Source organism: Acinonyx jubatus, chromosome B2 (genome assembly GCF_027475565.1).
Source record: "Acinonyx jubatus isolate Ajub_Pintada_27869175 chromosome B2, VMU_Ajub_asm_v1.0, whole genome shotgun sequence".
Lineage (NCBI taxonomy): Eukaryota > Metazoa > Chordata > Mammalia > Carnivora > Felidae > Acinonyx > Acinonyx jubatus.
Genome location: NC_069385.1, coordinates 89,549,512 through 89,693,690, shown reverse-complemented (window position 1 = coordinate 89,693,690; position 144,179 = coordinate 89,549,512).

The window sequence follows — 144,179 nt, the reverse complement described above, 5'->3', positions numbered from 1 at the left end:
CAACATGTATTTTTCTGTAAAAACATATTTCTGTGTTATGAATTTTCCTTATGCAATTAGTAAAGGAGGAATGTGTGGTAGTTGCTTTGATTCATAAACCACTATTTCCAAAAAACTAATACTTGGGGCCACCAAGAAACAATAGTCGAAAGACAAGAACACTAGAATAACTGAAATAGAAAACAGGAATATTCATCTCAGTTTCTTCCCTTTGGGAAGTTAGACTTTACTTAAGCTCTGGCTTTGATTGGTTTTTCTTCAATTTTCCCATATATTTCTTGAAATGTTTCATATCACTTTAAAATATTTTACAAAATATGATACTAGTTTTATAAGAATTACCAATGTTTCAATTTGAGCTCTTGTTAAAAAGTTACTTAGATGTTAAGTGGTCTTCTCAGGTACTCTTTCCTCAAGCGTTGGTATAGCAGAAGGGTTACAGGATCCCTAAGAACCATGTAGTGGGAGACTGTGGAAATGACCATGCCTTTTGGAATCTTACAGGAAAATCTGATAGTCAATGGGAAAGGTTATAATCGCTCCACGACAACAAATATATTGTCAAAATATTTAAAACTATTAATGTCAATTAAAAGTGTACAAGGAAGTGAAAAAACAGTAAAACTGATCTTTACATATGCAATATAATTGATAAAGATGAGGTGAATGCCATTGCATACTCATTCACTGAGAATTGAAGTGTTATATTTCTATATAAAAAAGAAAAGAATAGTTTGAACAGTGCTTGACTTCTTGTAATATAATTTATATGAAGCAAGCATGATTTCTATTGTTTGGAAAATTGTCATACTCTTTCACGTTTGGATTAATTTCCAACATTTTATGTTTTGAGCTTTCAATATAAAATAACTCTGAATGTTCTTTTTTTTTAAAACATTTTTTTTTACTTTTATTTGTTTTTGAGACAGAGAGAGACAGAGCATGAACGGGGGAGGGGCAGAGAGAGAAGGAGACACAGAATCGGAAGCAGACTCCAGGCTCCGAGCCATCAGCCCAGAGCCCGACGTGGGGCTCGAACTCACGGACCGTGAGATCGTGACCTGAGCTGAAGTCGGACGCTCAACTGACTGAGCCACCCAGGCGCCCCTCTGAATGTTGTTTTAATGTGTCATTTTTGCTGGCATTTTCCTCCTTATCATCAGAACCACTTTCTTCATTTACATTGGTTAAGTTTACCTTCATTAATTCTTCCAGTATATCTAGAGTCCATTCAAATGGAGACAATGTCAGTATTTCCATCATTGGCACTTTCTCCTGTAACTTCATTTATGTTTGGTATAAATTTCCCTTCCAGTGTTATTGCTTTTTTTTTTAAATCTACTTTTTGGACAATTCCATATTTCAATTACCTATTTTTGTAAAACATCATACGAGTTTGTCAAGGGGAGACAAAAAGGCAACACATTACAAGCTTTGCTGCCTGTTTGTAAAATGCTCAGGGCCTATCACTGACACATTTGGAAAGGAGTGAGTGATTAGTCATTGATCATGAAATGCATTTTATTTACATAGTGATTAGTGGACTGCAGCAGCCAAGTTTGTACTTCATGCAATTCCTCACAGTTAATATACTGTGATTACTAAAATTTGAACTGAGTTGTTGGGGGACTGGTGTTATTTAACTAAACCATGGTAACTGAAATCCCCACATATTCGAACTATGCAAAATGAGTTCTATCCGTGTGTGTCACAGCAGGATACTTGTATCACCTGCATAATATTTTAATTCTCTTACTTCTACTTGATCAAAATATCCTTTAAGAAGAAATAGACTGAATTGGAAGGCAAATGTATTGACAGACCAGCTGTTGGAAACCTTTGTGTGAAATGCTAAGAATCTAGAAAAAAGATCAAGCAACATTCTGGTGTAGGGGTTGGTTGGTATAATTTTTGCATTTCTGACATCATTCTTCTATTTTGAAGCAGTTATTGGAAACTCTATTTGAGAAAATAACAAAAATTATTGAATGACACATATTTAATTATTTCATATCTTTCTACCTATTACACAATTAATTACATATAATATCTTCTGGAGTATATGATATGACTAATTCTGTGGCTATATTAACTGTATTACATAATTAATTTACTATTCGCCAGTTTTGTCTCTATAGAGAATGTAGCTTATAATACCAAATAAGTAATAACATCAACAGCAGAAAAATAATTAAATAATAAATGATTAAATAATAAATAACTAAAAATACAGATGTTTACCTCAACCTTTATGAGTATTTTATATACATTAAGTCATTACTCTTTACCAAAACTCTAGAAGATTAATATAATAATAGCCATAGCTGACAGATGAAGAATCCTAGAGAGAGAGGATAACTAACTTGCCTAAAGTAACACACAAGAAGTGGCAGAGTCAAGATCTGAACCTACGATATCTGGTTTCAAAGTCCGGCTCTTAAACTTATGTCCATAAATGTAATATAAATCTGCACCTGTCTTCCACTGCTGGCATTTAATCCAGCTACATCTGTGGCCAGCTCTAAGTATACAGAGCTCTGTGGGGCCACAAGCTGAGTATGGCATGTTTAATGCTGAACAAAGGACTGAGTTACTGCTGAGCAAAATAATAAACAGCACAAATTAACTAATATTACTTGGAGAAAAGTGAAAATCAATAAAGTAAAAATGGACCAGTGATTTTGTGGGTCACCGTTTGATGGAATTGCCTTCCTTTCCTTTTTTTATTTATTTTATTGGTTCTCAATCAGGATTAAAGTGCTTTGGGCATTTCAGGAACGATAGTAGATTTAGAACTGTTTTCATTTTGCATCTAGCAGTTGACCTTTAAAGCTTGTTTCCTCTTGGAGTTTTTGTTTTCCTACCCAATTAGGGTTGCCAGATTTAGCCAAAATCAACCAAAAAAGGAAAAATAGTAAGCTCAATTAAATTTTCATTTCAGATAAACAATAAATACATATACATAGTCAAAGAGTGGTTAATAAGCATTAAATAATTAACGTTAAAGCAGTAAGTTCCCTCATACAGTCATGATGACCATCAGTAAACACCATATAATAATTGCCATCATTATGTTTTAAAAGAGCTTGATATAAACACCTTTTTTTCTCCTTCACATTCATTCATGGAACAGAAAAAAAATATCTTAATGTTTGCCTGAAAAAGTGTAGTATTAGGTTTTTCTGACACTTAGAAAATATAACTGCACAATTAGTGAAGAAATCTATACCAGCGAAAGATATACTAATTGTCAAATTACTGTAAATTGTAGTATGCTTGGTAAAGGAAGATTTTCTGACCGTGAAACACATTTTTTGCCATTAAAATGATTTCTGACTTCTACCCTGTTATTATAAATTCATGAACATTACTTCTTCTGCCAGACATCCACAGGGTGGCAAATGAAAATCCCACAGAAAGCAATCTTTAAATTAAGACCCTGTCACTAAGTTCCAAGTTTCATCTAAAGGCCTGGAAATTTCTTTTCTTTCTTTTTTTAAAATGCTTATTGATTTTTGAGAGAGAGAGAGATTGAGAGAGAGGACCCAAAGTGGGCTCTGCACTGACAGCAGAGAGCCAAACGTGGAGCTCGAACTCAGAAACCATGAGATCATGACCTGAGCCGAAATCAGACCCTTAACCAACTGAGCCACCTAGGCACCCTTGGGCTTTTCTTTTTAAACTGTGATAAAGAAAATTACAAATCTTTTAAAACATTAGAATTGGTTAAAAACTATCAATGAGAGAGAAAACAGCTAAATTTATTATGTGATGTTTAATTACAATTACCATATTTTTATTAATTCCATCAACAACCATCTGTTGAGACATCCCCGGTTGAAGTTATGCAACTTTGACAATAAATTGTTTTTACTTTTCTCTCAATTTTTTTCTAATTACTACATGACCAAAGGAAGTCTTTTCTTTTTTTAAAAAGTTCACATTCAGCACCTTTCACCAAAATTACCTGCAAAGTTTAGAACTAAACCAACCTTCCACATCAGCTTATTTGGGATATGCTAAACTGTTTCCAATGTAGTAAACCCAGAGAGTTAACTTTTAGATATTTCTACAGTTTTGTTACCATATTTATCAGTATAACCTGCTCAGATTTTGATTAATAGTGAATAAATGCAGATAAGAATGGTACAAGTTGACCACGTCTAGTTCTTAGAAATAAAATTTATAAAATACACCCATGCAGAAACATGCATTATCATCTATGGTATCTAGAACAGAAAAAATGACTAAAGAATATCTATGTTTTAAGAACATAAAACAAAAGAGATAGATCTGGAATACTATGGATAAGTATATAAAATACATTCCCTTCAAAAGACAGTAGATGAGGGGCACCTGGGTGGCTCAGTCGGTTAGGCGTCCGACTTGGGCTCAGGTCATGATCTCGCGGTCCGTGAGTTTGAGCCCCACGTTGGGCTCTGTGCTGACTGCTCAGAGCCTGGAGCCTGTTTCAGATTCTGTGTCTCCCTCTCTCTCTAACCCTCCCCCATTCATGCTCTGTCTCTCTCTGTCTCAAAAATAAATAAGTGTTAAAAAAATTAAAAAAAAAGACAGTAGATGAAAAGATATCTGAATTTTTATTTCTTAATATTATGTGCAATTTCATTTACTCTCAAATTATTACTAATCACTTTTGAAGAAAGGAAAAAAGAAAATTGTTTTCTGACCGCATGATGAGATGGCAGAACCACAAGGTGGAAACAACAGGGGTCATTGAGTCATAGCATGAAAGACAAGCACCTGTGAAGACTTATCTAATTCTCATCTGACAAAAATAAAACTGTGTTCAAAGTCACTAAGGTTTAAGGGTTTCTCAATTCCTCCAGTACAGCTTATTATTTTAACTACTAGGGTCACTTTTCTTTTTCTACAAAATTAGGTATATTTCAAAAGTGGTAGAAAGAAAATATAACTAAGCACATTTATTTTTAATTCCTCCCTCCAATCATTTTTACTATTGTGGCCATACATTTTACTTTTACATGTTATAAGCCAAAGCTAATTATCATTAAGAGTGGATAAACACAAGAATATAATGTCTATTTTTTTCATTTCCAGACCTTTCCATTACAGCATAGATTCAGATTTTTGTCCGGTATCAGAGTCCTTTTCTGAAAAAAGTCTATTTAAAAGTGCTTGTGGTATATGAATTCTGGCTATGAATTCTCTCAGATTTTTATTATCTGAAGAATTTTTTTGGCCTTCATTTTAAAAATATGTTTTTGCTGATTATATAATTCTAGGTTGACAATTTTTCCTTCCTTTTGGTACATTAAAGATGCCATGTCATTATCTTAAGGTTTGTGCAGGTTTTTTTGGTGTATTTACTTATTTTTGAGAGAGAGAGAGAGAGGGAGAGAGAGAGAGAGAGAGAGAAAGAGGATGAACATGGGAGAGGGGCAGAGAGAGAGGAGAAAGAGATAATCCCAAGCAGGATCCATACTGTCAGCATAGAGCCCAATTTGGGCAAGGCTCCAACTCACGGAACTGTAAGATCATGACCTGAGCCAAAATCAAAAATCAGATGTTTAACCTATTAAGAAACCCAGGCACCCCAAGGCTTGTAATGTTTCTGACAAGAAGTCTGCTATAATTCTTATCCTTATTCTTGTGTATGTAAAATGACTTTTTCTCTTTAACTTTCTCTTGCCTATAAAGTTGTTTCTCTTTATCTGTTTTCAGAAGTTTGACTGTAATTTCTATTTATAGTTTTGGAGGGAGAGGAGTATTCATCTTGCTTGTATTATTCTCAGCTTCTTGAATCTATGCTTTGATGTCTTTTATTATTTATTCATTCATTCATTCATTCATTCATTCATTTGCAAAATCTCACCTTTTTCGTTCCAATATTATTTCTGCTCTTTTTGGTCTCTTTTCTCTTTCTTGGACCCCAATGATACAAATTTCAGAGTGTATGAAAATTTCCTATAATTATGGATGCTCTGGTCTGTTTTTGCCATGGTGGTATGTATTGCTTGTTTTTTTTTTTTGTCACTTTTTTTTTCTCTGCATGTTTCATTTTTCATCAATTTTTACTGACCTATCTCTAAGCCTCCAATTCTTTCCTCATCTCTGTTCAGTCTACTGGTGAATACACTGAAGGGATTTTTCATTACTTACATTGCATTTTTTTTTTATTTCAGAATTTTTATTTAGCTCTTTCTTATATATTCTTTTTGTCTAATGAAACCCCCCCAACTGTTCATCCATGTTGTTTATCTTTTCCATTACAATTTTAAGCATATATTCATAGTTATTTTAAATTTCCTGTATGATAGTTCAAAAATTTGTATAATCTGCATCTGGTTAAGTGTACTCCTCAGGTATTCTTGCTTTTTGTGTTTTTGTTTGCTTCTTTGTTGCTCAATTAAAGTCAACATTGTAGGAGGAATAGAAGACAGAGAAATTAGGAGTATTTACTTCTGGAAATAAATAAGCTTCTTTTGTCACTTAGCACTGTGTTAATCTACTAAGTAGTTGAGCTGTGTTTATCTTGCTTATATTTTTACCTTCAAGGCATCACAGTTTTCCATGTTTGAATAGTGGGACACTATTGTCTTGTATTAAGATAGTATTCGAGATGTTAAATAATGTGATTTAGTCTTTGTACCTCATCCTTAGATTTCAGTCATTCCTGTTTGCCTGCATCATGGAAGGAGTATTTCTCCACAATATTCTTTCTCCACCAGGGTAGACTCTTATTGCTTCTAGGCCTGTGGTGGGAGTAGTGAATTGTTCTCTTGTCTTCAACTAGTACCTGGTGAGGCTTTTCCTGACCGCCTTATTTAAAACCTCATCCCTCTTGTAATTTAATCTCTTCCTATGACTTTGTAAGCTTAATTTTTCTCCCTTGTATTTATCACCATGGGATGTAATATAGAGTTTGTTATTTTGCTTTTTCTTTCTTCCACACATTTTTCTCTCTGTTGTTGTTGTCGTTGCCAGATCTCTGAGGCCTAAAATGGTACTTGGCACATATTCAGTATTTTGAAGCCCTTATTGAATGAATTAATGAAATCTGGAGTCATTTGAAAATACTATGGGTTTCTTTCTATAAAGACCTGAACACTTTCATTCACAATAATAGCAGTGTAAAATAATATAGACAATTAAAATTTAGCTTTTATATTTTTTCCCTAATTGTTAAGGAGTCTCTGATGTTCTCTGAGTACTTTGTGCTTACTCTAATAGGAGAAAGCCTAGTAATGGTGGTTTAACTTGCAAATAGCCACAATAAAATGTAATCATCTTAATAGCTAGCAAAAGGATTTCTCAGGAAGAATTATATATCATGAAACAACATCTTGAAAAGTAGTTGTGTCAAAAGGTATAATTTCCTACCTTCTCCTTTCTTTTCAGGATGTGTTATTATAATGTGCCAAAGCTACAGAAGAATATCGGAGGCATTTGGGTAACAATTGTGGTAGGGAGAAGAGAAAAGAAGCAAACAAAAAGTGGAAGTTAAGATGCATCAAATGTGATCAATTATCAGAGTCCTCAAACTCTCTCAGCACATGGTGACAAATTCATATATGTGGTGGTAGAGATGTGAGGGGTTTTGGTGAATCAAGTCATGAATCACGTGCAAGATGGGGAAGAACTGATATGTAAAGGATACAGGGATAACCATTGAGAATCACTAGACTAGGGTAATGAAAAGCTTAGAAATTATAAGACCTCTAAAAAATTAGCAAACATCTTTGAAGGATGTCAAAATTCTAGAAACCCTCGATTGTGGTTTTACATCCAGTTTCACTAAGATGTCAGGTAATGAGGAACACCTCAAATGACTTGTGGCTTAAACTCATGCAGGATATAAAGGCCAAAGAATCTGAGAAGGTACAAATAAATCTCATAAGAGGCTCAGCAGCAATTCTAGAAAAAAGAATATAGAGTTGCAGAAGGCAGCCTAAACTTCCATAGTTTAACACTGGTGTTAAACATAAATCCCTGAGATGTACCTCCTGATTCCCTAATACAGTATGTCTGAAGTGGAGTCTAGACATTTAGTTTTGCAGCTGTTGTTGAAAAAAAAAAAAACATTATATAAGCTATGCCATAGAAATTAGCCCTGACATTTTATGGAGTGAAGTGGTGTGATGATTAATTTGTTTTAGAAAAAAAGAAAAAAATTAAGGGATGCATGTGTGGCTCAGTCGGTTGAGTCCAAATTCGGCTCAGGTCATGATCTCACAATTCATGAGTTCAAGCCCAGCATTGGGCTCTGTGCTGACAGCTTGAAACCTGGAGCCTGCTTTGGATTCTGTCTCTGTCTCTCTCCCTGTCTCTGTCTCTGTCTCCCTCTCCCTGTCTCTCTCTCTCTCTCTCTCTCTCTGTCTCTCTGCTCCTCCCCCGCTCATGTTCTCTGTCTCTCTCTCAAAAATAAATGAACATTAAAATTATTTTTAATTAAGTGATTATCAGTCTACCATTTTGAATTTCCTTCTCAAGTTATGATGGTTTGGGTGATGATGATCCTCTGACAGATTGCCCTCAACTAAAATCAAGTCAATTCTGTAAGTGCTCTGAAAGTGAAAAACTGATATGGATTCATGTCTCTTAGTGAAACTCATGCTGGGGCAATTCATATTGAAAATGTGCATTTCATGTTCCTATTTAGCTTTCAAAATTAAGGTTCATCTACCATAAATATGAATCAGACATCACCTGAAGATAGAGCAGAAATTATTCTTGAATAGATGTTTTTTTTTTTCTCTATTTGTATTATGTTGCACATACATATATAGCTTCATAATCAGGGACTCATTCCTTTTATAATATTTTGTACTGAATTTATAGGTATAATTTCTCACTACTATGGGTTTTAGAAGAGCATTAGCTTCTTGCAGGCTGCTATTCAGTAATATCAGGGAGCCAAATCATTCTCAGTTAAATCTCCAGTAGAGGTAATCCTCCCTCATTTATCTAACTAGTAAATTGAAAAGAAAAAAATCCTATAACCTAACAGCATGAAGATTAGGTATAATGAAAATTTGCCAGACATTCGTATAAAATGACAAACGTTGGTTTTCTCAGATGCTTGGTTCCCATTAACTTTAATATAAATTACTCAAGACAAATGGCAACATTTGGCATGTTTATCACTACAAATCGAGGAGTTTGGTGTGTCCTTACTCTGAAATACTTCATATACTTCAGGTAGGACAAAAAGTGGTCTGTTTGCTCAATAAATTTTCCATTTCTAAAATCTAAAAGTCACTTTTCTTTTTACTCTTTGACTCTGCCATTTATTTATGAAACATTCAATTCTCAAGTCTGAGTTTTGGGAGTTAAAATCTTATCATTTCATGCCCAGTGTTTAATTTTCATGTAGCAAAAAGAGTAAACAAACTTAAAAATAAGTTAATAAAAATTAAGCCCAATCATTCTGTCATTTAAAATCTATTAATATTGCCATGTATACTACAACAATTACACTTTCGTATGTTGCAACGTATTCTTATGTTCATGTATCAATTATGAGAACATGTAATTAGAAATAACATGTATTTTAGTTGACATAATTTGAAACAAGACCTAATATTTATAATTAAGATTTGGATAGGTAGTATCTTTAAGTAAACTTCTTAAATTATTTATTAAATTATAATAGATGGTTTTGTAATTTAAATACAAAATTGTATAAAGTCTTGTTTAAACACTGATATAAAAATGATAATTTTTTTTTTATGTACTGACATCTGGACAATTCCACTTAATAATTTGTGTAAAACTTTTAAGCAATTTTTAATGATCACAGAATCCTATGGAATATATTATGTGTTTATATATTCCTCAAGTACATAATGGAGTATGAGGATATGTAAACAACCAAGTGGATGCAGTTCTTACATTGAGAACAATCACTGTTCATTAGTAAACTTAGTAGTGCTTCAAAACATTCTTTAGGCTGGACTTTTCTGGAATATCTGGTTGTATATTCTTCTCTGAATATTGTTTGTATGCCATTATGCCCATTGTACCCCCAAATAGTCTATGGTGGAATGATCATGCTTCTTGGTTCAGATTGTTATACTACTTGGGGTGCCTGGGTGGCTCAGTTGGTTAAACATTCTGACTTTGGCTTAGGTCATGATCTCACTGTTCATGAGTTCAAGCCCTGCATCACACTCTGAGCTGACAGCGCAGAGCCTGCTTGGGAATCTTTCTCTTTCCCTCTCTCTCTCTCTGCTCCTCTCCTGTACTTTCTCTCTCTCTCATAAATAAACTTAAAAAAATTAGATTGTTATACTACTCAGAGGAACCTTGATTTCCTAATACATATTTCTTAATGTATTTATTTTACTTCAGAGATTTCACCCTTTACTTCTAAAGCTCTTGATGTCCATTTTCCTAGAAATTTCTGGACAGATCTGAATACTTAGTCAACTGCCAAAAAAAATCCTTCTATAGAAACTTTCCTCACAAATGGATTTTTTAGTGGTTGTATGGTAAGTGTGAAAAGAGTGAAAAGAGGTATATATCCTTTGGGAACTAAGAATATGTAGTTGTGATGCTCAATGAAAAAGTGTCTTCAGCATCATTAGTTATTAATGGTATCATTTTCTCAAATTATCAAAAACATGAAATGGATTGAGGAGCTTGAGGCATTTTAGTTTAAGTCTCCCAAGACCATGTGTATTTGGACTACATGCAGTCACGTTAACTATTCACGTTACCACACTGACACTCATGAAAAATGGCTGATAACTAGAAGCCATGATGACTCACTATATCCTGTGCCATATCTTCAGAATTTATTTTATAGATCCTAAAGCGTGAAAAACAAGAAATCTTGAGCTTAGTCAACTATGGGTATGGCAAAAGAGCAAATTTAAGCTTTCTGTTTAAGTGAGCAGTGTTAAAGTTAAACAAAAAACTTATACTTTAGAGGCTACAGAAATTCCAGTTGAGGAGAGCCAATTTTATAGTAGAGATTTAGAATTAAGAAAGTTTGAAAGAGGGAATAAAAATGAAAAAAAAGTCAAAATGTATATTTTAGATTACAACACCCTTCTGACATAATGCTAGCAGCATGCTGCAGTGTCAAAAATGTCAACAGGACAAGTACGGTGTTAACCCCTTTAGGAAAAAATGCCATTTCTTCCTATTTTGTACCAATACATCTCTGATTATATAATAGAATCCAGTGGGAAAATAAGATATTCCTTATAGCTAAATTTTCTGAAAGACTCCATTTTTTAAAGGAAAGGATTAAAAAGCCACACTGAGTAAAAAGTATGTTGCAGACAGCATCAGCCTTTAAAAATGGCAGCTTCTATAAGAAACTGCAGTTTGAAAGACAGAGCTGGTCACATATCACACATTTACCTGCTACTTACTCCTACATGTGAAGTACATAACCCTATTAGCAGCAGTGCCAACAGATCCTCAAACATAAAGGACCCTCATAGCCGTTGTGAGAACAATCAGACAGCGTGGTCCTTTTTCATGTTGGAAACCAGCATATTTCAGCTCTGCCATATTTGTAGGGGTTTTGGCATCTGTTCAGAATCTTTTTAAATGTGCAGAGAGTACTCTTCATTTCTTCTTCCATTACAGTTCTCCCATCAAACAAGCCTACATCGCTGAAGCCCAAAGGAATCTGAACCCTTACATGAAGATTAACGTGTGCTCATCCAAAAAGTAGAACTCCATGGCAGGCTTTGAACTAGTCACCCAGGAGTTATTACATGCTGACACTGGTGCCCTGGAGGCACACGCTCAGGTGGAAATGCAGCTGGCATCTGATTGTTTCACAAGTGACACTGAACTCTGATTTGAATGAGGCAGAGGTTGTGTATAAACCTGCTCTAAGAATGTCAGACTTGCAGTCATGAACTCTCGGCAATGACCCTCAGCAAAACAATGAGTTTGACTTTTTGCTCCCTCAGCAGTGCTTTGCTAGCATGCATTGTATTCCTGCAGAAGATCATCCAAATGCTGGTAGAAATGATGGACTCACTAGGAACCCACAACCCCCACGTCCATTTAACGGGTATTGCAGAACCATTTTACAGTGTGTTCCCACAAACAAAAGCCCTCCAACTGGTAAGGATGTATTCCAGGACAGAGAGCTCAGAAGGGTGGGAGACATGACACCATTAAAGTATACTGAAAACATTTTTTTTTGTAGTCTACAAGGTTGTCAGATAAAAGACTTTGAGTTAAAGCGCTGTTACGGCAGAGCTTGAGAACAGTATTAGCTGAGAGAGCTGTTTCGATGCTGTGATCTGCAATAGTATAGTCGAGTTCAATCTGTGCAGAAGAAATGGGCTCTCTGCAGGGTAAGCCAGCTACAAGCTGGGCTGGGTTCTAGCAGAGGCAACAGGCTTGGCTGAAGCATGAGCTTAATGTACAAAGTGTGTGTGCTGATCAGAGTTGGAACTGTTTAGCCAGCTCATTTCTCAGCAGAGTAATACAATCTTGGAAGAAGCATCACTTCAATTTGGAATGGAACTGAAGGGATTCATGTTTTCTGTGCTATCACACTGGTGATGCCCAGTCTCTCTCTTCTTTATTCCTCAATCCTGCTTCTTATGGTCTTCATGGGGAATGAGTGAAACTTAACAGGAACAATTCCACATGTGATTTATTATCATTATGGATTTTTTTAGCCCTTGTGATATGGTTAATTTTATTCTAGAGGCCTGTTAATAATAAAAGAATAAATGAATGAATGAGTGAATGAATGAAACTTTCCCAAACACTCTGATGTTGCTGTTCACCTATCCTAAATCTCAGAGTGACCTGAATGAAAGATAAGAGATATGGAGCCTCCCAGAGCAACTAATGTTGTTCCCCAAAGGGCATCTGGAGAAGGATGGTCTCATGTAACAAGCGCTACATCAATAAGCTCTAACTCCTATTTACAATTCTTATTGTCCCATTTTATACACCCCATTATTGGTTGTGTCCTTAAACTAGATAAAGTTGAAGCTAGTTTTTTTTCCCTTGTGCTCTTGCAAGAACACTTCATATACACCTTTCTACTTCATTAACCTGAATGTGCTATAACTGTGTATCTTTACTCTTTTTCTCACCAGGATGAAGGCATTCAGAGGACAGATATTATTTATCTTTGTATTCCTACAACAAACATTTTGCCTGTGACATAGAAGATACCCAATAAATGATGGTTGAATGAAAGCTGAAACACAAATCTAATATGCTCAAATGGATGTTATTTAGTTTGCCTGTCTGGAACTGCGAATTTCAAAGTATTTTTTTTAATTTTTTGCTCTTTGACAAGAGGAGCAATGGGCAGCATTAATTAATTAATCAGTATAGATTTATTACTGTGCATAGTCTACAGAGAGTTGTAACAGGCTGAGCCCCAGGTGCGGGGCAATGACTTGGCAGAATCCCTCCTGCTCCTATGTTAGTCCATCATCCTTCTTATCCAAAAAGGGAGGCTAATAAATTATAACAGCAGTGACAGCTACTTCTGCTCACTGTTTACCATGTCATAAGTTGTTACATCACAGGCACATTAAAAAAGAACTCCATAGTTTTCAAATCTTATAAAATATGAATCAACACACACTGTCTTTTCTTTAATGTATTATTTTCTACAAGCAGAATAGTTTTACTGTGAAAAAGAATGCAATTTGAATGACTCCAAGACAAAATCTAGATCAAAATAGGTCCCTCACTGACCCTGTCTAAAACTGCTATTTCAATATTCAATTTGAATTAGGGAAATGAAGTTTAAGTGTAACTGATATAGGACAGAGCTAATCATCTGAGACATTATCAGTTCCTAGTACCTTAGCTTGAGTTAGTAACAGAGATATGTGGGGTTGAAGGTAATGTTACAGATGATCAAACTTCAGTATGGAGAAGTTGAGTCTTTTTTTTTCCCAATTATAAAATACTGAGAGAGAGATAAGACTAGAACCTGGATATACTGGTACCTAATGCAAAATTTTCACTAATCCAATCTAAGTCCAGAGTAGGGTAAGAAAATTTGCATGGGATGTATAATAGGAATGTTCTGGTTTTTCCTTCTGGGTGGGTTACTTACTACCTCTATGATGTGAAATATCTGAGGGATGGTTTTCTCATCTATACCAAAAAGATATAATTGACTTCAAAATGTTTACAATTATCGAGATTATTTATATGAAGGTTGTTTGTAAATGGGAAAGCACTACAAAATATATAGTGTATTATCACTTCCAAAGCAAGAGTAGATGAAATCCAATTGTTCCCTTCTCCAGTGAATGCTCTCAATGTTGTCTCACTTTACCCATATAGCATTACATTTATTTATTTTATAAATTTCTTCAATAAGCATGAATCCTTCTGATTTGGTAAAGTTATTCAATATTATTGAACTCCATATCTTCTTTTTTGTAAAAATTTAATCATATTTTCTATGTCTTGGGTTTTTGTAAAACCTAAATTATACATGTTCAAAAAAGAAAACACAGCATGGTGCCCAGTATATAGTAAGAGCCAAAATGTTCTTCCTCTTCCTCTTGTCTTCTTTTTAAAGTTGCATTTATGGTGGTTGAGTTTGGGTAGTGTTGAATAGTCTCAGGTTCTTTCTGCCTTCCCAGAATGGTTCTGTATATTTGAGAGCAGGGAACATTTTTCCCGTTTCGTAAGTACTTATTGTCTAGGTTGAAAACCCATACTTAGCAAATAGAAATCAATCAGAAGTGACTTAAGCAGTAAATAAATTTCAGTAGGATCTGTTACTCTGGAAAGAGTACAGTCAAGGTACCATCTGAATTCTCCAGACGATAAAAGATGGGCATCAAGTTGAAGGAGATTAAAAAAAAAAATAGACTGCGGAACTGCTGAAGATAAATCTCAGACCTCATCTAATTTACAATTCGTCCTAGAAGATATTCCTACTGGATGCCCACAGGAATGTAAAACACAGACTTTTATGAATTAGGTAAGTTGCACTAATTCTTGAAAGTAATAATACATCAGAAAGCATCAGTGACTTTACAAAACTTAAGTTTGTTTCTTTCTTATATGTAGTCGAGTTTTAATATTCTTGCCTCAGCAGCTTTGCACAAAATTGTGACTCAGAGACCTGGGTCCTTGCCATTGTGTGACACTGCTTTCTGACAGAAGATTTCACAACCAATAGAAGATCACATGGCAGTTTTTAATTTCAGGCTTGGGCGTGCTGGATATTATGTGGACATCGCTGTTCACATGACCCACCCAAAGCAAGGAAGCTAGGAAATGACTTCCTGTGAGTCCACGAGAAGGATGAAACTGTGCAGGGAATATATACATTGTGTCTCCTAGAAACTACCCTTCCAGTAACCAAAGATTCTTTCATGGTAAATAAGCAGCCCCACCTGATTGCAAAAGTTTTGAAAAATGTGATTGTCCAAAGTAGCCAAGAAGAAAGAGAAACTATTTAGTGAACACATAGTGTTGCACGAGACCTAGAAGTAGAGATGGGAAGGACTTCCCTTTCTGGGAAAATTGCTGCTTATCAAAAGAATACGAGAAAAAAGGATAAGAAAATACACTTCTGCCAGCTATTGAGAAGGCATAGCATTAAGAAGGACAACCAGCAGTGTCTGATAATAAAAGGCAATGCTAAATTATTTGGTGTTCCTGAACAACTATTGTTTCATTCCTGCTTCATTTGATACATAACATGTTATTTTCTTGGAATATCCTTCCCTACTTGGCTGATAGGTAAATTCCTAATCATTTTTCAAAATCTAGTTTAGCCATCAGACCTCTATTAAGACCTACTAAAATTCTTTCTTCCCAAAATTCACAGAACACTAACAACATTACAGCCACCCCAGTTCATACTGCATTTTATTTCTGTATTTGGTTACCTGTTTCTTGTTATAAGCTCTGAGAAAACAAACTGCATAAAGATTTCTTTCTTTTTTAAACCCTCACAACTAGCACAGGGCCTGGAATATAACAGATGCACAATAAATATCTATTTCTGTTTTGAATTTTTAGTTTAGTTGTCCGATCATTGACCAACTTTCCTTATCAATCCACTGCTTCACACAAATTAAAAGAAAAAAAATTATCAGAGGCACCTGGGTGGCTCAGATGGTTGAGCATCTATCTGACTTTGACTCAGGTCATGATTTCACAGTTCATGAGTTCGAGGCCAATGTGGGGCTGTCAGCACAGAGCCTGCTTCTGATCCTCTGTCCCCCGCTTTCTCTGCACCCACCCCCACTCACACTCCATCTTAAAAGTAAACATTAAAACAAGAAAGTTTAAAAGAACATTTTATCAAATGATTAATAATGTCTTTTCTAGGAAAAAAATCTTTGCCATAAGAATTAAGATGACTAGACTATATGTGCCTCTTTTTTTTTAGGCTAAGAAAAAAAAAGAGAATATTGTAGGAGGAAATAAATGGTTGGAAGATTAGGACATAACTGAGCAAGGTGAAGTTGGAACATACAATTTTCAGTTGAACTGTACATTTAGCTACCACATCCACAAAAGCTGAAAGGACTAAAAAATTCCTTGAGACACATTCCATAAGCCTACTTAGTGTGCTATATTATAATTTGAGACAAGTACCTCTTTTTATCTATGATTTTGAACTTCCTATCCTCAGATCATTTGTTGGTTAGAGAAATTTTTATCTTAAAGTATTTTCATAACAACTAAAAGTCCCAACATATTCAAATTATGTTTGTAACTTCCTAAGAAATGATAGCCCACTGGAAAACAGAAGATTTAGAAATATATAATATATAATATATAACATATAATATATTATATACATATACATAATATATATTATATATAACATATATAACATATATATAATATATAATTCCTAATTTTCCACAGCTTGATACTGTGCAGGTTGTGAAAAATTGGTATTTTTAAGTAATTATGCTTACTGGGTCTGCTTTAGTTGAAAACATGGCTAGTTTATTTTCTTAGAGAAATATTATTCTTTGCATTATTGCTGGACTAAAGTGTCACCTACACTGTGCAAATTAATTCTGAATACTAATTAAGGTATTTTTGTATGTTTTGAGGATAAAGAACAAGGATTTCAAGTCTTTTTTGTTGGATATAAAACTATAAAAAGTAATAAGCAGTAACAATTAAGGTAAAGCTTGCTACTGATAATATAGTTTCTTTCCCTGCTTCCCAAAAGCCAACTACAAAACATCGAAGTCATTTCCTATTGCTTTGTCTTCCTTCAGATTATTACATTGGATCCACAGAGTCCCCCAAACACAAGATTGTTGGCATTGGTTCCTGAATCAAATTCCACTGAGAAGGAAAGATACCAAACAAGAACATTAAACTAAGAACATGATATTTTGATCTGATCATTTTGAGAATGCTGGCTATTTAACAGAATATGTTTGCCAGTGATTCTCATTTTGTGATATTAAATATAAACTATTACATTTTAGTTTTTTTATGGCAAATAAGTAATCTCAACACATATCCCAGATCCTCATCCATTCTTGAACTTCACTAAAACCTTAAATTTTATTTCAGCACCCCTTGTATTCTCCCCAGCTTTATCATTCACTGAAATCAGTTTCCTATTTAACATCATTCTGGAACAAAGAACCCATTTCCTCAGGAATGATTTCTGGCTCTCTTACTCTTCCTAAGTCAGTTATTCTTAACTTACATCTTGCCTTCCAGGTCCAATGGTTTCTATTGTGTAGGCTGTTTGCCTGAATATTAGTCTGTTCTTGAAGTTGAGTCCCATGATAGTGTTCATAGTCTTCAATCACAAACCTTCCAAATAATGATTTAAGAGTCTTTATGACTTTTTAAACCTTCCAAAAGATTTATAATTCTTAGGCTCTTCTACCTACTAAAAAATGTAATAACTGTCACTTTATTCATGTTGATTATTTCTTAGAATAAAATCATAGAAATTAACTGTACAGTCAAGTAGACATAATTTTAGGATTACTCATGTATTTTGGACATGAGTAATTCATGAGTAACTCATGAGTAACATGAGTTGCCATACAGAAAGGTTATATTTACCTGTTCATCTATATTTTCTTCCCACTTTTCTTTTTATGAGTTTGCCATTTAAACACATCTCTACTATATTGTATATTATTTTTCTAATAGCTGATGCAACTATATTAGTAAAACAAAATTATTTTAGGAAAAAAATCATTACTTTATGTGACACATATGGACAAGAGCTTTAATTTACAAGAAAGTTCTAACAATTATACATTTGAATGTGCTTAGTAATATTTCAAAATATATAAAGCAGAATTTACTGGACTACAAGAATATTAACAATTTACCACGATTTTAGGGATTTTATTTTATTATCAGAATCCCTATTCAATGTAATATTTAATATATCAAAATAACATATGTAATATTTATACCAGTTATGAAGCTTAAATATAATATAAATTCATCAATAGAATAATTTATTTGTTTCAGAAGTATAATATGATCAATAGCCTATATCTTTTCACAAAGTTATCCCACCCATTAATCCCCCAAACTCAATATTATTTACATTATTGATTACATTCAATCAGCAACTGTTATTTTCAGTCATATATTTAGCTAATATGTTTGGTTTAGTGCCCATATAAACAAGCACTTAATCAGTTTGCTTTCATATTCTAATGAATGAAATATACTTTTATCTGAATACCAATGGGGGTACTTCAACAGCTCTGCTATTACACACAATCTTTTCAAACAAGATATATTTATTTATTTATTTATTTATTTATTTTTATTTTTTAAATATAATTTATTGCAAGTTAGCTAACATACAGTATATACAATGTGCTCTTGACTTCCAAAGTCAAGAATCCCATGATTCATTGCTTATACATAACACCCAGTGATCATTCCAACATGTGCCCTCCTCAATTCCCATCACCTATTTCCCCCTCTCCCCCACCCCTGACATTAACCCTCAGTTGGCTCTCTGTATTTAAGTCTCTTATGGTTTGCCTCCCTCTTGGTTTGATACTATTTTTTCCCCTTCCTTCCCTCCATGGTCTTCTGTTAAGTTTCTGAAATTCCACATATGAGTGAAAACATATGATATCTGTTTTCTCTGAATGACTTATTTAACTTAGCATAATACCCTCCAGTTCCATCCACATTGCTGCAAATGGCAGGATTTCATGCTTTCTCATTGCCAAGTAGTATTCCATTGTATAAATAAACCACATTTTCTTCATCCATTCATCAGTTGATGGACATTTAGGCTCTTTCCACAATTTGGCTATTGTTGAAAGTGCTGCTATCAACATGGGGCACATGTGCCCCTATGAATCATCACTCCTGTATCCTTTGGGTAAATTCCTAGTAGTGCAATTGCTGGGTCATAGGATAATTCCATTTTTAATTTTTTGAGGAATCTCCACACTGTTTTCCAGAGCGGCTTCTCTGTTTGCATTCCCACCAACAGTGCAAGAGAGTTCCTGTTTCTCCACCTCCTCGCCAACTTCTGTTATTTCCTGAATTGTTAATTTTAGCCACTCTTACCAGTGTGAGGTGCTATCAGTGTGCTTTTGATTTGTATTTCCTTGATGATGAGTGATATTGAGCATCTTTTCATGTGTCTGTTGGCCATCTGGATGTCTTCTTTGGAAAGTGTCTATTAATTTCTTCTGCTCATTTCTTCACTAGATTATTTGTTTTTTGGTGTTGAGTTTGATAAGTTCCTTATAGATTTTAGATACTAACCCTTTATCTGATATGTCATTTGCAAATATCTTCTCCCATTCTGTCAGTTGACTTTTAGTTTTTTTGTTTGTTTGTTTCCTTTGCAGTACAGAAGCTTTTTATCTTGATGAGGTCCCAATAGTTAATTTTTGCTTTTAATTTCCCTTGCTTTCGGAGACATGTCAAGTAAGAAGCTGCTGTGGCCAAGGTCAAACAAGTTGTTTGTTTCCTGTTTTATCCTCTAGGGTTTTGATGGTTTCCTGTCTCACATTTAGGTCCTCCATCCATTTTGAGTTTATTTTTGTGTATGGTGTAAGAAAGTGGTCTAATTTCATTCTTCTGCATGTTGCTATCCAGTGCTTCCAGCACCATTTGCTAAAGAGACTGTCTTTTTCCATTGGATACTCTTTTCTGCTTTGTTGGCCATATATTTGTGGGTCCAATTCCGGGTTCTCTATTCTAGTCCATTGGTCTATGTGTCTGCTTTTGTGCCAATACCATACTGTCTTCATGATTACAGCTTTGCAGTAGAGGCTAAAGTCTGGGATTGTGATGCCTTTTGCTTTGGTTTTCTTTCTCATCATTACTTTGGCTTTTGGGGTCTTTTGTGACTGTATACAAATTTTAGGATTGTTTGTTCTAGCTCTGAGAAGAATGCCGGTGCAATTTTAATTGGGTTTGCATTGATTGTATAGATTGCTTTGGGTAGTATTGACATTTTACCAAAATTTGTTCTTCTAATCCACGAGCATGGAATGTTTTTCTATTTCTTTGTGCCTTCTTCAATTTCTTTCATAAGTTTTCTATAGTTTTCAACATATAGATCTTTTACCTCTTTGGTTAGGTTTATTCCTAGGTATTTTATGGTTCTTGGTGCAATTGTAAATGGGATCGATTTTTTGATTTCTCTTTCTGTTGTTTCATTATTGATGTATAGGAATGCAACTGATTTCTACATTTATTTTATATCCTGCCACTTTGCTGAATTCATGTATCAGTTCCAGCAGTTTTTTGGTGGAGTCTTTTGGGTTTTCCATGTAGAGGGTCACGTCATTTGTGAAAAGTGAAAGTTTGACTTCTTCTTTGCCAATTGTGGTGCCTTATATTTCCTTTTGTTCTCTGATTGATGAGGCCAGGATTTCCAACACTACGTTAAACAATAGTGGTGAGAGTGGACATCCCTGTCGTGTTCCTGATCTCAGGGGGAAAGGTCTCAGTTTTTCCCCATTGAAGATGATATTAGCTGTGGGCTTTCCATATATGGCTTTTATGATGTTATGGTATGTTCCTTCTATCCTGACTTTCTTGAGGGTTTTCATTGAGAAAAGATGCTGTATTTTGTCAAGTGCTTTTTCTGCATCTATTGGCAGGATCGTATGGTTCTTATCCTTTCTTGTATTAATGTGAGGTATCAGATTGATTGACTTGCAAATATTTAACCAGCCTGCAACCCAGGTATGAATTCCACTTGATCATGGTAAATAATTCTTTAAATATATTGTTGAATTCAATTTGCTAGTATCTTGTTGAGAATTTTTGCGTCCATGTTCATCAGGGATATTGGTCTGTAATTCTCCTTTTTAGTAGGGTGTCTGTCTGGTTTGGGAATCAAGGTAACGGTGGCTTCATAGAATGAGTCTGGAATCTTCCTTTCTGTTTCTATTTTTGGGAACAGCTTGAGAAGAATAGGTATTAGCTCTGCTTGGTAGAATTTGCCTGGTAGAATTTCCCTGGGAAGCCATCTGGCCCAGGACTCTTATTTGTTGGGAGATTTTTGATAAGTGAATCAATTTCTTTGCTGGTTATGAGTCTGTTTATATTTTCTATTTCTTACCATTTGAGTTTGGTAGTGTGTGGGTGTCTAGGAATTTGTCCATTTCTTCCAGGTTGTCCAGATCGTCGGCATATTTTTTTAAGTTTATTCATTTATCTTCAAAGGAGGGGGGCAGAGAAAGAAGAAGAGAGAATCCCAGACAAGTTCCACAATGGGCATGGAGCCCATCAGTGCGGAGCCTGATACACCAAGGTTCCATCTCACAAATCATGAGATCATGACCTGAGCCAAAATTAAGAGTCAGACGCTTAAAGGACTGCACCACCCAGGTGCTCCCAGGGAATATCTGAAATGTATCGAAATCCATTAGCTACAGTGAGAAAGAGGGCTTGGGAATAACTCAGTCAACAAGATAGGATGTTTGTACACTTTATGGGTGGCATTGCCACTATCACAAGGGATAGAACTCAGTGCAAAGTTATAATAAGCCCCTGATGAAGAATACAAACAAAGGGTAAGCACAATTGAGCAGATTTTAGGCTATCATCCTAGCACAGGAAGCCCTGGACAACAATCAGCCCTTTCTGTACATTTACACATTTTTGGGCTATTGCCAATAGTCTGGTCATCTGGTACAGTATGGCAGCAACAACTTTTTTAAATGTAAATTATAAGAAATTATTGCCTCAAAGACATCCAAATTATTAATTGAGGTCACACATGCATCTACACATATTAAAGCCATAACCTGATATATTTATCAAGGTATTTTATGTGTTCTTTGGAATTTCGGGTACTATTGATAATGACTAAGGGACTCATTTCATTTCTCAAAATACACAAGGCTGGACCCTTGGATAAGGTATTCAATAGAATATTTACCTCCCTTACTGGCTTTAGCCTTCTAGTCTCATAGAGTGCCATAATTACTTGCTTAAACAAGTTTAAATTCAATTAAATAAAATATGGCTCATTTCATTCATTAGCCAAACAACATAGGTAAATTATAAATAGTCCACATACATGTTTGATGTTTGAATGCTGAAAGCTTCAGAGCACCAAATTTTCCTCTTTCCCACATCTGGGTAAGCTGATAAAAAAAAGCCCATATTACCTCTTTTGGTGCTAGTGGGAAGTTAAAAACCACACAAAACCCAGCCAGCCCCACACTGAACCCTCATCCCAGCTCTTCTCCCTAAGTAGAGTAAAACCACAAACTCTCACACTTATCATCCTACTTAATATTGTAGCCTGAACACCTATTCCAACACTCTCAACTCCCCTTTATCTATAAGAGGAGGTAATATTTATCATGCATACTCTTTGTCATTTTTACTGAATTTTAAGTTCCACTGGGCAATGATATTTTGTTCTGATTTTTGTTGTTTACCATGGTTCCCCATGACTAAAACAATGCCTAGAATAGTACTGAGCACAGTAGGTGAAGAGCAAAGGTCTGCTGAATGGACATTAAATGTACCACTCTCATCTTAATTTTGTAATTAAAATCAACTTATTTAAAACTCAAGCCATCAAAGTGGTGGCTGGAAACAAATGTGCATATCTATCCTTGCTCTCATACAGTGGAATCCTAGGCTGGTCACTCTTCTCTACTGACAATTTGTAGGCTAATCGGGCATCTCCTTAATTAGATCCCCTTTCAATATTACTAGCCAAATCCTCCAATATTTTGTCCCAATTATAAAAATTTTCATTTCCTTCATTGTAGTCCCTGATTTTTAACAGGTCATTATATAATTTACATTTCTTTTTTTATATACAATTTTTAAATGTTTATTTATGGGGGGGGTGGGGAGTGGCAAGGAGACAGAAAATCCCAAGCAGGCTTTATGCTGTAAGTGCAGAGCCAAATGGGGAACTCAATCCCACAAGCCATGAGATCATGACGTGTGAGACAAAATCAAGAGCGAGACACTTAACCAACTGAGCCACCAAGGTGCCCCACATATTTCACATTTCTTTGGTAAATTTGATGACACTATTTCTAGAGGGGCTGATATTATGTAGCATTTAAAAGTATTTCTTAAGACAATATTATTCCTTGCTTCTTAAATTATTTTTTTACTGATAAGTCCAAGGCAAAATCATTAAAATTGGACATTCTATACTATATTATGTCAATTCAAAATAAGTTCATTTCTAACCAATTCTACAATATATATTGTTATAAATTTTCTCATAGTCTGAGAAAAATGTTGATCTCATACAAATGGATTCAAATGATTTCGGTGTGATTAAGGATTTGATAAAATCACAAAAGTCAACTGATAAGTAGGTTTCCAGAATGAAGATCAAAACCATGTAGCTGGTCTTTATCTATGGTTTCAAGACTGTGTATTTATTTTACTGAATTTTGAAATGTATTAACTTTTCTTGTTTTGATTCTAGTTTCTGAAGCAGCATTAAAAGTTAAACCTGGGTTCTTGTTTAGAAAACTGTACTGACAAGTCAGCTATATTAACTACAAATGCCAAGTACTTTAACAATAAATACCATTTCATTTATTCTATAATGTCTTCTTTTCTTTTCTAGCATTGATCTTTGAGTTCCAATACTCTATATCCTTTTTTTATTAATAGAACACTCTACTATCTTAAATAAACCAGTGATTTCCAAAGGACCTTTATTCTATACTACAAATCCCTGATGAAATCTTCCTTATTAAAATTGACATTTTTTTCATTCTATATTGTAATGGCATAACGATTATTTTTTTTCTTCTATCTGGAATAAGCCACTGCCACTAAAACTTCACTCCTTATATTCTATATATAAAACAAACACATCAAGTCTAATTTAATAAAGATAATCATGAAACACAGAGTAAAAATAATATATCATGTATTTCTTGCCTAAGTCTTCTGACATCCAGAAATATTTTCTCCCAACCAGAAAAAAAAAGCAGATTGGAAGATCAGATGTGGACAAAGAGTATAGCTATAGGACAATGGTGCCAGAATGTAATAGAACAAGAATCACTTAGGAACTAGATTTATTGTCAGAACCTCTGTGTGTAGGCTCCAGGGTCCAGCTGCATCTGCTTTAACAGGTTCTCCAGGTTAATTGTAATGTGTACATAATTTGGATAACTACCAGTATAGAGAAAGATCTGAGTTAGAAGCATATCTTTTTCACTTCTACCTATGAGATACTATGGTCTGAATGTTTATGAAAGCCCTCCCCACCCCTGCAAATTCATGTTGAAATCCTACCTCCAAGCTGATAGTACTAGGGGGTAGAGCCTTTGGGAGATGCTCATATCATCAAGGCAAAACTCTCATGAAGGGAAATAGTCCCTTATATTAAAAAAAAGGCCTCAGAAGCTCCTTTGTGCTTTCTGACATGGGAGAGCACACTGAGAAGATGGCCGTATATATGAGGACGGGGGCTCTCACTGGATATCAAAACTGCTGTTCCTCTTGATCTTGGACTTATCAGCCTCCAGACTTGTGAGAAATAAGTTTCTGTTGTGTATAAGACAAATAGTCTATTTTTTGTTATAGCCCAAAGATTAGAGACCATTAAGCTTTGAGACTACGGGTTATGTGACCTCTGAAATATAGAATATCCTCATCTGTATAATGAAGCCAGTTATGTCTGTACTGAAGCTAGGTGTAGGTAAATGTGTGTGTGTGCGTGTTCGTGTGTGTGTGTGTGTGTGTGTGTGTGTGTGTGTGTGTGTGTTGTGTGTGTTCATGGGTGTGTTACTATGTGAGAAAGAGGGGGGTTGAGAGAGACAGGGAGAAAGAAAGTTGGGGGGGGAAAGAAAGAGAGAGAAAGAAGGAAGGGAGAGAAGTGAGAGAGGGAAAAAGAGATGGGAGAGAGAGACAGAGGGAGAGAAAAAAATTAATTGTAAAACTTATTTACCACAGTATATATCACATAATAGCTTCTTAACAAACACCAGGTTCACCTGTGCCATTTATTACACATCCTGCTCAATGAAATCTGTTCTCACAATAATTAACGATTTGAAAAAACAAAAACAGCTAATTTGATTAACAATGCTATAAGGAAACTTCCTAAATTATCAGATTCATGCCTTATTCCATGAACTATTCCAGCGGGTACAAAATGAGGACAGCACATCTGAACACAGTAGCATAATCACATTTCTATGTGCAGGAAGTATCACCTTTAAGGCCTGATCAGGGCTCCGTATGTCAGCTCTTCCAGTACTTTAGATGTCTTGCTTAACATTGTCTCAGTCCCCTTCTGATGTCTTGAGCTGGCAATACCAGCAGTGGGGTGGCTTGAGGACCTAATCTGGGCCTGCTTTACCCCTGGGGCCAGTAGTGCCTTCCACAAAATCCACAAAATTCCTTTTCTTGGCCAGGTGGCTAGGACCAGCCTGAATTCCCCCAGGCACTAGTGTTTGTGCCATGTATCAGAGTGAACTTGCCACTAAAGTAACAATAGATTGAATTGACCCTTATTCTGAATCCTATTAAAATTCAAGGGTAGGATGCTTTAACTATGAGCAACGGTTTATATGACATGTTAGTGCTGCTTTTCAAATGTGTTATTATAAATATGGTTCTCTTTTTCCTTTTACCTTTATTGTGTCCTTATTAAATCACATATCGATATGTTGGAGAAAAAGTGAACAGTTTAGTATTGTGTAGCTTTTATTTATTTTTTTAAGTTTTATTTAAATTCCAGTAGTTAACATACAGTGTAATATTAGTTTTGAGTGTAAAATATAATGGTTCATCACTTCCATACAATATCCAGCACTCATCACAGGTGCACGCCTAAATCCCCTTCATCTATCTAACCCAGCTCCCATCTACCTCCCCTCTGGTAATAATCAGTTCTCTATAGTGAAGAGTCTGTTACATGGTTTGCTTCTCTCTCTTTTTTTGTCCCTTTGCTTATTTGTTTTGTTTCTCAAATTCCACATATGAGTGAAATTGTATGGTATTTGTCTTTCTCTGACTTACTTCGATTAGCATAATATTCTCTAGCTCCATTCATGTTATTGTGCATGCAAAGCCACCCATCATCTTACCACCCACCACTTATCATTAGCCTCTACTCCACCTACATTATGTTGTTTATAACTGGAGCTTCACATATAAATAAATACAAATATACATATATATATTTACATATATATATGACAAAAATGAAATAAAAGACATATGGTTTTGAAATTTAAGTTAATAATTTTTAAACAACTTGCCATATTGATAAATGGAAACATATATTTTATTTGCATAATTTGTTTTATTCTGTTTCAGAATTTATTTAGTTACTACCCCAGTGGGTATTTTCATTACTTCCAAAGTAACATGTTGATAGACAATAAGGTACATTTGCATTTGATTTTCGTTCATTTTGGCAATGATAATAGTGCTATGAGTCAGAAAACACACAGTCATATATTTGCTGATGGAAGTGTAAATTGGCACGAATATTTTGAATGACAATTTATAAATATGTATCAAAGCCTTGAAAAATAAACCGCCTACCTTGAACTCAGCAATTGTTTTTCAACAAACTGATTCTGTAGGAAAGGAGTGTAAGAGTGAAGGGCATATAAAAAATATATTTCAGACAATTATTTATATCATTAAACTATAAGTTAGAGTAAATTTCATTATGCTTAAAAGCATACATAATAAAAATAAATTTTCTAAATGAATACTTAATATTTTCTTCCCATACTTCAGATAGTTTACATAGCAATACTTTGGTGGTTCTTTTTTAATATATATTTATTTAATTAGTGTTTACTTTTATGCAAGCAGAAAGAAAATACTGAGGAAGAAAACATATATGACCAAATATATTGTATATCTCAAAGTAAAATAAAAAACATTAAAATATTATGAATTTTTGTAATAGTGCTCAATTGTTTTTTTTTTTTTTTTTTGGAACATGAAGCCAACTTTCAAGCCCATGTATAAAAATCGAATAGGGCAAATTACTATATTCTTTATTCTAACTTAGAAAAACTATATCTAAAATGGCAAAAAAATAAAAATAGCATTTGCATACATTTAACTTATAATATACAAAAACATTCCCTATAGCAAATGTCTACCTAAACTGTATCCATAATATCTAAAATATCCCAAGAAACTATTTAACATTTCATTGCTAGAATGTGACTCATTTGTTAATATCAGGAAATTTCTACCAAATTTTAAAATATTTATCCATTAGCGTTATTAATTAGACTGATAGTTAAAAAAATCATGGAATAGTAATTCATCCAACTTATGAAAATTTAAATGAGATTTTGAGAATTTTGCAAAACTAGCCTATTTATTTTTTTTAACATGGGCTGAGTAAAGGTGCTTATGAAATGGTGTGTGTAGGGGCGCCTGGGTGGCTCAGCCGGTTGAGCGTCCGACTTCGGCTCAGGTCACGATCTTGCGGTCCGTGGGTTCGTGCCCCGCGTCAGGCTCTGGGCTGATGGCCCAGAGCCTGGAGCCTGCTTCCGATTCTGTGTCTCCCTCTCTCTCTGCCCCTCCCCCGTTCATGCTCTGTCTCTCTCTGTCTCAAAAATAAAAAATTAAAAAAAAATGTTTAAAAAAAAAAAAGAAATGGTGTGTGTGTGTGTGTACGTGTGTGTGTGTATAAAAACTAAGTGAGTATTAACAATAAGTATTAATTGGTTTAGATGATATAAATTTAATATCAATATGGTATTCCTAATTCAATTTTATAGTTACTAATGTGGTTTACAATATAATCATAAAGGAACATATACACAGGTGATTAAGCATAATTCCTGAAAACAATCTAGAAAATGATTTGCTATTACCAAACTTTAAAATGATTTAAAGAAATGGGATTTTCATGATGTGTTCTCTTTGACATCCTGTTACTTAGCCTTATAGGAATTCCTGCCCATCACTCAGCACACCCTTGGTCAGCATAGCTCCAGTTACCATGTCAAAGTGTTTTGTTTTGTTTTGTTTTGTTTTTTTACTGATTCAGGAATTTAAAATTTCAACCATAGAATTTTAGAACATAGAAATTATCTAATCCGAACATCAAATGTAATAAGCTAGATGAGAAATCCAAAACAAGAAAGAAAATAAGAGTTATTAAAAAGAGCAATATGCAGGTCAAACAAATGTTAATATCTCTAGTATAGATAATGTAGAACTTACTAATGAAAACAGATACAAAAATAAATATTAAAAAATATGCAAGCCATGAAAAAGAAAATGTGGGTCTAATTAACATATAAAAAGGTGTTCAGTTTTGGTAGTTTTCAGATTAACTATAAGCTAAAGCAAAAATGACAGGTTAGCTTTCATCCCCTGATCAGTAAATATTTAAGCACCTTCCAAACTATACAAAAATGCAGGAAAATAAAAACTCTCACATAATATTAGTGGAAACGTCAAATGCTGCACACAACTTCTTTGAAAGCAATCTGGCATTCTTTTGTAATAAAAATAAAAATTACTTTTAAAAATGCTTCATTGGTTATTCAATTCATATCTTCATATAAAAGCACAATTATAAAATAATAAATGCACAAGATATTCATTCTTGCATTTATATTGAGGCAAAAACAGAAGCAATGTAAATGTTCAGGAATAGCGAAATAATTTTGGCATATGCTATGTGATATTTTGCAGATATGAAAAATGTTGAGTTTAATATATACCTATTGAGTTGAACAGTTGTCTAGGATACATTTTTAGGAAAGGAAAGCAAAATAGAGAATAAACACTGTTTGATCCCACTTTTTAAAGAAAGAAACAAACATTAAAAAGAACTATAAATGATTTTATGTTTATGAATGTTAGCATGGAGAATGATGAAGGTGAATGTATATGGATGAGAAGAAAAATCACATTTTCTTTTTTTAAAAAAATGTATAGGAGAAAATATTTCAAAGAGCAATGTTTCAAGAGAGTACATATTCTACTTTAGTTATGACATGATTATGACTTAGGTCAAATTACTTTACATTCTTTTGCTATGAAACTCCTGGAAAGTCTAGCCTAGGCAATTAGCCAGGGCATAGCCGGACACCCCCAAAGTAACAGATTGCCAACAATGAAGAGGGAGACGAAAAGTACACAAGTAATATTGCATAGTAATTACCACATGGAGACTGGAGGAATAACACTGGACTTTAAATAATCAGATAAGGCTCTGACCATGAAAGATAACAGTGTGTGACCAGCAGGACTAGAAAAAAAATCTGCCCACTATGACAGGCACTTATAAGAAACCAAGCTTTAGTGGGTATTTACACCACTGTCCAGTCCAAATGAAGGTCTGATATTAGAATTTGTATGGCACATATTAATATAAAATCTCCATGCCAGGGAATTAATGCCAAAAGAGATTCCCTGGTGATATCTCTTATCAACTCAGCTAAAGTAAATGTAAATTTGAATTTTCATGTTGAAAGATGAAGATTCCATTCTTCCTGCTCTTGTTACAATAATAGAAGAAATTTTTTTATGAAAAACTGGGAGATTTTTCAGAATTATTTGGGGGATGAATGAATTCTTGTTTGAGTAGTAAGAAATATAAAACTAAGATAAAAGAAGATGATTAAGGGGTGGAAAGCTAGTTCTCATTTTCATTCTATTTCCATCCAGGAAATGGGAAAATTAACACAAGGGATTCAAGAAGAACACTTTCAAAGGAGAAGCTAAAATAGATGATTTTAAAGAAGTTTATTCATATTTAAAATGTAAACTGATCTATTTAAGGTATTCATGAAAAATTTTGATTAAAAACTACAATTAAGCACATTGGAGCAAAAATAATTTCTTTTAAATGTGAAAATAGTACTAAGATTAAAAATATATCAAACTAGAACTTTTTCACTTTACTCAAATTTCCTGCAAAATCCCTACCCTTTTATTCTCAGCACTTGATGCTTCTGTGATTTAATAGGAAAGCAGAGAATGTTAGGCATACATTCTCTCAATATCGTCTCCATCTACTTCCTACTCTATTTCCTTATCTCTGGCTCAGAGAAAAAGTTATACTTTCTCTTGAAAAAGACTAATCACATGCATAATTGGCGATTTACTCTCAATATGTCTTCACGAATCATTTCATTACATTTGTGCCCCCCAACCTTTAGCAACATGCATAATTCCAAACTAGCTCTCAGAAGTGGCTATTGAACAGAGCTTATTTGGTTCTCAGAAACAGACAGTTATACCAGTGAAGATAAAGGCAGATTTGAAGGAAGAGTTTGAAAATTGAAAAGGATAAATCAGTAAAATATTAGCTGGGGGAAAAAGAAGATTAAAAGAATTCTCTCTCAGGGGCGTCTGGGTGGCTCCATGGGCTAAGCGTTGGACTTCAGCTCAGGTCATGATCTTGCAGTTTGCAAGTTCGAGCCCCAAGTTGGGCTCTGTGCTGACAGCTCAGAGCCTGGAGCCTGCTTCCGATTCTGTGTCTCCCCATCTCTCGGCCCCTTCCCTGCTCATGCTCTGTCTCTCTGTCTCTCAATAATAAATTTAAAAAAAATGTTAAAAAAATTTAAAAGAAAGAATTTTCTCCCAAAAACTGGTAAGTTTTAGTAGGATAGAGGCATTTAAAACATCTTGAAGAGCTCAGTCAGTCAGTTAAGCTTATGACTCTTGGTTTCAGCTCAAGTCATGATCTCAAGGTTTTTGGGATCGAGCCCCAGGACAGTTTCTGCGCTGACAGTACAGAGCCTACTTGGGATTCTCTATCTCCTCTCTCTCTGCCCCTCCCCTGATTGCACAAGCATGCTCTCTCTCTCTCTCTCTCTCTCTCTCTCTCTCTCAAAATCAATAAACTTTTTAAAAAAATTGTGAAGTTGCATGAAATAAAATCGTGTCAAATGGAATAGATGGCACAAAATGCAATTCTCTCATCCCACCATGGGACAGCTTCATGTACTATAGTGCATATTAATAGAAGAGAACAAATCAGAGGTAAAACAATAACCAATACATTTGTAGAACATTTATATACAATGTCTAAGGAAAAAAATTTGGGTTGCATGATGAAAGCTAATAGTTGTCAACATACGGCAAATTTTTCTGATTTAAAATTGTGTCCAAAGTGCATCTATATTGCAGATAGATGATCACATCATAGGGACCTCATACATTCCCATCATTGGCCTTCTTTGTCAGTTTATAAATATACCCTTCGATTTGTGCACATGAGCCGTGGGCCTCATCAAAGGTAATAAACCTTCACTCTTAGTCCTCCTCATCAGCCAGGATTTGGAAAGATGAGTGGGTAGAGTGGTTCCTGCGACAAATGTGGCACACACAGAAATATGGCACGCAGGCTTCGTTGTCAAGATGACTGAGGTGCAATGCCTGAGTCCTCCCTTCCTCTGAAATGTTTCTCTACAGTATCATTTATTTTCCCAGGTGTGTAAAGCGTTTTTTGTTATTAAGGATAATTTATTTTTTGAAGACTAGTGATACCGCAGTTCCTAATCCACCAAATACCATTATTAATAAGAAAATAATAGTGATGAGAGGTATCATCATGGATTGCTTTAGTGATGTTTTGTAAGCTTTGGTGATAATGATTGCCCTACCATTGAAAATGATTGCCTTAATATTGATCTTTTTTAGGTTTTAAGACAAAAGAATAAAGCATTTATAATTTTTTTGAATTATTTTACTGCCAGTTATGTGACTAAGACAATTCCCAAAATAGCTGTTTTATTAATTTTTTTAATGTTAATTTACTTTTGAGAGGGGACGGGGACACAAATGGAAGAGAAGTTGGAGAGAGAGGAAGACACAGAATCTGAAGTAGGCTCCAGGCTCTGAGCTGTCATCACAGAGTCCAACGCAAGGCTTGAACTCACAGACTGCAAGATCATGACCAGAGCTAAAGTCGGATGCTTAACTGACTGAACCACACAGGCACCCCTCAAAATAACTGTTTTAAATAAACCTCTGTTATTGCTTACTCTATACATTCAGTGAAACATGTTTTTACTAAATGCAGAAAAATACTTCAGAATACTTTCAAATGTGAAATATTATATCAATTTTGATGAAATAATTCCTTGATCTACCCTATATACTTGTATAAAAATTACATCAAATTTGTTTAACTTCTCTGCTTACATACTATGTAGACGCCTGTAGGGCAAGAGAATCAATGTAAAATAGAGGCTAATATACAATAGAATTGTTTATAATGTAATTAAACATATTCAAATTAATCTTATAATTTTAATACTTTCTTAAATATTGACATTAATATCTTCATGTATCTTTATTTTTTATTTTTTTAGGTTTATTTTATTTAGAGAGAGAGAGAAAAAAAAAACATGAGTGAGGGAGGGGCAGAGAGAGAAAGGGAAAGAGAGAATCCCAAGCAGGATCCTCACCATCTTCATAGAGCTAGATGTGAGGCTCAAACTCACAAACCATGAGATCATGACTTGAGCTGAAATCAAGACACTGACCCATCCAGGTGCCCCTGCATGTATCTTTAAAAAGATACTACTTTATACTCTTCCTACCTATATACCAGTGGTCGTTAGAATACAGTGTTTTTGCTAGCTACGTGATATTTAGCTTAGGTTTAGTATATAATTCCTGCCAATGAAGAATTTATGACTTATCACTGTATTCAAGAAATTTGTATAGTATAAATTCCCCCAATTAAAAAAAACTTTAAAAATATTTTGACAAACCATTAACATTTTCATTAAGTGTTTCTATAATATAAAATGTGTCTTAAATGTTTATTACAAATGTTATGCTGGCAAATCTTTTGTTATGTAAATATCTTATATAATAACCTTTCCAGATTTCTTTTACAATTCTTTGAAGACAGAATTAGACAGCATACATGACTGTGGTTGGAAATGTAAATTGTTCATAAGTAAATTATTTTATTAGAACAGAAGGAAATTTGTCATAGATCCTTTGTGAAACTAAAGCTCTTCTATATAAACAGAAATGTAAATTCTGAAGTGAGGAAACAGTTGGAAGACTATGGATCACAGTGCACAGATTTAATGATACTGATTTGACATCAATTTCTATTTACATGAATGTTTATTTTTTATTTAAATTACACATTTTCAGACTTAATGCCCTTCCCTTGTTTTTCACCACTACATTTTAAAAGTAATAAATTTCCAACACATGTACTGTATCTTTCTCTTGTAAATTCAAAATATCCATGAGCATATGAAAAGCTCTGAGGAATCTTATGGGATGCTTTGTTTAAATAAGAATTCTTCATGATTATTTTCCACATATAAAATGTTCCTCAATTTTTTTGAATATACTCTATTAAAGTACTATTGGAACACTTGGGTGGTTCAGTCCATTAAGCATTTGACTGTGGATTTTGGCTCAGGTCATGATCTTATGGTTTGTGATTTTGAGCCCCAAGCCCCACGTCGGGAATCAGTCCCTGCTTGGGATTCTGCCTCTTCCCTCTTTCTCTGCCCCTCCCCCATGAGCACTGTGTATCTGCCTGTCTCTCTCTCTCTCTCTCTCTCAATAAATAAGTATTTTTTAAAAATATTATAATACTAACAAATAGGTGGTAAACCATTGATGAGGTTGTTTTTGGTGTGTGTGTGTGTAGCAAATTTTAAGAAGACACGACTCAGAATCAGAAAGAAAATGGTTCAAATCCTAGCTCCATCACTGACTGACTAGAGTATATTACTTCAGTATTCAATTTCAACATTCCTAAAATAATGGCAGTAAGTCCTGCCAATAGAAATGTTGAGATGATACAATAAAAATGGGTCTAAGGCCTTTAGGAAAGTATTTTATATTATAGTAAAATTATCCCTAAATTCTGAATGACAAAAATCTCCTGTAAAAATCCTAAAAGCCTAGTATGAAAAGCAAGAATCATGAGAGGCAATCTGGCTTTCAAGAGACTTTAAGGACACTATTATCTATATAATATACATAGTGAAATTGGTGCACTCATTTTGGAATACATACTTGATTCACTCTCTTAGATAGAGTTATGGTAAACCAATGTATAAGGATACATTCATCAAAGGAGCATACAATCTGAAAGAAAATTCGTTGAATTCACTTAATTAATTATAGGCCAGGAACTGTGCTAGGTACTATTTACGTGATTTAAAGTACAATCACTTTAGATTGGGGTAAACTTTTGCAGTCATTTCTAACAATGGAAATTATCTTGTCACTGGCTCCAAATACTTATAACCCACTGAACACAATTACCTCTATAATATACATAATTTAGGTGGATTTCACAAAGATTTGTCTTTTATAGCCTCATTTTTATATTTTCTTAAAATTGCCTTTTGTGGCCAGCAAATTCCATGTATGTATGTGTTTTTTTTTAAGGTGTATAATATGTTCAATCTAGTACTGTTCTGCCATCTTATGTCTATAATACTTTATATATTTTTTTAATGTTTATTTATTTTTGAGACAGAGAGAGACAGAGCATGAATGGGGGAGGGTCAGAGAGAGAGGGAGACAGAATCTGAAGCAGGCTCCAGGCTCTGAGCTGTCAGCACAGAGCCCGACGCGGGGCTCGAACTCACGGACCGCGAGATCATGACCTGAGCCGAAGTCGGAAGCTCAACCGACTGAGCCACCCAGGCGCCCCTATGATACTTTATATTTTTACTTTGACCTATAAAACATTAAGCCATGGGCCCAACTTAATAGAATATCTGATTTCCCTTTTCTAAAATAAGTGAGATATCTCACATAACCTCATTGCCAACATTTTCATTGTCAAAAAGTAAAACAAATGAAGGCTTTCAAAAAAACAAGAAAAGTGAAACACCAATTTGCCTAAAGGAGCTTATGTATTAAAGATGATAGATTACATAGATACAGATATGGATATAGATATAGATAGATGATAAGACATAGATAGATATATAGATAAGATTATATAGATATAATTAGATATAAATATAGATATAGAGAGACAGATATAGACAGGAATGAAGGATGGAGAAAAGGAAGGGAGAGAAGGAGGAAAGGAAGGAAGGAAAAAAGATAATTATTTTTCCTAAACTAGGAAAGAAGATGCATGAAAGACTACTAGGTGATTATTTTAGGATGCACATGATTTATGTAAACTCAAGTTCTACACATACAGTGCAAAGATATTAGGGATAAATTAAAATATGTGTAGTGTGTTTAACCTATGTGTGGTATTATGGGTTATCGGGATCTTTCTATTTTATCTCCACTTACTATTTAAAAAATTCATGTGAGATGTGGAATTCCAAAGGCTTACTATGTTTGATACTCCAACACTTCTAGTCTTACTTGGAATACAAATTATATAATTCTTGACTTTATGGTAACAGAAAAGTGTATCCTCTATCTTTTAAAGAATAATTCCACTCCAATGTTCCCATGTAAAATATACTCGCCTCAGCAAGAGTTTTATATAAAAGTTGCTGCACAGCTGATCACCCATCTCCCTCAGAGTCAATTATTTTTAAATTTTCAATCTGGGCTCAGGCCTAGTCATTGTGCCAAAGGGATTTTCAATAGGGTTTGTAATGACTTGTTACTTGTGCTGAGATTTCTCAGGCAACTTTGATTCTGCTTGATCTATTGTTGCATTTGATTTTATAGATCACTGAGGAATGTACAGCCACTTCTATCACCATGTGTAACTTCTGAATTTTAATATAACTTGCTTTTGCCCAGCAGTTGTGTTGGACATATATACATTAGCAGAGCATTTGTTCCTCTTTGGCCTCCAAATGCCAATCTTCTGTAGCATATACAATGAAAGCTAACTTGTCTAAATAAATATATTTAGGATGAACTGTGCTAGTATTGTTTAGAGGATAGAACTGGTGCTCCTTATCTATAATCCCCTTGCCAGGTGTTGGACTACTGCCTACACTATGCTTGGTTGGTAAATAAATCGTTGTTTTTATACTAAAATCCTAGAAGTTATGTTAGATCACACTTTTATGATGCACCTTAATGCAAAACATCTGTTTCACAATCTACTTTCAATCACAAAGGTATAAAGAATATTGTTAAGTTTCTTTTTCTCTCTGACTCATTAGCTTATTGATGAGCATTGTTATGCACAGCTGTAAAGGAATGCCTTACAGCAAAAAATATAGTTCTTAAGGCAATTGAGGTAATAAAAAGAACTAGCAAACAAGAAGCCTTGGTTTCACAATAGTTCCTATGTAATTCATTTGGTATCTTCTCTCTTGGATCACTATTAAATACCTACAACTTTGGATCAGGTGTCCTTCTTCTCTTCATCTAGTTTTGTGTGTACTCCATGGAGTAACAGAGCCATTCATCATCACTTTTTGCAAGATAATGCCTTTGGTGGTACAGACAAAATTAGGGAGCTCTTAGACAAATATAATGCTCTACATTTTTATACTTTAATCCATCGAATTTTCTACATGGCTGTCTCAGCCTAGAAACTCTGCTTAGGCAATCTAAAGTCAGACTTTAAAGCATGGCTTATGAAGTTCACTATAACCTGGTACCTGCCTACCATTCTAACTTCACTTTCTGCCACTGTTCATTACTCACGGCATGTTCGGACAAAACTATATTGTAGTTCCAAGAAGATAATATGTCATTGCACACCTTCATGCTACTTCTTAGACTTTACCATAACACTTAGGTCAATTTACAAGACTCTCAGATGATTTCTATAGTACCAGCACTTATGGTACTTATGTCTTTGAAATCACCAGCGGATTTATCCATATTTTCTGTGACACTGAGAACTCTTGAAAGCAACGATGTCTTTTTGGTGTCTTTTATTCCAACCCCTGACTTCTAATAGTATTATCAATAAATGATTGTCTTCCTTTTTTTTTTCCAGTTAAAACTTGCACTTGAGATGTCTATCTTTCAATCAAAGTAAATTACAGATAACTTGGCTTCAAATAAATTACATTTAAATATTTTTAAAACTATAAATTTGTGACTACTCACCCATTAATTAATTTTAAATGGCAATTTACGTGTGGATGAATGAAAACAAGACAGGATTTTTTGGACCTTGAACTAATAGAAGTCTATCACATCATTCACCTACAAAGAACCTGAGTCTATTGGAAATTTCAACAGCTCCACTTGAATTTTGCATTTCATTGTCTCTTGCCTTATCATGTACATAGTTTCTGAAATCATTCCCTATTTCCAAAGACATTATTCTTCAGAAGTGGATTATTCTCATAAATAAATATACTCTAGTAATGCACATTTTTAAAAAATTCCCTTAATTCCACATACACTTTCATTTATTGACTCATTTCTTTGCTACACTTTAAGGAAATGACATTTTTTTTCCATTTCCACTAATAGTAACTCATTCAAACTATAAGAATCCTTAAATTAAAAAAAAATGTAAAGCAGATCATGCCATTCTCTTATTTAATACATCCCAAGGGTTTCTATTGCTCTTAGAATAAGACCCAAATTATTTACCCTGAATTCAAGCTGAACAGGATTGTGGCTTCTCTCCTTTCTTTCTGAAGTCCTGTCACTATAACCAAATATGTGTCTTACCTATATTGCTTGTTCCAAGCTAGTGCGCTTACCCCCAGCTCATGTGAGTGCTGACTACTAAAAATTTACAGATCTACCTTTCTCAATGTAATTTCCCCCAGATGACAGAACCCATTTTAGTAGGAGAGTCAGGCCTTCCTGATGGATGGTCCTGCCAATCAGTGACTAAAACTGGGCAATACGGACCAGCCTCATTGCTTTAAGGGTAAATGAAACTATACCACCCAGTTAATACTCTGAGTCTACATCTTTACTAAAAAAATTTTCCCTTCCCCGCTGTATTTTACATTCTCTTTTACAGGTTTTCTCCCCTGTAGAGTACTTCCTCTAAAAACTCATACAAAAACCTGCTTCTGGGAACCTAATCTAAGACACATACCCTCACTATGCTTAATCATCCCTTCCTTCTTCCTACCAACATTTGTACTAGCTGTTCTTTCATTGAGAAATGTTCTTCATTCACCATTCTCCTAAATATCATGATGTTCTATTTAAGTCACAATTTTGGTTGTTACCTTTAATTTTGGAGTATTTTTTTATAAATGTGATTATTTTATTTATTGACAGTTTTCCCTTATGAAACAAAAGCTGCATAACAGTAGGGTTTTTGTCTTCTTTTTCTTGCCAGCTTGCCCACAAAATATACAAGAGTTCCTGATACACAATAACTGTTCAATGAGTACCTGTTGTACTAATGGATGCCTACAAAGCAAAGAAAGTATATTCACAGACTCAATATAGAGTTAGTTGCCCTAAGGTTTAAAATTGTCCTTTCTCATTGGCCTGGGGTTATTACACTTTTATGGTTGTCCTCTAACTCTTTGGTTATTGTTTTCAGACTCATTTAAGTAGCCAAATAAACCTAGGGTCATGAAGAAGAATTTTGTGTACTCATTCCTCAGACTACCCTTGCTATTTTCCTTCACCTACCTTTCTGTCCCTTTTCAGTTTGAAAAGCTTTTGGGAGAGAGATACCATGGACTATACATGATGATGTGATAGGTAAGGCCTATATACTCCTTTTTTCCCCTGAAAACTGTTAAGAGAGATTAACATTCACCAACTCTACATCTTGACAGATGTATCTGTAGATGTATCTACAGTGATACTACTGTTGCATAAAGTATTAGGGTTCTAAGAGAAGCAGAATCAATAGATCTGTCTATCTATCTATATAGAGAAGTATTTACTATAAGGAAATTGATTCATAACATTGTGGAGGCTGAGAATCATCAAGAACTGCAGTTGACAAGTTAGAGGCCAAGAGAGCCAACAGCATAATTCCAGTCTGAAACCAGGAGACTGGACACTTAAGCAAAACCAGCCACTGGGGGCATCTAGGTGGCTCAGTAAGTTAAGCATCTGACTTCAGCTCGATTTCGTGGTTTGTGAGTTCGAGCCCCACGTCAGGCTCTGTGCTGACAGCTCAGAGCCTGGGGCCTACTTCAGATTCTGTGTCTCCCTCTCTCTCTCTCTCTGTTCCCCTGCTCACATTGTCTCTCTTTCAATAATAAATAAACATTAAAAAAAAAAGAAAAACCAGTGATTGGATTTGAATTCAAAGGGAGGAAGAAGCTGTTGTCCTAGCTCAAGTAATCAGGCAGAAGGCATTCCCATACTCATGGGAGAGTCTGCCTTTTTATTCTCTTCAACGTTTCAGCTAATTACATGAAGGCCACCACATTAAGGAGGGCATTGGCTTTACTCAATCTACTGATTCAAATTTTAATCTCATCCAAAAACATCCTAAGAAACACACCCAGAATAATGTTTGACCAAATGTCTGAGCACACTGTGACCCAGTCAAGTTGACACATAAAATTAATCTTGACACACACAAATAAATTTTTGTTCACAAAGGAATTTTTCTCTTTTTGCATTTTTAGAATGGCATTGACTTAAAGTCAGGAGTGGGATTTTTTATACTTACAATGTTAGGAAAATTATATACACAGACACACATACACACTTCACTCACTTATTTACTTATTTACACACACGCATACACACACACACACACACACACATCCTATTTCATATAGCCCAGCTTTATTGGATAGACCAAGAAGAATATCAACAATTTTAGATGTCTAAAAGAAAGCTAAATAACTAAAATTTGACTATAAAGTGCCTCTCTAGTAAACTTAAGTGTATGCAGATTCAAGTGTTATGTTTATGTTATGTTAAATTCCACAAAATTATTATTGAATTTTTATTTATCTATTAGTTATTTCGAAGAGCTCTAAAATGTGAGAACTCTAAAGTGTGCTTTCAGAGATACAAGGCAAATAATTTACATTATATTATAACTTTTATGCACTTAATATAATCTTAACATTGTTTTATTGCTTTCTTTTCCACAGAAAAGGCATTCACACTACACCTTATTTCTTACTGGAAGAAAGATATTTTGATTTCAGTATGATGCTATACATTTTATCAACAAAAACTTCAACATACAAAACATGTTTATGTTCTATGTTCAAACACATTTTCACATGAGGAAGCCACAGAGCTGTTCTGCCCACAGTCTTGAAACCTTATAACATAAAATGCTATTTTTAATGATCTAAAATTAGTGTCTATGAAGCATTTAGGTGAAAACGTAAAGAACAGAATATAGCTATCCCATAAAAGTATACACATACAAAAGTATTTTATCACCTAATAATCATACTACTTTATTTTTCTTTCCTTGATGATCTGGGAAACTGAAGTGACATTCTCTTAAGCAGCTCTAATTTTCTGTCAAAACCATACTTTACATAAGCTAATATACTCTCTTACATTTTCTGTGGAAATATTACCATTTCTACCTAATCATCACTGAAACAATAAATCTTCCAAAGGTACAGAGTTAAGAATAGGATGGAAATAGGCTTGCTGAAATAATGCCACACACCAATATGACAAATTCTACTTTGCATGAAATACAGTAATTTTTTTTCCTCAAAAGCAGACATATTTTAAATTACAACTACCTATATTGATGAATATCTTGTGCAGTTTTGGGTGATTATATCATTTTAATGTTTCATGTATTAATGAATTAATACCAATATATTAAGCGGTATGATTGAGATAATTTGAATCTTAAGTATTACTACTCACAGAGCATTTTCTGGGTAACAGATCATCAGTTTTATCCCAATTGTCTGACAAGTATGAATGATTTCCAGGCCAGAGTGACTAAAATGATTTTAATCCATTTTAAAATTAATGAATTCTATTCTATTATATTGGTGCAAGAGATTTACACTCAGTGCAGACTAATGTAAGATGAAAAGATTTTATTAACATAAGCCAAAGTAGCAGGAAAATCAAAAGAAAGACAAGGTATACAGTTAGAAGACGACACCTCAGGCAGAGTTCAAAGAACTGTAATTACAGAATAGACTGTTTGGAAATAGCTGAAAATACAATCTTAGTTGCCTAGAGAAGCCAGGTGTTGGTGTGCCTTTGTCCCCATATTCACACTGTGCTTTGAGCTGGAGTTACAGTGAACATTTATAAGTCTTGTCTTGCAATAAACCCATGAAGAATATTATTTGGGAAATAAAGGATCTACATTCTATCACGAACTAGCTCTAGGGCTCTGTACTTGTCACATAGCCTCTCTGGGCCACATTAGTTCACATGTTCTTTTATTTTTAAATTGAGTCAAAAGGAATGGCTCACAAATTATTGCTACGGCATGGAGAAGATTCCAATAAATGCTGGCAATAATGCAATACATTCTTAGGACATTTGGGAAATGTTGATTACTTGTAATTTCTTCTTTCAAAAGGGTTCTGTTAGTGCTTATCAATCCTCCAAGTCAGGAAACTTCTTATAATTGCATTTGTGGTGTCAAACATTGAAGCTAAATAAAGCATACATACTTTGAAAAGTAACAGTTTGGTTCTACCAATAGCCAGTATTACAAAACTGACTTAACTTTAAGCCAGCATCATTTTACCATGCAGAAAACTATGCCATAAAGTTCTGCTGTACAGAATGTACAAAATGATTCATCTGTACATTGCAAAATATCTACATTGAATCTAAATACTGTTTTATTTAATCATCTCATGAAAAGGGGAAAAAAAGGTGAAGAGATATCTATTCTAAAGCATTTCACGAGTAATCAATAATACTTTTAATAAAACAAAGAGGGGCGCCTGGGTGGCGCAGTTGGTTAAGCATCCGACTTCAGCCAGGTCACGATTTCGCGGTCCGTGAGTTCGAGCCCCGCATCAGGCTCTGGGCTAATGGCTCGGAGCCTGGAGCCTGTTTCCGATTCTGTGTCTCCCTCTCTCTCTGCCCCTCCCCTGTTCATGCTCTGTCTCTCTCTGTCCCAAAAATAAATAAAAAACGTTGAAAAAAAATTAAAAATAAATAAAACAAAGAAATCCCTTGAACTATCTTAAGAAAAGGGGAACCACAGACACACTGTATAGCAATTTTGCCAAGACACTAAAGACCAAATACTATAACCGAGAACACAGAAGCAAGGAATGGTACAGCTACTTTGGAAGACAGTTTGGTGGTTTCTTACAATGCTAAACATGTGCTTATCAAATAATCTGCAGTAGTCTTCCAAAGAAATTGGAAACTTAAATTAACAGGAAAACCCTGCATACAAATGTTTATAACAGCTTTATTCACAATTGCCAAAACATGGAAGTAACCAAGATGTCCTTTGATAGGGAAAAGGTTAAATAAATTGTGGTATGTCCAGACAATGGGATATTACTCAGCACTGAAGAGAAATGAGCTATCAAGCCAGGAAAAGACATGTAGAAAACTTAGATTTCATTATTGAAGTGAAAGAAGCCAATCTGAAAACTACATACTACATGATTCCAACTATATGACATCCTGGAAAAGATGAAACTATGAAGAGATCAGCAGTTGCCAGGGGTTAGGGAAGAAATGAATAGGCAAAGTAAAGAGCATTTTTAGAACAGTGAAAATGTAGGTTTACTCACTAAACTGATGATGTAGACCTCATAAGGTTAGGCTTCTCTAAGTCTTAAGTACATCTGCAGTTTATTTTGTTTTGAAGTGAACCAAAATTCTTTCTGTTTTTAAAAATGGCTTCAATATCCCAGTAACATTTATTGAGTAATTTTTCCTTCTACTTACGTGTGACCTAGAGTCAAAAGGGGTTTAAAAATTATCTCCAATGATTTGCCAAAGACAATTTTGTTCTGCACCAACATAATTCATTTGTGGATATTTTTATTAATAGTAATCTAGATATATTTGAGCAAAGATCCACACATAAAAACACTGCAATTGTGTATGTTTCTCGTGTGAATCTTCATTTGACCTTCAATTACACCTAATATTCACGGACATTATTTTCTTCCAAATAAGATCAGATTCCTGACTGGTACTCTCTTTCCAGATGGTCTTGTGTTTGGCAGATTTGATGTGCCATGTCACATAAAAAGCTCATGAAACTGAAGTGGCATTGGCCTCATCTAATGCTTTTATTATCAGCATACACACAGCACATGGCACAGAGCCTCTCTGCCAACAAATTAGCACCTAATGTTTCTACCATCCAAGTTCAATTCAACAATTTAACTCTCTAATCCTCCATAAATTATGCTGCCACTTAACTCCATGTCGTTCATTTTAATGTATTTTCCAAAACAACAAAAGCACAAAAACAAACAAAGCAGAAATTTTAAAAAGGCAAACGAAAAAGTTCCATATGACTGATGTACAAATAAGCATCTCTTAAGTAAGTACACATGCAAAGTAAATATCTTAAACAAAAATAAAGTACTTCTTTTAAAAACAACTAATTGGCAAGGATATGTAGAATTTTAAAGGATGTGAAATAGAGCTAACATACTTTGGGTGTTTATTTTAAAAGCTTTCAGGACATTTGTAAGATAGCCACATTTTAGTAACCCATATCTTTTGTGAGATTAAATCTGTCTGCTGGTAATATTCCTGCATGGATAGAATAAAGAGTACTGCAAACTTTGGTGAGGAACAAGCTATCTTTATTAAAGTATTTATCATTTTTACAGCTGGAATTGGTATTAATATTTCAACAAACAATACCAGTAAGCCTTATCTTCTCTTTGTTGACTTTAGTTAAGCACTGTCAGCAGTAGGCTGTTTAGAACAGCTTGGTCTGTTCAAGCAGAATAATTCATCTTAGGTGTTTTTTTTTTAAATAAACTCACTTTTAATATGCAGTAGGAGCATACTAAAGCAGAAACACAAACTCAGTCCGAAGGACATAAATCTTGAGAAATTTGATTGACATTATTCTTTCCAAGCTTTTGAAAGCATTCAAAATTGAGGAAGAAATGTTAAACCTATTGACACATTTCAAACATAAAGCCTGAACTTATAGATTTTCTCTCATACACCACATAGGCTACTGTACATGAAGAGACCAGAATTTATGTTCATATCTTTTTAAATATAATGTAAAAGAAAAGAGATCAATGAAACAGATAAATTCTTTGAAAACAGTAAATACTACAGTATCTTGTAAGAGTTTACCTAAATGTCACTTAAAGCTATGGATAAACCTAGAGATCAGACTCCAGAGTTGAAAAATTAAAATGACTCTGAGATCAAATGAGTTTAAATGGACTATTCTATTTGGATTTGCACATGCTAAGTCTCATTGTAGAGATAGATGAGTCATAATTAAAATGGTTTGCTTTGTCACATGACTGGTTTATGAGTTTAAAAAGATGAATGGATTATCCAGGTCAAAATAATATCAAAGAACCAATGTTTCAATATTAATCAATATCAAATAAAATTACACTCTTAAAATAAAATCACTACGGACAGTGGGGGTGGAAGGGGGAAGACCAGAATATTTTCTGTAATTAAAATATGAAAGTACTAATTATTGCCTGTGTATGTACAACAAAAAATGTTCTTAGATTTCAAAAGACTTCACACTGATATATTCTAATGGAAAGTGAAAAATGTATACATTTGTATGCTGTTAGGATCTACAGCTTTCTGTAATTTTTATAATGTTCTTTATGCTGATTCAGTGACTTGAGAATAATTCTTTAGCAGCATGGACACTAACTAATCCTACAAGGTGTTCAGAAGAACAGCACCCAGAGAGCATCTGTTATATGCATTGGTCCTATTTACTTGTACGACCTTGGCTTAATCACAAGTCCTAAACCACAGAATGGGGGTAAAAGCACGAGGTAGTCTCTCTTGAGTGAATATATGGCTAGGTTGTTTAAGTAACTTTCAGAACTTTAAGTAAGTATCAAAATTTATGATATTCTTACAGAAAAATAATAATAAATATACAACTCTTAAGAGTTGCTAAAAAGTGAATACACCAATGAAAACCACCAAAATTAAGAAATAGCACACTGCCAACATCCCAAATACCCACATCTGCCCCTAACTAATCATCCCTTCTGCCCAAGCATAATCACTATCTTTATTTCTAAAAACATAATGACTTATTTATATACAAGAAAATATGCTGTATGCATTACTTTGTGTCTGGCTCATTATGTTTGTGAAAGTCATTCATTTTTTTTTCCCCATGATCAGTAATTTTACACTTTAATTATTGTAAGGATTCAAATTAATAGGTACATGAATGTTTTTCCAGTGTTTCTAGCTAACGTATTTTCTTTTTTTCTACACTTTTAAATATTCACTTTGCTCTCGTGTTTGCATAGTTTCTGATAAGAAGAACCAATGTAGTTCTAATCTTTATTCCTCTGCGGGTAAAGAATTTTTTCCTTTTCTGTGGCTAATTCAAAATTTTCCCTTTAACCTTGGTATTTGAATATGATATGCTCACATGTGGACTTATGTTTGTTTGTTTGTTTTGTTATTTAACGTGCTTGGTGTTCTTGGAGTTTCCTCTTGGTTGTAGCTACTTCATATATTATTTATGCTCCCTATCTCTTTCTTCTTCTGTTATTTCAATAATGTATATGTTACACCATTTAGTATTCTCCTAAAGTTTTTAGATATTCTCTTTCTTCTTAAACACTTTTTTTCCCCTTTACATTGAAGTTTGTGAAATTTCTATTGATACATTTCAAGCTCACTGGTGCTATTCTTTGTCATGTCCAATCTACTATGAGTCCATCAGGAGTGTTCTTCATTTTGTTTTCTAAGTTTATTTATTTATTTATTTGGGGGGGGGGAGGGAGAGGCAGAGAGTGAGATATTGAGAGGGAGAGAGAGAGAGAGAGAGAGAGAGAGAGAGAGAGAGAGAGAGAATCTTAAGCAGGCTCTGCACTAACAGCACAGAGCCTGATATGAGGCTCTAACTTCCAAACAGTGAGATCATGACTGAGCCAAAATCAAGAGTTCGATGCTTAACCAACTGAGCCACCCAGGTGCCCCAAGGGCATTCTTTATTTCTATTATACTTTTTGATTTATAGATTTTTCTTTTCATTCATTCTTACAACGTCTCTTTACTTGCATTACCCATCTATTACTGCATATTGCCTAATTTTCCCAAGAGAGTCCCTCCCATATTATTCACAGGTTTTGTTTTGTTTTTTGTTTTGTTTTGTTTTAAATCCTGGTCTGATAGTTCCAAAAGCTCTTTCCATACCTGAGTTTGGTTTTGATGGTTGCTTTGTTTCTTCAAGCCGTATTATCACTTCCTTTTTAGCATTCTTTAAGTCTTCTTAAAAGCTGGATGCAATGTACAAGCTAATAGGAATGGAAGTAAATATGTCTTTTGTGTTATTTACGTCAATCCTGCTAAGAATGGGTCTGTGTTTAGTGTTTGCTGGAGCTGCAGGTGTAAAATGCTTCAATTTCCTCTATTTTTTTTTCTTTCCTTCTGTCTGAATTTCTGTAAAAATTCCATCTTAGAGTCTGAGCCTTAAGATTTTCCAGCTAAAATACATTGTTATTTTATTGCTGCCTTGCTGATGCGGCAAATGTGCCATATTCCTGATTTTGTCTCAGTCCTGTATTGGGGCTATGTCTTTCAGCTGTGTTACTCTTCCCCCCCTCCCCCTCTAGGTGAGACAGAAAAGCTACAGGTGTATGGAGCTGGGTTCTCTTTTCTCCTGTAGCTTAAGCATCTGGCAAACTCTCTCCTGCTTAAGAGGCCTTTATACTGGAGAACACTCTGGATATATTTCAAAATAATCATCTATTCCCTCTGCGTGCAAGAAACATGAGGGCTTTTCTGATTGTTCTCAGTGAGAAACCTGTAGGGTTCCTAAAGTCAAAATCCAGAGAAGTGTGAGAGCTCCCGAAGACTGTGACCACCATGAGTTTCATATTCTCACACTAATCTACATTTTACCTTCAGCATTGACTAGTGCTATTTTACACCATTTACACCACCAGTTTATGATTTCAGCAGCTTCGCCTGCAAGTAAGCACATTTCACTGTGATTCTCTACATTCACCTGTCTGTCCAGATTGGGGGGGTGGGGGGGTCAGCTTGCCCTCTAACCTAAATTCTTTGAAAAGTCCTAGTAAAGTTATTGATTTTCAGTTCTTTCAGCTTTTTCTTCACTGTAAGAGCAGAAATAGTAAGTTCCAATCCTTTATGCATCAGAGGCAAAATCAGAAGTCACTAAAATCTCTTTTTTAAATAGGGTTTTCATGCAGCTACTGTGGAAAACAGTATGGAGGTTCTTCAAAGAATTAAAAATAAAACTACCTTGGGGCGCCTGGGTGGCTCAGTCAGTTAAGCGTCCAACTTCAGCTCAGATCATGATCTCGCGGTCCGTGACTTTGAGCCCTGTGTCAGGCTAGTTGCTGACAGCTTGGAACCTGGAGCCTGCTTCAGAATCTGTGCCCCCCCACTCTGCCCCTCCCCTGCTCATGCTCTGTCTCGCTCTGTCTCTCAAAAATAAATAAATGTTAAAAAAATTGTAAATAAAAAAAATAGAACTACCCTATGATCCAGCAATTGCACTACTGGGTATTTTCTAATGTATAATGTAATATTATTACAATATAATATCATGATATAATGTAATATTATTCAGCCATAAAAAAAGAATGCAATCTTGTCATTTGCAACAACACGAATGGATCTAAAGAGTATAATGCTAGGTGAAATAAGTTAGAGAAAGACAAATATCATATGGTTTCATTGATATGTGGAATTTAAGAAACAAAATAAACAAAGGGAAAAGAAGAGACAAACCAAGAACAGACTCTTAACAATAGGGGACAAACAGATGGTTACCAAAGGGGAGGTGGGTGGCAGGATGGGTCAAATAGGTGAAGGGGATTAAGAGTACACTTAACATGATTAGTGCTGAGTAATACACAGAATCGTCAAACCACTATATTGTATACCTGAAACTAATATAACTGTATGTTAGCTATAACAGAATTAAAATTTTTAAAAAAGCTTTTAAAAATAAGTGGTTTTTCATTAAAGTATTGTAAATGTTTCAGAAATATTAAAGAAATAAGTCCTTTGTCAAGTATTTGTTTTTGCAAATACAAGACATCACTGATTTATCAAGTTAAAATTTATTAGAAAGGTTTACTCATCCTGCAGAACACTCACAGCACAAGTTACTCGCAATCCAAGGTATTACTGTATTTTCTTATTCTGTGGCTTTCCTCCTTTTTAAAGGATTCTTTTTTCAGGTCTTTTGAGAGGAGTTTTCAACTTTAATAAAGTTCAGGTTGTCATGTTCTTTCTTTTGTGGTTATTGATTTTGCATTTGATCTAGAAAACCCTTGCCCAAGCCAAATTTTACAAAGATATTTCCTTATGTTTTATTCTAGGAGCTTCATATTTTTAGATTTTACATTTAGGACTATAACCAGTTTCCAGTTATTATCTTTATATAGTTTGGTGTGCCAAGTTTGCTTACTTTTCCAAATGTTCATCTAGTTTTCAGTACCATTTGTTGAAAACACATTCTTTTCCCCTATTGAATTGAATTGGCACACTTCAAATTATCATTTGTTTGGAAAGAAGAAGGTCTATTTCTGGATGCTACTGTGTTCCACTAAAGTATGATTCCAAAACAAAACTATATTTTCTTAATTATTCGTAGTCTGTAGTAACTCAAAATCATATAATTAAAGACCTCCAAGTTTAACCTTTTAAAAATTATTTTGGCTACCCTAGGTATTTTTCATTTCCTTTTTGTTTGTTTTGGTTTTGTCTGTTTTTTTTTTAATTTTATTTAAATCCAAATTAGTTAACATATACTGTAATAATTGTTTCAGAAGTAGAATTTAGTGATTCATCACTTGCATATGACACCCAGTGCTCATCCCAACAAGTGCTCTTCTTAATGCCCATCGCCCATTTAGCCCATCCCCCCACCCAACACCCCTCCAGAAGCCCTCAGTTTGTTCTCTGTATTTAAGAGAGTATCGTTTGCTTCCCTCTCCGTTTTTATCTTTTCTTCCCTCCCCTTGTGTTCATCTGTTGTGTTTCTTAAATTCCACATGTGAATGAAATCATGTGATATTTGTCTTTCTCTGATTGACTTATTTCGCTTAGCATGATACCTTCTAGTTCCATTCACCTTGTTGCAAAAGGCAAGATTTAATTCTCTTTAATCACCAAGTAATATTTCATTGTGTGTGTGTTCATGCGTGCGTGCGTATACACCACATCTTCTTTATCCATTCTTCAGTTGATGGACATTTGGACTCTCTCCATACTTTGACCATTAATGGTAGTACTGCTATAAACATCGGGGTGCATGTGCCCCTTTGAAACAGCATTCCTGAATCCTTTGGATACATACCTAGTAGTGTAATTGCTGGGTTGTAGGGTAGTTCTAGTTTTATTTATTTGAGGAGCCTCCATACTATTCTCCAGGTACTTCATGTTTCTATGTAAATTTTCACATCCAACTGACAATTTCTAAAAAAAACAAAAACAAAAACAAAAAACAAAAAAAGAAAGAAAGAAAGAAAGAAAGGGAAAAGAAAACTCTGGAATTTCATTGAAATTACTTTGAATCTTTATCATGTGAGGAAAATTGACATTTTACTAAGCTTAGTCTTAGTGCAATATATTGTTTTCAGTGCAGAGGTATGGAAACCTTTTGTTCAACTGACCTTAGGTATTATGTGCTTTGTAAGTTATGTTGATATTTTCATTTTATTTTCCAGTGTTTTATTATATTTCAACAACTTCTTTACATACACTGATCTTTTTCCCTGAACATTCGCTGAATTTATGTATTATATAAGATAGTGCTGTTTTACTATTTTCTAAGTAGATAGCTGTTTCATTTGCAAATGGTGATACGTTATTTTTTTCCTAGCATTTGTATTTATAATTTTTATTTTATTTTATTTTATTTTATTTTATTTTATTGCATTTTATGTTTTCAAGGATATCCAGGGATCGTGAACACACATGTATTTTCCTCTAATAATGACAGGAAAGCATTGTGTCTTTCACCATTACGGATGATGTTATCTATAGGTTGTTGTAGAAGACTTCTGACTAAGGAAATTTTCTCCAGTTTTATTCGCCAAGAATTTTTTCTCTTCTTTCTTTTTGTTAAAAATTTTTTGAACCATAAACAGATGTTGAGTTTTGTTAAATACTCTTTCTGCCCCTATTGAGGTTTATAAGTTTCTCAGATATTTTCTGTAAATGTAGCATATAGATTATTTCAATTCTGAAGTAAACTTACACTCACTGTATGAATTCTCATTTGGCTTGAGAATGAATATCCTTTCAATGTACTGTTTAATGTGATTTACTAATTTATTTTGTTAGAAAGTTTTATTTATATATTTTTTTTTTGAAATGCCATTGTCAGATTAATAGGACTAGGGTTATGAAGACAACATCAAACAAAATAAAAAAATAGAACCTGGGGGCGCCTGGGTGGCTCAGTCGGTTAAGCGTCCGACTTCGGCCCGGGTCACGATCTCGGGGTCCGTGAGTTCGAGCCCCGCGTCGGGCTCTGGGCTGATGGCTCAGAGCCTGGAGCCTGCTTCTGATTCCGTCTCCCTCTCTCTCTGCCCCTCCCCCATTCATGCTCTGTCTCTCTCTGTCTCAAAAATAAATAAACGTTAAAACAAAAAATTAAAAAAAAAAATAGAACCTGTGCAGTGTTTTGTTTGTGTTTGTTTCCTTACACATTTGATACTATTTACCAGTAAAAATTTCTGGGCCACGAAGTATTTGCTTACTTGCTGGTTTTGTTTGGAAGACTTGTAATTACAGGTAAATATACTTTAACACTTATAGGTTATAGGCTGTTTATTTCTCAAATAATCTATTTCATCTATGTTTTCTTAGATGTTAGCATAAAGTTATTCATAATGCTCCTTTACTTTCTTTTTAATATGTGGAAAACTATTGGTGATGTCTACTTTTTCCTTCTTGATATGATAATTTGTATTTTCTCCACGTTTTATTTCTTCATTTAATAATCTTGCTAGGAATTTATCAATTTTATTCATCTTTTCAAAGACACAATGTTTTCCTTTGCTTAATCGTTTCCTAATTCATTGATTTTTCTGTATTAATAATTTCCTTCTGTGTATCCATTTTTGATTTAATTTCCTTTCCTCTCTCTAACTTCTCAAATACTGTAAACACTTAACAGTTATGAATTTTCCTCTTGGGACTACGTCAACTGTGTTTTCACAGTTCTGGTATATAATATTTTCACCATTATGTAGTTCAAAATGTTTTCCTTTTTTTAATTAAAAACAATTTTTTCAACATTTATTTATATTTGAGAGACAGAGAAAGACAGAGTTTGAGTAGGGGAGGGACAGAGAAAGAGAGGGAAACACAGAATTCAAAGCTGTCTCCGGCTCTGAGCTGTCAGCACAGAGCTTGATGTGGGGCTCAAAGTCATGAACCATTAAGATCATGACCTCAGCCAAAGTAGAACGCTTAACGAACTGAGCCATCCAGGTGCCCCCAAAATATTTTCTAATGCCCATTGTGAATTTTTTCCTTGACCCATGCATTGTTCAGAAATGTTTTCCATAGTTTCTGAATATTTAAGAGAATATTTTAAAGATAACTTCAAGAGGATTTTTAAAAAAGAATTTAAGAAAGAATTTAAAAAGTCTTCTCTTTTGTAAGAGAACCAAACTCTGTATGGTTTAATAACCTGAATCTAGTGGCATGTTTTATATTCCATCACATATAGTAGTCTATCTTGATGAATTTATAATTGTACATAAAAGTAATGTATGCTCTAAATTTGTTACATGTATTTTTATATAACATCTATAAAGTCAGGATGATTAACATTTTCATACACTTTATTTGATTACTGAATTTTTATCTATTTATTTCCTCAATAACTAAGAGAGAAAATCTTCCAACTACTGTTGTAAATTTGTCCCTTTAGTTCTGAAAATGTGTTTCATATATTTTAAACTCTATTATGTACAAACATCTATGGATTCTTGAGGAATTGACTCCCTTCACTTTGAAATAACCATTTTTAAATTTGGTAATACCACTTCTTTTTATATCAGTTTATCTGACAACATCAACATTTTTTGATAAGTGCTTACATTTTCCCATCATCTTATGTTTATTGTACCTCTCATAAATAGTAGACTGCTGGATCTGTTATGTTTTAACACGTGAGAACTCTTTCCTTTCTAATTGAAATAGGTGACATATTTGTATTTATATAAATATTGATATGTTTGGGTTTCAGCCTATCTTCTCTTTCTCTCTTCCTTTTGCTCCTTTTGTTCTAGGTTTACTTGATTCTTTTCAGTCATCTGTTTGATTAGCTATCACTTCTAAGTGTCTCATCTTACTTCTGGTATTAGATTTCTTCTCTCTCTTTGTATTATGTTTAAGCATTTTCTTTAACATTTATTCTTAACTCATTAGAGATTTTCATACAAATATTCTACCATGTCATGCATAAGATAAGAGCTATAGCAACATAATTTCATGACTTTCATCTTCTTTCCATTTTTAAAATTAAACCTATGTAGTATTTAAACATCCACATAAAATGTAATTGTTTTCTTTTGAGAAATTATATTTCAATAAAATTAGCAAAAATAAAAACTATATAGTCTTATATTTACCACTTATTTGCCATTTACAGTGCTTTCTAATTTTTGTAGATCCAAGTTTCCAATCGACACATTTTCTCTTCAGCATGGAGACTTACTAATTTTTTTCTGTTATCTACATAAAATAATAATAAATTCTGTTATTTACAATTTACCTACTATCTTTATTTAACTTTAGTTTGAAGGATGATTTTGCTGAATATTGAACTCAAATTTGAGCAATTTTTTCTTTCAACATTTTAAATGTGCCATTATTTTTATATGTGTAAACTGACATATGCTACTGTGTTATTTTGTTGGATTTTATTCCTTTTCCCCATGCCCCTGAGAATGTAAGCTCTTCTCTATTTCTGGTGATTAAATTGAGGAAGCAATAATTTAGATGTCAACAACTACTGAGAAATTGTGATAAGTAAACTGAGATAATCTCTGGTCAGTCCAAATACACACCTCCAAAGTTCATGATACTACCAAAGGTATGTGATCTCATAAGTATCTGAGCTTAGAGTGTAGAGGAGCCTTGACTACAGTGTCTCTAGGGATTCGGTGACTTCCACTCATCACAGAAGGTAAAAATGTGCCATTTCTTTCTGCTTTTCACTTATTTCTTCAGTATCCTTTCTTAGTAAACTGTAGGGAGGAGGTATGAAAGAAAATAAAAGAAACCTCACTAAATATGGAGTCAAGAAGCCCTGAGCAGGAGCTCTTGCACACTCTTAGATCCTAAATGGATGAAGCTTACTTTACAAAGCCCAGCAGAGGAAGAAGGATTTCTCCTTGCCTAGCAACAGCCCAGCCAATGAGAAATCATCACCTCCATGAAGTCTGAAACAATCCCTCCCAACTTGCTCTTACTCTCCACAAAGCAAGCCCCTTTCCTCTCTCTGGACTTGCCTGAAGTTTGCCATAAGCTGCTTGTCTCTAAGTGAAATTATCTGCTATCTCTGAATAAGTTCATTTTGCTGATAAAATAGCCGGTGCGCTCGCTCTCTCTCTCTCTCTCTTTTAAGGCCAGCAAAGGAAAGCAAGAAATGTTATTCCAGCAAATGTATTATTGTAGCTTTTGGTTTTTACGGACTTAAATACAACCTTTCATTCCTCAACAGCCCTGATAGCTTACAGTTGACCTTTTTTTAAACCCAGAAAATTATCTGAATTTTGGCTAGTCCTTTGCCTTCCTCTGTCCATATCCAGATCCAACATCTTCATAGAGAAGTTCCACATATTTTAAGAATTATTCAGTCACAAATAAGTTTATGGAGTTTTCTTGTGTTTATCCCATTGGACAGTCCCATAATTATGTATAATTTGAAAATAAAATGATTAAATTTCTGTATTCATTAACTTCTTTCAGGTTTTAAGGGAGAAATACCTCCATGTGATCTGAAAAATGTGAGTATATCATAAAGATGAAGCAATAATAGTTCCAATGGTCTATGAAAAGAAGGAAATCACTGCCACTACTTTAATATTCAGCTTTTCTGAGTTCTTTAATTTTTCCTGTGTCTTGATACTACTAATTCCCTAACAATAGTTTCATTAAAATTTTTTTAATCTTTATTTTGAGAGAGAGACTGAGCATGAGCATGAGCATGAGCATGAGCATGAGCAGGGAAGGAACAGAGAAAGAGGGAGATAGAATCTGAAGCAGGCTCCAGAATGTGAGCTGTCAGCACAGAGCCCATCATGGGGCTCAAACTCATGAACTACGAGTTCATGACCTGAGTTAAAGTCGAATGCTTAACCGACTGAACCACCCAGGTGCCCGAGAGTTTCATTTTTCTTAATCAAAACATTTGAAAACATCATTTATGCTTATTTAATTTACCAAATTCAAAATAAAAATATTTAAGTGATAATAGTCAAAGTCAGCTACCATCTAGTAAATAGTTGTTATTGTCAGCATCTACATCTCTTCTTATTTAAAAGCTATATAGCTTATAATGTACAGTTGAGTTAAACTGAAAGTTCTGAATGAACATATATTACAAGGCTCATTAAAGTACAATGTGGGGCACCAGGGTGGCTCAGTCGGTTGAGTTTCTGACTCCGGCTCAGGTCATGATGTCACGGTCTGTGAGTTCAAGCCCCGCATCGGGCTCTGTGCTGACAGCTCAGAGCCTGGAGCCTGCTTCAGATTCTGTGTCTCCTTCTCTCTCTGACCCTCCCCCATTCATGCTGTCTCTCTCGGTCTCAAAAATAAATAAACATTAAAAAAAAAGTACAACTGAGAGGCTGATTTAGCTGAATAAAATTCTGCCAATTCTCTTATGAAAGAGATGTGGGTGGGGTGAAGATTTTAAGGCAGATTAATTTTAATTTTAATTTTAAGTGGCGTTAACATACATGTTTCCCTTTGCACATATATTAAATCAGAAAAATAAACATATTTGGATAAACAGTCTGCCTGAAGAATGGATGAAAACACATAAATTAAAATGAAAAAAAATCAATGTATAAATCCTTATTTGGAGAATGTAGAAAAATGATAGCAAATATTCTGTATTAAGTACGATGTGTAGACATAATTTTTCCCCATTTAATCTCAAAATAACTTGTAAATATTTTTATTTCATTTATACCAACGTGGAGACTAAGATTCAAAGCGATATAATGAACTACTCTAGTTTTCTTGCCTTGCTACCTGGTTAACAAAAGAGATTGGGACATGAAGATAACGTTTTCAGATTCTTTTAAAATGCTCATGTTTTCTTTCAATACCATCACAGAAATTTTCCTGAAAGTAAGCTATTCAGTAATTTGGAAATTAAATGCTTACCAGAATAATAATTTTCCTTAATGCTACCCATCAATATTCTTTTCTTCAGATTTACCCCTTCCATAAATACTAGTCTCTAAATTGAACTACAAACATGATTCATTTAAAATTTATTTAATATGCAAATTATCAAAGACTTATATTGATTTTTAGGGGCACCTAGGTAGCTCTGTTAAGCGTCCAATTTTGGCTCAGGTCATGATCTCACTGTTTGTAAGTTCGAGCCCAGCATTGGGCTCTGTGCTGACAGCTCAGAGCCTGGAGCCTGCTTCAGATCTGTGTCTCCCTCTCTCTCTACTCTTCCCCTACTCATGCTCTCTCTCTCTCTCTCAAAAATAAACATTTAAAAAAAATTTTAACTATCCATTATACTGAAATTCAATGACATATGCATGTGTTAGATTATAAAATCTTGAACTATAATGCAACTTAAAAATGATACAGTTCAACTCCTTTGTTACACTAATGAAGAAAAAAATAATTTAAAAGTTATTTTAATAAATCAAAAATCTAGTGTGCATATATTACTGTATACACACACCTCCACCACCACCCCAACAAATACATTGTTATTCTAATCTCAAATGACAATGTGATTACCTCCAATATCTCAAGAGAAAATAAAAAATAAAGAACAAAGTTGAACTTATTGTTTAGGGAGAGTCACAATGACCAGATACAGTCTTACAAGTAGAGAAGACTGTTGCTATTACCTGGGGATTTTGAGGAGTGTAAATGGTTTGAGATCATCTGTAAACATGTGGTTGGTTACTTGTATAAGACTGTTGCTGATTGAATAACACTAAGAAGTATGTATACTCGAATGGGTATGTTTCTGATTGGCTGAGGTTTAGAAATAAGGGGCTGTTATTGATTGTTTGGCTTGTAAAGTACTTTTACTGAAACAATTTTTCTTAATTATAGAAATTTAAAGGCAGTCTGATGATACTTGTTACAATAGCTACAAAATAATCCATTTTTTCTTTGAGTGCGAGATTTATCATTTTTATTATTTTATTATTAATTATACAATTTACTCAGTTTTCTGTGGGTTTTTTTCCTCAAAAATTTAAATTATAAGACAGAAATGATAGTAGTCAATTAAGCAAAAGAAAAAAGAAAAGTGAACGCTGAGAAGATAAAGGCTACAAAAGTCTAGAAAATAGTGATAAATTAAGAAGAGGAAGATAAAGAGATAAGAAAAGTAAAATAATTCAAGACTAAAGTAGTAAAAAAGACAATATGAAATGAAGAAGGAAACATATTTCACAACGTTTGTACCTGTTCTCAGGTTCCACATTTCTCTACCCCCTTCCTTTGGATTGGGGTTATCCTGATTCAATGGCTCAGAATTGTTTCCCTACTCTCTATTAGCAGTGTTCCTTCTCACAATAACTGACTTCAGGATGGACTGGAAACAGACAACAAGCACTGCAAGGCTGCCATGGTATATTATCCAATGGTAAAGAAGTCACAGTTCTAGAAATCTACCATATGTAAAATAATGCTGCCTGGATTACTTTCCCATTCCAACACACACAAACGTACATAGACAACCACCTATGTAACCTCAGCTTTCTTAAATTCAACAGCTTAGAATACCCTAAACCTTTTCAGACCAGAGTATATAGTCAGTTGTATGCTCTGTCATGTGCATCACTGCTCATAAGAATGTTCTCTATTGTGTTATGGTAAATCAAAGACACTGGCATCTCAGTCCTCTTCTTTCTTCCTTATATTCCTAGATGTCGCCTTCCCAAATGGAATGAATCAAGGATGTTGTAGACAATGTTGTACTTGAAGGGTCAATACGGACAATGATAATCAAATGGTTATTACAGAGAGATTATCAAAGTTTTAAGTGTAACATTTTTTTTTCCTGATGATAATGGTGATGGTTTAAAAAAGGGAAAATGAGGAGAAATAGGAGATTATAAAATATGTTTAGTGAGTGCTTACTATAGCTTAAACAGGATGCTAATGGCTTTGTATATTCCTTCATTTAATATTTGCATAAGTAAAATACCTATTATTACCTTCAATTTATAATGAAAAGCTAAAAATTAGAGTAATAACACTTAATACTACATGAAATCTGTGATCTAAATCAACTATTACTCATTAATCCAGATACTAAGCTTTCAAATATCTATGTGAATGTGGGAGCTAAGCTATCAGAAGACTACCCCTATAATCTACTTCATTCCATATTTCCACATCTTTGAAGAGATTGATCGAAGCTCCGACTGTGAAGTAATTTGAAAGTTTGTTCAAACAGTGTTTAAGGATGTAGTAAATATGAACCACTGAGCTGAGAGAATATAATTTTATAATAGTAAAATAATCAATGATATTAAACATACTTCAGAAAGACAGCCAAACAAAACTTAGTGACAAAGTACAGGATTTTGTGTTTTTTGTTTTGTTTTGGTTTTGGTTTTTTTGGTTTCTTTTAGTGAAAGACAGTATTTGCAGTGCTTAGGAGCTCAAATGCTGTTTACAATGTTAGGTCTTGGTAGATACCAGATAGGTTTGCTCCCTGTATTAGGGGCAAAATGGTCACAACCAAATCCAAACTCAAATAATATCTGCTTCACAACCTCAGTATAAAAAGACTATCTTTCTGGGTAATAGGAACTGGCATACTATGACATTTTGTGTCGAAGTGAAGTTATATGGAAAACACTGATGGCTTGACCCATCTCTGGGTCAATTACTTTATCCAGGAAGATAAAGTAAATGGATTGGTCTGTCTTGGCCTGTTTATTCACTACTCTGATAAGACACCATGTTTATAAGGACACAATTTCAAGTCTCTCCTTATTCAATTAGAAAAAGTAGTTCTATTAGGACAAGAAGAGAAAAGGACAGCTATGGGATAGACAAAAATCAACAGATATCCATAATGCTAGGTTTGCAAAGTCTGGTTCTCCTTTAGGCTCTACATGAGACAGCCTAGACTTTTGTACTTTAGGACTCATTTTACTTTGAGTTTAGTCCTCTACTCCATTATCTTTTTCCTGTTAGGTGTCTTCTGGCTATGTTCAGGTTGCATAGAGCTAGAAGTTGCAGATGCTATTCACTGCCACAAAAATAGATTTTGGTTTGTGAGTGGTGGCCAGAGGGAGAGGGTGGTGGTGGTAGAATACTTATGAGCTTAACTTACAATCTGTAGGGTGTATTACAATTTACAAAGCAAAACTAGTCAGTAAATCTAGTTGGAAGGTATGTTAAACACATGGATTTCATATTTGTCTGGAAACAAGAGATATCATAGTGACTTATTTTGTTTTTAATTAAAATAAAACTTTTTTTTAAATATAGTTCTTCACTTAGCCACTAAATGCCATGGTATGCCGGTTCTTATTACCTGTTCAAATTTTTCCTCTCCCTTCTTCTATGCAGGATATGTGGAAAGGTCAAAGATACTAGATGATCAGCATTACTCAGGGCCAATTTAATTCCTCTCTCAGTCAAATGAAGTTATAAGGAGATGATATTTAAATCCTATCTTCATTTATAATTCTACCATCTAAAAGGCAAACAGATGTATACTCAGTAAACAACATATTTAGCTACAGCTTTTAAATGTACTATTTGTTAATAATATTTGCATTGGCAAAAAACATGCTTATAAGAATATAAGCATCCTTCTCTCTATTAAAACTCATCTTTTAATGTATATTGGAAATAGAGGAAATAATCTGTTAATGAATCACAGAATGCTAATGTTAAATGATTAAAAAATACTATTTCTCTACTTTTACCAGTCTTCAGGAAAAAATCTCTTATGACTAAATCATTTCAACTTGAAAGCTTTAATCCTATAAGGCAAATATTTTACAATATTTTAAAATCTATTTTTCTTTTCAATGAGCATAACAATCATGTTTAATTTAAACATAAGAAAAATAATATATAGTACATTCTCTTAGGCATACGGATGGTGTTAGCATGCACATTCCATAAAGGAATAGAAGTAGATTTGTTGCTTTGCTGGACTGACCAGATCAAATCACTGTCCACACATCACTTGGCAAATAACAAAGGTTCTCAGGGGAACAACTTGAGTAAACCCCATTGCTGTCTATAACATGTTTTTTTTTTCCCATAGTTCCAGAAGCAAGAAAAGATTGACCTCTTGTTGTTGTCCCAGGCGATAGTTTTAGAAAGAGTTCCATCCAGAGTAGCTCAGGATTTTTCCCAAATGGGGGTTTTAGGACCTGACAGAAAGCTCCAATTAACCTAAGACTCCCAAAGGCTACTAGTTCAAGGAAAACAATTTGTTTCCCAACTAGGGCATAAATTTAGCCCAAGAATAGGACATGATGAGTATCCAAAGGTATTCACCTTCATTCACTATGCTTGTGCTTTCCCTAAGAGATACAGACCAAAGAGGAAATTCACTTGAAAAAGAGATTGAAAAGTAAAGCTCTGCTCTAATAAAAATTCAGAATTTGACAAGAAATCACTTCTAATAATAGGAAAAATATATATTGCCTGCTACAATATTTTTTAAGTTAGATTTTAAACACTGATACAATATGGTATGGCACTGATGATAACTTGAAATTATTTGGATTATCAATAAGTAATTTACACTTTTAGGTAATCACTAGATTTTCTGGAATAATGTCATATGAAAACACTTCAGTAACTTGTTGCATGGAACTATGTCACCAAAGTTCTGTCTTTATTAGAAATATTAAAAAAAATAAATTTCATTATTTAACGTTCATACATATTTTATATAAAGAGTCTAGAACTCTATCTTATAGTAATGATGTAGGTCACTCAGTTATTTTTTTTTTATTTTAACGTTTATTCATTTTTGAGAGAGAGAGAGAGCAAGAGCAGAGAGGGGCAGAGAGAGAAGATGATACAGAATCTGAAGCAGGCTCCAGGCTCCAAACTGTCCGCACAGAGTCCCACATGGGGCTCAAACTCACAAACTGTGAGATCGTGACCTGAGCTGAAGTCAAATGCTTAACCAACTGAGCCACCCAGGCACCCCAGGTCACTCAGTTATTGTCACTTCACCTTACTCTTGACTTTAGCAGATTCCATAGAAGATAACGAAACTTTTTAAAAGGACCACCTTCCACTTTATTCAATTCCAGTTTTAGTCCTTATTATTCTGCCCAAATGTTTTCATTTCTTCTCAATGACTCCAAGTTCAATGGCACTGTCAATCTTCAGTATTCCTATAAAACTCCCAGAACTACTCTGTAATGATCTTAAAGCTTTCAGATAGTTAAAAAGGGGGCCAGAAGTGGACAGTTCCTCTATATAAAGGGTTTGAGACCTTGTTTGGCAGAATCATAATGACTTTAAAATTGAAACAGAATATCTGAGGCTTGGGCTACAATGCTTTGGAATATTTTTAATTTGGGTTAAGTTGCATATCTTATATTACTGGTATATCCTAATGTTTGAAAAATGGATATAAAAGTTATGATGGTATCTATTCAGGGCATCTAGCAATACTCCAAATCTAGAATGGCACAACCAAATCTAACTGAATTCCAGTTATGTTACCAAAGAATGGATGAAGAGATTAGATAATAGATATAGAGAGACAGATATATGATTGATAGATAGATAGATAGATAGATAGAAAATAAAGAAACAGTATTCAACTAAACAAGCTGCTTTATGAACCCAAATTCCAGAACTTCAGTACAGAATTCTACTTGTCTGGTCTACATATATGACATGGCACATGTCTTTAACTAAATTGGGGACAGTCTACTCCCAGAGCTGAACTAATCAAGTATCTGCTATTTTTCCAAAACCCATTGCCAAATCTGAAAGCACACTACTTCAATTATATAAAAAGTCAAGACCACCAGTGCCAGAGGAATGGAGACATAGTGTCAGTGTTCCCTATAATTTTTATAACTAAGCTGACCCTGGCCTATTTTATAAGCTCTTTTTCAATTAGGACACCTTCTCTATGATACCTACAAACCGTCACATTCTAGATAGCCATATTATTTTTTACATCACAAGAAGTCTTAAAAACTTCAATTCTAGAGTTGAGACAACGGTTTAATTATATCAACAAAGGATAAATTGCTTCCCTCTTTCTTTAATGTTTAGGTCATATCTATTCTAATGGTGACTAGTGTGAAGCATCACATCTTCATAGAATGGCTTCCTAAGCAGCAAGAAAAATTATGGATGCAAAAACAAAACAAAACAAAACAAAAATCTCTGATTTTTCTATGCATCTTCTTACTAGGAAGAGAAAAATTCCCCATACCTGCCTTCCCTGGCAGACTTTTCCATTTCATTAGTTGAATCCGGGCCATGTCTATTATAGACTGGTATAAAAGAACAAGATTTCCCTAGTAGGGTTAGAATAATCATGATTCATCTTCTAGGCTGGGCATCTTTATGTCCTATCTCTGCCTCTTAACTCCCAGTCATATATTTGCTAATAGGAGAAAAAAAAAACAAAAATAAAAAACTCAGGTGGGCAGTCCATCAAAGTGCTGTTATGATGTAGCAGGTGGAAAGGGGAAATGGGTAGCTGAAGAATGATGAAGCCTATGGCCTTCTGAATTTTCCAGCCACATAGAAAAGCAAGGGGAGCAGAAAAGTAAATGAATCATTAAACTTCAAAATATGTATATGTAGAAGGAATGGTCCATACAGTTTATTTTTTTTAATTTGATAATGGTTTTATTTGTTCTAAATTCCAATTCATTCTTAGTGCTATACCAGGAATAAAGAAAAAAATATCTTGGAATCCTCTTAGAATTTGACAGATGTCACAATACAAAGGTGCAACAAAAATATATTTTAAAGCACCTGTGCTTCAGTTCATAATGGGATACAGGAAGAAACTATCAAATATAAGACTTTTAAGAAATGAAAACTAGGGGCACCTGGGTGGCTTAGTTGGTTAAGCATCTGACTCTTGATTTCGGCTCAGGTCGTGATCTCACAATTCATGGAATCAAGCCCATGTCACTCTCTGCACTGATGGTGTGGAACCTGCTTGGGATTCTCTCCCTCTCTCTCTGCTCCTCCCCCATTCACTCTTTCTCTCTCAAAGTAAATAAATAAGCTTAAAAAAAAGAAATGAAAACTAGTTTGCCCTTCAAAAGTCTCAATTTTTTTCAGTGCTACAGTATACAAAGATAAATAGATGTGCGGTTATTAATGAACAGCTGCAGTATATATATCCACAAAATTAGGAAATAATTTAGCTTTATTAAATAATTTGTTATTAAAAGAAAAAACTGAACTAGAACAATATTCCATTAAAATGTATGATTTTCCCCAAAATGATGAGTCATATCTATCTCAGCTACAATTATTCTGTAGAATAATAGAGAAAAATATTTGGAAACGGAAATAAGTAAAGCTTATTTACAATAAGTAAAGCATTTACAAAAATGCTCAAGATGCATTTGAATAGAAGATAAACACACACACACACACACACACACACACACACACACACACAGAACACCATCCCGACTTTCCTTTTTCTTGCTCTTTGCCTATCATGAATTCTTTGACATTTTAGATGTCTAGAATGTATATTTTTCTTTATTATAACATTTTATTCTACTTCAGCTAGAATAGATGATGTGCCAGTTCTGAACCGTAAACTCAGGAGAATACACCTGTTTGCTTGGTTCCCAATATTCAGCCACTGAATGTACCAAAGTCAGGGAAGCTGGAGAAATGTCTACTGATGCTGTAGATAAGATTAAAGCACAAGAATGACAAAAAGAATCTATCCCTTACCTGTATGCTCAGTACTGTAGACTGACATCTAATATTATTAAATATACCTATCATTCGGGGAGCAGTTATGTAATTCAAATTTTAAAGAAAATGTAATAATAAAATGGTTGTGGATTAGGCTGTATTTCACTGAATTTTGAAAATGAACCATCAGATTGTAGAAATATGTAAGTCTTAATGGGAGAAGACACCCTTGCAGGTCAGGGAGGGGATTGGTATTTCTGTTAGGTAAATGGCTTTGCCTATATTTCCATTATTTTAGGGCATGAATTGAAATTAGTGTAGAAATCAAACCCCAACCTTTGCTCTCTGTGGATCAAGTATTCAATAGGGCAAGAATTCAAAATTATGAAAAAATCTGCAACATTTCCAGTGATTGCAACCCACTAATCAGCTTTGAGAATAACATGACTATTAAGAAATGAAGGGAAGCTTTTTATCTTGATGAGGTCCCAATAGTTCATTTTTGCTTTTGTTTCCCTTGCTTCCAGAGACGTATTAAGTAAGAAGTTGCTGTGGCCGAGGTCAAAGAGGTTTTTGCCTGCTTTCTCCTCTAGGATTTTGAAGGCTTCCTGTCTTACACTTAGGTCTTTTATCCATTTTGAGTTTATTATTGTGTATGGTGTAAGAAAGTGGGTCAGGCTCATTTTTATATTTGCTGAAGAGACTGTCTTTATTCCATTGAATATCCTTTCCTGCTTTGTCAAATATTAGTTGGTCATACATTTGTGAGTCCATTTCTGGGTTCTCTGTTCTGTTCCATTCATCCATCTGTCTGTTTTTGTGCCAGTACCATACTGTCTTGATGATTACAGCTTTATAATACATCTTGAAGTCCAGGCATGTGATGCCTCCAGCTTCGGTTTTCTTTTTCAAGATTGTTTTGGCTATTCAGGGTCATTTCTGGTTCCGTACAAATTTTAGGATTCTTTGTTCTAGCGCTGTGAAGAATGCTGGTGTTATTTGGATAGGTGTTGCATTGAATATGTAGATTGCTCTGGGTAGTACTGACATGTTAACAATATTTGTTCTTCCAATCCATGAGCATGGGATCTTTCCATTTTTGTGCATGTCTTCTTCAATTTCTTTCATAAGCTTTCTGTAGTTTTCAGTGTATAGATTTTTCACCTCTTTGGTTAGTTTTATTCCTGGTATTTTATGGTTTTTGGTGCAATTGTAAATGGAATTGATTCCTTGATTTCTCTTTCTGTTGCTTCATTATTGGTGTATAGGAATGCAACCGATTTCTGTACATTGAAATTATATCCTATGACTTTGGTGAAATCATGGATCAGTTCTAGCAGTTTTTTGGTGGAATCTTTTGGGTTTTCCCTATAGAGTATGTTGTCTGAGTAGAGTAACAGTTTGACTTCCTCCTTGCCGATTTGGATGCCTTCTATTCCTTTGTGTTGTCTGACTGCTAAGACTTCTAATACTATGTCGAATAACAGTGGCGAGAGTGAACATCGCTGTCACATTCCTGACCTTAGGAGGAAAGCTCTCAGTTTTTCCCAATTGAGATGATATTAGCGTTGGGTCTTTCATATATGTCTTTTACGATCTTGAGGTATAGTCCTTCTATCCCTACTTTCTTGAGGGTTTTTTTAATCAAGAATGGATGCTGTATTTTCTCAAGTGCTTTCTCTGCATCTACTGAGAGGATCATGTGGTTCTTGTCCTTTCTTTTATTGACGTGAGGTATCACATCGATTGTTTTGCAGATACTGAGCCAGCCCTGCATCCCAGGTATAAATCCCACTTGGTCATGGTGAATAATTCTTTTAATGTATTGTTGGATCCAGTTGGCTAGTACTGTGTTGAGAAGTTCTGCATCCATGTTCATCAGGAAAATTGGTCTGTAGTTCTCCTTTTCAGTGGGGTCTTTGTCTGCTTTCGGAATAAAGGTAATGCTGGCTTCACAGAATGAGTTCTATTTTTTGGAACAACTTCAAGAGAATAGGTATTAACTCTTCTTTAAATGTTTGGTAGAAGTCCCCTGGAAAGCCATCTGGCCCTGGATTCTTGTTTTTTGGTAGATTTTTTATTACTAATTCAATTTCTTTACTGGTTATGGGTCTGCAAAGGAAACAATCAGCAAAACTAAAAGGCAACGAATGGAATTGGAGAAGATATTTGCAAATGACATATCAGATAAAGGGTCAGTATACAAAATGTATAAAGAACTTATCAAACTCAACAACCAAAAAACAAATAAGCCAGTGAAGAAATGGGCAAAAGACATGAATAGACACTTCTCCAAAGAAGACATCCAGTTGGTTAACAGACTCATGAAAAAATGCTCAACATCATTCATCATCAGGGAAATACAAATCAAAACCACAATGAGATACCAACTGACACCTGTCAGAATGGCTAAAATTAACAACTCAGGCAACAATAGATGTTGGTGAGGACTCGGAGAAAGAGGATCTCTTTTGCACTCCTGGTGGGAACGCAAACTGGTGCAACCACTATGTAAAACAGTATGCAGGTTCCTAAAAAAATTAAAAATAGAACTACCCTATGACCCAGCAATTGCATTAATAAGTATAGATCAAAGGGATACAAGTGTGCTGCTTTGAAGGGGCACATGCACCCCACTGTTTATAGCAGCGCTATCAACAGTAGCCAAAGAATGGAAAGAGCCCAAATGTCCATTGACATATGAATGGATAAAGAAGATGTGGTATATATATGTATATATACAATGGAGTATTACTCAGCAGTCAAAAAGAATGAAATCTTGCCATTTGCAACAGTGTAGATGCAACTAGAAGGTATTATGCTAAGCAAAATAAGTCAGTCAGAGAAAGATAAATATCATATGATTTCACTCAAATGTGGGATTTAAGATACAAAACGTATGAACACAAGGGATGGGAAGCAAAAATAATATTAAAACAGGGAGGGGACAAAACACAAGAGACTCTTAAATACAAAGAACAAACTGAGGGTTGATGGAGGGGCTGTAGGTGGGAGGATGGGCTAAATGAGTAAGGGGCATTAAGGAGAACACTTGTTGGGATGAGCACTGGGTGTTATACATAGGGGATGAATCACTGGAATCTACTCCTGAAAGCATTATTGCACTATATGCTAACTAACTTGGATGTAAATTAAAAGTAAATTAAGTAATTAATTTATAAAAAATGAAAAGAAAGGATAATCCATATTTTGGAGCAATGACAGATTTCTGTTGGCAGCTTTATTCAGTACACATAGGTATAAGCAAATATCTCTAGTCAGAGATATTTGGGACTACCATTGAGTCTTCAGGAAAACCAAACCAAACCAAACCAAATAATAAAATGGAGTATTTTAAAAAAGCCTCAAAATTCAAGGTGATCTGCGACTAACTTAATTATTAATATAATGCACAAAACTTCAGAGGAAGATACAAAATGAAAAAAAAAACAGTAAAATGTGACTCATAGTCAAATGAAAAATAAGTGAACAAATAAATATCCATAGTTAAACCAGATGTTAGAATTAGTAGGTAGGAATTTAAAAAAAAACTATGGATAATATGTTAAAGACTATAGATTCAGACTGATATGACATAATGGGAGGAGAAATTGAGAAATTTAAGGGAGATTTTAAAGCTACATAAAATAATCTATGCAACATATGAAACAAAAAATATATTAGATGGTATTACTGGCAAATTTTACCTAAAAGAATAAAGGGTTAGTAACATTGAAGACTAGTCCATAAAACCACCTAAAGTGAATCCCGGAGAAAACAGAAGAATGACCTGTGGCACAGCTTCAAGCCATCTATCATGAATTAATTAGAATCTCCAAAAAAAAGAGAATAGGATAGGAAAAATATTTAAAGAAAATTTGTACTAAGATTTTCAAATTTGATCAAAAACAATTTCAGTAACCCCACAAAAATTAAATATAAACATCTCCACATGTAAACACATCCTTGCCAAATTATTGAAAAACAAAGACAACGGGGCGCCTGAGTGGCGCAGTCGGTTAAGCCTCCGACTTCAGCCAGGTCACGATCTCGCGGTCCGTGGGTTCGAGCCCCGCGTCAGCCTGGAGCCTGTTTCCGATTCTGTGTCTCCCTCTCTCTCTGCCCCTCCCCCATTCATGCTCTGTCTCTCTCTGTCCCAAAAATAAATAAAAAACGTTGAAAAAAAATTTTTAATAAAAAAGAAAAACAAAGACAAATTAAAAAAAAAATAAAAGCAAAGGTAAAATTAAGAATGTCATGTGATCTTTCATCAAAAAAAATTGGAATTCAAAAAACAATGACTAACACTGCTAAGGGGTTAAAAGAAAAAAGTCAACCTGTTATTTTATATCTGACAAAAAAATATGTTTCAAGGTGCCTCGGTGGCTCAGTCAGCTGGTTAAGCATCTGATTCTTGATTTTTGGCTCAGGTCATGATCTCACGGATATGTGGAGTTCCAACCCCTTGTCGGGCTCCCTACTGACAGCACAGAGCCTGCTTGGGATTCTTGCCCCCCTCTCTCTCTCTCTCTCTCTCTCTCTCTCTCTCTGCATATCTTGCAGGCACACTCCCTCTCTCTCTCTCTCAAAATAAATAAATAAACTTAAGAATATATGTGTTTCAAAAATGAAAGATAAAGACATTTTAAATAAGTGAAAGCTGAGAGAATTTGGTGCTAGCAGAATCTCAAAGGAAAACTGTTTAAAGAAGTTCAAGCTAAAGGGAAATGTGAAAAGTTGGAATTTCAGATTGATAGGAAGAAAGGAGAACTGGGAATGGTAAATATATGGGTTAATATAAAATATTGCACCTTTTCTTTTCTTAAATCCATTAAATATCAATTGCTGGTTCAAAGCAAAGTAACATATACACATTTACAGTTTATAACATACTTAGAAGCAAAATATATGACAAAAATATCACAACAGATGGGAGATGTAATAATGGAATTATACCACTTAAAAATTTTTATATTATATATAAAATAAAATAATATTAAATAAAAACACTAATAGAACAAATTTATATAGGTAATAATACAATAAAAATCAATAATGTAATATTTTAATATTTATAATTAATTCTAGTGATAAATAATAATTATTACTTGATAACAGGTATTTATAATATACATTAATCCATAACAAGACAGGACATGAGGAAACTTAGAATAACAAACAAAGGTGTCAAGGGGAAAACAAATAGCATATCAACCCTATGTGAAATTAAAATGGATTACATACTTCAATTAAAAGTCAGAGGTCATCAGATGAATACAAAAAAACAAGATCCAATCTGACACATTTTAGAAGAAATATATTATAAATATATATTAAGACAGACAAGTTGAAAGTAAAAATATGATATGCCATGCAAAACCTACACATAAGAAAGCTGAAATAAGCATGTCCATAGCATAGTAGACTTCAAAAAATAAGGTATTAACAGGATAAACAGGATAATTTCTTAATGATGAAAGTATAGATTCGACATGTACTAAATGTGTGTGTGTGTGCACTTCATAACAGTAACTCAAAACACAGGAAGCAAATGGCATGACTAACAGACAAAATAGGCAGATCCACAATCATATTTGGAAACTGTAGCATCCCTCTCTCTGTGATTGAAACACCAGTCAAACATTAGTAAGGCTCTCATATAAATGAACAATGTCAACGAACCTGATCTATTTTTGTTTTGTTTTCTTTTATGGAACACTACAGCCAATAACTACAAAATGCACATTCATTTCAAGGGCACATGAACATTCACCAAGACAGACCATATACTAGGTTATAAATAAGTCTCAATAAATTCTAAAATATTAAAATCACACAAAGCATTTTATCTGACCCCAACAGTAATAAACTGGAAATTGATTTTTAAAATACCTAGGAAATCCCCAAACATTTGAAAATTAAGCAACACTCCTCTAAATAACCCATGAACAAAGAAGAAATATCAAGGGAAATTAGAAAATATTTCAAACTGAATGATAATGAAAACACAGCATATTAAAGTTTGTGGAATACTGCCAAAGTAGTCAGACAGGGAAATTTATGGCTTAAAATGGTTATATTAGAAAAGAAGAAAATTGTAAAATAAATTACTTGGACCTACATCTTAAGAAACCAGCATTACAATAAATTCGGCTGACAGACTCTCTTCTTGACCAAACTTTAGTCAAACTCCTTTAACTTGGGCTTCAGTGTCCATTTTTGTTGGGCCTGCATCACCCAGTTTTAGCAAGATTCTTAGCAAGAGGAAATCACTTCTTTAGCAAGAAGATATAGCAAGAATCAGTAGAAAGAAGAAATAATTTTGGAGAGAATCCTCCACCCTCAAGATCTGATCATCTTAATATCTGACCAAATTCATCTTCCCTCACCATCATCCAGGTGATGTCTGATCACTCTGGCCTGCCTTCAGCAAGAATCTTGCCAAGATGATTTAGACAGAGGCCCCCCTTACCCTTGATGTTACTTCTTAGTTACTGTCTATCTACTGATCCACATCCAACTCTTTAACTATAAAAGTTTTTTTGTCCATGCTGTATTTGGAATTGAGCCCAGTTCATTACTGAGGTCTCTTTTCTTCCATTGTATTAGTTCCTGAACAAAATCAGTTTTTACCATTTTAACTACTGTCCAGCTCTGGTTTTTCTTTAATGCAATCCAAAATAAATAGAAGAAAGATAAGAAAGGAATGATAAAGATAAGAGGAAGTCAGTGCAAAAGGACATGAACAAACAGGAAGAAAAAAATCAATAAAGCCAAGAGTTAAACATTTTTGGTAAAACCTTAGACTAATCAAGAGAAATAGAGGGAGAGTAATGGAAAGGAATATACATACTACTGATATACTAAACGACATGGATGGATCTTAAAAACATTGGGCAAAAGAAACCAAATACAAGAGTTCAGAGAGTATATACGTGTATTTGTATTTGTATTTGTATTCTATTTGTATGAAATTCTAGAACAAGCTAAAACAGTCTATGGTAATAGAACCCAGAATAGAAGTTGCTTGGCAAAGGAGGGGTTTACGTGGATAGGGTATAAAGTAACTTAATGCAATACTAGAAATACATTAGTTTCTGTGTGGGTTTACATAGATGATATTTTCCAAAAACTCATAAAATTGTACCTTTACAATATATTCCTTTATATTATTAAATGATATATGTTAAAAATAAAATAGATGTGACCAGCAAAATCACCGAACTAATTCAGTTCTAGTCAGTTAAGGGTATGGGTTCTAGTCTGCTATCTGTGTCACCAGATATATAAGTGGCACTTGTGTAATTATTCCAAAACCTGGTAAGATTAGGATGTAGACTCCCAGGTGCGCAAAAAATCAGAACAAGTGCTGGTATAGGATAGGATCTCCCCTTCCAGCAAGATCAAAGAAGGTGGTATGTAAGTTTCCGTCTGTATCCTGGCCACTAATGCTGGTAATGACAGGAGTAGCAAGACGGCAATAATTAGGACAGATCAGGTAAATAAAGGGTGTCTGATACTGAGACATAGCAGGGGGTTTTATATTGATAATTGTAGTAATAAAATTAATAGCATCTAAGATTGAAGACACACCTGCAAGGTGTAAGGAAAAGATGGTTAGATCCACACGTGCTTCTGCGTGGGCTAGGCTGCCAGCTAGAGGGGGATATACAGTTCATCCAGTCCCTGAGCTGACTTCCACTATCCATGATGTGAGTAATAGTAGGAAGGATGGGGAAGAAGTCAGAAGCTTCCATTATTTATTTGAGGGAATGCTATGTCTGGTGCTCCAGTTATTAATGGCACCAGTCAGTTTCCAAAATCCCAGTCATGATAGGCATTACTATAAAGAAAATTATCATGAATGCATGGGCTGTAACAATTACATTGTAGATTTGGTCGTCTCCTACTAGGTGCCAGGTTGGCCAACTTCGGCTTGAATCAGGAGAGAAGGCTAAGGGCAGTTCCTACTATGCCAGCTCAAGCACTGAATAAAAGGTAGAGAGTGCCAATTTCTTTGTGGTTAGCAGAAAATAACCAGAAGCTTATGAACATAGGTAAAATGGCCCTTTCTGTGGAACTGAGCATCCCGGAGCTGACTTCTGTAGATCTGTTAGAACCTGCTTGTGAAGGTTTACCCCTGCGATATTGGTAACTGCGCAAACCAAGCCCGAGTTTACCACATTCCTTTGGACACAGAAACTGGACTTTCCAGCTGCCCACAGGAATCAGGTACAATATGGTCTGGTCAGTTTTGGAAACATTCATCTTCACTGGTTTCAATTTCATTCCCCTCAATTTCATTCCTTAAATTGTTTACACAATTTAAATCCCACTGAGGGAAAGGGGATGGGCTGGTAAATGGGCCCATGCCAATTGGAAGGCACACAGCTACATAAATGAAGTCACTACCCAGTTCAATCAATTATTGCTATATAAAAGGGTGAGTACTCCCAGAATAGTTTAATTATTCAAGAGTGTATGAAATTGAGATTTTTAGGTGGTACTTAAGTTGTCTAAACATCTCTCATTTCTAAGTCTATTCATTTAATTTAATAGCACTGCTGTGTGCTTCAGATATTTTCTAAAAATTCAGTTTAGTTACAAGTCATAATAAAGAGGACCAGTAGGGTATTAGTCATATCAAAATTACCCTCAACCTCGGGAGACTCACAGCCCTTCAGAGTTCTAGAGCCTAAATAACACTTCTAAATGAACACATCAACCTACTTCCTATTGAGTCTGAACACATCAACCTACTTCCTATTGAGACTGGCCAAGTGATAAATTGTGCTATCCTGGTGATATTTCACACACTTTAAAGTGATAATAGCTTCTTATGAAGATAGTAAAACAAACAATTCTCCAGTATGAAAACTGAATTGACAACACAGGAACAATATATTATTTGTTGATCAGTAATAGATCTTTGTCATGATTCATAAATCATTCTTATAAATAATAAAAATATTCCTCAGTAGCATTTTGAACCTTTCAGATTTCATTCTACATTATCTCATTTGGCCTGCAAAACAGCCTTAAGATATAAGATGTCAGCTATCCCCTCCATTGTTCTGTTGAGTAAATGGAAACAAAAAGCCTTTAAGTTATTACATAATATTACACAGCAGGCCAGAGGCACCCAGGGAAAGTTCCTGAGCTTTAGAATTCCTAATCCAGTAAAGACTGTTTCCTTCAGACCAGAGAGAACAAACCAGACACCTTGAGGCTATATATGGACTGCAGGCATTTTTCTGGCTCACAGGGTTTCAGTATACACTTTTAAATTATGTGTCACAGGGACACCTGGATGGCTCAGTGGGTTAAACATTCCACTTCAGGTCATGATCTCATGGTTCCAGAGTTCAAGCCCCGCATCGTGTGTCTCCCTCTCTCTCTCTCTCTGCCCCTCCCCTGCTCTCTCTCTCTCTCTCTCTCTGAAAAATAAACATTTAAGAAAATTCTCTCCCTCTGTTTTTCTCTCTCAAAATAAATAAACTTAAAAAAAAAGCTCTTAAAAAAGGGGTGCCTGGGTGGCTCAGTCGGTTAAATGTCAGACTCTTGATCTCAGCTCAAGTCAGTCATGGTCTCCGTTGGGCAGTGAGGAGCCTGCTTGAGCTTCTGTTGCTTCCTCTCTGCCCCTCCCCCGCTCACACTGTTTCTGTCTCTGTCTCTCTCAAAATAAATAAATAAACTTAAAAAAAATTACTGACATAATTACCAATTCAGAGATTTCACCTAAAAATCTAAATAGCATACCTTTCTTTTAGTTCACAAATTTGGTAGTTCCTGGTGTGAAATCTGAAAATGGCTCCCAAAGACGCATATCAGAAGAGACTGAGAGGTCGAAGAAAGAGGCCGATCATTCGGGATGGATAGGTGACAGGTTTCTAAGCAAGAGGCTTGTCCTGAGCAGCCAAGAGACAAGAAGAGCTCCACAATCACCCCGTCCGGAGGGTCTCAAAAATGAGCTCTCTCAAGTCGGCCTCCCTGAAAATGGCGCACAGACCTGGGCGCGCAGCCAGGCAAAAAGTGCCTTCCAAGGAAGGGTGTGCAAGTGGGAGGAGCCTCTGCCCTCGTCAACTGCGCATCGTGTCCTCTGCATGACCTCGTCCTACACTGCCTTGAATAAGTATATGAGAATACTCACTTTTTTTTTTTTAATAGAGCAAGAATTAGTTGAACTGAGTAGTGATTATTTAGGCAGCTTACATGCTTTTTGGTTTGCCACGGACCTCATTAACTACCTCATTCCCCTTCCCTCAGATACAGTTTGATATGCCTGGATGCTCTGGGCATGTACAATTGTGGATCCCCCATTAGACTATATTACCCTTCAGACACTTGATCTCATGCAACTTTCTCTCTTTCCTTATGGACTCTATCTTTAAAATTCTCCTGACTTTTAGGAGGCACCTGGGTGGCTCAGTCGGTTGAGAAACCCAACTTCAGTTCGGTCATGATCTCAGGGTTCATGAGTTCAAGCCCCACTTTAGGCTTTGCACTGACAGCGCCCAGTCTGCTTCAGACTCTGTCTCCCTCTCTGTCTGCGCCTCCCCCACTGATGCGCATGCTCTCTCTCTCTCAAATAAATAAACATTAAAAAATAATTCTCCTGACTTTTAGGAAATAGAATCATCCTCAAAAGCTACAGGTTATTTGGCTCTGTGTCTTCTATTCATTATGATGATTGCTCTGAAACATCTTTTTTCCATATAGCCTATATATGACCACACCTCTTCTGAAGTAAAAAACATTTACTTCACAATTTACTCATGTTTTTATATTTTCTAATTGTCCCTTGCAATGCATTTATATTATTTGGGCTGCTTTGATATATAAACATTACTGCAGTGAAAGCTTTATGACAGAAAAATCTGTATTTTATTTACCTTCTGACCCCAGTCCCACAAGCAGCCCCTATACACTATAGACACTCAATAGAAAAACGTTGAAGTAACTAGTTTTTCCATAACTAGTTTCTTGTCATTCTCTATAATTTTTTTATCAACTTAGGTTCAGAAATTTTCTCAGGAGGATGGCACATTTTAGTAGAAAATGCATAGGGTTTGGAGACAACAATCTTCTCTCCACAATTCAGCACCTTTGTGACTTGACAATTTGGCACCTTTGTGATTTTTAATGTGTCATAAAAATAAACAATTTCCCCTGCTTTAATATGAGAATGACACTACTTACCTCACAAGATTTAGTTAGGACCTACAGATAACTTAGAAAGCAGGTTTTGAGCACTGGAAATATGTGTTATGATAATTTGTGTTTTATAATGTCCCACTGAACTTTTCCTAGTATTTGGAGCAGAGTTTGATTGATATATAGGAAAATGCACTTTGCAGTCTTAGTGTATTTAATGAATGTGGTTTTTTTAAATAACTCAAGTAAAAATTCTGAACCATTTACATCCATAATTGCATTTTATTTTGAAACTGTAATTTATAAAACAACAACAAAAAATTCCCGGAGTCTCTAGGAAACTGACTGGGAAGAAAGACCTCTATTCTGTTTTCTTTTTTTCTTTGGCCAATACTGATGTCTATGAGAGAAATCTGACCAGGTGAATCAGTACTAAAGACGAGAAGATTCTCATCAGTTATGAAAAATCACACACCTTCACTCCTGAATCACACACACTGGGAGGGACTCTGTTAGGAATTTTCACTGAGAAAACCTCTATGTAATAACCAGAATGTGGCTTTGGACAGCAAATTTAACTTTATTTAAGGCAGTGAGTTAATCAGCCAATTGGGAGCAGGCCCACTTTGCTTGCAATGTAAGATAGACCCAGGTACTTAGAATTTTGAATAGAAATGGCAAAGAGATTGTAAAGTAGATGCCCCAGAAAACAAAACACAATGAATTATTTTTATTCACTCTGGTCCTTTCTCCCTCACTCTCCCTTGCTTTCCCTGCCTCTTCTATCTCTTATGTTCTATTCTTAGTTAATCTTGATAAAGCAAATTTTCTAGGTAATTTTTTTTTCCTATCAAGTTCCATATCTCTGTCTGCTGAGTTAGTAAGTAGGTCACTTCCACCAATTCCATTTCTGATTCAATTCAAAGCCCCGAGGCTCACTTTCAGCCGCAGAAAATGATAAAGCCCTGCTCTCTAAGAGAGCACACTGTGGTGCCTCTAAAATTTTAAAGACCAAATATACCACCCTTTGCCTACAGCATCCTCTCCCTCCAGAGCTCTTACATCCACACTTCCTTTGCCTTCTCAGGACACCTGTGCTTTGACCCATCTCTTTCCCCCAGTCCATCAGCCCCCTTCTTCTGGCTTCTCTTTGTTTTCTGCTCAGAATGGATCCCAGCGTAAGTAGCTGTGATTCCATTGCCACGAGCAGTGTTAGCTTCTCATCATTTCAACACACTGCCCTTCAAATTCCCACCTGTGTCTCAATCTAGTTGTAGACCTTCTCAGCTCCTGGGCTACTGAACACATTAGGGAAAATAAAAAGTCATGTCATTTTTGGGATTGAAGCTAACACAAATTTATGGTTTCTAGCTCAAAATGGATTGCCTTTGCCACTCTGCAAAAATTCCCTTTGTTTTTCTCCCCATTATTCTCTTCCAATTGTTCTGAACACTAATGTAAACCCGTTTCACTCTCCTCATACTTAGTCTATATACTGTGCACTGCCCATTTCCCTGAACAATATAAAGCATCATCTTTTAGTTCTGGAGCTAAATAGAGGATCTGGCTAATTGCCTTCAACTCCAACACTTCTTAAGAACACATCCACTTGTTAGCTCCCTGTCTTATTTACTTTAAAGATGTGTGGGGTGTGTGTGTGTGTGTGCTCACACATGTAGAATACTTATTTTTCTAGATTTATCAGAATATTGGAAAATATATAGAAAGTATATGTCACTTATTTTATTATGCTTCTAATTATTAGGACTAACCCCTGAATCATCTTTATTTGGACACAGGTCTACACAAGCAATGAACAAAAAAAAAAAATAATGGCTTGTACATTTTTATTCCCTGTAACGTATTTATACCTTCTCACTCTCTTTCAGAGCAAATATTAACTTACTGTGACCCTTCAAAATCTACTTGAATTCTAGACTGGGATTCAAATATATTTAGAGATATATTGCAAGATTTCGTGGGTCTATGAAGCCCCAGGATCTGAATGTACCATTTTGGAATATATGATTTTTTAACATAAAATTTATTTAGGTTTAATTTATATATATTAAAGTGAGGTTTGAAAAAAAATACACCAGTGTAATCCAGAAAGTTTCCTTTACCTCTTTGCAGTCATCTCAATGCTTGGCCCTAGGTAACTGCTGATCTATTTTCTGTCATAGCTTAGTTCTGCCTGTTACATATAAATGGAATCATATACTATGTGTTCTTTATATCTAGTTTCTTTCACTCAGCATAATGTTAAGATTCATTTGTATTATTATATCAATAATCTTCTCCCTTTATTGTTGAGTAGAATTATCTTATGAGGATATATGTATTTGTGACAATTTATGGAGAGTATGTTTTGGCTTTCTCATCAGACCCTTAGAAGAGAATGTTATCCAAAAGAAGTATAGGAATCACTGCTCTAGATAAAGCTCATACGGTTCCCTTCCTTGTTTTAATCCTAAGGGAAGATCTCTGCTACGGATCAGCAACAAAATTATGTTCTACGTGAAATGCAGTTAGTTCCCTGTCCTACATATTGGAATTTTAATTGACCAAAACAGTTTGTAATAACAACTGGACAAGGCAACATCTATTTGCTCCATTTTGTTTTTTTCTCTTGTATATTTCTATTTTCTAACTCTTACTCAAGATTCAGACTTTGATTTAAGAGACAATTCCATCCTCCACACTTGGAAAGGTCAGGTACAATCAAGATAAGGCTGGGTTCCAGGTTCATGAAGTGCTGCAAACCTCTTAGGCCTGTCTTCATTGAGCTTTTGTAATAAATGTTGATAATAATTCCTAGAAACTCATATTGTCCAGTTTAGCACATTAACAAAGGACATGTAAAAGGAATTTAAGGTTCACCACTTGCCTTTCAGTTAAGAATATCCTCTAGACTAGAGTATCCTCTGCAATAAACATATCCCTTGAAGAGTTAAAGTAATGAGAATAAAGATACCTATCAAATGTCAGGAAATTGACAGTTAAAAGGATTTAGTGATTACAGGTAAGACCATATTTTTTTTTAAGTAAGCTCTACAACCAATGTGGGGTTGAACCCAGGACCCCAAGATCAAGAGTTTCATGCTCTTTCAAGTGAGCCAACCAGACACCCTCAGTAAGGCCAGATATCAATACAACTGACAATATAAAGACAGGAAATATTCTGAGGTCATCAAGTCAAATATTTTCCTCCTAATCCATAAAAGCCTGGCATTGTCATATGAACATAAAAGATATATAAAAAGAAATGACCAATTGAGATCAGTCCTTCAGAAATTTCTGAGACACTAAAAATGTATTTAAATGTTTTTTGTCCCTTTCCTTTCCCAACCTTGAAAATTAAGCATAAAGGAAATGATGTGACATTCTAAAAGTTAACCTGGGAATTTTGCATTTGCCCTTTGTAAATGATAAATAGTTCCATCAAAAATTAGTAAGCTCATCTATGGCTGCAAAAAAATAAAATAAAATAAAAAATAGTCATAAACTGTTTCAGCCTTGCCTATTATCCTTAATATTGAGAATGTTTCTCTCTGAGTCTCTCTGAGACTACTTACATTTCTCATGATATCCTTCAATGTAACTTTATTTTCTCTTTTATCTTATATGGATAAAGGTTTTGTTTTTATGATTATTTTTCAGAGAGAGAGATAGAGCATGAACGGGGGGGCCTGGGAGGGGGGTAGGTAGACACAGAATCTGAAGCAGGCTCCAGGCTCTGAGCTGTCAGCCTAGAGTCTGATGCAGGGCTTGAACTCACAAACCACAAGATCATGACCTGAGCCAAAATTGGACACTTAACCAACTGAGCTACCCAGGCGCCCCTATATTTTAAGGAATACGCATGTATAATATATTTAAATGAAGTATGGGACTTTCTCTATAGTTATGTTTCTCTGTCCTTCTAAGTCTGCAGTATTAGTAGACTGCATTTGACCTGCTATATAGTTCAGTGTATCCCTATATTTCTTATTTCATTTTGAAAATTGACATATTTGTTGATTAAAATTTCTATTTTCTACTCTAAATTAGGTAATCTAGATTTGAAGGTGAAATGGAGCCCTCATTACCTATGCCAGTAGCTACCAAAGATGCAGTTGTACAAAGCATAAAACATGAAGTACTTAGATCTTTCCTAAATAATTTTTGCAGGATGATAAACTGATGTTATACAACTTCTAAAATATCAAGCTGTGAATGTTATTGGAAATCAAAAGTATGGTATCTTATACACTTTCACTGGTTGTAAAATGCCACTGTTATCCTGTCTTTGAAAGAACACATTACTTTCCAATGCATAAAAAAAATTCTAATTGCCATCATGGCTTCATAAAGTTTTAAGGATATTATATTTCTTAGAAACCACGATGAAGTATAATTAAGATATGTGAGTAATGTGTATAGTCATTATTTTAAAAACTCTGTTTGGTAAGGAACTACATTAATATTAAATAGTAAACACAACTATTGAAAATAAAGTACCTGGAGAAATTTAGAAACCTCTTCCCTATATTTTGTTTCTTAATTTTAGTTCATAAAGCATTTTTCTTCAAATAAACTAAAATTAAATATGCCCCTAAATATTCAGATGTTTCATCAAAAATTAAATTAGTTAATTTTACTTCAAATAATAATTTTTCTATCTGATTCACCTCTATGCCACTTTTAAAAAATCACAAGTATGTGTCCATTATGCTTTCTTAATAACTCATACTTTATAACCATTGCCATTTCTTGATTTAATTATTTAACAAATGATCCTTAGAAATTTAAGGGGATATTAAATAAACATTTCCTATTGTCTCAATCTGGATGAGAATGCAAACCTGGGAACAGTAGATGACTGGTTTCACCAAAATTTCAAATAAAGATCTTGCTTATGGAATGGAAATTTAGTTCATTCCCATTCCAGGTGATATATAAGGGGAAAAGGAGACCAATTTGAGGAGAGTATTGTTAGAGAATAGAATTATTCGAAGGGAGTTGTCTGCATTTTGTGCTTCCTCCACCCATCTTGTCCACTACCATTTCAAATAAACTGACTTCAGGAGCCCTGGCAAGTTTTATACATGCCTTTTGGTCTTTCAACAGCATAGGGACTGATGTGTGACACTTTTCAGCAAAAAAAATCTAAAGGTGAGAAGATATTGCATCTGTCTCTGATGTTAGAAACATGATCATCTGGCACTTCTAAACTTTGGCTGGGTTATATGTGTACATGATAGGAGCTAAGTTGGAGTCATCTTGAGAGGAATCTGCTGTAAAGCTTTGCAACCATGAGTGAAGTGAATTCAATGGCAACAGTCTTTGCAGGGTGTCATAGTCAATACAGGATTTACAGAGGGAGCCCTAAACCATGAGCCATCACCCATTTGGAGAACAGTGCAATGTTGAAAGTCACTCATCTACAAAGTACCAACAAAAGTACCTTGTGTGTTTTGAGGCAGTATATAAAGCTCTGCCAGAAAGAGTTTCCAGAAGCTATAGTAAGATATCATCAGTTAAAATGTTGACATTTTTCTTTAATCTCCATCCCACTCCCCCGGCTGTCATCTGCCAAGTGTGAGTCAGGCTTGAGATTGTGTGGGAAGGTAAAAGGTATTAAACTGAATGAGAGCTGTAATCGTTGAAATTATATGAAAATGAAATTATTTCTTAATACCTAAAAGTGAACCAAAAAAGCTCTGAGATTTGCATGGAATAAAAAATCCTCAAGTATAGGACAGAGTGATCTGATTGAGTACCTTTGAAAGCTACTGATAAAAGGAAATAAAATCATTTTCTACATAAAAGCCTGTTGAATACAGTCCATTCAACAATTTGATAATGAATGGAAGACAAGTAACAAAGCCCTGGTGAAACTACTTTAAATAATAATGCTGCCCAAATCCTAATATTGTCCCAACCTTTATAGTACATGCTATAGTTCAAATTACTCAAGTAATATGACTTAAAGAAGAATTTTAAACAATGCAATTTAAAAGTGTACACATCTGGATGTGAGGGGAAACATGTACTATACAACTGACGGGTGACCCCAGGGGGGAAGGTATAACAATACAAATTTGTTAATCTTGTAGAGTCAAATTTTAAAATGGGTGGTGATGGTCCTGAGATAGCGGTAGGAATGTTTGCTCATTCTCACTGTCTTTCATTCTTGCCTGCCCTGAGCAGAATGGTATAAAGAAACATTACTTGTAAGGGTGGGACTAGAGAGCCACATGAAAAAGACAGTAAAAAATCCCCTCTGCTCATAAGCACACAGGGTTAATGCTAGTCGTAGTTTGAAAACCTGAGGCCACTAAAATTGGACCAGGATTGTAGTAGCTGAGAGTTCTACAGTTGGTTTTCAAAGATCTGATTCTAAACCTGATTCATAAGGCTTCTTTTAGATTTAGAATCATCTTTCACTATACTTTTGTTATTTCTTCTATCCAAAAAGTACATTAAGGATGCTTTTTAAAAATATTTTTTTTCCATTTATTGCTTTTCTCTGCATGTTCCTGTTTTAACGGAAAGTAAAAAGTTTCACAATGTACCCTCCTTCGGTTCACTCCACTGTCCCCTCATCTCATCATTTATCATAGCTGCTATGTTCAAACTACCACCTCCATTTTGTCAGTAACAACACCTGGCTTCTTAGCAGCATTACATGTCTTAGAACTGTTGCATGAATTTTTGAGTAGTTACTGGTGGTTTCTCCATATTCCTTCCAAATCCCATGTATAATTGTTAACCAAGGCATAGACGACATTTTTCTTTGGTACATCTTTTGTAATTTTTATGTGTATATAATCCTTTATGAAAGTTCCCCTCTGCCCTTTCTCAAGGGCACAAAGTTAGCACCTCCATATGATGTCTCTAATGCCCTGTCCATAAGTGATTTATTTATTTTCTTGTCAGGAGAAATTAAAAGAAAAAGAAACCTACAATAATATGCTGATGGATCACGTATAAAAAACACATGCACACACACACATGCACACATACTCATGGAACAAGCATGTACGTTTAAATTTCTAAATATACCAATGTAGATGTATTTTATGAACATGTAAAAAATTGGTGCTATTTTTCAATGTTTTCAATGTTACTTTATTATAAGCATGCTTGAAGAGGTATAAGTATGGTAGATAACAATAAAGTGAAAATGTTTGAACTGTGGGTTTTCCACTTCCCTTGTCTAATTCATTTCCTTGTTTTCTGTAGACATTCTGGCTACCTCTTTTCTATTTCCTTTTCAAGATCATGGTTATAACAAGGTGAAGTTCTCCCAGGTCAGTGCTAGCCCCTGTCTTTTCACTGTACATTCTCTCTATGTATAATCTCATTCACAAACAGTTCTTCAATAACCAACCCTGCTCAGATAATTAGCATTTATTTCTTAGCACAGATGTCTCCTCTGAACTCCAGACCCATATGTCTAACCACTTGTCTCAAAGGAATTTCCAACTCAATTTAATATTTTCTGCCACAACATGTGGCTCTTTAAGGAGAATTGACTCACAAAAATATAGGGAGGGGATGTAAGTTTAATGTGAAAGTCACGTTGGTTCACATGTGATGTTTCCCAGGATGATATGCATTAAAGTAATCAGTAACATGCTACTCCATAATTGAAAAGAAAGCTTTAATAACATGAAGATATTATTTTTAAGCTAAAAATTCTGTGAAAGTGCAATAAATGCCTGGCTTAGGGGTTTTAAGAATCCTTAAACTTTCCATGGCATTAAGCTGACAGAGCTGTATGTTCAGATTAAGACTCAAAAGCACTTCCCCTGTATTGAAAAAATGTGGAAGGCTACCTGTGCATAAGATTTTTAATTTTCATAATTGTCTTCAATAATCTCTTGAAGTAAGAAATACAAAGTTCCACATTTAAGACTACGAAGGACCTACTGATGGAGAAACTGAGTAAAATATCAGTGGAACTTTAACCATGTAGGTAATGTTTTAAAATTGTCTCTGAGGTTTTGTTTTTGTTTTCTGTGCTTTGTTTGCAGCTTTCATAGACAATGAATGTTCTCATGTAACTTAATTTTTGTAAGCATTATTATTTCTACTGCATGATTTTGTAAAATTCAAGAGATTTTAGTAGTACATCATTCATAATAACAGAAATATCTCTTATGTCAAAATAAAAAAATATGATCTGAGCTACCCCACCCTAATCCAGTTATTTCTCAGCATTCTCTACTTCAGCAAATAACGCTTAAATAACTTCTGTACGTTCTTTAGACATGACCAGTAGCATCTATTTAAGAAGTAATCTTTATCTTCTTCCCTTTGCCATCTTCTAGGTGTGTATACTCCTAGATGTATGACTGATTCACTGTCTGCATCTTCTTTTCAACATTTGACCTAGTTAAATATTGTGTGTGTGTGTGTGTGTGTGTGTGTGTGTGTGTGTGTATGGTTTAGGTGTGTTACGTGATGATTTTTTTAAAATTGTTTTAGTATTTATTTTTGAGAGACAGAGAGAGACAGAGCATGAGTGGGGGAGGGGCAAAGAGAGAGGGCGACAGAATCCAAAGCAGGCTCCAGGCTCGGAGCTGTCAGCACAGAGCCCAATACGGGGCAGAACTCACCAACTGCAAGATCATGACCTGAGCTGAAGTCAGACGCTCAACCAGCTGAGCCACCACCCAGGTGCCCCAGACTAAAGTCCATTCTGAAAAACTACATTTTATTAGGATGAAAGCAGTAGTTTCTTTGTTTGGTTTGTTTTTTACAATTTTTCTCCAGAGTGCTTCAGGCAGGATAGGTGCTCAACCAATGTTTGTTGAAAATATGTTGAATGAATAGACACCATGGGTAGGAAGCAGTGTGAGGATATTACATGATTTCACAATTTTGGCATACTGAATTCTGGGTAAAAAATTAAAAGACCACATAACTGATATGATTTTTTTTTATCTTTCTGATATTATGATTTTAAAAGAAGAAGTATTCTGAGGTCAATTAACTTATCAATCTTAACATGTTAGTTTTTTCAATAGTTTATGCTCTGCACTTTTCTAGTCACTGGGAATCAGGTGAAAAATTGAATAATTATGATATATTCATATATAAGTGACAATACTAGAAACACATATAATAGAAAAGTATTACATTTTAGAGGTTGAAAGAACTTTCTTTAAAAAATGTCCATTGAGCATGGGATTCTTGATTTCAGTTCAGGTAATGGTCCCAGGGTCCTCCGATCAAGCCCTGTTTGAGATTCTTTCTCTCTATCCCACTGCCCTTCCCCACCTTGTACATGCTCTCTCTCTCTCTGAAAAAAAAAAAAGTGGGGGTGGTGGTGGGGAGTACCTGGATGGCTCAGTTGGTTAAGCATCTGATTTTGGCTCTGGTAAAGATCTCATGGTTGGGGAATTTGAGCCCTGCATTGGGCTCTCTGCTGTCAGCACAGAGCCCATTTAAGATACTCTGTCCCCTTCTCTCTCTCTGCCCCTCCACCCCTCAAAACTGAATAAACATTTAAAAAAGTAGATTGTACATAAAAGTAGATTGTAAATAAACATTTAAAAAAGTAGATAGTGAGGAAAAGTGACCAGAATTAGAAGACCCAGTTGTTAGACCAGTTTTATCACAAGCAAACCAATAACAAATCACTCTCAAGTTCAGTTCCATCTACTATAAAATGAGTAGCTTAGATACATGATTGTTAAGTCTTTCTAACTTTGAAATAAGTCAGGATCAAACAGCACTTGAGAAATGGTAAAGGAAGCAGAAGATATTTTACCAGATGGTTTTCCTAAGTACTTTAGAACAAACCAGGAAGCAGTATTGGACAAAACAAGACAGTAAATAATTTTATTAAACCAACAAGTACAAAATTAACTGCTGAAATATTTCAAAACAGAATGGTATCAAACTGTCATGGGCTATATTTAGGAGGTGATTCGGAATATTAAAGACAGGTAATGTTTAGAAACGAGTAGGCCCACCCAGAGGAAAAGCAAAAGTAAGATGCTATGGGAAACACTATGTGGTAGTCATTAAAAAACAAATTGAGTAGGTAAAAATATGATTTGATTTTAAAGATTTCTTGAAGTATTCATAGGCATTTGTACTTGGTATTAAAGAAATATAAAGAGGGGCGCCTGGGTGGCTCAGTCAGTTGGGCGTCCGACTTCAGCTCAGGTCACGATCTCGCGGTCCACGAGTTCGAGCCCCGCCTCGGGCTCTGGGCTGATGGCTCAGAGCCTGGAGCCTGCTTTGGATTCTGTGTCTCCCTGTCTCTCTGACCCTCCCCCATTCATGCTCTGTCTCTCTCTGTCTCAAAAATAAATAAACTCAAAAAAAAATTAAAAAAAAAAGAAATATAAAGAAACCTATACATTGAAATTTAAGTGAAATTGTAGCACTTATCAAATGATGCTCTTAATACCAGAGGTTTGCTTTGAGTCTTGAACAGCCCAAAATGATTTTATTTTGTCCAATTTTTCTTAGGCCTCAGACAACCAATTTCAATTTGAATAAACAATTTCAACTAAAAATATGTATATTATTAAGGAGTCCTTAATACTGTGTCAGGTGCTTTATCAAAGAAATTAATGCATTTTTTCCCCTCTAGTGTCCTTGAGTCTGTCACACAAATGAATTTATCAAGGTGATTGGTATTTGGGACAAGTTACAAAAATTTTTTTTGATATATGTGGTTTAGAAAACCACAGAAATGGTAAGGAAATTACTATTAACCCCCAGTTCATTTTTGGCCCTGGTTTCTAGTAAAAAACAGTTCAGTTTGGGTATGGATGTTTTACAACCCTGAAGAGCATAGAACCATCATGCTAACAAGACCTCTAGCTTTTTCTACAAAATTTTTTTAGGAATAGTGCATATTTATTGACACAGGTAGATTTATAGAGCATGGTGGCATGACCCATAAAAAGAAAAATGGAGATCACAGGCTGGCCTGGGCTGTAAAATATTTTTCTTTCACCACACTGTGGATGTATTATTTATTTCCCTCCTCATCTTTACTCACAGCATCCAGGATCTGCTAAGATAAATCTATTCCTTTGCCTGTTATACCTTTTTGGTCATTAGACTACATTTTATAACAGTAGTCCTCATCATAATGTCAGGATATAATTACGTCAATGTGGTGAAGACATTTCTATGGTGGAACAGAACTGAGACTTGTGGCCCTAAAGATACCAAAAGCACTCAAAGCTCTTAAATTCATTGGTGAAAGAGTAGAAGCTAGAGATCAGGAGTATGTAGCAGCATAGAAGTTATCAGGCAGCACAATTAACTTTTTTCTTCTTATGTTAATAATCTAATTATCTTAATATATTTATGGAAAATGCTCATTTTTACCACTCTAAAATATATATAAGAAAATTAACTTTTTTTATCTGAAGTAGGAAGTAAAGCAACACATTGTACATATTGGTTTTACATCTAAACATACATTGTGTTTGTTATCTCTAGGGATAATTTTGAAGAGAAATGTGGATGAACTATATTTAGAAAACTTGAAATCATCACTGAGTGTTCTTTTTTTAAATTTTTTTTAACGTTTATTTATTTTTGAGACAGAGAGAGACAGAGCATGAATGGGGGAGGGTCAGAGAGAGAAGGAGACACAGAATCTGAAACAGGGTCCAGGCTCTAAGCGGTCAGCACAGAGCCCGACGCGGGGCTCGAACTCACGAGCAGTGAGATCATGACCTGAGCTGAAGTCGGACACTTAACTGACTGAGCCACCCAGGCGCCCCTCATCACTGAGTGTTTTAAGAAGAAAACTCAAAACCATACAAAGATACAGTGCAAGAAAATGCAGGAAAAATGAATTTTGAATCCATTCTGAATATTATAGAAATAGGATACAAATTAATATATCATAATTTTCTTATGGGTGTCTAAAAACGATGCTGAAGAATAACAGAAAAAATAATGGGAAAGAAATGGTAACTATATTTTTGTGTAAAAACAGAGAAAATTTGTATAAATTGTGAATTTGCATCAGTGAAACATATGGCCAAGAATTAATGAATGAATGAATGACCAAATGATTAAATGAATACGTGTTTAAATGCATATATATTTTGCCAAACTGTAGAATACTTTTCTGAAAGCAAGCTCTGCTTATAATCTGTATCAAAATCATCTGGGCTGCTTGCTAATACTGTCAAATCCAGTGTTCTACTTCAGAGTAATTAAACAAAAACATAAAAGAAGACTTTCAAACCCCTCTTGTAGTGGCATAGGCTTATCTGTTACTACTATCTCTGTGGCCATGAATATATTTTTACCAAGTACTAAAATATAAATCAAATTATAAAATAGAATATAAAGTAAATAAGAATAATAATAATAATAATTAGAGATAGATTTACTGAATTTATAGAAAGAGTAAAGATGTTTAAGCAATATGAGAATATTTCAAATAAGGAAATGAATCATAAACAAGTGAGGTAAAATAATAGCATAGGAACTGATAAAACACAAAAATAAAATAGGTAAAAGGATTAAAACTGTATTGACCTATCTTAGGTGCCTCCTACTTTCTCAGAGACTACTGTGTTTCAGATAGTTGCCGCTGTTAGTGTGGTAAAATGGCGCCTTGCAAGCCAGCATGGTTCCAACACATGAGGGAGGTCCCAAAACTGTGCTCCTGGAGTTTGGGGTTCCTCATCTCAATGCAGAGATGAATATATACAAGAAATATAAATTCTTAACTTAACCTGAAGAGATCTGGTGTTCCTGAAATTGAGGTTGCAACCTAGTTTTGTGATGAGGAACGATAGACACAAATATAAAATATAAGGGTGATAATGGTAATAATACTCATGCCAATAATAACAGCCAATGTTGAGAGTAATACCAAGTCCATTTTCTAAGCATTTTACTTGTATTAATTCATTTAAAGCTTATGACAACTTTATAAAATAGCTACTTGTTATTGTTAACTTCATTTTATTTATTTACTTATTTACTTATTTTTAAGTGTTTATTTTTGAGACATAGAGAACATGAGTGGGGGAGGGGCAGAGGGAGAGGGAGACAGAGGATCTGAAGCAGGCTCTGTGCTGACAGCAGAGACACTGATGTGGGGCTAAAACTTGGGGACTGTGATCATGATCTGAGCTGAAGTTGGATTCTTAACTGACTGAGACCCCCAAGAGGCCCTAATTTAATTTAAAATTTTTTTTAATGTTTATTTATTTTTTGAGAGACAGAGACAGAGCATGAGCTCAGAAGGGGACAGAGAGAGAGGGGGAATCACAGATTCCAAAGCAGGCTCCAGGCTCCAAGCTGTCAGCACAGAGCCCATCATGGGGCTCGAACCCATGAACCATGAAATCGTGACCTGAGCCTAAGTCAGCCACCCACCCGACTGAGCCACCCAGGTGCCCAGCCCTAACTTGATTTTAAAGATAAGGAGAACAAGGCTCATAGAAGTCAAGCTACTTGTCCAAATTTGGTTAGAATCAGATATGAAAATAAAAGAATTAACTTTAATAAAAGCACTGGTTATCCCTAACCTAGTCACAGAATTGATTTAATTCTTAATGTTACTAAACTGCCTGGGAAGATACATACAGTGATTGGGTTAATACTTGCCAGGCCTCCAATTTTAGCTGCATGAATAAATAATCCAGTGTAATAATCTTTCTGACTTACCATCTAGGAGTGATGAACCACAATAGATGAGCAAGCCCTTGCTGTTCATGAAATGGTGATTTGGGGACAGGAAGCCACAAAATTACTGATCCCTAGATATGGGAGAAAGCCATGGCTCATCTCATTCACCTTCTCTGTGGGCAAGCAATTGAAGATCAGGATATCATAAATTATGCCACGGTCCAAGAGGAGCTGCTAACATGGCATCTGTGTATAACCTGTCCCAAACTAGAAGAGACCATATGGTCTTTGAGAAAGACTTTCCCAGAGACAAGAGTTAGAGTGATGTCACTACTCTTCTCTCTGACATTTGACTCCAAGTAAACAAGTCTCTTTCCTCCCTTTTTCCCTCTTACCTGATGATAAACATGCTTAGATAAACAAACATACATGTGTGGATTAATGAAGGCTGGTGTAAACTATTCAGTTTACTTATGAACAATTCTTAACTTATCTGGAAATATAAAATGCATACATGTAATAGACCTTAATTAACAATTATAATTTTAGTTCTTAATTTGCAGGCCTCACAGGGGGGAACACAAGCATATTTATCACTGGGTTATGGAGTCTAGAAAACAGAAGAGAATACTGATGTATTCCCTCTCTCCCTCTTCACTATTTGTTTGCTGCATTGCTTTCTCTATTACTTGGCACAAAGTCCTTTTATGGAAATGTTAATATATTTGCAGTCCTGGGTTCTTAAAGAAAATTGTCACTGAGAGATCTCTCTTACTATATGTTTGAACGCTTTCATTGATTTCTTCTAGAAAGCCCAAGGCATATGCCTCTTTTTGTGCACTTTTCTAAGACCAACAACTAATTTGCCACACCAGATCACCCACAAGATATCTGCAAACCCCCTAGGCAGCTGCACGAATTTTAAAATTGTAATTATCTTTTTTACTTTCATTTTGCCTTCATCATATTTCCTAATACCCAAATATGTTCTTAATGTAGTTGTATTCCTCCTATATTTACCAGTCTCTTTTTTCTAGACCACAAAATGTAGCTTCAATCACATTCTTTTATTCCATATTACTTTCAAACTTGCGTTTGTTTTTTTGAAATCTATGAATAAAACATCAAATATTCTTCCATTTTTTGGTACTTTAACTGGTAAAATGCTGGTGGGTGATGAAAAATAAGTGAACAACATATAAAATGTAGCCTTACAGTACCAGCTTATCAACTTCAGAAAGATTTTTCTTGAGAGTAGAAACCAAGCCTAGTATCCTCTGGAATGATTAGTATATTTCTTGACAAACAGAGTAGAAACTTAATAAATAGATTGGGCTGTTATACTAAGCTTTCCTTCTTCAATTTTTATTTGATTATTTTAGGGTTATTTTTCTCCCTTGGAGTTATGTTAAAAATTAATAAAAGAGAAAATATGTTGAAGGATCAAAAGGAGGAAACTATAAAAGAATAAAAAAGGAAACAAACGAGAAGTTTTTAATCAAAATCACTCAGTCAAGGTGGATAGCAAACCCACCATTGACCTAGTTTCTCCACTTCTATTTTCTTCCTCAGTTGAACCCATCATCATCTTGCCTCCCAAAAAATTCTTAGTGTCTTAATTAGCTTGTTCTTAGTTATCACCTTAAAAATCTCAACAGCTTTTCCTATCTGTTCTTCTAGCCATGTTTTTATTCCTCATTGCTATTTAAGTTGTTTCTATATATTGCATTGACAAATATGGTAGCCTGCATTTAATTGTAGCTCTTGAATAATATTTAAGCACTGCATAAACAAAATGCTAACCAAATACTAAACAAACTCAGTTCAGATTGTTGCCTTGCAGGGATACACATTTTTCTGGCTCAAACAAACAAACCCAGACAGACAAATTCTGTACTAAGTTATATCCTTCTTAACTCTTCATGACAAAGTACTGGGTTGCTTCCAACTCATGTGAATAATTTGTTCACAGGAATCCTGTAATCAACACATAAGGTTAAATTCAATGAAAATGATACATCTGCATTCTTCTTACTATTGCTGTTAAGACTGAGTCACTTTAGAAAATTTCCAGTACAGAATGCAGTATTATTAGCTATAGTCTTCATACTGATGCTGTAGATTTCAGGTGTTCTCACCCCCTCCTTAAAGGTAACTATGTGAGGAGAAAGATAGAGGATAGATGATAGATAGATAGATAGATAGATAATTTGTTTGACTATAGTAATTAGTTCAATATTTATATGGATGTATATGGATACCATGCTATGTGCCTTAAGTATATACTATTTTAATTTTAAAAGTACATTGTCGTTTTGGGGGAGGAGCCAAAATGGCGGATCAGCATGGAAGTTTTTTGTGTGTCTCGTGTCCATGAAATACAGCCAGACCAAAACGAAACCATCCTGCACACCTAGAAAAATGATTGCAGGATTAACACAACAATCTGCACAACATGAACAACAGAATTCAGCAGGTACATGGTGCAGAGAGGTGAACTTGGGGATCAAAAAGCTGCAGGAAGGGAGGTGCTTTTGCAGGCAGAAAGAGGACCGAGATGGTGGGGAGGGAGAATACGGGAAAAGCACCCCTCCCCAAAAGCAGCTGGAGAGAAAGTGGAAAGTTGGAAAAAGCTACTGGGACTAAATTAAAAAGGGAGAAAGGAGAAAGGAGAAAGGAGAAAGGAGAAAGGAGAGGGTTTAAATTGCATTAAGACTGTAAACAAGGGGAGGGCAAAGGGGAGGGCAAAGGGGAAGGCTCTGGTGGGAAGGGTGAATCCCCAGAAACAGAGTGGGGTCCAAGAGGTTCTCGGGCCACCTGGGGAAAAGCAGTTCCACTGCGAAGGACATTTGGTAGAGACTGTTGAAGCCACCTGGTCCCAGGAGACCCCAGAAAATGGCCACATTTGCTGATGCTGGAACAACGTTGTTAAGGGTGAAGACTGGTGCCAGATATGAGTTGTGATTTCCCATAATCCCTGAAATGCTGCTGCTACACTATCTTGCGAATTTTTTCCGGGGCAGGCTGGCACCTGGCCACAGTCTCAGGGCACCGGCAGCAGCAGGGTCCCACAACTGTTCCTGGGTGCAGCCGACATTTGGCCATTGCTTATTTGGGCATTGCTCCATGAGACCCTCCCACAGAGGGGCGGAACTGGTCAAAGATGCAGTCCTGCAGAAGTCAGGGGCTGGGAAAACAGCCACATCTGAGACGAAACTCAGAAGAGAGGTACTACCTGGGGCCTGGTCACAGACAGTGAAAAAGCAGGGAGTGGACAAAAACTGAAGACAGAGGACGGGTGCACAATTGCTGATCTGGGAGAACAGAGTTCATATACTGGAGACTAGGTAGCTTGGTGACACCATTTTCACCACTCCTGGGCATGCACATACGCACCTATGAATGCCACAACACTAAACCCCAGTAGGCTAGCAGCGCCATCTAGTGGAGAACAGAGCCATTACACTGAGTCCCGCCCAACTGGACCAACCTCGCTCTTCAAGAACATAAGTCTCACTGCCTACTTAGTTTATGGACTATAAAGCGTTTCATAGTCTGACTTCTTTGGGGAAACAAAGTAACTTCAGTCCTATTTCAATCTTTTAGCAGGTCCATCTATTCAACTTTCGTGGTTTTTTTTTTCTTTTTCACTTCTTTTTCTTGAATACAGAAAGAGAAAACATTCATTTTTATTTGTAATTTTTATTAAAAATATTTTTCCTTAATTTTCTTCTATAGTCTTTAATTTGACTAATTTTTTTCAAATTCTATTTTAGACCATCATCTCATTTTAGTGTACTTCAGTGTATTCATTTTTTTCAAATTCCCAAATGATTTCCTTGGTTTTTCTCCCCCCCTTTTTTTCTCTAATCTGTCAAACCACCTTCAACATCCAGACCAAAACACACCTAGGATCAAGCATCATTTATTTTGTGTGTGTGTGTGTGTGTGTGTGTGTGTGTTTAATTTTTTAATTTTAATATTTTTTAATTTTAATTTTTTATTTCAATTTTTCTACCACATTAATTTCATATCTCCCTTCAAAATGAAAAAACAAAGGAATTCACCCCAAAAGAAAGAGCACGAAGAAATGACAGCCATGGATTTAACCAACACAGATACAAGCAAGACGTCTGAACCAGAATCTAGAATCACGATAATAAGAATACTAGCTGGAGTTGAAAATAGATTAGAATCCCTTTCTGCAGAGATAAAAGAAGTAAAAAATAGAATGAAATTCTGAGCTGCAATCATGGGTGGATGCAGTGGCACCAAGGATGGATGAGGCAGAACACAGAATCAGTGATATAGAGGACAAATTTACAGAGAATAATGAAGCAGAAAAAAGAGGGAGATGAAGGCAAAAGAGCACGATTTAAGAATTAGAGAAATCAGTGACTCATGAAAAAGGAAGAACATCAGAATCATAGGGTTCCCAGAAGAGGAAGAGAGAGAAATAGGGGTAGAAGGGTTATGTGAGCAAATCATAGTGGAAAACTTTCCTAACCTGGGGAAAGACACAGATATCAAACTCCAGGAAGCACAGAGAACCCCTATTAGAGTCATCAAAAACCGACAGTCAACAAGACATATCATAGTCAAATTCACAAAATACTCAGGCAAGGAGAGAATCATGAAAGCAGCAAGGGAAAAAAAAGTCCCTAACCTATAAGGGAAGACAGATGAGGTTTGCAGCAGACCTATCCACAGAAACTTGGCAGGCCAGAAATGAGTGGCAGGATATATTCAATGTGCTGCATCAGAAAAATATGCAGCCAAGAATTCTTTATCCAGCAAGGGTGTCACTCAAAATAGGAGAGAGAAAAAGTTTCCCAGACAAACAAAAATTAAATGAGTTTGTGACCACTAAACCAGCCCTGCATGAAATTTTAAGGGGGACACTCTGAGGATATATATATATATATATATATATATATATATATATATATATGGAGAGAGAGAGAGAAATAAATAAATACCAAAAGCAACAAAGATTAGCAAGGACAAGAGAACACCACCAGAAACTCCAACTCTACAAGCACCATAATGGCAATAAATTCATATCATTAGGTACTCACTCTAAATGTCAATGGACTCTATGCTCCAATAAAAAGACATAGGGTAACAGAATGGATAAGAAAACAGGATCCATATATATGCTGTTTACAACAGACCCACTTTAGACCTAAAGACACCATCAGATTGAAAATAAGGGTATGGAGAATCATCATTCTAATGGTCAACAAAAGAAAGCCGGAGTAGCCATACTTCTATCAGACAATCAAGACTTTAAAATGAAGACTGTATCAAGAGATGCAGAAGGGCATTACATCATAATCAAGGGGTCCATCCACCAAGAAGACCTAACAATTATAAACATTTATGCGCCAAATGTGGCAGCACCCAAATACATAAATCAATTAATCACAAACATAAAGAAACTCATCGATAGTAATACCATAGTAGTAGGAGACTTCAACACCCACTCACAACAATGGACAGATCATCTAATCAAAAAATCATCAAGGAAACAATGGCTTTGAATGACACACTAGACCAGATGGACTTAACCGATATATTCAGAACGTTTCATCCCAAAGCAGAATATACATTCTTCTCTAGTGCACATGGAACATTCTCCAGAAAAGAACATATATTGGGACACAAATCAGCCCTAAGTAAGTACAAAAAGATCGAGATCATACCGTGCATATTTTCAGATAACAACGCTATGAAACTTGAAATCAACCACAAGAAAAAATTTGGAAAGGTAACAAATACTTGGAGACTGAAAAACATCCAACTAATGAATGGGCTAACCAAGAATTAAAAAGTTCACGGAAACCAATGAAAATGATAACACCACAACCCAAAACTTCTGGGTCGCAGCAAAGGCAGTCATAAGAGGAAAGTATATAGCAATCCAGGCCTTCCTAAAGAAGGAAAGATGATTTCAGATACACAACCTAACCTTTCGCCTTAAGGAGCTGGGAATAGAACAAAAAATAAAACCCAAAACCAGAAGAAGACAGGAAATAATAATGATTAGAGCAGAAATTAATGCTATCGAAACCAAAAAAACAAAACAAAACAAAACAAAACGTGATTCATCACATAAATAAAAGAAAGGACAAGAACCACATGATCCTCTCAATGGATGCAGAGAAAGCATTTGACAAAATACAGCATCCTTTCTTGAAAAAAAACCCTCAAGAAAGTAGGGATAGAAGGAGCATACCTCAAGATCCTAAAAGCCATATATTAACAACCCAATGCTAATATCATCCTCAATAGGGAAAAGCTGAGACCTATTCTCCTAAGGTCAGGAACAAGACAGGGTTGTCCACTCTTGCCACTGTTATTCAACATAGTATTGGAAGTCTTAGCCTCTGCAATCAGACAACACAAAGAAATAAAAGGCATCTAAATTGACCAGAAGGAGGTCAAACTTTCACTCTTTGCAGATGACATGATACTCTACATGGAAAACCCAAAAGTTCCCACCAAAAAAATGCTATAATTGATTCACGAATTCAGGAAAGTTGCAGGATATAAAATTAACACACAGAAATTGGTTGCATTTCTATACACCAGCAGAAAGAGAAATCAAGGAATCGATCCCATTTACAGTTGCACCAAAAAAACCATAAAATACCTAGGAGTAAATCTAACCAAAGAGGTGAAAAATCTATACACTGAAAACTATAGAAAGCTTATGAAAGAAATGGAAGAAGATACAAAAAAATGGAAAAAAAAAACCCATGTTCCTGGATACGGAGAACAAATATTGTTAAAATGTCGATACTACCCAAAGCAATCTCCATATTCAATGCAATCCCTATCAAAGTAACACCAGCATTCTTCACAGAGCTAGAACAAATAATCCTAAAATTTTTATGTAACTGGAAAAGACCCTGAATAGCCAAAGCAATCTTGAAAAAGAAAGCCAAAGCAGGAGGCATCACAATCCCAGACTTCAAGCTATACTACAAAGCTGTAATCATCAAGACAGTATGGTACTGGCACAAGAACAGACACTCAGATCAATGGAACAGAATAGAGAACCCAGAAATGGACCCACAAATGTATGGCCAACTAATCTTTGACAAAGCAGGAAAGAATATCCAATGGAATGAAGACAGTCTCTTCAGCAAGTGGTGCTGGGAAAACTGGACAGCCACATACAGAAGAATGAACCTGGACCACTTTCTTACACCATACACAAAAATAAACTCAAAATGGATGAACGACCTCAATGTAAGACAGGAAGCCATCAAAATCCTCGAGGAGAAAGCAGGCAAAAACCTCTTTGATCTTGGCTGCAGCAGCATCCTACTCAACACGTCTCTGGAGGCAAGGGAAACAAAAGCAAAAATGAACTCCTGGGACCTCATCAAAATAAAAATCTTCTGCACAGTGAAGGAAACAATCAGCAAAACTAAAAGGCAACTGACAGAATGGGAGAAGATATTTGCAAATGACATATCAGGTAAAGGGTTAGTATCCAAAATCTATAAAGAACATATCAAACTCAACACCCAAAAAACAAATAATCCAGTGAAGAGATGGGCAAAGACATGAATAGAGACTTCTCCAAAGAAGACATCCAGATGGCCAACTGACAGATGAAAACATGCTCAACATCACTCATCATCAGGGAAATACAAATCAAAACCACAATGAGTTATCACCTTACACCTGTCATAATGGATAGCATTAACATCTCAGGCAACAACAGATGTTGGCGAGGATGTGGAGAAAGAGGATCTCTTTTGCATTGTTGGCCACAATGCAAGCTGGGCCAGCCACTCTGTAAAACAGTATGGAGTTTCCTCAAAAAACTAAAATTAGATCTGCCCTACGACCCAGCAATTGCATTACTAGGCATTTATCCATGGGATATAGGTGTGCTGTTTCGAAGGGACACATGCACCGCCATGTTTATAGCAGCACTATTAACAATAGCCAAAGTATGGAAAGAGCCCACATGTCCATCGATGGATAAATGGATAAAGAAGATGTGGTATAGATATACAATGGAGTATTACTCAGCAATCAAAAAGAATGAAATCTTGGCATTTGCAACTATGTGGATGGAACTGGAGGGTATTATGCTAAGTGAAATTAGTCAGTGAGAGAAAGACAAAAATCATATGACTTCACTCATATGAGGACTTTAAGAGACAAAACAGATGAACATAAGGGAATGGAAACCAAAATAATATAAAAACAGGGATGGGGAAAAACAAGAGATTCATAAATATGGAGAACAAACTGAGGGTTACAGGAGGGGTTGTGGGAGGGGGCATGGGCTAAATGGGTAAGGGGCACTAAGGAATGTACTCCTGAAATCATCGTTGCACTATATGCTAACTGACTTGGATGTAAATTTAAAGAAATAAAAAAATAAAAGTAAAAAAAAAAGTACATTGTCTTTTCATTATAAAATTATGAAAATATTAATATATTAAGAAAAATAAAATACCAAGCATTATGAAAGAATTTGAATGTTGAATTTGATGAAAATTAAAAAAAAATAATTTTAACTTATTATTTGGTTCATAATTTTTACAGCAAATGTTTTAAATATATTCCAGAATCTGTAGGATAATTCCATGCATTTACATTTTAAATATTATTGTTTGTGAATATTAACAGTTCTAATCACTTATGTACACACATATTGTATCTTAATGACCTTTAATTTGGCTATTTTTTATTTAATTAAGATATTTTAAAATGACTTTGGTTTAATGATAAATAAATTGAAACAAAGACAAAAAGATCAAATGAGAAAGAATTGCAAAGGAGATGTTCATGTGGAAATATGATGATCTGGAATTCTTAGTAAATTGTTGCTCAATATATACTATGTAATATTGCTAAATACTAAATTATAAAAATAAAGATAAAATTATTTTTTTAAAATGTGTCTATAGCACAAGCAGCTTGATTTGTTTAGCAACCAGTAATAACGTTTTCAAATTCTTGCTTGTATCAGTTGTCTAATACTGAGTAATATACTATCCCCAAACTTAAAACAATAATAAAGTATTTAGCTCATGATTCTGAGTTTTGGCAACCTGACCATGGCTTTACTGGACAGTAGTTCTAGTCTTAACTGTACTCACTTATAAATCTGTATTCAGTTGCCAGGTTTTTAAAGGAATGATGCTTTGTCTACTAAATTTTCTCATCTTAGCCACAGAACACAGAAAACTATTTGTGTCACTATTTTTAAATTATCCCAAAAATTTTAGATGCATATGAAATAAGATGCATTTGAAACTAGTACCATTTTAGTTCCATATGAAAAAAGTAACTCATTACTTACACTGGATGCTTAAGAGCATTAGTATGTATTTATTTTGGAGGGGAAGCTTGAAAAGACTGTAGGAAGTCCTGAGCTGGGGCAGATCATCTCTGCTCCATCTGATACTTCATCCTCCAGCAGGCTACGTGTTCTTCTTGCTGGAGAGGCCTTTAAACACATACTAATAGGACAAACTCCAGTGAACATGTACTATTTCAAGCCTCTGCTTATGCCATATTGACTACTGTCCCATTTGCCAAAGCAAGTCACATAGCCAAGCCCTGGATAGTATAGGAGGGCACTATCAAAGAGAACAGATACAAGGAAGGGTATCAGGGGGTGCCTGGGTGGCTCAGTCAGTTGAGCATCCGACTGCGGCTCAAGTCATGATCTCACAGTTTGTAGGTTCAAGCCCGCATCAGGCTCTGTGCTGACAGCTTGCTCAGAGCCTGAAGCCTGCTTCAGATTCTGTGTCTCCTTCTCTCTTTCTGCCCCTCCCCTGCTCATGCTCTGTCTCTGTCTCTCGAAAATAAATAAGTGCTTAAAAAATTATAAAAAAAAAACAAGGAAGGGTATCAGGTTGGACATTTAAAAAAGACAAAAGAAAGGAATGAAGGAAAGAAGGAAGGAAGGGATGGAGGAAGAAGGGAAAGAAGGAAACAATACATTGTGCATGGAAACTTGTAAGAGAATAATCAAGTAAAATTAGACTATTGTTTGATTTATTTAGATAAATTTTCATTTCTTTTCTAACTTCAAAGCAATTTTCCCGGGAAAATTCCACTACTTAAAAAAAAAACCACTAATTTTTTTGTGTGAGGTAAGAGGATGTAGGTGGTAAAAATGAAAAGATGTTTCAGTTGGTTGAAAACTGAAGACCTGAAAAACTGCACTGATACTTATATACTTTATATCAATCACATGTAGTAGATATTATACTAAATATTTATTTTGGACAGCATTTAACTCTTTAATTAAAGTTCTACTTGAAATAAGCTTAAGAGGCACCTGGGTGGCTCAGTCAGTTAAGCCTGTGACTCTTGATTTCAGTCCCGGTCATGATCTCATCGTCCATGAGATCCAGTCCCAGGTTGGGCTCTGCACGGATGGCGCAGAGCCTGCTTGGAATTCTCTCTCACCCTCTCTCTGCCCCTCCTCTGCTCACACACTCTTTGTCTCTCTTCCTCTGTATGTCTGAAAATAAATAAATAAACTTAAAAAAATAAGTTCAATATTCTGATCACTGAGGAGAAGATACCAGGCAACTTCATTTTTAGTGCTGGATGGGTGAACTCTAGACAATGGAAGCTGTATGGTCTAGTATTGGCCTATAGGACAGGTGGAAGAAGCAGCTTCTCATGGGCATACAGTCAAAAAGGCCAGTGCAAGGTGAGTCCCTGTGTCCTCATGGTAGAGTCTACAGAGATGGCTGCATAGAGACCAGAAAGGAGACATATGGGAAAAAATTAAGATGACTGATACTTGGTATATTAGCCATACTTATTCCTAGGACACACTAAAGGCACACTCATTGGAGAAATGGAACATATACTTGAATAGGCTATGGATCACAGAAGGTAAAGTACATGTCAGAATTAGCTGAAACTTTAAGTGCCTGCCAAGGGTTTTATTCAGCTTTAAACTGTTGGAATCTGTATGTGTGGTTAAGTAACAATGTACCCACGTAATAGGATGGGAGAAAGGAGGGAAACAGAAGGAGAGAGGAAGGGAGAGAGTGAAAAACAGAACAAAGAGAGCAGGAGTAAGCAGAAGAAAAAATAGGAAAAGGAAGAGGGTAAAAATAACAAACTAATGTTAATTAGTTTACTTTTTAATGTTTGTCAGGAATTAGCCCACAACATAATTCACCTGAAACCTTATTTGATATTAACCAAGAAAAAATGTAAGTTTTGTCTTAGAAAATTAGTGGATATTCATAATAAATTCTGAGTAAGAAGAGTCACAGAAATTTCAGCTGAATTATTTAAGGACCAAAGTGAGACGATGTAAGGCTCACTGGAAGAAATATCTTCCACTGAGAACCGCTCCACAATCTATGTCTCTGTTTTCCTTGGGCAGGAAGTGCCCACAAATTTCTCAGAGGCATTTACCAGCTTCTCTTCTCTATCCGTTAGATGTGCATTTGAATGCATAGTTTTTCTTTACCCTTTCCCTTGAAGTAAGCTAATTTTTAACTGAAACTTATGAAATTGGGTGAGTTAGCTCCAAAAAGATGTCAAACTCCAAAGTGTCAAAAATTAACACTTCATATTTCATACTGCTTATACCTCTTATACATTATCAATTGAATGATATTTTGCTTTCCCCCTCTCTTTCTTAAAGATGATATTACAAAAGAAAACTCACAGGTATATTTATTTAGATTCTCAGCAGTGAGTGCTTTCCAATATGAATTTCTTTTTAACAGCCTCTAAAAACAGCATTCACACTCAGCTAAAACACTGAAGTTATTTGCAAATAGTTTTCAACACAGGAAACATTTCTAAAACATCTGCCTGATACTCTAGTAACATGAAGAGCTAATATGACAAGCATTGTCCAATGTCTTAAAACTTTTATTGCTTGCCTGTTCATGCCAATGTTTAGTTTCTTTCCTGTAAAACATAGAAGGTAGTAACAAATTGTTAAACCTAAGAATGAAATTCAAGGTGAAACTGGCTTGGAAATTCACATTCAATTGTCAGTGGCACCAGTTTTTTTTTTTTTTTTAATTAGCGAAATTTTAAGAAAATATCATTTACATGCTACTAAATTCAAATAGAGTAATTTAGGCTATCATAATCCTTTACATCATCCTAGTTTGTTTACCGCCTGTCATTTATTGCTAGGCCTTCGATTTAAGCTTAAATACATATCCAATATTTCTGATTATCATTCACCATTCTCCACATTTTGTGGCTTCCAAAACATTTTCTTCTATATTTCTCTCATTCTTTAGGGTTGGGTTAACAATGGATTAGATCCCAATCTTACTACTGAATTAAGAAACTTTTCAGATCATGTGGCCTCAGGTTTACTTTTCTACTATAGTTTCCATTATTCTTTTTTTTAAATAATTTTTTAAAATGTTTATTTATTTTTGAAGGAGAGGGAGACAGTGAGCAGAAGAGGGGCAGAGAGAGAGAGTCACAGAATCCGAAATGGGCTCTAGGCTCTGAGCTGTCAGGGCAGAGCCCAATACAGGGCTTGAACTCATGAGCTGTGAGATCATGACATAAGCTGACCCTGGTGCCCCCATCATTCTTTAAATACAGGCAAATGAATTATCCACTTTTGCAGAGGTGAGTCTGATCTTAGGATGGCTGATGGATCTGGCATCTGAACACTAAGTTATAACCATGGAGAGGAATTCAGAAATGTCCTGACTATAGAAACTCCAAAGACTTCTTTGGTAAATCAGATGTACTCTTTTGGCCTCGATTATTGTTGCTACTTGTTTGTTTTCTTTCACTCTCATTCTTTGCATTCTGAAGTCGGTCATTCAAATCATCATCCCTTCTGGTCAGTGTTCACTGCCACTTAAAATTTGTGTTGCCAACTCTTCTCTAGTAGCTGGAAAACAAAGAAAGGCCTATGAACTATGCTTTTGCCTGGGAATCTGGAATTGTCTTTTGCCAATCACATCAGTTTACTTCATGATGATAGAAGAGAAAAGATTTATAATACCAAAGGAAAAAAAAAGTGTTTTAAGAGGGCAATAGGTGATACATTCTGTGTTTTTTTACCATTTGGCAAGATGTTTCTTCAGTAGGGCATTATACTGAGAACTAGAGCCATTTTCTTGACAAGAAAGACTCAGGACAGGCAACGTAGGCATTCAAAATAGTACAGGGTTTTGTATATATGGCCCTACTTAGCATTAGAAACAGAACTTTTGTGCTGCTATAATGTGCTTTATTTACTTTTATGTCCCTGCACTTAGTGTCAATCTGTCTGCTAAAACAGGCTCTTCCTGCTAAAAACTGAAACTATCTCTGCATCTAATCATATTATAACTGAAATTTCGACCACTTGATGTAAACATCTTAACTCTCATTCTAGAAAAAATTTTCCCAGAAACATAAGACAATACTTTGATTCAGGACATTTCTGAAACCCAATTTATTTGTACAATATGTTAATCATCTGAATAAACCTCACATTCCTTCAGACCTTTGGCTGTTGCCACGTTGTGATTTACAAGAAATATATATAATTGATTATTCAAATGACCAAAATATATTTCTCATCTATATTAGCTCTTCATCCGCAGTTCCTGGCTCACAGCTCTCAAAATCCTTGGAATTCTCTAAGTGCTGAGAAAGACCCGAGGTGTCTTTCATTATATTAATGAGATGGCTTTTGGAAAGCACCTTAAAGGATGGGGGCTGGTGGCAGATGATTAGAAGGTAAGAAGGTTAGAACTTCCAGACTCACCCCTGACCTCTGGGGAGGAGAAAGAAGCTGGAAGTTGAATCAATCATCAATGGTCAACAATTAATCAACCATGCCTATGAAATGAAGCCTTTATATAACCCCAAAAGGTTGGAGAGCTTCCAGGTTGGTGAACATTTGGAGGTGCTGGGAGCCTGGGAGCCTGGAGAGGGAATGGTGGTTCCCAGTCCTTTCCCGTGCCACACCCTATGCAGCTATTCCATCTGGCTGTCTAGCAGCTAAAGTAGTAATTGACATACAACTGATTTCTTTTTTAAATTATTTTTTAATGGTTTTTTTTTGTTTTTTTTTTTTGAGAGAGAAAGAGAGACAGAGTGTGAGCAGTGGGGGAGGAGCACAGAGAGACACACAGAATCTAAAGCAGGCTCCAAGCTCTGAGCAGTCAGCACAGAGCCCGATGGGGGGGCTCAAATTCATGAACCCTGAGATCATGACCTGAGCTGAAGTCGGATGCTTAACCAACTGAGCCACCCAGGCAACCCTAGTTGGTTTCTAATATAGATTTTGTGAATAACTTGAAGCTAATTAATGAATTTTCATGTATACTACTCCAATGACCATTTTATCTACTGGAGTTTTCCTTTATTTTATAATATTTGTAATACCTGACATTTTACTTTGAAAAATTTAGATACACGCAACCATTCTACTTCAAATTATTATCTTGTGAAAAACATAATTCCAGAAGGTATCAAATTTGGTGTGTGCTATAAATTGTATTATAAATTGAATTTTTTACTCACTTGAAATCCATGGTAAAAATTTATTTTTCAAATTATTTAGCCCCAACAATGTGTAAAGTACCATGTTAGACATTGTGGCTAAAACAAAGAATAAGAAAAAAAATTAACTTTAAAATTTATCATAAAAATTTTGGAAGAGGGCTATAAAACTGGTTGTTGTTGTTTTTTGTTGTTGTTTTCTACAATAGAAAAAGATTTGACCTAAATTATCAATATTATTGAATATATTCAGAGTTTTGCTTTTTCTGTCTAGATAGTTTGGCAATACAATATAAAGTATTTGGTCTCATCTCATATAAAGGAATTTTATATAAAATCTATTTATTGACATCATCAATGGGCACTGTGGTACAGAATACATAAGCACTATACACAAAGATGTTTTTCTGTATCATGTATGTAATTCAAGCTATGAAAGAGTAAATAAGCAAAATTTAATATATATTTTGGAAAATATTTCAAGGAACTTAAGACAAATTTCCAGAAGTAACTACAAGAGTTCAGTGTTATTTTCCTCATATGAACTTCCTGTCTGTGTTTATAACAATTGTCTTTATAACAATTTATTTATTTTTAAAAAATTTTTTTAACGTTTATTTATTTTTGAGACAGAGAGAGACAGAGCATGAACGGGGGAGGGGCAGAGAGAGAGGGAGACACAGAATCGGAAACAGGCTCCAGGCTCTGAGCCATCAGCCCAGAGCCCGACGTGGGGCTCGAACTCACGGACCGCAAGATCGTGACCTGAGCTGAAGTCGGATGCTTAACCGACTGCGCCACCCAGGCACCCTTGTTTTTATAACAATTTAAACAATTGTGTTTATAACAATACTCTTGCTTTGGTTAAAAATGCCTAAAGCTGTGTGTTCTTACATAATTTATAAGTTTTTTTAATGAAGAAAAACTGGTGTATGAATACATATACACATCATAAAAGACGTACAGTTTATAGGTTTAATTCAATGTGTTATTTTTTTCCCGACCCATATTTCTTTAAATGCATAAGTAAAAGAAGGTTTGAAAAAAATAGCATATAAATCCCTTCAGATAAAGAAAGTGAGTCTAGAGTTTTTCTTCTAAAAACTTAAATCAGGTAGGCAGGTACAATTAACAAATTACCTAAAAACAGATGTACAAAGTATATTTATGGCAGGATGATAAAAATCCACTAAAATACTCTTACCTGTTCATAAGTATTTTGAATGATCTTTCCTTGGTCATAGTGTTTGTAATAAATAGTCCCAGAGTACCTAAAGACTACAAACTAATCATATTTTCCCTTAAAATTTTAAATTAAAAGACATGGAAAATACGGGATTTTGACAAAGAGCACTGAGCTTAAAACTAAGAGCTACGGAGTGACTCAGTCAGTTAAGCGTCCAACTCGATATTGGCTTAGCTCATGATCTTGCAATGGTGGGATCAAATCCCAGGTGGGGCTTGGAGCCTGCTTGGGAATCTCTCTCCCTCCCTGTCTCTGTGCCCCTCCCCTGCTCTCTAGACCACTCCCCACTATCTCTGTCTCTCAAAACAAACAAACAAACAAACAAAAAAAACAAACAAACAAAAAACAACTTAAGAGCTATGGCTGTGTATAAAACTATTAGTCATCAGTAGAGTGAAGGCTGTAGAGAGAGGATGGAACACAGGTAAGAAGTTGTTTAACTAAAAAAAGAAAGCATAAGGACAAAGAAAAAAAGGAAAGATTCCTTGGCACCTTATTACAGCTAACCTTGATATTCCCATGAAACCCAGATTGTCTTGATGCTGGTGAGTTTGTGGCATATAATAATGGAACTCAGTCCATTGTGGTAGGTTGAATAGCTTTTGTTCTTTGAAGCTGAAACAACTATAAAAAAAAGTCCAAAGTTCCCCTGAACTATTTCACCTGACATACTTCAAAACCCTAGAAACCACTTTTGTGGCACAGCTTAAAACAATTGAATGTTGACAAAATAGCAGTTCATGAGTGGATAAAGATTTTATGAAAACAGTTTAGAAAAGCTAATGGAAATAGTAAACAGGTCAAATATTACTGTTACCACCTTCCCATCTCCATTGCATTTTCACTTCACTCCTCAGTTTCTGCTACCTGACTATAATCTCAGATACTAATTTGAAGTAGGCAGCATCATTTTAATGATTCTAAGAGCATTAGTTGGGTTGTAAAATGACATAATACGCTCCAGTATCTATTCTCACTTCCCTCCTTGGAACTGACTCATAGACATCTAGTTATATAACATTTTCCTTCCAGATAGTGATGAACTTGAGTCTAAGTTCCAACCAGGGGAATGTGATCTGAAGGAATGGGTGCAAATTCTGGGCCATATACTTTAAAAAGAAATTGCTTATTCTTCACTCGAAATGTAAATGTGGTACCGGTAAGACTACTTCAAGCCCGTGGATGAGGACAATAGGTATAAGACGGTGGAAGTGACATGATAGAAGGAACCAGAGTGCCTGGATGAGTTCATGGATGACCTACACCAAACCTCTCACCCCTAAACTACTAGATGAAAGAGAAATAAGTTTCACATTCCTGGAATTATCTGTTAAGGATTAAGAACTTCAGTTAATTGCTTCTTTCCCTCCAATTATTTTCACTCTAAGCACTGATTTTTTCCTGCAGTAACTTATATCACCAAGTAGTACTTAATCTCCTACCTAGAAATATGCTATCGAAGCCACATGCTATCCAGTGTTTAAGGATACATTTAAGTTCATAATTCAATCAAATTGAATAAGAACACAGGATATAAATAAGAGTTCGTAGCTTGATATAAAGGAAAACATAAATGATAAATAGCATAATTTAGTCAAGCTTTACAACAGCACTAATTGAGAACCCTTGATACAGCACTTCTATAAGCTCACAGGTTCGTGAGTTTGAGCTTCACATCTGGCTCTCTGCTGTCAGTACAGAACCCACTTCAGATCCCGGGTTCCCCTCTCTCTCTGTCCCTCTGCCCCTCCCCTGTTTATGTGTTCTTGCTCTCTCTCACACATTCTCTCTCTCTCTTTCTCTCTCTCTCTCTCTCAAAAATAAACATTTAAAAGAAAAAAAAGTGTTAAGTGGTAAAGATTCAAATCCAGCTGTCTGAATACAGACGCCATGTTCTTCAATAATACTCTGTGCTCCGTCTCACCTGGATAGACTGCCTTTCCCCCTGCTAGTCTCTCTATCCCTACCAGTATCCTGTAACTAGCCTCAGGAAATCCTGCAACATGGCTATGGTCACGCAACATGCTGATCACACTGTCAGGATTCCCAAACTGTTGCTACTTTTCCCCTTTTCTGGTGTTTCAGGGGATCTGAATTACTGAATGAAAGATACAGAAAGTGAGTGTAATTAGATTCAGAAAAGAAAAACACCCCAAATAAATGGTCATACAAGGTTTGAGAACAAAGGAAAATATAGAAATGCCTACAGCGTCCATCAAAGACTTCTCCTTTTTTTTTTCTTTTCAAACAGTGAATCTCCACATATGATTAATTTACTGTTGAATATGTGAAGACTCATATATACGGGATGTTGTTGAGATATATACATTGAGATATAAACGGGATGAGTCAGATTTTGTCCTGAATTGGTTCACTTTCTTATTCTTTCTACTTCATACGTCTTTATTTTCATCTTTAAATTAGGTACAATAATGTGGTTTTGGCATTGATGTCCACTTCAGTTTGTGAAATATTCCAAAAGTAAAACATGGTATAAATATTAACATACACAAAAGAAAAATTTCTCTCATTATATAATATATACTAATCAATATACATTAGTATTAGTATTAGTATTAGCATATATATATATATATAATTCTTGTTGGTCCATTTTTGCATTTAACACAGGAATCTCGTATTTTATTAGTAAAAACACTACTTCAAACTCTTAAATATGGCTAAGAACAATTATTTATGCACATACAAATATAAACCTAATTTGACTCTGCATAGATTGAGTCTAAACATTGCATATTATTATGGAGTTTCAAGGTTTTCACAGAATTAAAATAACAAAATTTTTATAATTTAAGAACTGAGACTAATAGGAAACTATGTTCGCCAATATATAATAATATTCAAAGTATATCTGGGAAGGGAACACAAAGATATTGAGGGACTGTCTTCATTCTATGAATTATCATCTTACTATGTCAGATTAATTATTAACACAGGAGCCTAAATTATAGAAATACTTTTTAAAAATTACTTAAATAAAATAGTAATTTATTTTATTTTTCCAAACATGCTTATGTCAAGTTATAATTAAATTCACTAAGATTTTCTTTGATCTATTATACACTTAACTTATACTACAATTAGAAAGTTCTATGACAATAAAATATTGTACAAAAAATGAACACTAACATTACTTGAAATGTATCTACATACTTTTGTGTTTATAATAGATTTGTATAAATATTAATATTCACAAAGAAATGAAACATTAAATGAATGTATTACGATGTTTATTGTTGTCCCCAAAGTGATCTGGACAATCTGAGTAATTTAACTTTAAATAAAACATTTGATTAATGGATGTAATAAATGATAGCATGGCAAAATAAAAATCTCATGAAAAAAATATTGTCTTACAGATGTTCTGCTGAGTCTTATCTCTCAGGAGAGGCAATTGTGGCCATTATAGCTATTGTTACAGAATTGAATCATCAATTCTATTTTGACTTATGTGCATAATGATGGGTTGTTTTAAATGATTAACATTAAGTTTAACTCATATAGTAATCAGTAAAATTTTGATATTAAAGGTTTTGATTTACAATATAAATTTTAAAAATTAAATTAAGGCAACTACCCCAAATTTAGCAATGTCAAGCATTTACTAAAAAAAGAAGTGGTATGGATCAAAGCTAGCACATTGTACATAAATAATCAAAGCAGGATAGTTCATAAACTCACATGTGCGTATGACTACACATGAAATACATTTCATTAATCAACTAAATATATATGAATTCTATGATCTGAATAAGCCTAGGGTCTTTTATCACAAATTCATATTACAGGTTTCTCTCATGGTCTGAAAGTAGAATATTCCTATACAAACTTTCATAAGTGGAAATGATGCAAAGCAAAGAAGCAATTACCATTAACTTATATGAAAAAACTTTTGAGTGTTTCAGGAGTCAAATAATAACCTCTCAGGCTTTTCTGATATCTGCTAATAGATGCACAAAATATATCAAAATAAGGCACACAGGTACAGTTGAAGACTATGGCAGATTAATGATGAGATGCTGAGTGTAGTTCCCAAGGAAGGAGCTTGGTGGCGCCACTCTCGTTGGTCCAGGGATGTGTGCTGCCTCTACAAAGTTTCCCTGCAAAAACAAATGCTGGATGCTATTTTCACCTTCTTATTTATTTATTTATTTATTTATTTATTTATTTATTTTTGTAAAAGCAAAAATCCTCTGTATTTTTGTTCGGTTAATGAAAACAGGTACTAATGTAGGTAGGTCTTTTGTAAAAGCAACATGGCATAATGGTAACTTTCAAAAAGCAGGTGTACCTATATAAGATGCTTAAAATAATACATGGAAGAAACCAATATATAAATAAGTAAATACATCTCATTTATTTACTCAGGTGTTTGCTTTTAATTTTATTCAAAAGTTAAAATAAGAAATTGTGTTATACTATTCAGGCATGTTATTTACAATTCAAGTAGGATAAGCATTAGAAAAGCATGTATTTACATGAGGAAAAGAAAATCACAGAATGTAGTTAGAAGAGAAAAAAAATGTGCAAAACATGATTAAATTTTCTTAAGAACATAATAATCATTTAACAAAACATAATCAAAATGTAATATTGGACTACAGTTATTAAAACAGCCAGAAGAGAAAATAACTCTATTAGATTCCTTGCAATGTCATTTTCCATAATTTTATGTGTCCATTTAAAGATGAAAACTTCTTTATGAAGTGAATATGTCTGTAATTCACTTCATAATTCCTCTTGAATTAGGAATAGAATAGAAACATTCTATAATGTTGCAATTTTAGAAGGCTAAACTTTTGGGAAGGCTACAATTAAAAGAAAAAATGTAGAATATCTGGAAAAGTAAAAGTGCTTTAGAACAGGTTTTATCTGAGATCTCAACTTATCCTGCATTTGCAGAAACTATAGTTCATAATGTACTTGTAAATACTTATTAGAATCAATCTAAAAATGCTTCCCTCTCAGTCTTTCATTTTCTCTCTGAGTGTGTGTGTTTGTGTGTGTGTGTGTGTGTGTGTGTGTGTGTGTATCACATATATATGTCACATTTATATAGTACATACATATGCATACATACAAAGTAAGGCATAGGTATTCCTTCTCTGATACATATATTCTCTACTGCATGCTAGAAATTCTATATGTTATCTCACTTAATCTTTATATAACCATTTAATCTACATAAAATTATTATCCCTCTTATACAAATGAGAATAGAGGACCTCAGAATAGATGATAGATAGATGGATAGATAGATAGATAGATAGATAGATAGATAGATATAATTAGCTAAAGTCACATAATAAAAGCCCCACTAGGACTAGTGTGGTATAATGGAAAATAAGCTAATTTTTTTAACGTTTATTTATTTCAAAAGATAAAGAGCATGCAAGCAGGAAAGGGGACACAGAGAGGGAGAGAGGCAATCCCAAGCAGGCTCCACGCTGACGGCGCAGAATTGAGACATATTTTTCTTAACTGCAAAATGAAAGTAAAAAATACTTAACTTCTATGATTATTATGAAGATTAGAATCAGCACATACCAATTGTTTATTATGTGACCTTATGCCAATAAACTGATGATGTTATCATGTGTATCATTATACAAATATTACCCATAACCACTATGTGCATATTAACTACTAGCTGCCTCATATAAACTAACACCCACTCACCCACACACAAACACATCTCTTTTCTTTAGAACATAATATAAGTCATTTGAAATTATGCACTAATTTAAACAAATTATTTGAGTATTAATTTTCACACAAAATCTAGTAAATTCTTTCAAATTAATCTATTGGACACACATCTTTCTAAAGGGTTTTTTTTTTTATTTTTTTTTTAACATTTATTTACTATTGAGAGACAAAGAGACATGAGAGACAGAGACAGAGAGACAGAGCATGAGCAGGGACGGGGCAGAGAAAGAGGGAAACACAGAATCTAAAGTAGGCTCCAGGCTCTGAGCTGTCAGCACGGAGCCCGACGTGGGGCTTGAACTCATAAGCTGTGAGATCATGACCTGAGCTGAAGTCAGACGCTTAACTGACTGAGCCACCCAGGAGCCCCTCTAAAGGGTTTTATCTTTAATGAGAAGTTCTATAATTTGTTTAACCTTGACTTTTATAATAAAATTATAACAAAACAATAACTTGAAAAAACAATTGACACAAGTAAATTGACTTTAAAATTTTCTCCCTCTATTTGTAAAATTAAACTCATGTACGTTATTTTGTAATATGGAATAGAATGTGCGGAGATAAAAGAAACATGTTTAAGGTTGAGAAATTCACTGAATGTTCATGGCAGTGTCAAGATTTCCAAGAATATCAGGCTAAATTCAATCTAATAAAATAAATATGGCCAGCACATTCATTGTAGATGCCTGCATAAATAAATATATACTTTTCATAGCTGTAACATTAATTTTGACATAAATTTGTAATATTCCTTAAAGTGTTCATTTCTAATGTGAGACACAGAATTTCTGATCAAAGCATTTAAAGTATTCTCCTGTGTCATCTGATACAATTTCAAAGATATAGATGGCAAAGTTTAATGCAGAAAAGTTTTTATTTTAAGAACAGTTACAAATAGGCTGTGTCCAGTTATCTCTGCAAATTTCAGTTAGAAAGAAATATACTTATGTAATTAAATGCAGATGAGAAGGTAAAAAACTAAGAGTCCCTCTTCAATACAAAGTCAAAATTCTGTTGCCAATCTTCATGCTTTCGTGAACCTTCAGAATATCTAACTGATTTAATTTTTCCCATAAATAAAAGTATATTCAGGTAGGAGTTTTATGCATACTTTCCAAAATCAGACACAATATTATAACAATTATAGGAACAGTTCGTGTATGTATCAAATATGTTGGCTAACCGTGGTCATTGTCAAACACATTTACAGGGATGGAGTACTAAAAGATTTGTGTTTGTGTTTTCACTCTACTTAGAATGCGTGCTTTCAGATTCTGGGTCTGTACACCAAATGGATGTGTCAATTTTGAAATTAATTAGTATAGGCCATGGAATAATTAGATGTACATATTTATTCTAAAAATCAAAACTTAAAAACAGTTTGTATATATCTAATACAGCTTCCTTTTATAAAGTTCTTTGACAGCAGAGTAGATGAAGAAAATGACTCTCGTGTGGACACTTTCTAGATTCTCCTGTGAGACATAGAATCTAATTATGCTGTCGTTTGCCTACTGACAGAGCCAGTCTGTGTGCCATCATCATGATACTGTGTCTGTAAGCCAGCAGTTTCATAACAAGATTTGCCTCACTAATGTTTGTCTATTTCTGTTAATTTGTGATAAACTTGAGGGTGATGGTGTGTTTCAGGGTGAATTCATTATGACAATGTCTGGCGTAACCTGTAAAAATTTAAAATATGAGTTTAAATGAATCTTTTAATAATGAATTCATGATCTTTTAAGCATCTATTGTAACTTATTTTGCACACACATCTATATATACAAAGTTATCAAAGGCTGACTGCTATGGAATCGATTGCTCTAGTTTTTCATTTTAATTTTCTTATTACTATATCCCTTTGTTTATCCTAAAGATTACCTAACATCTGAGCTGCAGATGATTTAACTTTATAAGAATGGAATAAAGTGGACAGGAAGGCAAGTTGAAAAACAAGTATTTGCATTTTCTATTTACCAACCACACTACTTAAATGATCCATAGTAAAAGAAGCAAAAATAGCTGAGGAAGACAAAGACATTGATTTATTTTTTCAAAAATAATTTACATTTTCTTTCATTTATGTAATTCTATATATATTTTAAGCTTATATCTTGAAAGGGTTGAATCTCCTTTCTGAAAGAGAAAGTAGAAGTATTGTTTATGAATTTTAACCAAAATGATTTTCAAATTAAAGAAAGTTGTTTGGTAGCATTCCATATACAAAATATAATATCGCCCTAAATGAAGCCCTAATGAGGACAGGGATTTTTCTCTCCTCTTATCACTGCTGACTCCTTCATGCTATGGGAACAATGTCTGGACTATATCATAGTAGGTAATAATAAATATATCTGTACCAAATGAATTAGGAAGTGAACCCACATGGCAGCTATGGAAACAGCAGTTTGTGTCCAGGTTCAATGATACAATATTTCCACTATACCCCTGACAAGTCACACTGTATCTTTTATATATTTAGCATGTTAAAGGGTATTCTCAAGCTTAGGGCATCTAGATGAAGAGGTAATTAGCAGTAGTGAGACTATTCAAATGAAGGATAAATGGCCTTGAAAATATTTAGGGGAAGCTGAAAATTGAATATCAGACTATGATTTTAAAAAAGTAAACTTGGGACGCCTGGGTGGCTCAGTCGGCTAAGCGTCCGACTTCAGCTCAGGTCATGATCTCGCGGTCCATGAGTTCCAGCCCCGCGTCAGGCTCTGTGCTGACCGCTCAGAGCCTGGAGTCTGTTTCAGATTCTGTGTCTCCCTCTCTCTCTGCCCCTCCCCTGTTCATGCTCTGTCTCTCTCTGTCTCAAAAATAAATAAACGTTAAAAAAAAATTAAAAAAAATAAAAAGAAATTAAACTTTCTATGAAGTTACATTGTAAGAGTTGGATGAACACAGAAAGATACTGAAATAAATCACATATCATGAATGAACATTCTAGGGCTTAAAACTGTAAAATAAAAAAATAAATAAATAAGATAAAAACCCTACAATATTTCATCATCTCACGCTCAGTTAAGACAGCAATGCATGTTGCACACTGTTTGTGTAAATGAACTAGCTTATAGCACAGGCCTCATAATATGTTGGATTTTAAACTTTGTAAAATGGGATGTGCCTGTAGGCTTAAACTTTGCTATTCATTAAAGATTTTCATTCTTATTAGAGGAAGGAGAATTTTAAAACATAGACGAATGCCCTCAGACCCCCCCTTAAATTACAAAAATGAGTATTTTAATCAATTAAAACAAATACTGAGGGGCTAATTCTTGACTACCAGAATGCCCTTTAGGCTTGCTTCACGGGATAGCATATGAATGATGAATGATGCATTTTTAAAGGCCAACCATGAAATAAAGATGCTATTGCTTTAAAAAATGTTTCTAGGGTCTATTTAAAATGGGGTGAATTATTCCTCAGGATTTTATTTTCTCAGTAAAGAATGAGATCTCCATTGATTTTAAAGGGAGAACAATGTTCTGGTAGCAAGAATACCGGAGTAGATATGAGCTTTCATTTTATTCACTACTTTGTCAACTGTTCATTCTATCCTTTGGGAAGTTTTTAAAACATCCACCATATTCAATACTATATTGGTAAATTTTAATGATGTATTTTTCCCACACAATCAAAACATAATTTCAATCTAAAATGTTTTATTTAATATGTTTATAAAAACTTTAAGTTGTTTCATATTTATCTTTAGTTTTCCCATTAGAAAACATTAGAATGTTTTCATTTAGAACGTTCTTGGAATATTTCATCCATATTACAATAGATATAGATAGTTTTTTTCAAAATTATATTTTATACACCAGGCTTGCTGGACACTTCTGTGATAGGGATAACATTTACCATTCTTTTTTCTTTATTTGTTACTTGTATCTTGTCCTGCTTTAATATAACTCTCCATAGAGGTAGCATAGATTGGTGGTTAAGGGTACAAACTCTGGAATCAGACTGTTGTGTGAAGTCTCTTAACTTCATAGATGAGGAGTAATGTGACCTAAAGTTACCTACTGTATCTGTCTTCTATATCTGTATTTATTCTTTGTACTTGAATTGCCTACTGAGTAAAATAAGAATAATAGTGGAATTAGATAATTAATAGTAATAATAATAATATCTCCTATGGTTATCTTAAAACAAATATTTAAATATTTGTAAATCATTTTAAAACGTGCCTGCTACATAGAGACTACTAAATTAGTGATACCTAAGATAATTTTTTGAAAAGCTCATTAATTCATTTTTCCCTCTTCCACACAATGTACATATTCTGTGTATTGTCACATCAAACATATCTATAAATTACAGTACTACTACAAAGTATACAAGTCTATATTTTTCCCTTTTTGAGCTTTAGCTCAGACTCCAGATAGGAGTTCCAGGTCATCCCTCTTATTGTCTTCACTGTTCAACTATTGAAAGGAAAAAAAATCCAAGTCATTCTGTAAAGTAACTAGGATTCAGAGTATATCAGATACAGAACCCACATCCAATTTGTCTGTGGGTGCAAAGGCATAGAGACAATAGAAACAAACACACCCCTGAAGTTTTGTGTATAACTGCTTTAAAAGCTTCGGTTTTGTAAGAGGTATCATTATTTACCTTTTATCATGGGTAGCTTTAGAGTTGGATTTAAATTACCTAAATGCCTTTGTATAATACAGACATTTTCCCTTTGTTTCCTAGCCTTCTCTGATTCATCTATCAAACCTTTCTGTTACACTGAGAGAAAGTGATTGGCTTGATGCTAACAAATATAATAAGTTGGGAGCTTGCTAAGACTCGTTGGGCTCCATTCACAAAACATAATTTTAAATACAAATTTCCTTTTAGGGATTTTTTTGTGATTATAAAAGTTTAGATATTTTTAGGGTGGATATATTTCATATCTAGACTATTAAAACCTTTTAGAAATATTATTTTCTAAGTGTCAAAATTTTCAACATGTAAATCTTCTAAATTTAAAATTCTTAGCCCTTTGCCATATGGTTATTAGATGTTCAGATACTATTCTTCCTTTTAAAAACAAAAAATAATTATTCATTTGTTTCCTGAAGCATCACAGGAGTTATATTGGCTGCCAAGACTCAGGTCTCAGTTGTTATACTGAATGATTGAGATAATCAGCCTCCAGAAAATCTAGGAATCCAATTCACTCTTTCCCTCTGTCTCTCTGTCTATTTGTGTGTGTGTGCATGTGTATGTCTATCTCTGTGTGTGTCTGCCTTTCTGTGTCTCTCTGTGTCTCTTTCTTTCTCCCTCTATGTATAATATATACCTATATCTATACAGATATAGATACAGATTATCCTTTTTCCTCTATGGGTAAGATGGGATTTTTTGTTTTTTACCTGAATCTTATTTCTAGATTTTCTGTGTATCTTGGTAGCTGTTTTTGCAGTTTGAATATGGCATTCCATGGTACAGACTTGTTTTGGCATTTATATCCCTGATGGTCTCTCATCTTCCAGGATCAGTATTTTGCTATCTACCCTTCATTTTGGAATGTCATCAGCTGTTATAACTTCAAATATTTCTTCTACTCTGTTCTCTCTTTCTTCTCCGTCCAGTGTTCCAATTACATATACATTATACAATTTGGGTTTGCCCCAGAGTTTTTGAATATTCTGGGCTTTTTCTTTTCCCCTTCTTTTGCCTCTTTTCATTTTAGTTTGTAAAGTTTCTATTGACTTATAATTTAGCTCACTCATGCTTTAGTCAACTGTGTCCAGTCTACCAATGAATCCATCACGAGGGTTCTTAATTTCTGTTACAGTGTTTTTGATTTCTAGCATTTCCTTTTGATTCTTCCTCAGAGTTTCTGTCTCTCTGCTTACTTTATCCCTCTGTTCCTTTGTATTGTCTACTTTTTCTGTTAGGACCCTTAACACATGAATCATAGTTATTTTAAGTTCTCTACCTTATATTGCCAATGTCACTATTATATCTGAGTCTGGCTCTGATACATGCTTTTCTTTCCCAGACTCTTTCTTTTTTTTTTTTTTTTTTTTTTTTTACTTTGTCATTTAGCATGACTTGCAATTTTTTGTAAGCCAGACACTTTGCATTGAATAATAAGAACTGAAGTTAAAAGTCCTTTACTGTGAGGGTTTATGATAATCTAGCTAGGGGTTGGCCTATGTTTATGTTTATTGTAGTTATAGGTGACATGGTTCATAGTATGCCACCCTAAAACATGCTGCTTTAGTATATTGATTATTTCGAGCTGAAGGCACTTGAGAAAGAGCCAGTTCAGGAAGGGCTCTCTCTCCTCCCCCTTTCTACCTAAAAGCAGGTCAAAAAACGCCCCATGAGAAACATGCCTTCCCTGTACAAAATACAGAAGAACACTGATCACCAGAGACCCTGAGTTGATGCTGAAATGAACCTATACAAACTAGTCTACTAAAATAACCCTCACCTTCCATTACTACCCCCTGTATATTTATCAATCACTATGCCACAATTGACTCCCCGTAGCCCACCCCCCTTTGTCTTGTCACATCCCCACTGTCTCTGTTTTTGTTTTTTGTTTTTTTTTTTTTTTTTTTTGTATTAAGAGGTATGTAATCTTCTGAGACTAACAGCTTCTTTGGGTCTCCATTTCTCTTATGAAGACTGCTATACACACACAAAAATGTTAAATAAATATGTATGCTTACTCCTGCTAATTTGCTTTATGTCAGTTTAATTCTTAGGCCAGACACACAACCTAAGAGATTGGAAGGAAGCTTTTCTTCCCCGTACACAAGTTTCAGGGAATTCAAATCCTTTTTAGGGGATTTTTTTGCCTCCTTTCCTTAAGTACGCCTCCTGTGAGACAGACTGCATATTTCAGCACGTGCAGCTATAATCCACTATCATTATGGTGGAGCCCTGTTTGCTTGACAGCAACGTGTGAGGGAAGGAACATGTTCTATAATTTTATTACTGAAACCTAATCTTCCGGGGGCCGTGTCTGTGTATCTCCCAATGTGTTTCTCTGCTGGTTTAGCTTTTTCTCCTCTTGGGTAAAGACAGAGGCTCCAGTAAAAGCTTTTTCCATAGACAATAGGCCTTTCTTACAGAAAATGCTCCACACATATTTCAGGGGGATTATTCTCTTCCTACCAGAGACAAAAAGTGATCTTTTTTGAATCTTCCTCACCAGAACCTGGTGGAGATTTTGGACATTAAATCTATAGAAGTTTTGAGCTCCACCAAGACCAGGGCCCCCTGTAGCTTACCACACTCCAGCAATTTCTCAAAATTAACAGTCAAATATCTTAATAGTTTATGCATCCAGCCACTTTGTTCCAAGTGGTCACACCTCCCCTTTATCTCTGAACTCATCCATCTCCAGAGGTGGCAGTTTGCCCTACAGTCTCAATTCTCTGAAACTCATTGATATTTAGTGTGTTCAATTTTATTTATTTATTTATTTATTTATTTATTTATTTATTTATTATTTATGTTTATTTACTTATTTTTTAAATATTTTTTTTAGTGTTTACTCATTTTTGAAAGAGAGACAGAGACAGACAGAGAAAGAGCACAAGGGGGTAAGGGGCAGAGAGGGAGGGAGAGAGAGAATCCCAAGCATGCTCCACATTGCCCGTGGAGAGCCCCACACAGGGTTCAAACTCAGGAACCATGAGATCCTGACCTGAGCTGAAACCAAGAGTCAAATTCTTAACCACTAAGCCACCCAGGCACCCCTATTTTATTTTTAAGGTCAGGCGTGATGACTTCCAAGCTCTTTATACGTCAGAGTTGAAATTGGAAATTAATTTTTTGATATATTTGGTAGACACAAAAACAATCACTATGCTCAAATCCACTGAGAAGGTGTTATGCAACTATAAAATAATTTAAAAAACCAATCCCCATTCAGTAATTGACATATTTTTAGTATATAGTATGCTCCAAATATCATGCTATATACTATGAATTAAGTGCGCAAATTGTTTACCCTGTATTTTATAGAGTTTATCAGGTATTTTGTGAAATGAGATTTATTGACAAAGAACTATAGTAGGATGAGTTATATTTTGTGTTCTATCTATCTACCTATCTATCTCTCCCCCAATCTTCTGAGAATTTGATAATAAAATACCATGGAGATATCCTGAAGTGGTGTGATTCCCTACTATGGTGGTACAATCTAACATTTGCAGGAAAATGAATTAATAACACTGAAGGAATATTCACAATTATCTCTATTCAACTGAAACTTGAGTAGTTTAAGTTATAATTAGTCAAGCTAATTAGAAAATAAATAAAAATAAGCAGAGTGTCAAATAAGCAGTGTAAAAGTAATTTGAATTGATTGTTCTTATGATAGTTGGAAAATCACCTATGTTATTGAATAATTATGCCTTCATTAATAGCTTGATTTTGTGTTGTGTTTTGCAAAATGACATAAATTATATATTTTGGCCCTTTTACACATTTTCAGATCCACACTTGGAAAATTTTACACTCAATATTTTTGAAGTTTTAATTGGTACCTTGTATCAGCCTGAATGACCTCCTATTGCTTCTTACACTTTGCCAAATCGCATAATAATCCTGGGCCTCTTAAATGAAAGAAAGTTCTTCCAAGATTTATAAGCTCATGACCTGCTATTGTTCTTTTCAAGGCACTGTGACCTTCTTGGCTCATCATTCATTTAATAAAATGAATTCACTTTTATGGTGGTGCTAAGTCTCTGTGTTTAGAAAATCAGTGACCTTTTCTCTCATAATAACAGTGTTTTTACAAGTCTAGCGCTCTTAAAACTAAAATTGGTTGAGAATTTTTCGCATTTTTTTCTAACTGCAGGAAAGGGAACAACATCAACAACTAGTGCCATCTCCAGCTTGAAATTTTGCCAGGTTGTATAAATGCTCAAGATAGACCTGTATTTGGTTTTGTGGGTTATGTAAATAAAATGTCATTCACTGCCTATCAAAGGGCACCATCCATAAATGCATTCTTCCTCCCACAGAGGATTTATAGTGAGTCTCTCAGAGACTATTGATACTTCTAGTTTTGTTATGCAGAGTTGTGATATGGATGCTTGTTGTATATCATTGTTTCTGAGTATGTATGTTTGTTTGTTTATCTTGTTCTTCCTATCTGATAACAATGTTCTTGGTGTTTTTGTAATGTTTTTATCTTCTAGGCCAGAATTTTTATCAGCATTATGTGCACTTTAGATAGCAAAAGTGAAGTAGTCTGCAATGTTCTTTGCATCCCCCTCAGACCATATTTCTCCAAGGTCCTACCTGTAAAAAAAGCAAGTTGTTCTGAAAAATGTTTCTCTCAATTACGGACATTATGGTTTACCACCCCCTTGCCCATTTTGACTGATGTGTGATAGAGCTGCTTTGATAGTCACACAATGAACAGATAGTAGCCTTGCAAAATATTTAGGAATATAAATAAAGTAAATTTACTATATCAAGCTTTCACATAATAATATATTAAGGTTTGCTTGATTACAATTAGGGTTTGCTTTATTATTAGTAAGTTTAGTCAATTATTGTACATTTAGTGAAATCTAAAAGGAGAAGCAATGTCAGAGACATTCTAAAAGGCACTGAAATTTACCCTTCCAATGCTTTATATCATTTTGGTCTTAGTAAAACTAATTTCCTAACTGTTTTTTTCAGATTCCCAAAGTCAGCTCACACTCCTGGAAAAATGAATATGTCCAAGTTATAATTATTTCTCAGTGGGGATTAAACTGGGATTAAAACTTGCTTAGGTAACAGTAGAAAGTAGGAAACAGCAAGTAGAAAATACATATAATGGCTGCCTGGGTGGCTCAGTTGGCAAGACATCTGATTTCAGCTCAGGTCATGGTCTCACCGTTTGTGAATTCGAGCCCCATGTCAGGCTTTGTGCTGACAGCTCAGAGCCTGGAGCCTGCTTTGGATGCTGTGTCTCCCACTCTCTCTGCCCTCCCCCGCTCATGCTCTGTCTCTCTCTCAAAAATAAATAAACATTAAAATTTCTTTTAAAAGAAAATACACATAGGGAAATGTGAGCAGTAACCATAAATTTGCATTCTCAAAAAACAGAATATCTAATAACAGCACATTTTGATTGAGAGCCCTACACTGAATCTGGCACTGTTCCACTTAGAAACTTCTCAAAACCCACTCTATGAAATTAATACTATCATTTGTCTCCTTTTATAGATGAAGAAAATGAGGTTCAGAGTTTTCAGGAATCTTCCCATATTCTAGGATAGTACAGATTTTAAACTCATTTATTCTGACAACCTGAAAGTCATACTCCCTGTCTCATTGCTAATGAGTGTTACCTGTGAAATGTTTGCATTACTTCACATAACTTTTTAAATAAAACCAATGGGGAACAATATTTCTTCAGATATAGAGAAAACAAAATCAAAGTTCAGGAAGGGTAAATACATTTTACCAGGTATATCCCACCAGGGAATAGCACAGTGAGGACTTGAATCTGGTTTTATTTTACTTTTTAGTCTGTGTTCTTAACTCTTTTAGCACATGCCTTTATAAAAGTTGTTCTTTTTTCCTCGAAGATAAGCAGTATTTACTTTCTGGTAGTATGATGGCCCAGTTGCATCTTATTTTCATTCTTCAGCTGTCTGTTGAAGCTAATAGTGTTTTAAAATTCTTATCTAATGTGGTATATCTTTTTATGAGTTATTGTGGAGTGTTTCCACTTTATTTTTCTCAATAAGATAATTTGTGGTCTGGCAATACATGCATTTATAATACTGCTATTGTTTGAATTATTATTGTTTGTAGCAGTTAAGTTTGATAGATGCCAAAGAATATAAAAGGTAGAAAAAAATCATATAAGTAAGTCTTAACAGGTCCAGATGTTGAGAAAAGTTATTTTAAACATTAATATAATTTTGAAAACTAAGCAGTCTTTTTTTTTGTCCTCTGTTACAGTTTCTAGAATAAGTGTTAATGATTAAAATAATGATTGAGTTTATGGATTTAAACATGATGGGGTGGCACAAGCTAAGAACAGGCTTGTCAGCTGAGAATACAATTCTTTTGCAATATTATTGATTATAGTTTCCAGGGAAAGAACACTTTATACATCATTTATTATTTCTAGCATCAATTTTTATTACCTATATGTCAAACAAATGGAAAGTTTCATCTAACTGAGTACTTGTTGACATGAGTGTATACTACAATCACACTAGATTCTATCACAATTTACAATAAAGAGAGCCTCTGGATGTGAGAATTAGGATAGGTCTTAAAGCAGAAGAATGTGCTGGCAATAGTATTACAAGATGGAATTTATATTTCATATCTACTTCATGTAGCTATTGATTATTTGAGAGATATTCTTTCCTACACAGTCCTGGAATCCCGCTTGTCTTCTTCCCATTGCTTTTCAACTAGCTCCATCTCAGGAGAAAAAAATACCTTGTAGGAAAATCAATGAGAGTAACACTGAATACTGAAAGTTTTACCGCCATCCCAGGTGCCAGGACACTGATTTACTTCAGCAGGCTAGAGTATTAAGAATACTAGTTTTATAGGCTGGAAGTGTTTGCTGTAATGTCCCAATGAGATAGAAAGTAGGCAGCCTTCCAAGTCAAATTTGGAGTGTTACAGAAATGTAGGATTGCAGACTTGTACCTCACACACCCACATAGCTCCGAAAAAATCTGGTAGAAATGTGTTAGTCTGTGTGAAAGTGTGGTCCTCATTAGATTCTCCTTGGCGTGAGCAGCTCCTGGGTGGCTCAGTTAGGCATCTGACTCTTGATTTCGGCTCAGATCTGATCTTATGGTTCCTGGGTTCAGTCTCTGCCTTGGCTTTTGCGCTGACAGTGCAGATACTGCTTGGGATTTTGTTTCTCTGCCTCTCTCTGCTCCTCCCCAGTTGTGCTCCCTCTCTCTCTCTCTCTCTCTCTTTTTAAAAATAAATAAATAAACTTTTAAAAATTAAAAAAAAAGATTCCTTTTGGTGTGGATGTTGAAAATATGGAATCTTAGGCTAAATCATTTACCTACAGAATCATAAAACTGGGTTTGCGATTTCAGAATATCTATTTTGAGTAGCACCTTATATGATGTTTATGCTGACTAAGGTTGGCAACTATGGTCATTAGTGACTTTTAAGTCAGACAAACATGGATTAGAGACTTTGCCCCATATTAGCTGGAAGTCTATGAGCAAGTTAAGTGATCTAAGTCCTGATCTCCGTTATAAAATTGTGAAAAGAATGATACTTTTTTCAAATTGTTCCTTCAAAGATATACTGAGATAATGGGTAAAAAGCATACATATTACAAATTATAGCATGAGTACAATAAGTAAGAATATATTATTATTAACATTATTATTATTTTAGATCTTTGGGAAAGCTACAAGAATGGTGCTACTTGATTGAAATGAAAGGCTTGGAATGTGTTTCTGGAATGCAGTTGGTGTTAACACCACAAGAGCCTCCACCATACACATTTTTTTAGTAAATAACTTTAAGTGTTTTTCCCCTGCTTCCACATTCTGCCAATTTAGCCTCTGAAATAAATCTCCACTTCTATCCATTTATACTGCCCTACCACTGTAGCCCAAACCAACTCTCCTCTTACTGGGAATAAAGCAATAGCCTTCTAAAGAAAAACATAAATAATCCTTGAAATACAACACTGGCTGAGTCTTCTAATAATACTATTAAAAACAACATCAACAACTCCAAAGTGATATTAAAAAAAAAAGAAAGAAAAAAACATCACGAATGCATTTTTTAGAAAAATACAAAATTCTCATACATTCTGGTCCTTGCCTATCCCTCCGGCCCCATCTTAGAAAATGTGCCCACTGCAGACCTATTTCTTAGTCACACTACACATTTTCAAATATGTTTGATGAGCTCTTCCCTCAGGAATGTGTTCATGCTGTTTCTTTCTGTTGTGGGTTCCAACTCATAACACCTTTCATGTTTCCTGGCTATCTCCAGCTAGATTTGTAGGCCTTTGCCCAAATCTCACTCCCTCAAAGAAATAGTCCCTAATTACAACTTAAATTAAATTCTTCTGCAGTACTTCCATTTTTCTCTCCTTGGACTCTAGATGTAGTTGTTTCTAATATATACCACATTTACATTTATACTTATTTAAAAAAATATTTTGGCTAGTTTATTTCTTGTTACTATCCCTTATTACACTCCAATCTTCATGAAAACATAAGATCAAACTGTTTTGTTCTTCAATATAGTCCTCACCTGAATAAATGATAGGAGAGTTCAGATACCCCTTTAAAACATATATTCCCATGCTGACCCATTTGGTAATCTATTCAAAATCAAGATATTTTTAAAGTTCTTGGGAAGAAATGTAGCACAGTACCATTGTTATTATTTTAATGAAAAGCAAGAAAAGTTACAGAATTTTTAGACCCTCAGCCTTTATGGCCTCCTTTGGGCAACACTCTTTTAGATGTTGAAAGCATAAAATTGGTTCAGCACTCAAGTCTTCTTTCTGCAGATTATTTCTATGGATAAATTAGCAGGCCTGAATAATTCTTTCCTTTAGAAAGTACTATGGGACAAGTAATCTAATTACTCCAGGGTTTTTTTGACATTAAGTGAGGCAATTCAAGAAATCACTAACAATATCCACGTTCAAGATCTCAAAGTATTTTCTTGAATGCCTTTTCTCTTTCTTTTTTTTTTTCATATCTTTCATTTCTTAGAATTTAAGTATGGATGGTTTAAAGATAAAGCAAATTATTAGTGCTTTTATGTGATCGTGTCCATGATGTTATAACAAAATTCAGATCCCTTATAATTATACAGAAAAAAGTTGACTTTGGACCCCTATCATTTAGAAGAGTTAAGGTCAGGTATTCTGCACACATTTTATTCAATAATAAAATATCCCCAAACATGGGATACTATTACTCACATTTTACATGTGAGGAAACTCAGGTTTAAGTTTTAATTATCATACTTAATATTCAGCCTATTCAATTCATTCATTTATCAATTCATTCACTTCTCTTTCCATTTATTAACTCATTCAAAACTGCTAAAGCCATATAGGTAAATAAAACAGAGGATTCATCTCATTCTACAGAAAAAGACTAGGAATACAAATGATAACTAAGTAATTATATATAAAATATTAAAAAGTATTAAGGGTTATAAAATAAGGGCTATAAATAATACAAATGGATTAGTGAGGTTGGTGGAAAACTGGGCAATTTCAGATATTGTGTTCAGGACAATCACTTCTAATTTTTCCCATTCCAATAAAGATTTCAACAAAAAAAAGCAAGTGAATTATGAAATTATCCAGGGCAGTAGCTTTCCAGGAAGAGGAACAGAAAGGGTGAAGTCACTAAGGCAATAATTAAATTTGGCAGTTAAAGAACATCAACATGACCTGTAAGTGAGCATTGATAATGAGATATAGAAATGACAGTGGATGGGGTAAGAGTTATAGTCCTTTAAAATATAGGTCCTTCTAGGGACCCCTGGGTAGCTCAACTGGTTAAGTGCCCCACTCTTGGTTTTGGCTCAGTTCGTGGTCTTATGGTCTCTGGGATAGAGTCCCATGTCTGGCTCTGTGCTGACAGCGCAAAGCCTACTTGGGATTCTCTATCTCTGTCTCTCTCTGTCTCTCTTTCTTCCCCTCCCCCACTTGTGTTCTCTCTCTCTCTCTCTCTCTCTCTGTCCTTCTCTCTCTCTCTCTCTCAAAATAATACATAAACACTTTTTAAAAATAAAATAAAATCTAGGTCTTCAAAAGCTATAGAAATGTCTTTCAGTATTCTCCTAAAATGGAAGGTGAGTTTTGAGCCATGAAGAAGCATGATCTTTTTTTTTTTGCCTAATCACACCTTTTCTTGAGACGTAATTGACATAAATTTACCCTTTTAAAGTGTGTAATTCAGTGGTTTTAGTATATGCACAGAGTTGTGCAATCATCACCCCTATAATTATCACCATATGTTACAATATTCTCTTCATCCTCCAAAAGAAACTCGATACCCATTGACAGTAATTCTCCACCCTACTCTTCCCCCAACCCTTGGTAACAACTAATCCTTCAGTGAAATTTATATATGTGATATATATGTGTGACTAACTGTTTCGTGTCTATCTTCCCCACTAGACAGTGAGAGTCATAAAAACAAGGAGAATGCTCGGCATATAACAGTCATTCAATAAATATTTGTGGTATAAGTAAATGTGTAATACAAAAAAGTACTTCTTTTTTAAAAAAAAATTATGTTTTTATTTATTTTTGAGAGAGAGAGAGAGAGAGAGAGAGAGAGAGAGCATGAGTGAGGGAGGAGTAGAGAGAGAGGGAGACACAGAATCCAAAGCAGGCTCCAGGCTCTGAGCTGTCAGCACAGAGCCCGACGCGGGCTTGAACTCACGAGCTGTGAGATCATGACCTGAGACGAAGTGGGATGCTCAACCAAATGAGCCACCCAGGAGTCCGTCAAAAAAGTACTTCCTAAAAATTCCCAGTTAAATTTTACTTGCATAATATCTTATTAGTCACATTCGCCTCTCAGTAATTTGGTGAATATTTTTGCAGCCTATTGGAGTTTTCTAATACTACTTTGTTAAGGAGAGTTACATATTCCTTGGGCATTATACTCACATCCCAAGTAAAGTAAAATTTAAATTTCCACTTAAGGCTTCTCTCTCTTGATGCACCATTTTGTTTCAGTTGTAACATTCATCAGGAGTATAATAAAAACAGCTTATTCAGGTTTTCAAATAATGACCATGGTGGTTTCATCATGGTGTGGATCTAGCCCACTTATGAGCCCAGTATAAAACGTTAATTTTCTCAATCATTTTTTCTCACCATTATTTCTTGTTTTCTGGCAGAATTGAATTTGAATTTTTCCTTGGGGTCTTTTTTCAAAGAAAAAATATTGTTTTGATATTTATTTTTGTTTATTTTTGTTTTATGATGTTATTGACTATTCAATGATGAGCTGAGAAAGACAGGTGTGATGAGATGAATAAAATGGAAAGAAACTACGCTCACTCTCTGACTCAATGACATGCTCCTGCACACTGTCCTGCAGCAGACATAAAATTAATTTGGGTCCATAGTAAAGTGAAATATTAATTTATATCCTAGATCTTGAGTTTGCTTGCAAATAGTGAAAGCTATGAGTATCACATACATAAATGCTAAAGTTTACTGAAGAAGTGGAAAGCTCAGATGCCTATAGCACCAATGGAAGATGATTTAGTTAAAATGGAAGACAGCGATATGTGGTGAACTGGGGATATTACAAACCACTTAAATGTAGGAGTTACTACTTCTATGTGGAAATACTGCCCCAATATTACTAGATCTTTTGATTTTTAAAGAACAAAACTAGGAATTCAGATTATTTAAATGAAGTACCTTCCATCTTAAATGTTACCAATAATTAAAAAAAAAAAAAATACCAGCATATATTTCCTAATACTCCATGATATAAACAGCATAGCTCTGGGCAAATTTTGTACAATGAGTGAGATCTGGTCTTCTGTATTTTCTTCTTTCTTTCTTTCTTTCTTTCTTTCTTTCTTTTTCTTTCTTTCTTATTTCCAGTGGTATGGCAAATCAATCACAGTGGATGAGAATGGAAAGGGTTGTCTAAGGTAAAATAGCGCCTCTTTGGGAGAAGGCTCAAAGACCTTTGAATAAAAAGCAAAGGGATAATTAAAAGGGAAAAAAAAGCATTTTATATTGCATACATAATTCCTCTTCATATAATAGAGGCAATTCTATCTTTATCTACAACATTGCTTCCTAAAGCCCCAAGGAAGACATCTCTGAGCTCATGTGGGTACTGAACCTTATCATTGGCATGCAAAAGCATTAGCCTTTGGCAAAAAGGGAGGAGTGAGAATTAAATCTTCAAAATAGCTTCAATTATAGCAATAGGATTAGTATGTAGTATTTCTCTCTGAGTTCTCACATGGATTTAAGATCTATTGCTTTTTTTTCCCCCATAAAGTTTTAAAGTGTGTCTCCCTTTCTTGAAGAGAACAGCATTATTCTTAATTAAAACTCCTGAGAGAGCTTTAGAGGTCTGTAGTTCAGATTGTAGTGCTTGAGTCTTTTCATTTAAGAATTTAAGCTCATCCTGCCAAGTTTCTGATTTTGTTTCAAGATTGGTGATTTGAGGGGCATAGGAATCAATTTAGTTTCAAGTGTTTGGATAGCTTGTAATATAGTTTATAATGATACCTCCTTAACAAGCTACATGGAGATTAAAATTTTGTTATGCCAGTAACAACAGCAAGAAGGGTTCACTGAAAACTTATGTAATTATTTTTAAACATATATATAATCATTACATAAACATTTCATAAAATTACATTACTTGGTCTGCAGGCACTGAGTATCTTTAAAGGTACCTACATTAGAATAAAGATTCTCAGTGGACAGAAGAAATATTTTGTTGTGAAAGCAAATACAAGTAGTTTATACAGTCAGATGGGTACACAGGATTCAGGAGATATGGGATCTAGTTCTGCATCATCTACTGACCTTGAATAAGTCACTTAATATTTCACCAAATTCAAATTGCTCAAAGGAAAAAAAAAAGAGGAAGTTGAATTTGACCTCTCCAAAGTCATCTTTAGTCCTGGAATTCTGCCTTTCTATGTCCTCTGTTCTTCAGTAAAATGTTATTGTTGTGAAAGACTTGGACAAAGGGATAAAAGAAATGTGCATCAAAATTTCTGACCAACCCATTGTTACCACTGTGACCCTGGAAAAATTACCTCCTGTTTCCAAATCTCATTTTCTTATCTACAACATTTAGAATTAGAGTAATTCTTATCTTATAGACTATTATGAGGGTAAAATAGTTTTTTTAAAGTTTATTCATTTATAGGGGAGCCTTGGTGGCTCAGTCGGTTAAGTGTTGGACTCTTGATTTCAGCTCAGGTTTATGATCTCATAGTTCATGAGAGAGAGCCTCACAACAGGCTTTGTGCTGACAGTATGGAGTCTGCTTGGGATTCTCTCTGTCCCTCTCTCTCTGCTCCTCCCTCATTCTCTTTATCTCTCAAAGTAAATAACTTTTTCTTCTTTTTTTTTAAATCAAAAGTCCATTACCTGAGCTGAAATCAAGAGCCTGATGCTTAACTGACTGAGCCTCCCAGGTGCCCCAGAGGATAAAAGAATATTTTTTAAAAAGGCATATAAAGAATTTCAACAAAGGTCGCTACATCAAATATGCAAAAAAATTAAAAAAAAATAAAAGATTAAAAATTAAAAAAAAAAAAAAAAGGAAAAGTTACCCTCAGGGAGCCAGGTGCTCCAGAGCTCCTTGCCCTTGGGGTGTCAAATCCAAGAAGTGCAGCTCAAGGGTCAAATGTAATCTTAAAATACTTTGAGTTTTTTATTGATTATCTTAAACTCTGAAAGCAACCAGAGTTCTGTGTGTGCCTAAATTTTAATCTCACCTACCAGGCTTGCAAGTATGAACAGGAAGTCAGTAGCACCTTACTGGGACCAACACACAATGATGCTTCTCAGTATTCTCTTTAAGAAAAGTAAAACTGGGGCACCTGGGTAACACATTTGGTTAAGCATCCATCCAACTCTTTTGGCTCAGGTCATGATCTCATGGTTCAAGAATTAGAGCACTGTGTGTGGAGCCTGCTTGGGATCCTCTCTTTCTTTGCTCCCCCACCCCCACCCCCCTGCCATGTACTCAAGGCTCTTTCTCTTTTTCTTTTTATCTTTCTCTTTCTTTTTCTTTCTCATTCTCTTTCTCTCCCCCTCTCTCAAAATAAATAAGTAAAATTTAAAAAAATAAAAGTAAAACCATTCCACATGGAATTGATACTCTATGGAGCTTTAAATCCATGAAGAGTCTTAGTGCAGGGCTTCCTAAATGTTTTTATGCCTTGCTGAAACATGTCTCTACTGCTCAGCTTTTTAAACATGTAAATGGTATAAATTTACCACAGCTTAAGGTCCTTTTCTCACATCCATGGAGTAATATTTCCTATGTTTTCTGTTCTATCCATTCTTTATTTTATCATAAAAAATGAATGTATATTTATTCTTCTACTCAGGCCTTTGTTCAGTCCATTATTGATACATATGTCGCTGGGTTAGTTATCATGGTAAAGGATGTAATATTTTGTGTAGATACCTTCAAAATTCATTTCAGCAAATGGTATGGTATTCTGCAGTAGTGTTTTCCAATATAGATGGACAATTGCAATTCATGTTTCCCACAGTCCTAGTGGGAGAGAATGAATCGCAGGAAATGTTAAAACTTGAAGGTGTCCTAGTGATCTATTTGCTCCAACCTTCTCATATTGAAGTTTGTTCATTCCACAACATTCACTGAGACCAGCTTATAGTGTATATTACTTTTGAAGCATTGTTTAAATCCTATCCAAGACCAGGTACACAAGTCACCAGATTATCACACTCTGATTGGTAGAAAAGTGCTGGAGCCTTGAACAAATCCCTTCCTGGACTTTGCCTCTTTTTTTCAGAATTGTCTCCAATTGCTTTCAAACCCAGATATACATAAGAACAGATTAAGGAAAAGACAAAGTTTAACCAGTAATTTCACTAGGACATTTTTTCCCACTTCTATTTAGTTAACTCACACATTGCTATATACTTCTGTTTTTCCCTCTGGAACACGTAGTCTCAAACTCAATATTCTCTGGGGGAGAAAGTAATTTCAAAAAAGTAATTTCTCTATATTTCTGGTTGTGTTTCAAGAAATCTATCAGCTTGTACAATATCCTGTTTTAGTCCATGACAGCACAAGTGCAAGATTCAGGAAGCTATAGTGAAAATGCTCCCACATGTGGCTAAGTGCTAGGTCCAAATTCCGCCACCACAACCACGGTTTTAGTGTGGATGAAGCCATAATTTTCTGCCTCCTGTCACTTGTTCTATTCCAAGCTCAAGCCTTTACTTGTATTTTTAGAAAACTGTAAAGGGAAACTTGTTTAAATACTAGTCTACTCTTTATCTCTGCCATCACATGCATTGCTAATGTTCTAATACCTTCATTTACAATATTTATGGGAAAAACCACACTCTCCTCTAATGCTACCCATCATAAGGATGAAAATGGCCTGAAAACTTAAGTTTGACACGCTGGCCACACTCAACCACCTAGATCAGTGAAGGACTGAAAGCAATGTGCCCTGCAGTGCAACAACCTAGGAAAGGTGTTTTTCTTCACATCTCACCAATTTATTCTAAAGAATCAATATGAGTTTTCAACTTTCCTAGTGCATTCACTCTTGTTTAATTTGAGAGTGCAAGAGACCACAGAGAAGTCTTTGGACATGTAAATTAATAATTTCCTACTTTTCTGAATACTTTTAAATTACTTTGATAATACAAGTATCATCACAACTCAGGAAATAAGTATTAGAAAATAGCAACATATACAAAACAGCTCGCTTTTGGAAAAAAAAATTTAAACACATGCATGACAAGAGAATGAAGTATGTTAAAATAAATTTTTCATTTTATCCATCATTTATTCAGCCTCATCTTGTGAGAACACTATCTCCAGAAACCAACGATGAAATTAAGAGTAGAAAGAGATTAATTCTTATCATTAAGGATGGTTTTTATTATCACAAAATATGCTATTTACATGTCTACTTATACTATTTGAGGGTGTATGAACCGTAAGGGCTACAGAAATGTTGATGAAAAAGATAACTAGAATACATATGAGGCATAGAACTTACCCTATAAGATTTTATTATGTTATGGAGAGAATAGAAGATGCTCATACAAATGAGAATTAATTTAAGGTAAGGAAGAAATGATGAATGGGCCTATAAAGTGTGAAACTAGCCATATTGCTAGGTTTTGCTTCCTGGCAAAGTCCTTTGTTGAATAGGAACAAGGGTTAGCACATTTTCTCTGCAAAAGGACAGATTACAAATATTTTATGCTTTGTGAACCATAAGGTCTCTGACACATACTAAACTCTGCTGTGGTAATGCAAAGGCAACCACAGAAAATTAACGTAAACATATTAGCATGCCATATCCAATAAAAGTTTATTGATGAAAACTCCTATTTGAATTTCATATAATTTTTTTTATATTATGAATTGCTAGTATTCCATCTATTTTTTCCAACCATTTAAAAATGTAAAAACCAATGGCAGACTAAATTTAGGCTGTGGGCCATGTAATTTGAGACCCCTGAATTAATATATAAATTTATAGGGAAGAGCGGAGGTTGGCAATTTTTTCATTCTAAAAAAGCTCTTGTGTTTGGGATAGGATAATGGATGGAAGACCTTGTTTTTCTTTGATGGTATGACAGATAGTGGAGATGTACATCACATGTAGAAGCTAAAACATGTCCTTATTCAATATGAACTTTTTCCAGTGGTCCTTTCTTTCTTTCTTGTTCTTTATGCAGTGTCTACCCTTTCTTTAGTCTCTATAACCTTTCCTTTAGTAATGGTTTAAATATCTGAAATCATTTAGCTCTTTCTTTACTCCCTCCGGCCTTGCATTTTCTTTGTGTCTCCATATATTCTAGCCAAAGTTTAAATAATAGAAAGGTAGCCTAACAGTAACTAGAAAATCTTGAATTTCATAAGAAGCAAGCCAATATGATTTAACAAAGTTTTTAGGGAAGTACCAATTTAAAATATTTAATAGTCTATCTTTGATAACCTTGCGCATGTAATATTCTGTTAAAGTTTCATTAATTTTAACGCAGGTATCTATGAGTAGACTAAATGTGCTATTATTGATTTTACACAAAATAATATATTGTTTTTCTCTTACTAAAGCCTACTTCCTCTTCACTCTTTTTTTCTAGCTTCTCCCTACTTCATGTTTGATTTATTTGCCCACATGGTAGATTAAGGATTTTATAAAGAAGGAAGTCTTTTCTAGTTAATTGAAATCACTTCAAGTACATCTGTTCTCAAGGATATTTTACCAGACAGGCCCCTTCCCACACAAGCACACAGGAGCAAAAAATAACAACTGTAGACTCTGAAGAAACAAGGCAGTTGCAGGGGTGGCTAAAACAATCAAGAGAGATGAATCATTGAAGGTAATACAAACATGTACATCGCAGGTCAGAAATCTGACAAATTCCTTTTGAAAAAACATTTTGAAATATAGAGTTTGAGATTTCATCAATCTATTCCTAAACGCAGAGTACTTAAATCAATAGTATTTCTATTTTGCAATACTATGTGCCATAGAAGAATAAATGCTACCAAAGAAAAAATATCTTTCCTGATATTACTACCATTTCTGGGAAGAAAATATTAATGTGGTCAGATTTATGAATGTAAAAATTCAATCTTTCTAATGTTCTGATTAGAATAACCCACTATTTACAAAATCTTATGAAGAAAATAAATTTGCCAAAACCCAATCAATGCAATGACTATAGCAAAAAAGAGATGATATCAATCTAGTCAATCACATGCATGTTTGATTTATTAAATTAAAAGGTGCTCTTATTAAAGGAATATTTTTCTCTACATAGTGATGAATTTATGAATATATTTATGTGTTAAGCAGAGAAAATGTGTGTGAATCTCTTTTACTTTTCAGTTATCTTTATTTTGTATTATGCATTTGTATTATATACTATAAAAATTATATTATGTAAGAACATTTAACTTAAAAAAATTTTAAATACATTTTTGGAGCAGTTCTGGGTTCACAGCAATATTGAGCAGAGGGTACATTTTTCATGTACCTCCTGCCCCCACACATGCAAAGTTTCCGCCATTACTAACATTTCCTACTAGAGCAATACATGTGTTGCAATTGATGAACCTACATTGACACATCATCATCACCCAAAGTCCATCGTTTACAGGAAGGTCACTCTTGGTGGTGTATAGTCTATGGATTTGGGCAAATTTATATTGACATGTATCCACCATTATAGTATAATACAGAGTAGTTTCACCACCCTGAAAATAATCTGTGCTTCAACTTTTCATTGCTTCTTCCCCACAAATCTTTGGCAATCACTGATTTTTACTGGTCCACAGTATTGTGAGTTTTACTTCCAGGTACCCTACTATATTCAAGAAAAGTTGCCACAAGACTGACAGGGAAAGTGGAGATAGAAAATATATTTTTAAATACAGGAGTTTATTCTCGAAAACAAAAGCCTATTCTCCAGTGAAAAGGACTTTAACAGAATCTTAACTCATGGAGGCAGAAAGGCAACTACCCAATTCCAGATCCCTCTAGCCTACTGGTCTCACCTAAGTAAGGGAGAGAAAAAAGGTAAGAAATACTAGTGAATGACACAGACCAGGGACATAGGCCAACTAGATGACTGAAAATTAATCATAAGATTATAGGTCTTTACTTATTTAAGCAATGTTTCAGAATTTTCCTTGTACAAGACCATGCACATATTATGGTGAATATATTTCTAAATCATATATACTTTGGGATGTTATTGTAAATATGATTATAAAATTTCATTTTCTAATAGTTTGTTGGTAAAATATACAAATGGAATGAATTTTTACATTACTTCGTACCCATAGATGAGTTTAAATTTATTTACTAATCATAGTCACTATTTTTGTAGATTCCTTGGGGTTTTTCATGTGAAGGATCAGATTGTGTGTGAACAGTTTAACTTCATATTTTCCAAAATGTTTTAAGCACACACTTTTCTTGACATATTTCACTGTTTAGAATCATTGGTACAATGTTGAATAGAAGTGGCGAGAACACATATCTTTTCCCTTTTCCTCAGTTTTAGAGAAAAAAATATTTAGTCTTTTGCACTAAGTATAATAATAGCATAGAATTTTTGAATATTCTCTTTACCAAGTTGAGGATATTTCTATATAAGTTTAGGTTGCCAAGAGTTTATTTATACATGGATGTGGAATTTTGTTAAATGATTTTTCTGCATCTAATGATGTAATCGTGACTGTTCTTTATTTATCAATATTTGTGAATTACATTGAGTTTTGCAGGGGAAACCAACCATGTACTTGGTTATGTTGTTACCATTTTATATACTAATGTATTTGATTTGCTAATAATTTAAGAATTTCTATTTTATATCTATGAAGAAAATAGGCCTTAAGATATCTTTTCTTATTTTAATGTGTTTTTATTGTTTTGGTATCAAGATAATACTGGCCTCAAAACATGAGTCTGGGAGTTCTCCCTCTTTTATCTGGTATTATGTTCGAAGTTCAGCTCATGGCTCTCCATATTTAATTTATTTTCTAGCCTTGTGGAGTTTCACCCTATACATTTGCAGAATATGATTCAATCCAAGATCCCAGGAACACTCTGCAGATTTCTGGAGCTTTCTCTTCAAAACTCTCTCTGTTCTAGTGCCAGTCTCCACCAAATCCCATTATCTCAATCTCCCTGAACTCTGGTTTCTGTCTCTCCAATTCAGAGAGACTGCCATCCTTTGCCTGGGCATTTCCTTTTTACTCTGCAGTCTGGGAACTGACTGTGTAGAAAGCTAGCTGATTATAAGGCTCAGAACATTTATTTCCTTTCTCTCAGGGATCAAAGTCCAATAGTGTCTGTTTTTCAGTAACAGATAACCTTTGCTTCTTATTTCTCCAGTTTCCTTCCTTCTTTCCTCCTTCCCTCCCACCCTTCCTTCCTTCCTTCCTTCCTTCCTTCCTTCCTTCCTTCCTTCCTCCTGTTCTTTTATCTTTCTTTCTTTCTTTCTTTCTTTCTTTCTTTCTTTCTTTCTCTTTCATTCTTTCTTTCAAAGGGCAAATCAAGTAGTAGCATGTTTGTATCCTGTAGTATTGGGTTCAAAGTATAGGGAAAGGTTTAGAAGGAAGGAACGTTTTGAGGACCAAACTTCTTGATTAAAAAAAAAGTGTATGGGATACACTGAAGAAATAGAAAGTCTAGCCTTGATAGAGGAGGGGGAGTTTAATTAACATCGGAATTAACAGAAAGGGAGACAGGTAATTGGTAGCAAATAATTTCAGTTTAGTATATTTAGTGGAAAAATATTGAGGTTTCTCTGGCATGATAGTTTCCATTCTTTCAGCAAAATAAGATGCAGATTTTCAATTTACCAATTTTACATGTTGGACTTAGATATATGTACTTTCCCAAATAATCACTTTTATTATCTAGGTATGTGAGCTATGACAGCATTAAAGGTATAATACTAAGAATTTTTCTAACTTATAAAATTTTTAAAAATTTTTTCTTAGGAAAAAAATCCAAATATTACAAAAATAGAAGAGTATTATGAAACTTCAAGTACTCATCACCTAAATTCAACATCATAAACTCATCAACAATCTTGATTAATTTGTGCCCTTTACAATTCTCTTCTCCCCAATAGCATTTTAAAGCATAGTTCAGACTTTCTTTTATTTTATTCATTAATAATCGGCATATACCCTTAAGGCAGGGATTTATTCCACCTTCAAAAATAATAACAGTAATTCATTAATATAAAATAGTCAGTATTAAAATTTGCTCAATGGCTTTGTCAACTATTATTATTTCCTAAATATTTTATTTGGATATGAATCATAATAATGTCCAAACTTTGCAATTGGATTGTATTTCTCTTAAGTCTCTTCTAACCCATAGCTCCCTCTTTTTTGTGTTTTACTTTTAAAAAAATATAGAATGATTATACTGAGAATCATCATGATGTCTGAATTTGGCTTCTTTGATCATTTGGTGTCTTACTCTGTCACCTGAATTTTTATTAGTCAGTGATTACAGACAGTCTCTTGATCATATTTAGACTATATTTACTACATACCTGGTATTATGACCTTTTATAAAAATGAACATAATGTAAAACATCTCTCCTTTTGTTATGATAATGGCTACTGGTGATCATTGCTGTATGTTTTTCCTTTCAACAAGGTTTGCAAAAATGGTAATGTTCAAATTTTATATTCTATTTATTAACTTTTTTTTTTGAGAGGGAGAGAGAGAGAGAGAAAGAGAGAGAGAGAGAACACATGCACTTAGGAAGGGCAGAGGGAGAGGGAGAGAGAAACTCTTAAGTAACCTCCAAACCCAGTATGGAGCTGGAAGGCAGGGCCTGATCACAGGACCCTGAGATCTTGACCAGAGCTGAAATCAAGAGTCAGATGCTCAACTGACTGAGCCACCCAGAAGTCTTTAAATTATTTTTATAAATAGCAACTTTTCTTCATCAAATATTTGTTTTTCTTCACTGTTTATAGAGGGCAATTTTTATCTTCTCCCCTTTATTAACCAATTCTCCAAATAATTAGTTTGTTCTTCAATAGTTTTTAAAGATGCTTAGTTAGTTGTGATGTTTAATTTTTAGTATCATTAATTGATGAATTTAATGTGCTTCACTCCATGGAAGTTATTTTATTTATTTATTTTTTAAATGTTTATTCATTTTTGAAAGACAGAGAGATACAGAGCACAAGCAGAGTTGGGGCAGAGAAAGAAGAGGACACAGAATCTGCAGCAGGCTCCAGGCTCTGAGCTGTCAGCACAGAACCTGATGCGGGGCTCAAACTCACAAACCCTGAGATCATGACCTGAGCCAAAGTCAGAAGCTTAACTGCCTGAGCCACCCAGGTGCCCCTCCATGGAAGTTATTTTAATGAGTGGTCACATTGCCCCTGGTTAGATCAGCCGTCTTTACATTGGTCCCTGAGTCTTCTTAACCTTTGACAGCCTCAGTTGCCTTTGATAGCATCTTTGATTTCTGGTGTGACAAAATGTCCCAAGCTCATCTGTATATTCCTCATCACTTCTAAAATAAATCACCTCTCTCAGGAGCCATTGTTTCGAGTAGAAATGGGTGTTTGGAAAACATAATTGGCTATGTAAATGTCATCATTGCTGTTTGGGTCATTGTTTTAGCTTTTTAGGTTTACAGAGCTAGAACACATCTTGACCATAAGACAAAAAAAAAAAAAAAAATGCAGCTCCTCAATCTTGAAAGGGCAGGGAAACAGATTCTCCAGTCTTAATGTCACTGTGAAGATTTTTTTTTAGAAAAGATTAAAATTTTAAAAGTAGATTTTAAGTAAATTAGATTTCCATCCATAATGTGAGTAGGACTCATTCAGTAAGTTCAAGGCCTTAAAGAGAAAAAAGACTGAGGGTCTTTGGGGTAGAAGGAATTTTGCCTCCATACTGCCTCTGGACTCAAGTTGCAATATCAGGTCTTCCCTGGGTATACAGCCTGCTGGTCTTCCCTACAGATTTTGGACTGTCCAGTTCCTACATATGCATGAGACAATTCTTCAGAATCTCACTTTCTCTTTTTTTCTTTCTTTTATACACATACACACACACACACACACACACACACACACACACACACTCTTTTGATTCAGTTTTTCTGGAGAAATATTATTACCGTAGTTAAGTGATACCTTTCTTCCTTGCCTTTTTCCCTTTGGTAGATGTCTATTGTTATTCTATGCCTGACCTATCATTGTATTTTGGGAAGAGATAACTTGTTTCTTAGTTGCATAGGCTAATAGATAGAAAGGAATATTTTCCAGGATGGATCATACTCAAATAATACCTGATTTATTATTTAGGTGAGATTTGAGACTTTTGAGATGACAATATTTATGTTGATGTTGATGCTGTAATAGGTTGATACTTTTTAGGATGATAGAATAAGTGAAGGTATTTTGTACATGGTTTGTATGTGAATTGCTGGGGCAGGAGGTAGACTATTGTAGGCTAGATAATGGCCCCAAAGATACCCAGGTCTTAACCCATAGAACCCATGTGTATTATATATAGTAACAGGGACATAACGGACGTGCTTAAATTAAAGATCTTGAATTATGGGGATTGTTCTAGATTGTCTACATGGGCTATAAATGAAACTACAAATATTCTTTAAGAGCAAGACTGACAGAGATTTGACATAGAAGAAGGCAATGTGATCACTGAAGCAAAATGCTACAGTTCTGGCTTTGAAGGTGGAGAAAGGGATCACAAGCTAAGAAATGTGCCTCTAGAAGAAGTAAAAGTCAAGGAAACTAATTCTTCAGGGTGATTCTATCCCAGTGAAACTTCAGACCTCTGTCCTACAGAACTCTTAGAGAATAACTTGTTTTAAGCCATCGAAAAAATGTGATAAATTGTTACAACAGCCATAGGAAACTAATAAACATACTATTCCCTGTTCTACTATATCAGAAATCTCAGTTCCTAATACTACATAACAAGAATTCATTTGCTTTGTGCTATGACTTTTATGCATGTCTTATAATAACAATACTGCCACTACTGTAACAATTTAATACCGAAAATAATTTAAGATTTTTTTTCATTTCTCTCTTTTAGGGTATTTCCCACTATGGAAATACAGTCAAATACTGTGTTTTAAAGTAACTTTGAATTATGCAAGAAGTCTCCATGCATATTAAGTATATCATCATTGTAAAACTCCTCTCTTTTTGTTCCAAGGGCCCTGGAATTACTCCAGACTGTCAAAGTCTCCAAAACTGTGTGAATACCTCATTGCTTGGGAAACTGGAGAAGAGCGCTCCAGTTCTAGGTCATTAGTTTGAGAACTTTTTCTTCCTACCCATAAAGACTTTTCTTAAGATTCTTAATTTCCTCTCCCAACATGCCAATAGTGAAGATGGCCAATTGAACCCTTACAATATGGGCAGTATGCATAGTGGTTAGTGACCTGGGATGTGGCTGAGAATGCTTGTGTATAAATCCTCCTTTGGCAATTTACCATGTGTGGTAACATCAGGATAGTTGTTTAACCTCTCTGTGCTTCAGGACTTTTTGTAAAATACAAGCATAATGATAACAGTACTTATTAAATAGGGCTAGTGTATTACATCAGCTAATATATATACATAAAAGTCTTAGAAAAGTGCCACATATGTAATAAATACTGTTTATTACATGGTATTACCACCATGGCTGAGATAAACTGTTCTTGAATGTGAAGTATTGGGATGACCAAATGCATTTACAAGTAAACACATTTTATAACTGAAAAAAAATAAATTATAATAGGTATTTTCTCTATGCTCATACATCCAGTGTAATACACACACAAACACTTATACAACACATACGTATACCCCCATGTACGTACATATATTTACATATTTGTTTGTCTTTAAACTCATAGAAGGCCACAGAAGCTTCACATAATAAAATGATCATTCAAGGAAGAGAGGAAAAAAGGCTGGCAAGGTCAAAGATAGGAAATTCATTTCTTTAAACAAATCTAATTTTGTTGATTTGACTTTAAGCTTGCATAAATAATTTGCATAATTTTATACCAGTAGAAACTTTTTAAAAGTGCAACTACTGCATATCAAAGACAAAATGAAAATTGAACATAACTATATATTAAGTTTCAACTTGTTCTTTTCTTAGATAAATGGAAATTTAATCTGACATGTTTCTCTCTCTAATTTTAAACTAGAAAAATATAACCTGAAATTCTTCCATAGAAGTATTTAGAGACAGTCTGTATTCCTTTTCTTTTTTAAGCTGCATAATAAAACATTGAATGGATGTTTCATGGCATATTCAATTAATTCCATATTGGTTTTTCTCTCTATTATGCTCTTATAAATTATGCATTTGTCTTTTTTGTTTGTTGTTTGCTTTTCTAGTGTGTCTTTGGGATAGATTCTTAGCAGTGTGATTGTTGAATCGAAAGATAAATGCATATGTAATTTTACTACATAGTGTTAAATTCCCCTCTGGTTGAATTATTTTATATTCCTTGAAGTGATATATAAAACAGCTTATTTACCTACAGTCTCAACAGAAAAATGTGTGGTCAAACTTTGGGATTTTACCCACTTGTAAAATAGAATATACTCTCCTGAATGTAGTTTTAATTTACATTTCTATTACTATGAATGATGTTGAGTCTCTTTTTTATACCATTAAGACAATTCACATTCCTTTTTTGTGAATTCCATTCATATTTCCTACCTGCTTCCATCAAGTTTTCAGGCTTTTTCTCTCAATTTTTCAAAGCTCTTTATATATTAAGGATATCACTTTTGGTCTCTAATAACATTAGCAAATAAAATTTTGTATGGTGTTTTAGCCATCCAAAACCTTGCTTGTAAGTGAAGTTTATCAACCATTCTATTGTTGCATCTGGATTTTAAAGCATCAGTAGGAAAAAAATTATTCCATTCCCAACTTAAATTTATCCATGTTTTCTTGTACTACTTGAATATTTTAGATTTTTGGATATAAGTATCTGGTCAGTTTGGAATTAATTTTCTTTAGATTATGAGAATGTGTTCAATTATATATATTTTCATACAGTAAACCAGTTATCCCTTTAAAGTTTATTAAAAAGACCATTTTCCTGCAAATTAAAGAAGCTAACATCTCTGCATTTTACATTTATACATACAACTTGTTTGTATATTATTTTATTTGCTTTGTTGGTTCTGCTATCAATACATCATTATCATAATCTTTCTAATTATTGAGGTTTTAAATATGAGCATTTGGTAAGAATACAACCTCTCAAAGCCATTCTTTTTAAAGTTTTCCTGGATACTCTTGTTATATTGTTTTTCAAACTGATTGTCTGACTCAAAATAAACAGACAAATAAATACAGACCTTAATAGTATTCTTATTAGTTTTACATTGAGTTAGCTTGCAAAGAGTGACATTTTTATGGTGTTGAATTTTCTTATTTAAGAGCATGATATGCCTTTTAATTTTCTTAAGCTATTTTTGTGTCTTTTATAAGATTTTGGACATATTTTTGTTAAGCTATGATTAGACCATCGGATATTTAAAAAAATATTTTCCTAATATTATTCCTCAGTGATTTGGACTTCTCTGCACATATTTTGGGGTTCATGGAATTACCATATCACTTGGTTTTATTGCATAAGTTGGATGTAATAACTTTTCTTAGTTTTATTTTTTTTTATGTTTTATTTTGTGGAATGACTTAGGGATATTCATAAACTATACTGCTGCCACTGCCACTTTGCCTGGCACAATTAACATTCTTGAATCTACATATTTCCTTTTTTTTTTTTTAATGTTTATTTATTTTTGAGAGAGAGAGAGTTGGGAGGGGCAGAAAGAGAGGAAGACACAGAATCTGAAGCAGGTTCCAGTCTCCAAGCTGTCAGCACAGAGCCGGACGCTGGGCTTGAACCCACGAACTGTGAGATCATGACGTGACCCAAAGTCAGATGCTTAACCGATTGAGCCACCCAGGCACCCCATGAATCTACGTATTTTCTAATATAAAACCCCCTTTACCAAATATGCTAAAATAATTCAAAAATTAAATGATAATTACCCCAAGGACACATCTAATCACAGAAGGAATAGAATGTATAGAATTGTGCCCTCAAGTGTTTACTAATTAAGACAGACAATATAAACAGAATCTACACGGAACAAAATAATTAAGTTGGAACCAAAGTTTCCAATTCATTCTGTCCAGTTGTTCCTCCAAATATGTGATCTTTGGCCTAGTTATTATTCCCCACTTTAAAGAAATCAGATGTTTTGATTCTCAGCCAAAATTTCTGTTTAACCCATATTTTTCATGCACACAAGAGATATTGTGAATTATCTTATAGCACTGTCATGCACACAAGAAACATTGTGAATTATAGCACTGGCCTTAGTGCAACTTAATCATAGATAAGGAATTACTGAACAAGCATGGGTTGTTAACATATAACTACGTACAGGGAGAAGGTAGGGAGTGATTGCTACCCAGAGCCAGACAGTGGAGGCCATTCTTATGCTTGACAACATGGTCTCTATAATCATAGTGGGTCTGAACAATTATCTGAGGAAATCTAATGCTAACAGGGCAATGCCACAATTTATCATGAGTATATATAAGAAGAAATGCATCCCATTCTCAGAATCTGAAACTAGGTTGAAATAAAATTCTGCTAGTAGATGACTGTTCATAACAGTGGCTTACACATGTTACTATATTTTTCTCTCTCAAAAGAAATCAGGAGGAAATCAGTCTATAGCAGCTCCTCTGTCTTTCTGCTCAGCCATTCTTTATTTTACATTTATTTATATCTTTTGAGAGAGAGAGAGAGAATGAGCAGGGGAGGAGCAGAGAGGGAGATGTACGATTCTAAGCAGGCTCTGTGCTGTCAGTAGACAGCCTGATGCTGGGCTGGAACTCACGAACCCTGAGATCATGACCCTTGAGGCAAAGTCGGACACCTAACTGACTGAGCCACCCAGGTGCCCCTCTGCTCAACCATTCTCAGTAGATGACTTTCTTATGTGAGTTTACCTCATTTTCACAAGATGCTGACTGAAGACTCAGGCATTATATCTGGGGTCAAGCAATCAGGAAGAGAAAGGAGGAAGATAAGGGAAATAAGGGACTTGCTAGCTAAATTGGGACCCTCTCAAAGGTGGTCCTCATAAGCTTTAACTAGTGCCTTCCACTTACACTGCATTCACTCCTCGTGGCAAGGAAAGTTACAAAATGCAAGCTGTGTTTTGGCAGGCACACTGCTAAATGAAGTAAAATTGGTGCTGTATTACTAAGGAAGATGAAGAGAATGAGTGTTAAGTTGGTATCCATCCTCTCTGCCATGGGATAAGACTTCATTTGCTGTCTGTCCTGTTGCTTCTTTTTCAGTCTGAATAGGAGGAAGTGACTGTAATACTTGTAAGTCAAAATTTGAAGAAAGCATCTTAGTAACTTTATTATACTTTCCTCCCTAACTGTAGGTATCATTAATATTGAAGTGTCTTTAAGAACCATGTAAAACAAAACGTAACAAGAGCACTTTGAATGACTGGATACTCCTCTGGAAATGAAAGAAAGAGCTATGACATTCAATCCTTATATAAGTAGAAAGCTTTTGTTTCTTTGTATACCAACATGTTTTAGTATTCTACTGCCTTTTGTTTAGGAAATCAGTTCAGCAACCATGCAAAGTTTAACACCCAAGGCAGATCAAGATGAATGTAGCCATTCTTACTAAATAGGGCACTGTTTGCTCTATGGAAAGAAGATATATTACCAGGGTGGAATGATATATATATTTCTGCAACATCTTGTAACCACACTCCATTAGAAATGATTACCACCACAATGCTGCATGGTCTGATTTAGGTTCATATTTCTTTAGAGCACCAAGGGCACGAAAGAAGCCAGTTGCCAGGACAGCATGACCCAGTCTACTGCTCTGCCTGACCTATGTCAGGAGCAATCTCAATCAAAGCTGTAACGGCCACCATGTTAGCCAGGAGACTTCTAACACTGGTGACTTGTTGTTACAGCACTGGATCTAAAAATAACAACCGTCCATCAGTGTCAGTGCATGAAAAATTGAATTTCATCAGAATTTAAAAGAATTGTAGACTAGACTAATGCCGTAAAGTCTTGTGACTGTAATTTGTTCTTTCTATTGCAGCAAGCTGGCAGCGTTCTAACATTTTACCAGTTTTTCTAATCAGAGGAGAAATGACAAAAGAATAGTTTTCAAAGATATTTACTCATTTTCATCACAAACACCTGAATATGCATACAAGAGTATTTTAACAATATGTTTTTTTGAAATAATTTACCACCAGACAATTGCTCTCTTCACCTTTTGAATGCAAATAACACTGAGAATATTCTTAAATACATAACCTCCTTCATGAAGAAATTTAACAAATATCTACTTCTAAAGTCATTCTGACAGATGTGAGGTGATATCTCATTATAGCCTTGATTTGTATTTCCTTGATGATAAATGATGCTGAGCATCTTTTCATGTTTCTGTGTCCATCTGTATGTCTTCCTTGGAAAAATGTTTATTCATGTCTTCTGCCCATTTTTAATTGGGTTACTCATTTTATGGGTTTAGAGTTTTATAAGTTCTTTATATATTTTGGATGCTAACCATTTATCAGATATGTCATTTGCAAATATCTCTCATTTCATAGATTGCCTTTTGGTTTTGTTAATTGTTTCTTTTGCAATGTATTTGCTATGCAGAAGCTTTTTATTTTGATGTATCACCTCACACCATCAGAATGGGTAAAATCAACAACACAAAAAACAAGAGTGTTGAAGAGGATGTGGAGAAAGGGGAAACTTCTGCATTGTTGGCAATGAAAACTGGTGCAGACACTCTAGAAAACAGTACAAAGTTTTCTAAAAACGTTAAAAATAGAATTGCCCTATGGTCCAGCAATTGCTCCTCTAGATATTTACACAAATAATACAAAAATACGAATTCAAAGGGATGCATGCACCTTGATGTTTATGGCAGCATTATTTACAATAGCCAAATTATGGAAAGATCCCAAATGTCCATTGACTGATGAATGCATAAAACAGATGTGGAATATATATATGTGTGTATGCATATATATATATATACATATATATACATATATATATATATGTATATATATATATATATTACCCAGCCATATAGAAGAATGAAATATTGCCATTTGCAAAAACATGGATGGAACTAGAGAGTATTATGCTAAGAGAAATAAGTCAGTCAGAGAAT